At 44.3% G+C, this 109990-nt stretch overlaps 3 protein-coding genes across 3 annotated transcripts; 2 read left to right on the top strand and 1 right to left on the bottom strand.

The window, feature by feature from the left end:
• Window positions 1–9438: 9438 nt before the first annotated feature.
• Window positions 9439–35299, top strand: LOC142219199 (72 kDa type IV collagenase-like). Its single transcript, XM_075288152.1, has 7 exons — window positions 9439–9502; window positions 22457–22480; window positions 22566–22724; window positions 27127–27291; window positions 27639–27749; window positions 34073–34123; window positions 35214–35299. Exons 1-7 carry the CDS (start codon window positions 9466–9468, stop codon window positions 35297–35299), a joined length of 633 nt encoding a protein of 210 aa, XP_075144253.1. The 5' UTR covers window positions 9439–9465.
• Window positions 35300–40717: 5418 nt separating this feature from the next.
• On the bottom strand, window positions 40718–84681 carry OSBP (oxysterol binding protein). The gene is made up of 14 exons (XM_075258581.1): window positions 84302–84681; window positions 65041–65249; window positions 64706–64956; window positions 64279–64471; window positions 61734–61836; window positions 60057–60108; window positions 58645–58776; window positions 56679–56924; window positions 54379–54499; window positions 54189–54292; window positions 48291–48386; window positions 47954–48123; window positions 47651–47871; window positions 40718–41712 (listed from the first exon to the last, which is right to left on the bottom strand). Exons 1-14 carry the CDS (start codon window positions 84604–84606, stop codon window positions 41570–41572), a joined length of 2346 nt encoding a protein of 781 aa, XP_075114682.1. The 5' UTR covers window positions 84607–84681; the 3' UTR covers window positions 40718–41569.
• A 57-nt stretch (window positions 84682–84738) lies between these two features.
• Window positions 84739–90497, top strand: LOC142183481 (mitochondrial import inner membrane translocase subunit Tim8 A-like). The gene is made up of 2 exons (XM_075258585.1): window positions 84739–85263; window positions 90165–90497. Exons 1-2 carry the CDS (start codon window positions 85147–85149, stop codon window positions 90327–90329), a joined length of 282 nt encoding a protein of 93 aa, XP_075114686.1. The 5' UTR covers window positions 84739–85146; the 3' UTR covers window positions 90330–90497.
• Window positions 90498–109990: the final 19493 nt, after the last annotated feature.

A 109990-nucleotide genomic window follows, 5' to 3' on the forward strand; every position in this document is an offset into this window, starting at 1 on the left:
TGTTTTTTGCAGGATGATTCTTTAAAGGATATCCGTACTTCACTGGCTCAGCTCACCAAGAAGCAGCGCGTGGAAAGGCGTTCTGCTTCACTGCCCTCCCTGGAGCGCCTCCAGGTGGAGGAGGTGTCCATATCATCGGACGATCAGTCCTCCTGTACCAGCAGACCAATTTTCCATCGGGAAAAGACTAATAAACTGCTGAAGGCCATCCGGTCGTGGGACCAGGTTGGCGAGGGGGAAGCCTCTGCGTCCACCTCTGGGAAGCGGAGGGTTTTCCAAGTGGACGCCTCCATGGCCAGCCTAATGGAACAAGAATGGAAGCAGCCGGAGAAGGCTTACGTCACCACCAGAGCTTTCAAAGCAGTGTATCCGATTGATCCCTCCCAGCTGGATCGCTGGGGTCCGCCACCCAAGGTGGATTTAGCCATCTCTAAGCTTTCCCGTCGCACTGTCGTGCCCATCGATGACGGGTCAAATCTTCAGGATTTGCTTGATAGAAGAGTGGATTCAACGCTCAAGAAGGCGTATTCGTCTGCTTCAGCCCAGGTGACGGTGGGCATCGCCTCAACGGAAGTAGCTGATAAGCTTCAAGCCCGGCTGGACCGCCTGGAACGGGATATCGACTCCGGGGTTAACAGGGACGACATCCTGGCATCCATGGGGGAGATCCGTCTCGCTACGGATTTCCTGAGAGAATCGGCAAGACAGCAGGTGAAGCTGGCTTCCAAGGCCATGGCCCTCAATACCGCCGCCAGGAGGCCCTTGTGGCTCAAACCTTGGCGGGCTGATGTCGCCTCCAAGTTTTCTTTGTGTTCCCTCCCCTTTCAACCTGGGAAGGTTTTCGGCCAAGGGCTGGACGATCTGATGGAGGGATTGGCTGATGGTAGAGGGAGATCACTACCACAAGCAACCAGAGAAAGAAGGCCTCCCCCTTCTAGGGGTCGAGGCTCCACGTCTCAATACAGGCCTCAACAAGGAAGCCAGAGACGCCCCAGATACCGTCCGAAAGGGGCGGGTCGCGGGATCCCCAAGGAGGACCCTAAGAAGAAGGGGTTTTGAGGAGACGCCGCTCTCTGTGACCAGCTCTCCCGTAGGAGGGCGCCTTTCGAATTTCCTTGTGGCATGGCATCTTCACATTCTGGACCCATGGGTCTTTCAAGTTGTTCAGCGAGGATACGCAATAGAGTTCTCCCATCCTCCGGTGGATCGTTTCATCACTACGCGGGTCTTACCAGCCCTACAACAAGACTGCCTGGAGGCTTCCGTCGCAGAATATCTCTTAAAGGGGGCCCTGGAAAGGGTCCCTCCTCCCGAAGTGGGTCAAGGAGTTTATTCACCCGTGTTCTTGGTTCCAAAGTCCACAGGAGGGTGGCGGATGATTATAGATCTTCGGTTCCTCAACCTCTTCATAAAGAAAAAACCTTTCAGGATGGAGTCCATAGACTCAGTAACCAATTTCCTATTGCGCAACGAGGTCATGGTCACCCTGGACCTGAAGGATGCCTACTTACATATCCCCATCTTCCCGCCACACAGGAAATATCTACGTATAGCCGTTCTTATGGCTGGTCACAGAGAGCACCTACAGTTCACTGCTCTGCCATTCGGCATATCGTCAGCTCCGTATGTATTCACCAAGATGGTCGCACCAGTTGCCGCCGCTCTCAGACTTCAAGGCCTCTTCGTGGTTCCCTACCTCGACGACTGGCTTATAAAAGCTCAGTCTACTTCAATTCTCCATCACCACCTCCAGATAGCCATCGCCTTCCTCCAGGAGTTAGGTTGGCTGATCAATTGGGAGACGTCAGAAATAGTGCCATCCACCCGGAAGAAATTCCTAGGGTTTGTTCTGGATTCCCAGAGCATGCAGATTTTCCTATCTCGTCCAAGGCGAGCAAAAATAGAAGCTTCGGTTCGGGGCCTCCTCAGGTCCCGATGGATCACCATTCGCACCGCCATGCGGGTCCTAGGCCTGATGTCTTCTTCAGCCAAGGCGGTCCCTTGGGCTTTATGGCACTTGCGTCCCCTTCAGATGGAAGTGTTGAGAGCCTGGAACGGATCTCCACGGGGACTGCACAGGAAGATCTGCCTTTCTCCCGGTACCCGTCTTTCCCTCAGATGGTGGAGACACCTGAAAGACGGAAGGTCCTCGGTTCAACCTCGTTGGACCCTGTTGACAACAGATGCGTCCCATTCGGGATGGGGAGCCCACCTGGACGGCAGGACTGTCCAGGGTCTGTGGAGGAATCCAGAGGTAGGAACCTCCAACCTGAAGGAGCTAAAAGCAGTGTATCTGGCGCTGAAGTACTTCGCCCCCTTTCTCGAAGGGAAGGCAGTCAAGGTCCGGTCAGACAATATGACGACGGTAATATACTTGAGCAAACAGGGCGGCACCAGGGTTCCAGCCCTACTGAGAGAGGCGAACTTGATCTTCACGTGGGCAGAGAAGAATCTGACCCACCTATCCGCTGTTCACATCAAGGGCTCCCTGAACATAGTAGCGGATCAGTTGAGTCGGGGTATCCCTGTATCAGGAGAATGGTCTCTCAATCAAGACATATTCCATCAGATTGTCCAAACATGGGGCCTTCCGGATGTCGACCTCATGGCAACCCGACTCAACGCCAAGGTGGAAACCTTCTGCTCTCTGTACTAGGAGGACAATGCCTTGGCAGTGGATGCCCTGTCCATCCCATGGAGGTTCAGGCTGATATACATTTTCCCTCCAGTTTCCATCATACCCAAGGTATTGATGAAAATCAGACAGGACCAAGTCTCGGGAATTGCCATAATCCCGTTCTGGCCGAAAAGGACTTGGTTTGCCCAGCTCATGTGGATGAGTCAAGGCAGGTATTGGAGGCTTCCCCCCCTCCCAGATCTGGTGACACAAGGAGAGCTGAGACACCACGATCTGAGGAGATTCAATCTGACAGCCTGGAGGTTGACCAGTCCCTATTAAGGAATAGAGGACTGTCTCAAGGCGTCCTAAGGACTTTAGCCAGCGCCAGAGCCACCTCGACCAATAAGAATTACCGTAGGATCGGTAATATTTTCCAGGCCTGGTGCACGGAACACGAAGTGGACTCCTCCGATCCCCCTGTGAGGGCGATCCTGGATTTCCTGCAGGACGGCCTAGACAGAGGGCTTGCAGCTTCTACCCTGAAGGTACATGTAGCCGCTTTGTCCGCCTATCTGGGGAGGCGGTTGTCTCAGGATCCTTTAGTGAGCACCTTTATCAAAGGGGCAACTAGGCTGAGACCAGCAGTTTCTGCTCCTGTCCACCAATGGGACCTCAGCAAGGTCCTAACGGCACTTTGTGTTGCTCCATTCGAACCTCTGGAGGAGGTGGATCTAAAGTGGCTGACCTATAAGGTATCTTTTCTCCTCGCTATCACCTCGGCAAAAAGAGTAGGGGAGCTTCAAGCACTCTCATCGGAAGCTCCTTACATTGCCTTCTTTGAAGACCGTGTTCAGTTGAGATTTCTGCCAGGATTCAGGCCGAAAGTTTCTTCTAGGGCGAATGTGAGTCAGCTCATTTGCTTGCCAACCTTTTTTCCCGTGCCCACTTCCCCTGAGGAGGAGAAGTGGCATACCCTAGATTTAGTCCGGAACCTGCAGATTTACCTTCAGCGCACACGCGCTTTCAGGAGATCTGAGAACTTGTTAATAAATTATGTAGGGGGCCATAAAGGCCGCAAGGCTTCTAAGGTCACCATCTCTCGCTGGGTGAAGGAAGCAATCAAGTTGGCGTTTGTGAGTCAGAACTTACCTCCGCCGACCGTCCTAAGGGCCTATTCGACGCGGGCAGTATCGACCTCTTGGGCAGAGGTCAAGGCTCTCACCTTGGACCAGATTTGTGCAGCAGCATCCTGGTCTTCAGAATTGACCTTTGTGAAGCACTACCGACTTGATCGGTATGGCTCAGAAGCTACTGCCTTCGGGCGTACTGTATTACATTCTGCTTGTGTTTAATCTCCCACCCTTATGGGGATTACTTGCTATTTCCCCACATTGTGCCGCTGGTAGGGACGACAGGGAACAAAGGATTATGTAGATAATCTTGTTTCCCTTAGTCCTAACAGCGGCACAAGGATTCCCCCCCTATTGTTGTTTATTTTGGAATGTATGTATTATTACTTGTTATTTACGCACAGGGGGGAGGTATCTGTGCCCTCTTAAAGGGAACAAGCCATGTGAAATTAATACATGGCTAATTAAAATTCCGCCTGTCCTACCAGCACACAGGGGCACGAAATACCCCACATTGTGCCGCTGTTAGGACTAAGGGAAACAAGATTATCTACATAATCCTTTGTTCTCTTCACAATAAAATCATGGGGGTTATTCATGTCCCACAGGCTCTTTTGACTTAAACATGGACCATATACATTCTCAACTTTCAGATTCAGTCCATCTACTGAGAACCCTGACTGATTGAGTACATGGGACAGCCAAAGAGCAATGCGTGGTTCATAAAACTGCCAGAGGAAAGGCCTAGACAACCCCCATCCCTTCTGGGGTTCAGACTAATAACCCATCATAACTATCACAGATACTAACCACCATTTTCCGATTCACAAGTGAGAATACATATATACAATATAAGTAAACTCACCGTGATCAGTTGAGATTCCGGACTCTCTTCGGAAAATGAGGGCTTTCGACTGCGATAATCCGCGTGGGTTAGAAGCCTCTCTAGGTTTCCATCAAGGCAGTTCCCGGGTTTTCGGCACCAACTTTTAAAGTCAAATTGACTATATCGTAGATCAATCAGTCAGTCCAAATTAAAGAAGCTTATTGTTGCGCGATTTTGCTAAATAATGACACAGAATTCAAGTCTGTTTCATCAGCTAGCTGAATTGCTTCAGTGCCCAGGTCAACACACAGCAATCTACTGACTCTTTATTGAAAGTACACACACTTAAGAGACAAAGAAAGGAGGGGTTACTGCCCCCATGACATTCCTGAGTTGTCCATCTCCCATTGGCTCCAAACTTCAATGTCCAGCCAGACACCTCCTTGCTGTAACCTGAAGACTTCACCACGAGGCAGGGTAAACAAGCTCCCTCTGGGCTTCAAGATCCTTTGTCTCAGATTCATGCAACCTCATTAAGGAAAAATTAGTATTTCTACAATATAAAGTATAAGAATCTTGATTCATGTTCTCAGACTTGACATTTAGGTCATCTAAACTTTGAGTCTGTCCTGTTATATCTGGATGATATAATTGTTTACTCCAGGACATATGCAGAGCATTTGGATCACCTTGCGAGAGTGTTTGAGTCTTTGGATCGCTATGGTCTGAAACTCAAGCCTTCCAAATGCCATCTCCTAAAATCTGAAATCCAATACCTGGGACACATTGTGAGCGCTGATGGGGTGTCACCAGATCCTCAGTACACTGAACGGATACGCGACTGGCCAACTCCTGAAACGGTAAAAGACATCCGTAGATTCCTTGGGTTCGCCGGTTATTACCGCCAATTTGTAAAAAACTTTGCCCGGATTGCTGCACCCTTACAGGCTGTACTGGTAGGTCAGTCCACCACCCGATCTGGTAAGAGTCCAACTATCCAATGGACCCCTGAAATGCAAAAAGCATTTGATGAGTTAAAAGCGGCCTTAGTCGGTCCAAATGTCCTTGCTTACCCTGATTACAGTAAACCGTTCATTCTGAAAACAGACGCAAGTAAAACTGGACTTGGTGCTGTCCTGTCCCAGAAACAAGAAGGTTTGATTAGACCCATTGCATTTGCCAGTCGATCGCTTCGGGCGACTGAACGTAATGACTCTAACTATAGCTCCTTTAAGTTGGAGTTTTTGGCCTTGGTTTGGGCGGTTACCGAAAAATTCCATCATTATCTCACCGCCACTCCTTTTGTTGCATACACAGATAATAATCCTCTGACCCATCTTAGCACTGCCAAATTGGGAGCAATTGAGCAGCGTTGGGCTTCACGTCTTGCCAATTATCAGTTTACCTTAAAATTCCGTGCAGGGAGGGAGAATGTTAATGCTGACATTTTATCTCGGTTACCCCAAGAGTCAACTAATGACCTAGATGACTCTGACATATGGGAAGAAATTGAACTCCCTGACTTCTATGACAAAGTCACTCAACGTGTTAATCAAAATGTCCGGACCAAATATTGTACCCTTCAGACCGTGCGAGTTGAGTCCCTCCATCATATGGATTGGGAACAAGTCCAAAAACAAGATCCAACATTGCAAGGATTAAAAGACCTTTTAAAAGATTCTAATTCAATAGGTCCAGATAACAATGCAAGCCCTGAACTTCAAAATCTTTGGCGAGAGCGCGGTCGTTTAACCTATCTGCAGGGAAAACTGGTCCGCCGTTATGTAAATCCTCGTACCCATGAGCGAGTGTTTCAGATTGTGATACCAAGACAAGACGCTCCTTTGATCTTGGATGCGTATCATAATCAGTCAGGACATTTCAATTCCCAAAAGACAGAACGAACCATTAAGGATCGTTTCTACTGGGTGGGAATGCGCCCTCAAATTGAACAGTGGTGCCGGGATTGTGCACAATGTGCTTTGCGGAGAGGATCTAACCAACGGGCCCCTCTACAGGGCATTGTCACAGTCAGACCACTAGAGTTGGTAGCGCTTGACCACGTCAAGTTGACTCCAAGTCGGTCAGGTTACACTTATGCACTAACAATGATTGACCATTTTTCAAAATTCATGGTTGTAGTCCCAGTAAAAGATCTCACTGGTAAAACAGCAGCTCGGGAATTCCAAAGGCATTTTGGGCGACCCTACGGTTATCCTGAAAAGATCCTTACTGATCAAGGTCCTGCATTTGAGTCAGAGCTTTTTCAAGAGTTCTGCAACCTCTATGGGTGTCAAAAGATCCGCACTACAGCTTACCATCCCCAGGGTAATGGGCTTTGTGAAAAAGCCAATCAAAACATTATCAACATGCTGAGAACAGTTGCCCGTGAAAAACGATCTGAGTGGCCAGAGCTATTGCCAGAGATCACTGAGATCTATAATAACACCAGACAGGATTCCACAGGGTACACTCCTGCATACCTCCTTAGAGGACAGATAGGACAGCTCCCTGCTGATCACCAAATGGGAGTGATTACAGAGGTTAGGTCCCCACCTTTACCAAATGACACTTGGGTAGCAGAAAGACTAAGGGTTAATAGAGAACTTCAGGAACATGTGTGTAAATCTCTGGACCAGGCTAGACACAAACAGGCTCTCCAGTATGACAAAGGAGCAAATGCTCAACCCTTGCAACCTGGAGATAAGGTCCTAAAAAGGCGACATGTTAGGCATCATAAGTTAGAGGATCGTTGGGAAGACAAAGCCTATGTTGTCCAAGAGGCACCACATGATAACCCTAAAGTGTGTAAAATTGTTCCAAAGGATGGAGAAGGTCCATCCCAGTTAGTGTCTAGAGATGATCTCAAAGTCTGTCCCTCCTCTTATACAAGTCCTAGAGTGACCCGTCGGTTACCGGCTACTCCACACGCTCTGTCACAACCAAGACGGACATTACCCTGTATACCCATTCCTGGCCAACATGGTACAGAATTAGGACTTGCTCTGGCTTCCCCTAACTTATACTTCTTTGTGAGACCTACGGTTACACCGTTGCAAAGAGAGACTCCTTCTGTGTCAAGGGAAACAAGTGACTCCATTTCCTTAGAGGACTTTGTATCAGAGACTCCGGATACTCAGGTACTCCCTGTTGACAGAGAGGAGGCCTCAGAGCCTGAAACAATTTCTCAAAGGAGATCCCAAAGGGTAAACAAGGGTAAACCCTCAGTTCGCTACAGCCCTTAAAGGAGCATGCCAAGATCAGCCATAGTAGACTGTGCATTTCAGCTGATCATCTGCCTTGGAAACTTATCTTCACTTCAACAAATAAGCCATATACCTGGTGCCATAGTGGCGACACCATGCTTGGACTGCCCAAAGTTCTACCTCTATGTTTATTACGTTTATTCCATTTACTTTGGACTATGGGATATTTAAGCCATTGACTGTTTTCTGTGTTATTGGTAGCCCGAGGACGTGCTACATTCAAGAAGGGAGGGATGTAACCCCCTCACAGGAGTTACTAATGGTTATTTGGCCATAGAAGTGCCTTACATGTTATGATAGTTTGTATATGTTGTCATGTTTATTCTGTGTTCATTTGTGTAATGTTGTTAAGCTGTTGTTCTCTGGTATCACTTGTCCTAGTGAGCTGTGGTCTCCATAGCAACACACACTATGGTGAGTGGATCTGTAGCTGGAACAGGAAATAGTCATAGCAGGGAGAGGAAGTAGTATTCTGTAAGAGCCAGGGAAGGAGAAGCAAGGAGAAGTGTGGCAGTGGCCATCTTGTGTTTCAGACACTGTGCTGTGAGGATTGCCACAGCAGCACCAGGACAGAGTAGCTGTGACAGCGCCCCCCATCACTATCAGTAAGAGGACAGGATTATATCAGGCTGAGCAGAGCTATAACCCTGGCAGCCTGCACCTACCTCTACAAGGTAAATGAGACCCTGCAGTAAACCAGAAGCTGGACCTGCAGCCATCTTAGACTCTCTGCTAATACATGGGAAGGTGTCAGCCAGCTACAAGCCACTGTGCCACAGCTCACTGCTACAGGACAAGTGAACCAGCAGATGCCTGTTACAATAAAGCAGTGAGCACTTCTACTGATCCTGGCCTGGACATTGCCTTCCTTGCAGATAAGCCCTGGGCTAAAGCTCTTTGTTGGAGTAGAGCACTGGCACCCACATCACCATTTCAGCCCAGGGACCAGCGGGTGTCTCAATACTCCAACTGGCGTCACATCTAACTGACTCTGCCTATTACCCTGTGCACCTCTCCTGGGAGTTCTGGTGCCTATAAGGTCACCGTGACAGTCCAGCCTCCTTCACGGTTCTCCCGGGGTGGTCGCAGTAGCTCTTGCGAGCAGGGCCCTCCGTCCCATTGTGTGAATTGATTTATTACTCTGAAATGTATCTGTTTGTCTGTACATGAACCCTACAATTTGTAAATTACTGCAGAATATCTTGGCACTATATACAGTAAATACATTTTTATTATTATTATTAATAATAATAATAATTAATTATTATTATTACAAGGGGACCACTTCCCCTTATGGAGGTTAAAGGTGAAGACTGGGGGACTTAGATAAAATCCTTGGAAGCAGCACAGTGTCAAATTGGTTAGGTGACACATAATGGGTCCACAATATGCTGTTCGTGACACACACATACACACACTGTCCTACAAAAGGCTCACAAGGGACATATTTATACTGTTGTTCTATCTAAGAGCCTCAGTTTCCTACTTGGGATACTGTTAGTTCCTTATGCTTGTCTATGATAAGAGAATTGAACTGAGCTACAGATATAATTAGCCGCTGGGTTATAAGTGACTCTTCAGAAGACATCCCAATTCTGTTCTAGAAGGACTCTATTGCTCATCATGACACTTATTAGGAGCACCTTGCTTCTCCTGATCAGTAAGTACTATGTGTTTTCTGTTATATGAAGCCATGTTCTGATGAAACCCAGGGAGTGGGTACTGGTTTTCATTGAAGTGACCCAGCAAGTACCATATATATAGACCATATTCCATAGGAGAAGAAGTAGGCATGTTACCTCATGCCAGCCAAACCAGAAACTTTTTCAGAAGGATGAACAACCCAGCTATATATAGCGGTTTTGAAGTTCTTGTCCTTCGTCAGTACAAAGCAGGGTATTAGATTGCTGGAGAAGATTCCTTAGGTATCCTTTTGTTTTGCCTTTAAACAATGCAAAAAGAAAGGCTATCCATCTCCTACCTTTCGTCGTCTTCTCCACGCCGCCGTACGCCTACAATCCCGGTTCTTATCTGTATGCTAATGAGCTCTCTCGCAGCACTAGGGGCGTCCCCAATGCTACGAGAGAACTCTCTCCAGCGGCACCTCCTCATCTTCAGCAGCGTCATCTTCAGCCTCTTCTTCCAGCAGTGGCTTGTAACTTCTAAGGCCTCGGGCCATGGGCAGAGCAGACTGCGCATGCCGACAGGCCATGAGAAAATGGCCGCTTTCAATACTGTGCAAGCGGCCATTTTCTCGTGGCCTGTGGGCATGCGCAGTCTGCTCTGCCCGATGCCCGAAGTAACAAGCCACTGCCGGAAGAAGAGGCTGAAGATGACGCTGATGAAGGAGAGGAGGCGGCGCTGGAGAGAGCTCATTAGCATACCGATAAGAACCGGGATTGTAGGCGAACGGCGGCACGGAGAAGACGATGAAAGGTAGGAGACGAATAGCCTTTCTTAAGGCTATTCCGACGTGGTAATTAGAAAAAATCATGTCTGAGTGATAGGATCCCTTTAAGCTATAATTTTCTTAGAGGTTACTTTTAGATGGTGATTCTTGGGACAAGGTATCAATGACCATGGTTATATGCAGTGGCATAATTACAATGAATTCTTGATAATGGCGGTTATGGGTGCTGCAGTGGTATACCAGAGACTTGAAAGGGACACAAGTAGAGATGAGCGAACAGTGTTCTATCGAACACATGTTCGATCGGATATCAGGGTGTTCGCCATGTTCGAATCGAATCGAACACCGCGTGGTAAAGTGCGCCAAAATTCGATTCCCCTCCCACCTTCCCTGGCGCCTTTTTTGCACCAATAACAGCGCAGGGGAGGTGGGACAGGAACTACGACACCGGGGGCATTGAAAAAAATTGGAAAAAGTCATTGGCTGCCGAAATCAGGTGACCTCCATTTTAGACGAATAGTGGATTTCAAATCCGGGTCATATGAGAATGTGAACTTTGTGACTATGAGACAGGGATAGCTGTACAGGCAGGGATAGCTAGGGATAACCTTTATTTAGGGGGGAATGTTATTAAAAATAACTTTTTGGGGCTCTATCGGGTGTGTAATTGTGATTTTTGTGAGATAAACTTTTTCCCATAGGGATGCATTGGCCAGCGCTGATTGGCCGAATTCCGTACTCTGGCCAATCAGTGCTGGCCAATGCATTCTATTAGCTTGATGAAGCAGAGTGTGCACAAGGGTTCAAGCGCACCCTCGGCTCTGATGTAGCAGAGCCGAGGCTGCACAAGGGTTCAAGCGCACCCTCGGCTCTGCTACATCAGAGCCGAGGGTGCGCTTGAACCCTTGTGCACACTCTGCTTCATCAAGCTAATAGAATGCATTGGCCAGCGCTGATTGCCCAATGCATTCTATTAGCCCGATGAAGTAGAGCTGAATGTGTGTGCTAAGCACACACATTCAGCACTGCTTCATCACGCCAATACAATGCATTAGCCAGTGCTGATTGGCCAGAGTACGGAATTCGGCCAATCAGCGCTGGCTCTGCTGGAGGAGGCGGAGTCTAAGGTCGGACCTGAATGGAGACTGGTGTGGAGCGATCTTAGACTCCGCCTCCTCCAGCAGAGCCAGCGCTGATTGGCCGAATTCCGTACTCTAACATGAGTACAAAACTTAATGGATAAAGGGACTTTGTTTATATGTATTTTGTTGAAGGGTATAGATGTGCAAACATATTTACCGTATGGAGTTAAAAGTTTTTATGGGCGTGGGGTGTTTTTAATTAGTGTATAAAAGCCTCAGGTTGATTAAAAATCAGTATGCCATGACGAAGGGACGAGGAAGGTCCCGAAACGCGTAGCAGTGTTTCTCCATTCGTATATGCTTGCCATCTAATTGGAATGCTGTAAACTTTTAAAATGGAAAAATAAAAGTTATATTTTACTTACCTGGTGACGCTGGATCCTTCTACTATCAGACATCGTATCAGTGTGGATTGGAGTCTATCCGCATCCGTGCAGCCCAGGAATTTTGTTTCATATGGAATTGGGGTGAGCTGGATATTTGCATGTGTGCTGAATTGTATACAATTGGACTCTTTTCCGTTGCTCCCCCTGTATGAGTATTTAAAGATGGAACCTACGGGTCAACAAATATTTTGTAATGTATCGGAGTCCCGTGCATCTACAATAGCTGCAATTTTTGATAATAATGCTCCTGTAACCTCTGTGAACCCAGACTTGCGATCCTTGTTTAATGATTGGGAAAAGCTGGCTGTTAAGGAAGCTAAGACCTTATGGGACTGTGTAACACTGGAAAAGTATATACAACACAGTATGATCCCAAGGGGTCTTAGATTGAAGAAATTTCCTACGTATATGTATGATGAGAAGTTTATGACTTCGTGGAATAATCTTTTGTCAACTTGTTCTTTTGGTTTGATGCAATTAATAATTGACCAGGAAAAAAAGAAACTTGATGAGATTAAAACAGAAATGTCTGAGGTGGAAGGCCGTTTAAAGGCATTTGAGACGGACACTAATTATGTAATGATGAAAAAGAATGTGGAAAAAAAAGTAGACAACGTGGAGCAAACTATCATAAATATTAAAAAAAAGAAATTTATGAGGGATACTAATGACTATACTACGGGTTTTGTATACCAAAAAAAGAAAGATTATAATGATACAACTCCAAGATCCATTTTAAAAAAACGGAATTTTTCAGGAAAATACAGACGTAAGGTGTCTTTTTCTTCATCAGAACCTGGATCAGATTATTCCGAATCAACACAGAGTGCTGACACTAATTCGGATGTATCTAGTTCTAATACGACGTCGTCTACACCATATCCTAAACGCAATTACATAAAAGAAAGAAATTTTTCGACAAAAAACGATCGAGAAGAGCGGGAAGGAAACACAAGTCACAGTTCAAGATATCCAACCCGCTCAAATCGACGATATTAGAACAGTCGAATGAGATATGTGATGTAAAACAAAGTGTGTCAAATAATGTGGTTAATTTATCATCATATCAGCCATCAGGGGAGGAAATTAATATCTTGGCTAAAGGTATGGGTTTCGTACCTAGCCAGGATTTTGATCTTTTTCGTACTATACTTGATATTAACAAATTTGTGAGACTACTTACGGTTAAAAGACATTTTTATAATAATCATAATAATAATGATAATGAACAGTTGTCTAAAAAAGTGGATGATATGATGATTGATGTGGTCAATGTTGAAGGTATGGGTAATTCACAAGGTATAGAATACGACAATATGAAGGAAAGTTTTATGTTTCAGGAACAAATATCAGTGTTGAACCTCAATCAATTACAAAATGAAAGTGTATCTTCCAATGATAAGTCTATTCATACGGTGGGAGTTGTGGGCACGAATCCGTCCTTTTATCCCTTGGGGTCCCGGGCTCCTGCCTATGCCCTGTTCCAGCAGGCCATGGAGCGGGACCTCGGGACCCTAAGGGATACAGTTATAAAAAATAGGTCGGCAGGCAATTTAACTCGTAAAGAACAATTAGCGCTAGACAATCTAAAAAAACAAAAAGGTCTGGTATTTAAAAAGACAGATAAGGATGGGAGAGTGGCAATTATGGATAAAGAATTTTACAAGGAAGGATGTTTGAAAATATTACAAGATAATTCAACATATAGAAAATTAGATAGAGATCCAACTAATGTATTTTTGAATTCTTTAAACAACTTGGTACAAAAGGGAGTAAGGATAGGAATTTTTTCTGCTGAACAATCAAAATATCTAATACCAGAATTTCCTGTGGTTGCTATTTTTCACGGGATTCCTAAAACCCATAAAGATGTTACACCGATCCCATTCCGGCCCATTGTGGCTGGAATGGGATCATTAAATGAAAAGCTTTGTTCATGGCTCGATTCAATGTTGCAACAACTAGTATTCAGAATGCCTGGATACATACAGGATACTAAAATGCTTTTGAATATGATGGATAAAATCAAATGGCAAAAAAACTTTTCCTGGATTACAAGTGACATTCAGGCTTTATATTCCAATATACCCCATACAATGATTATTAAAGCATTACAATATCATCTAGGTGAATATAGTAATTTCTCTGACATATTGAGGGAATATATTATTGAAGTAACATCATTTCTATTATCTCATAATTTTTTCCTCTTTGATAAAGATTACTATTTACAGATCAAAGGTGCCCCGATGGGGGCGCCGTTTTCACCGTCAGTAGCTAACCTTGTTTTGGGGTGGTGGGAGGAACATTGTATTTTTTCAGAGGTCAACCCGTTTTATAAGGAGGTGGTCTGGTACGGTCGGTACATAGACGATGTCCTTATTATTTGGCAGGGCTCGTCTATGTCCGTGCCAGACCTTATATCCTATTTTAATACTAATCAGATGGGTTTGACCTTTACTTTCTCTCACCACCCCAAAAACATATCATTTTTGGATGTAAATTTAGAGGGGAATGAGGAAAAGGAGAGGATTGATACTAGTATCTTTCGTAAAAAATTAGCGGGTAACACTTTATTACGGGCTAATAGTCATCATCCCATGCACACACTGAAGGCGGTCCCTGTGGGAGAACTTATTAGAACCCGCCGGACATGTTCAACTGATGTGACTTATAAAGAACAACGTGATATCACAGTTAAAAGACTAAAAAATAGGGGTTACCCTAACTGGTCGATACAACGGGCAGTGAAAATAGTTGAAAGCAGGACACGGGAATCTTTATTAAAAAATTCCAAACAAAGATTTACTAAAAAAAATTTTAATGGTAAATTGGTTTTTTCAACTCCATTTAGCAGACAATACAATAAAATTACACAAATTTTTAAACAAAATATTCCTATTTTGTATCAGGATCCCATTACGTACAAATTGTTAAACACAGGAGTACAATGTGTAGCGAGAAGAGGACATTCATTGGGTGACATGTTGTCCCCAAGTCTATTTGTAAATGATGAACATAATCCATCAGAAACTTGGCTTAAAATTAAAGGTTTTTTCAAATGTGGTATGCCACGGTGTAACATGTGTCAATATGTTAAAAAAAACGCATGTTTTTTCAGATTCAAAAAATAAAAAAACTTATCAGATCAAACATTTTTTAAATTGTATGAGCCATCACATAATATACATTGTTGAATGCATCAAATGTCAGTTGTTATATGTAGGTTGTTCTATTCGTAATGTGAAAATACGAGTATCAGAACATATTTATGACAGTAGTAAGAACAAAGAAAATATGTCAGGTGTGTCCCGTCACTTTTCTGAAATACATGGGGGAGATACCTCATCTTTAGTATATTACGCAATAGAACAAGTAGGGAAGCCGATTAGAGGAGGGAATTGGCGAAAAAAACTTTTAACCCGAGAAGCATACTGGATCATGACGCTTAATACACGTCATCCTCACGGGTTAAATATTCGATCTGACTTAGCGTATATCTATCAATAGTTATAGATGACGATTTATCAATACAATATATGACTCTTAAAAAATGGTTGAGTTCGAAATAATGTTGTACCTGTGAAGGAGTGTAGTTTAGAATTGGATACATTCTCGCAGTCAATACATGAGATCTATAACATAGTATATGATTTCAGTCAGTCCGATCATGTGACAGGAGAAGGTGGGGTTAGTATTAGTCACGAGACCGTACAACATAACAACAAACCGTGGAAGTTAGGAAGTCTAGGTGTATTCATACCGACTGCAGTCCAAAGGTAGGCATTTATATATAGATAGCCTAGGGTTATATAATTATGATAGGAACTTTTGTAAATGCAAATTGAACTATGAAGGAGGAATCTTTGGGTAAAGATCGACATCTTATTAAACAGTAGGATATAATATGATAGATTCAATATAAAAGGCGATATTTACATGTAATGATTATAAAATAATGTTGTATAAATAATGTGGCTAACATGAGTACAAAACTTAATGGATAAAGGGACTTTGTTTATATGTATTTTGTTGAAGGGTATAGATGTGCAAACATATTTACCGTATGGAGTTAAAAGTTTTTATGGGCGTGGGGTGTTTTTAATTAGTGTATAAAAGCCTCAGGTTGATTAAAAATCAGTATGCCATGACGAAGGGACGAGGAAGGTCCCGAAACGCGTAGCAGTGTTTCTCCATTCGTATATGCTTGCCATCTAATTGGAATGCTGTAAACTTTTAAAATGGAAAAATAAAAGTTATATTTTACTTACCTGGTGACGCTGGATCCTTCTACTATCAGACATAGCTAGGGATAACCTTTATTTAGGGGGGAATGTTATTAAAAATAACTTTTTGGGGCTCTATCGGGTGTGTAATTGTGATTTTTGTGAGATAAACTTTTTCCCATAGGGATGCATTGGCCAGCGCTGATTGGCCGAATTCCGTACTCTGGCCAATCAGTGCTGGCCAATGCATTCTATTAGCTTGATGAAGCAGAGTGTGCACAAGGGTTCAAGCGCACCCTCGGCTCTGATGTAGCAGAGCCGAGGCTGCACAAGGGTTCAAGCGCACCCTCGGCTCTGCTACATCAGAGCCGAGGGTGCGCTTGAACCCTTGTGCACACTCCGCTTCATCAAGCTAATAGAATGCATTGGCCAGCGCTGGCCAATGCATTCTATTAGCCCGATGAAGTAGAGCTGAATGTGTGTGCTAAGCACACACATTCAGCACTGCTTCATCACGCCAATACAATGCATTAGCCAGTGCTGATTGGCCAGAGTACGGAATTCGGCCAATCAGCGCTGGCTCTGCTGGAGGAGGCGGAGTCTAAGGTCGGACCTGAATGGAGACTGGTGTGGAGCGATCTTAGACTCCGCCTCCTCCAGCAGAGCCAGCGCTGATTGGCCGAATTCCGTACTCTGGCCAATCAGCACTGGCTAATGCATTGTATTGGCGTGATGAAGCAGTGCTGAATGTGTGTGCTTAGCACACACATTCAGCTCTACTTCATCGGGCTAATAGAATGCATTGGCCAGCGCTGATTGGCCGAATTCCGTACTCTGGCCAATCAGCACTGGCTAATGCATTGTATTGGCGTGATGAAGCAGTGCTGAATGTGTGTGCTTAGCACACACATTCAGCTCTACTTCATCGGGCTAATAGAATGCATTGGCCAGCGCTGATTGGCCGAATTCCGTACTCTGGCCAATCAGCACTGGCTAATGCATTGTATTGGCGTGATGAAGCAGTGCTGAATGTGTGTGCTTAGCACACACATTCAGCTCTACTTCATCGGGCTAATAGAATGCATTGGCCAATCAGCGCTGGCCAATGCATTCTATTAGCGTGAACTGAGTTTGCACAGGGGTTCTAGTGCACCCTCGGCTCTGCTACATCAGATTGCTACATCTGATGTAGCAGTGCCGAGTGTGCATCAGATGTGTAGTTGAGCAAAACTGACTCAGCACTGCTAAGTCTCTGCATTCGCATAGGAATGCATTGGCCAGCCTTCGGCCAATCAGCGCTGGCTCTGCCGGAGGAGGCGGAGTCTAAGGTCGGACCTGAATGGAGACTGGTGTGGAGCGATCTTAGACTCCGCCTCCTCCAGCAGAGCCAGCGCTGATTGGTCGAGTTCCATACTCTGGCCAATCAGCACTGGCCAATGCATTTCTATGGGGAAAAGTTAGCTTGCGAAAATCGCAAACTGACAGGGATTTCCATTAAATAAAGTGACTTTTATGCCCCCAGACATGCTTCCCCTGCTGTCCCAGTGTCATTCCAGGGTGTTGATATCATTTCCTGGGGTGTCATAGTGGACTTGGTGACCCTCCAGACATGAATTTGGGTTTCCCCCTTAACGAGTTTATGTTCCCCATAGACTATAATGGGGTTCGAAACCCATTCGAACACACGAACAGTGAGCGGCTGTTCGAATCGAATTTCGAACCTCGAACATTTTAGTGTTCGCTCATCTCTAGACACAAGTATAAATAATAATGCTCCTAGGTGCCCCCTATATTCAATAGTGCTCCACAATGAATAAACCCCCAACTTAATAATGCCCTATGTACTTCCCTAAATCAATAATGCCTGAGTGCCACCTAAAATTAATATTGCCCAATTTCCCTCTTATTAAGGATGCCCTCTTATATTTCTTTGTATAAACTATGCCCTCTTACATAAATGCCGCTCTTGTATTTATAATGCCTATTAATAACCCCTTTGTATTAATAGGTTTGTCCAGGAAGTGGACAAATAACAGTGGAGGTGGAGTATGTGAAACAGCTTGAACTTCATCCTGCTCCCCATTCCACTTGAAAAATGGGGAGAGAAAATTCCTGCAAATTTTCTGGCTATGAAGTAAATCACATAGAAATAACAGTATAGCATTAGAAATCATATTTTAACCCCTTGAAGAACCAGGTAATTCTGTCCATACAAACCCTAAACATTGTGACAGATGAACTAATAAAAGTGTTCCAGAATTCTTATAATTCCTGGAATACTTTCTGGCTATGAATACCATACATGCTTTTACACTTCATTTTCTAAGTGTTTTAGACGCTTTAACGTTTTCCGCAGCTGCCTGGTAAATGAATAAGCCTTAATGGGAAGGGTCAGGGTTTAAGATGGAACGCCATGCGTGAAAATGTTGCTGAATTTTTTACTTGAAGCTACAGTAAGTAGTAAGTGGTGTGACAGTCTCTAGACAGTCTAAAAGCATGCCAGAGTTTCAAACATAAGACACTTGCAAAAATCTGGATAGTTTAACTTTGCACTCTCTAAAATTAAGCTGGGTTCACACTACCGTTGTTAATGTCCGTTGCTGTCTTCCATCATAAGATGACAGCAATGAACAATAATTGTTGCAGAGACTCAGTCTGTGTCTTTTCTCTGCAACAGTTACCGTCCATTGCTGTCTTCCAGCATAGGATGATTGTAGTTTTTTTTCACTTGCATTCTGGCAAACATAACTTTTCTACGGGAATAGGTAAAAAAAGCCTCCCATTGATTTCAATGGGGAGCATGCGTATGCCGGCACCCATTCAAGTCAATGGGATCTGTTTTTTACGCCGCTCACTCTGAACGAGTTTTATGTTCAGAATGAGCGAGTGTAAACTCCGTGTGAAGGCTCCCTAAGGCTGAGGGATTACTGTAGTTGTAGTTCCTGTTGATGAATTCTTGGGGTAATTACAGGTCAGTTATTTTTCCATACATTTTTTTTTCCTGTTATTAAAGGGTTTATCCCACAATTAACTATCACCAATGCGACCAGCACAAATCAGTAGAAATAAGGTCACAAGCCCCTATTCCTAAATTAATTTATACAGAACAGTGGTCAAACATGTGCTCTGCAACAACATTCAAAGTCTATAGAACTGATGGAGATGGCTGAATAGGCTATAGAGGAATAACCCTATGACTGATCCCTCTTAACTATTTCCAGTCTATTAACCTACTGTTATATCGAGGGTGGGTGGGTGGTAGTAAATGCAATATGCTGCAATAGTACAGCAGGAAGCTGGTGACAGCTGAGAAGCTGAATCAGAGCTGTCAGCAATGGGTGTCACTTATAACAGTGTGTTAAGACTGATCATGGTCTTATGATTTCTTTAGAAGCCCAGTCAATATTGACTGCAACATCTAGGAGGTTTTTATGTGTCTGCAACCTTCCATTTGCAATACCACAACATGATTGCTTGGTGCTAATGTGTTGTCATAGTGACAAGAGACAAATTGAAGACCATTGTGCCAGCCCTCAATGTTAGCCTATTAGATTCTGTCAGAGGCAAAGTTTAAAGACGGGCTGAATACTATAATGCACCGCACTATAAATAGTGTTGAAGCCCCATATTGAAAATAAGCATTTAAAATATGCCCTTTTCCCATGAATGTTTTGGGGGGTTTTGGTAGTTTTTTTTATGGCAGAATTGGATAGCGCGCTTCAAAATATGGAATAAAAGTGATCAAAACATCTTATATATGCAAAAATGGTATCAGCATCCAAAAATCAAGCCCTCATACAGCTCTGTGGACAGAAAAATAAAGTTATGACACAAGTATGGATATACAACCCATCTTTTGCATACCTTGTAATTTTAGATTTTTGAAGACAACCATGTCCCTTTAAAAAATTTTCAGCTTGGGCAACATGGTGGCTCATTGGTTAGCACTGCAGCCTTGCAGCGCTGGAGTTCTTGGTTTAAATCCTGCTAAGGACAACATCTGTAAGGAGTGTGTATGTTCTCCTCTTGTTTGCGTGGATTTCCTCCCATACTCCAAAGACATACTGATAGGAAACTATGTATGTTGTGAGCCTAAGGGTGAATTCACACTGAGTAAACGCTAGCTTATTCTGAACGTAAAACACGTTCAGAATAAGCGGCGTCTAAAGCAGCTCCATTCATTTCTATGGGAGCCGGCATGCGAGCGCTCCCCATAGAAATGAATGGTCTGCTTCTTTCACTCCGTGCAGTCCCATTGAAGTGAATGGGGAGTGCCGGCGTGTACGCTCCGGCATGAGCAGAGCTTGCCGTATACGCCGGCACTCCCCATTCACTTCAATGGGACTGCACGGAGTGAAAGAAGCAGCCCATTCATTTCTATGGGGAGCGCTCGTATCCCCGCTCCCATAGAAATGAATGGAGCTGCTTTAGACGCCGCTTATTCTGAACGTGTTTTACGTTCAGAATAAGCTAGCGTTTACTCAGTGTGAATTCACCCTTAGGGAGTATTTTTGCAAAATACACGTGTAAAAATAAGACTCCCATTGACTTCAATGACATTTTACAGGCGTATTTTTTTCAGCGTCTTGCACTAATTGTTTTCAATGGGAGTCAGAATGAGGGAAGAATCAGCTGTTTGAATGAACCGTGGTATATGTGTAAGCGCTGTGATCCCTTCTCTGTTTACACAGTGTCATTCATCTCATTTCGGCCATGCTGGAAAACTCCTTAAGCCTAAGGCCCCACGAGGAGTCCTACAGCAAAAAAGCGCTGTGGTTAAAACCGTGGCCATGACGCACCGTATTTCTTTCTGCAGTCCTTTGGACAAAAAGTTTTCAGATCTTTCCTCTGCGTACTTTCTGCTTCAATTATATCTAAACCGGCAACATTTCCATAGAAATGCTGACATTTCCAAAACCGAGAAATGAAGAAATTGCAGCATATCAATTATACCTACAAAAACTCCATGGGTCTATAATAGAAGCAGAAAGTGAAAAGCACTTCGGGGAAAAAAAACACAATGCATTACTGCCGCAGTTTTTCCTGCAGTGCTATTTTGCTCCCTTTGAGGGAGTCTGCTTGGGGACCCCCTGAATGGAAAGCTAAACACATTAAAAAGCGGTTAGCTAAGAAACCACATGGACCCCATAGACTATAATGGGGTCAGTGTGTTTTCGGGTCAGTTTCCGCACAAAACATGTGGAGAGAAAAGTGCTGCTTGCAGTACTTTTCCCTCTGCATGATTTGTGAGGAAACCACACGGACCTCATTATAGTCTATGGGGTCTGTGTGGTTTCTTAGCTAACTACTTTTTAATGTGTATAGGTTTCTGTTCAGGGGGTTCTCAAGGGGACTCCCCAAACGGAATATCACATGCAGATGTGAAAAGGCCTTAGAGGGGGAGCATCTACCTGGAGAGATGAGAAAGGGGAGAAGGTGCAGCAGCAGCACTCACTGAGTATTATCAGGAGGGGAGGGGGCGTTCCTCCCTGCTCACACTGTACAGCGCTATAGGCGCTGCTGGGAAGAAAGACGTTCCTGACTGACTGTCAGGAACGCCCTTCTGACTGTGAAGAGCTACGGTACCGGGACCACTAGCTTTTTACCCAGGGCACAGAACGTGAAAGCCGACAGTGCACTGAATTCAGCGCACTGTCGGCTTTCCAGCAGTATATAAAACTGCCTGTGCCCCAAACCATGAAAGGTCCTCTTTAATCCTAGCAGGCTTTGGGCCTATATGGTAATATCCCAGACCATGTCTGGGCATTACCATATAAGCCCTAAGCCTGTTAGGATTAACATCGAATCCTGGAAAGAACATTGTTTATTATGTTCCCTCACCTCCCCTGGGGCTCGGGGAAAAGACCCCCAAGTATAATAATAGCGGCAGTGGGATCGCGGCCTGGCCCTGTTCACTGCCGGCTTCCGCGGCCTATAGTACAAGGGGAAGCAGGGGCGGCAGTGATCAGGTCCGGGGAGGTTAGTAAATAGGCCGCTACCTGCTGGAGATACTCCAGCAGCTAGCGGCCTATTATTAAAAAAATAAATAAAAATAAATGTTATTATACTTACTGATCTCGCTGCTGTTCCTGCTGCCTCCCTGATCCTCTTCTCTCGGCAGTCAGACGTCTGCACCAGCGCAAGGAGAGCGGCAGCCTGGGGCCCCGGCACTTGCCCGGATATGCCGGGTGCTGACGCCGGCCCTGACGTACAGCTCACTATTGTATTAACTTCTCCCGCACCTGTCTTTAACAAAGGATATATCCATAGCAGAGAGTGTCAATGTTCCGTTGATCTGAAGATCAGAGGTGGTCTTCCACCAATAACACCTACCTATACTTTAAATCCCTTTTAAATTTTAGAAATAGAAGTTACAGATATTTGTCTGTAAAATTAAATATATAACTAAATGTGTATTAATTTAATATTTGTTTTATTTTCTACCTCTAGTTGCAACGGCAAAGATGTCAGAAGGTGAGTACATCTATGGATAGCATCGTACAGGGCATCACATGAAGCACGATAGAAGCATCCTGAATAATTGCCTGCTTTTCCTCAGGTCTGAATGTGACATCCCCAAATTGTGTATTTCCCTTCCGTTACCTCCGACGCTTATATTACTCGTGCATTCCTAACAGTCGGCTGGATCACGCCTATTGGTGTTCTAAGACCTCAGACTATGACCGGGATTCTCAGTGGGAGTTTTGCACCACATTAGGTAACTAAGTCATTTTTTATTTTGTACTATTTAGGCTTATTAGTCCAAAGAAACTTCAAATCTTAAGACATAGTGCACATTCAGAAATATTCCTACTAATATTAGGTATTCAGTACAATGCCTGAATAGTGAATGATAATTTATTTCATTTTCACGTCAGAAAACCAATATCAGTACGTGAATCTCAGTTATTAAAAATTATTTTAGTTGTAAAGGCCGCTAAAGGTAGTGCCAATTGGGTTTACAGCTGCAGCACTATTGCAGTTTGTGTTGCGACTGCCGACACATTCACTTAAATGGGTTGTCCTGTTATGGACAAAGGACAGAAGATAAGTGTATAATTGCTTAGGGTCAATCGCTAGGACCCCAGTGATCATGATGACGGGGGACCGAAAGTCCCCCTAGGGCCTCCTTTTGCCCTACATTTATTTCAAAGGGGCTGTGGGCATTGCCAGAGATTACAGTCACGGAAGCCATAGCGCTTCATTCACAAGCAGGCCTGAGGGAGACCTTTGGTCCACAGGGGTGTAGCTACCGGGGTAGCAGTGGTAGTGGCTGCCACAGGGCCTGGGAAATTAGAGGCTCGGTGGGCTCGGATGATATATATTTTTTAATAGGCAGTTACCTGCGGTTATTTACTTACCGATCCTTTCTCCTGCTCACGACCGCTGGCATTTCCCCTTCTGTGGAGGTGGCTGTGATCAGAAGAGGGGATCAGTAATTGAGGTTGCAGGCTGACGAACCCCATCAACACTGCTATCATTATACCTAGGGGCCTTCTCAGACCCCCGAGTATAATGATCGGAGGGCTAGAAGAGGTGAGGTAACATAAACAACACTGTTACTTACCTCTCCTGCACTCCAGAAGGCTTTGGGTCTACTTGGTAACATCCCAGATGTCATGTGGGCCGGGCCTGCATCATTATGCGTCACGACGCAAACCCGGCTCACATGACGTCTGGTTCATTATTGAAAATGATGAGTGCGCCGGAGCCCAGGAGAGGTAAGTAACAGTGTTTTGGGTTTTTTTATGTTTGTGTCCTACCCTGGGTCCCTGATCATTATACTCTGGGGTCTGAAAAGACCCCAGTGTATAATAATTGTTTATGGCTGGTCCACAATGGGGCATAATACTGTGTGCAGGGGCCACTATGGGGCATAATACTGTGTGCATGGTCTACTGGGGCATAGTATTATTTTCAGGGACCCCTATGAGACATAATATTGTTTCCAAGGGCCACTATGGAGCATAATAGTGTGTGTAGGAATGCAGTTTGTGTGTGCGGGGAGGGGGGGGGGGGAAGCATGTCAAATGTTCGCCTTGGGGCCCAACCCCTTTCAGTAAGTGAAACCACATATTGGTTCTCTTATTACCATTTGCAACGTAACCTGCAAATCGTGTGGCCAGTAAGTGTAACTGAAAGCCAGTAATCAGCTTTTAACATTGGTGTAACTAAAGTCTTGTGGGCCTCGGTGACATCTTTTGTCCGGGGCCCCCTAACTCATCCCTACAGCAAATTCTTGATCATGATGGTTTCAGGTGCTAAGGCTTTTAATCAACCTTATTGTGATTAGGGTAATCTTTGGGTCTACTTGGCTTATGGGCCAAATGGAATCTGCAATCTCAATACTAATGCTAGTGCTTATGGACTCTCTAAGGCTCCTGGGCCCCAGTGCGACTGCGCCCTCTGCACCCTCTCAAGTTGCACCCCTAGCTTTTACATACTTCAATGAGGCAGGGCCGGCGTCAGCGCACGGCATAGTCGGGCAAGTGGCATGGGCCCACAGAGCCTCTGGGGGCCCCCCGGCACTTGCCTGCCCCAGCACTTGCCTGTCCCGATTTCAGCTCATCGGCGTCTGACGCGATGACGTCATCACATCACACGCAATCCGGGCCACAGCTTTAAAGCAGGAGCTGAGCTCGCAGCTCCTGCTTTAATCGCCTATGTGAATGGAGTGAGAGAGTGGAGAGAGGAGTGTCAGGGGAGCAATGGAAGGTGAGGGTGTTTGTTTTGTATTAAATATTAAGGTGGAACATAATGAAGGGGGCCCATGAAACTGGGGGGAAATGAAGGGGAGGGGGGAACGGCATGACACTGGGGAAGATGAAGGGGGTGGGGAGAGAACGGCATGAAACTGGGGACAGAGATGGAGGGGGCCCAATGAAACTGGGGGGGCAAATGAAGGGGAGGGGGGGAATGGCATTACACTGGGGCAGATGGGGGGGTGGAACAGCATGACACTGGGGCAGAGACGGGGGACATGAAACTGTGGGCAAATGAAGGGGGAGAACGTGATGAAACTGGGGACAGAGATGGAGGGGAGGACATGAAACTGGGGGCAGAGGAAGGGTGTATATGAAACTGGGGGAGAGATGGAGGGGGGGCATATAATTTACGGGTGACTTTAGGAGGATTATACTGTGTGGGAGCACATGAAAAATGAATGAGAATGGGCGGAATCAACATAAAAGTGGGTGGAGCCAAATTTGCCGCGGCGCGCAGAGCACGCCGCACATTTTGCCCCTCTTTCTACTCTTTCACAATTGGGAGGTATGGCGTTGGTGACGCCACACTCCTGCGTGACGTCACTCGGTTCATCTGCGACACACAGTGTCTCGACTCCCCCGCCTCCTTTACAAGGGGGCCCACTGAGGCTCTGTTGCCCAAGGGCCCATAAAAACCTGGTGCCGGCCCTGCAATGAGGTGTCCCATTACAGACACTTAAGTGTCACATTGGTTAAGTGTCACATTGCAGGGCTTCCAACCTTATGCAATCTTGTTCACATCTGCATTTGGTAATCTGTTCGGGGAGTCTGCATGGGAATTCCCGAATGGACTACCGAATGCATTTGTGAGTGGTGTGCAGTGAAAGCACACGGACCTCATATACAATAATGGGGTCCATGTGCTTGCCGCGAGATCTCTGCACAGAACCTGCGGACATGAAAGTAGATTGTGAAGTTCTTTCCTGTCCATCAGTCCTCACATCAGCTTTCTTTTCACAAATCTCTCATAAACTTCAGTTTATTGAAGAATCTGTGAAAATAGACAAAAATATGGTATCTCCTGCTTTTTGACGGCTTGTTAAAATGAACTTTCAAAACACGGACATGTGAATATCTTCACTGGAAATAATAGGGATGAATTTAGTAAGACTGGCATTTCCTACACAAGTCTTAACATAGGCCACAACTGGCACTGTGTTTGCTTGAATTATTAAGAGGCTATGGCATGGACATCTGGTTTATTCTGGTCAGAAAGGAAATTATCAAGAAACGGCAAAAAAAAAAAAAAAGTATACACATTTATTAGCAGGTAACCAACAAGATGAAGAAGAGTACAGGAATAGTAAGAAAGGGGGAAGGAGTGGAGACAGTGGATTGTATTGTCTTCTCAGCAATAGCATTAACATTGAAAAAGCCTCTAAAATCCTTCTAGGTACAGTAATGAACCATAGAGGAGCCCAAGATGTACCACAGGGGAAAAAAGTCAGAATGGTGAGGGAGAAGAGAGTACAATAGTGAAACCTTCAGAGTAAAATAAGTGGGGGAACAGGGAAAGGATTGTGGATGACAATGGGATTAGTCCAGTGTCAAGTTCTTGGGGGACGAACAGTGAGTGAGCATTGATTATTCCTATGGGTCTCCAAATGTTTGCGGGGGTGGAAGGGTCATTCTGTGTTGGCAAGGAGTTCCATATCTTACATACAACATGGTGAGAGTTCCTGCTTTAGAAAATCAAATATAATGGACAATAATGTAGCAATTTGTCTTATAAATAGAGATGAGCGAGTAGTACTCGATCGAGTAGGTGTTTGATCGAATACTACGGTATTTGAAATACTCGTACTCGATCAAGTACTACTAACTGTTCGAAGTTGACATTCGATGCAGAACCAGCGTTGATTGGCAGAATGCTATACATTGCCAATCAACACTGGTTCTTCTCTTACCTTTAGAAGTCTTCTCCCTGTGCAGCGTCCCTGCGGCTCTTCCAGCTCTGAATTCACTCTGCTTAGGCATCGGGCCTGGGCAGAGCCGACTGCGTATGTCCGCTTGTAGTGCAGGCATGCGCAGTCGGCTCTGCCCAGGCCCGATGCCTAGCAGAGTGAATTCAAGGCCGGAAAAGGACGCGGGGACACTGCACAGGGAGAAGATCCAGCCTGACTCTCACTCATGGACTTGGTAAGTAGAATTTGATCGAATGTTGCCTAGCCCTGAAACGAGCATTTCCCCCCATAGACTATAATGGGGTTCGAACAGTCGAACAAGTGTGCGGCTGTTCGAATCGGATTTCGAACCCCGAACATTTTAGTGTATCGCTCATCTCTATTTATAAACTTTTCAACATGGAACTTGTAGTATTGATCAGGTCATCTCACAATTGATGTTCCCGTATAGGTGCTGTGGGAAGACCTATAACTGCACAGTGTCATTTCCCTTTCATTTTTGAAGAAAATCAATTCAACTCCTGCACCAAAGAGGGGAGATCTGACAACCAACTATGGTGCTCAACAACCCCAAACTATGACAAAGATGGACACTGGATCTTTTGCAATGCGACAGGTACATATCCCAGCTGAGTTAATGGTATATCAGTTAAACGGTAAATCTTTTTTTCTTGTTATAGAATCTTTTAGTTTTCATTTATTTAAATACCTTCAACTTTCATGGTATTATGTCTTGTGGATACAAAAGAGCTGTACAGTCGCCATGCACCGCTCTACTGTTTCAGCTCGATCTGACATATTGTCTCCATTGCGGAATGCCACATTTTTTACTGCTGGTTCGTTTTTTAGAATTTTGTGTATCTCTATGTGTGTTATTATGGCCTAGTTTTCCCTGCTGGGTGCCATAGTCTTTAAAATAATGTTGTCTCCCCATCAGAAATTGTCTTGTCATCTCTTTGTTAGTCACTACCTACGCCAGCAATTCCAATCTCCATCTTGTGGTGACACTATGCCTTGGATTTGCTCTACTGTGTGTCTGTATTGTTGGGTGCTGCATGAAATTCCAGTGGATTGGTGAGTTTATGCATTATTTTTTAAGTTATAAAGTTGGAATACAATATCTTACTCATACAAAAATATAAGCATACTTATATAACATGTCGTTATGTAATATACACTACAGTTTATGGTCACCCAGACAATTTTGTGTTTTCCATGAAAACTCACTTTTATTTATCAAATTAATTGCAAAATGAATAGAAAATATAGTCAAGACATTGACAAGGTTAGAAATAATGATTTTTATTTGAAATAATTATCTTCTCCTTTAAGCAATGCTCCATTGCAGCAATTCCAGCATTGCAGACCTTTGGCATTCTAGCTGTTAATTTTCTGAGGTAATCTGGAGAAATTTCACCCCCATGCTTCCAGAAGCCCCTCTCACATGTTGGATTGGCTTGATGGGCACTTTTTGTGTACCGTACGGTCAAGCTGCTCCCACAACAGCTCAATGGGGTTGCGATCTGGTGACGGTGCTGGTCACTCCATTACAGATAGAATACCAGCTGCCGCTTCTTCCCTGAATAGTTGTTGCATAATATGTGGTGGTTTTGGGTCATTGTCCTGTTGTAGGATGAAACTGGCTCCAATCAAGTAGTGTCCACAGGGTATGGCATTGCAAAATGGAGTGATAGCCTTCCTTATTCAAAATCCCTTTTACAAATCTTCCACTTTACCAGCACCAAAGCAACACCAGACCACCACATTACCTCCACCTTGCTAGACAGATGGCGTCAGGCTCTTCCAGCATCTTTTCAGTTGTTTTGCATCTCACAAATGTTCTTCTGTGTGATCCAAACACCTCAAAGTTCGATTCGTCTGTCCATAACATTTTTTTCCAATCTTCCTCTGTCCAATGTCTGTGTTCTTTTGCCCATATTAATCTTTTCCTTTTATTAGCCAGTCTCAGATATGGCTTTTTCTTTGCCATACCGCCCTGAAGGCCAGCATTCCGGGGTCACCTCTTCACTGTAGACGTTGACACTGGTGTTTTGCGGGTACTATTTAATGAAGCTGCCAGTTGAGGACCTGTAAGGCATCGATTTCTCAAACTAGAGACTCTAATGTACTTGTCTTGTTGCTCAGTTGTGCAGCGCGGCCTCCCACTTCTCTTTCTACTCTGGTTAGGGCCTGTTTGTGCTGTCCTCTGAAGGGAGTAGTACACAACATTGTAGGAAATCTTCATTTTCTTGGCAATTTCTCACATGGAATAGCCTTCATTTCTAAGAACAAGAATAGACTGTCGAGTATCACTTGACAGTTCTCTTTTTCTGGCCATTTTGAGAGTTTTATCAAACCAAAAAATGTAATAATCCAGATTCTCAACTAGCTGAAAGGAAGGTCAGTTGTATAGTTTCTCTAACCAGCAAAACTGTTTTCAGCAGTGCTAACATACTTGCACAAGGGTTTTTAACTGTTTTCTAAACATCCATTAGCCTTCTTACACAGCTAGCAAACACAATGTACCATTAGAACACAGGAGTGATGGCTGCTGGAAATGGCTTCTATACACCTATGTAGATATTGCTTTAAAAATCAGATGTTTGCACTTAGACTAGTCATTTACCACATCCTACTAATATTATAAGTGTGAAAGTTTGTGTGTTTGGATGTTTGGATGTTTGTGAGTTTGGATGTTTGTTCCTCAATCACGCTAAAACGCCTGGACGGATTTGCGTGCAATTTTCCACAAACATAGTTTTCCCTTAGGATTGAGTCACAGGCTACTTTTGGTGCCACTAAACAACATGGCTTCCTAGCAGGAGACTCACAAAAGCAGGACTCCTAGCCCCAGCTATAGACTCACACACACTGCCTGGCATTTCCTGCCTCAACCTGCCTGCACACTCCTTACTGTCACCTCAGGAGTAGCCCTCACTCTACTCACTCACATTTACATATAGCTTTCCACTATATAACACATCACATTGTCTGTATCACGACATAAACAATACAACACATCACATTGTCTGACACAATACAACACATCACATTGTCTGACACAATACAACACATCACATTGTCTGACACAATACAACACATCACATTGTCTGACACAATACAACACATCACATTGTCTGTATCACGACATACACAATACAACACATCACATTGTCTGACACAATACAACACATCACATTGTCTGACACAATACAACACATCACATTGTCTGTATCACGACATACACAATGCAACACATCACATTGTCTGTATCACGACATACACAATACAACACATCACATTGTCTGACACAATACAACACATCACATTGTCTGTATCACGACATACACAATACAACACATCACATTGTCTGTATCACGACATACACAATACAACACATCACATTGTCTGTATCACGACATACACAATACAACACATCACATTGTCTGTATCACGCCATACACAATACAACACATCACATTGTCTGTATCACGCCATACACAATACAACACATCACATTGTCTGTATCACGACATACACAATACAACACATCACATTGTCTGTATCACGACATACACAATACAACACATCACATTGTCTGTATCACGACATACACAATACAACACATCACATTGTCTGTATCACGACATACACAATACAACACATCACATTGTCTGTATCACGACATACACAATACAACACATCACATTGTCTGTATCACGACATACACAATACAACACATCACATTGTCTGTATCACGACATACACAATACAACACATCACATTGTCTGTATCACTAGATACACAATATAACACATCACATCACATTTGCTAGCCCACCAAACTTTTTAAAGCACTTTTACAGTTTCACACGTCTGTGTCCGCCCAATTCTCAAATCACCGCAGACGAAGTCGCGGGTAAAAGCTAGTTAACAATATATACAGTATTTCTGATTCATTTAATGCCATCTTCATTGAAAAAACTGCTTTTCTTTCAAAAATAAGGAAATTTCTAAGTGACCCTAAACGTTTCAACGGTAGTGTATATGTACTGTGAGGTGGAGAGAGGTATAGTGTGGGAGAACTGCTATTTTTTCCCAAGACTGTTGCAGTATGCACAGGCGTTTAGCTTGTAGGTCCCGGACTGGAGTAAAGTTCAGGCCAGTCCTGCAGGGCAATCCATTCCAGGCTTGGAAACAGACCAGCAGAGCTCTGTAAGTAGCACAGGTGTGCTGGTTAGTGAGAGAGAGGAGAGAGACTGAAAGACTGACACAGTCAACCAGCCTGAGAAAGCTCTGCCAAAAGGACGCTGTTAAAGTGCCGGGTATGTGTACCCTTGTTTACTTGTAAACCCTGTTTTGTTAGGAGGTCAGCAGTAGGCTTACCCCCTGGTTAGTGAGGGAAGAAGTCGTTTAGTAAGCCGCCGGACAGGCGTAGGTCTTTATTTTCATTTGTTTGTTTTGACATGCTGAGCAGCACTACCTGTACCTTTAAGTTTGTCTGCTGCAATAAAGACTGTTTTTGGGAAAGAAACCAGAGCTTCTGAATTCCCCGTACATCACGGTACTTATATGACATGTACTACTAGTAAGTATGGTGGGAGCTTGACTCTCGATACCCCTCCAATCACTTGTTAGAAGGAGTGAGCACAGTGGATTCTTCCTTCTTTACATTGCTTGCATACCTGTATACTTAGTATTTACACTAGAAGAAAATACACAGCACCGAGCAGCACCTCGTGGCTGACGAACATATATAAAACATCCATATGGATGGCCGCTCACCTTGATAGGAGTTATGACTTTCTCACAACCTATGTTAGCAGAAGTAATTGGTGGAGAGATGGACAGCAGCTTGATCCTCACCACGGGGGCGAATTGTAGTAGAGTTGAATGGACCATTCCCAAAGTAGGAGTAAGTGATGAGCGCTCCCCTCAATCCAGTTAAAAACATTCCTTTATTGAATACCAAAGCACGATGTACTTCGAAGCATCTGCCCTTTATCAACTGCATAAAATGGTATTACATACAAAAATGTCCCAAACAGCCCATAAAGCAATTTCATGGACAGGGAACACCCACAGGCAGAGTCTCAGTCAAACATCACGAAAAGTCATAATATGGTTAAAAAAACAGCATTATAACCGTACTGCCCACAAGGTTGGACATGAATCCACGTTGACTCTAAAGAAAAGAGCTAAAAACCTCCAGCAAATGCTAAGTTTGCTGTTATCGATTTAAAAGAGTTATCAAGGAGGTTTTCAGCTCTTTTCTTTGGAGTCAACATGGACTCATGTCCAGCCTTGTGGGCGGTAAGGTAATAATGCTGGGTTTTTTTTAACCATAGTATGACTTTTCAAACAAAATAGAATAAATGAAGCATAAATGTAAAACCAAATATTATATCATTATATAATTATGGCAAAAAAAAAAAAAAAACAGAAAGAAAAAAAACCCTAATGATATTATATGAAATAAATAGAGATGAGCAAGTAGTATTCGATTGAGTAGGTATTTGATCGAATAGTTGAATATTGAGGTCTACGCAAATCGAATTTTCGAATATTTCACTAGTCGCTCATCTGTACTGTATACGTTTTTTTAATGCCTACATTGTCCTAGTTCCTGTCCCACCTCCCCTGCATAGTTGTTGGTGTAAAAAAAAGCACCAGGGAAGGTGGGAGGGGAATCAAATGTTTACTGTGTTTACCGCGTGGTATTCGACAGAGTACGAGTATTTCGAATACCGTAGTATTTCATCGAATACCTACTCGATCGAATACTACTCGCTCTTATCTAGATATAAATAATATTATGTGAGAAAACTCACCACTTAAAACATTCAAATTAAAAAAAAATAAAAATTTGAAAAAACAAACAAACATACTAAAGAAAGGTATAAACCAAATCATAAAATAACCAAACACGCTATATACAATGATAAATGTGGACTTGCCCATAGCAGCGAGTCCATATCCAAGCATCCTAATAATTCTGTTGATCCTCAAAATATTTTGAGATCGGCCAAAACAAAAAATTAAAATGAAAAAAATAATAGCAATGTTAGCAACCCCTATTGTCATCCATATCCTGTATGTAACCGAAGTAAGAAAGATCACATGACCATGTATAGCGGTAAATTAAAAATATTGAATCCAAAGTAGATCTGATCTGAGCAGCCGAAAGAAAAAACATCAACTCTAAGACCTCAATACATAAGAAGAATGTTCCCACGAGTACAACCGATGAGCACAGTCCACACACATCATAGCATAGCCACATGAATAACAACCCAGAACTACCAGGTCATTGTTATAGATAGCATACTAATAACTCATAGGTCTGAACATGTCCCTACAAAATCACTAAATATTTAGTAAAATAGGTTATATCAGACAAAATATACAGACCTCCTGGAGAACGTGTACCTAATTTAAAAAAGCCTCTCTGTCAATCTCTGCCAGACATCACCAGTAACAGGCTGTGGTCACGTTCTATAGCACAAAATCTGAAACAGTCCCATCATGTGACTGAATAAAATGTTTAGAAGCGTTAGTCACATTATCATCAGATTTTTACAACAATCTGCTACGTTAGGCAATGTGTTTTAATTGACAGTATAATACAGCTCACGTACATTAGAGTTCACAGAGGGTACAATCACTCCACTACATTTGTATGGTACCCAGACTGAGTGAAAATGTAAAATATAACCTTTATTTCAATTTGTTAAAACCCAACGCCTTAAAAATATCATCCTCTGGCCATAGGGTAGTCTAAATACGTGTCGATCTAGCTGTACTGAAAAGACATTCCCCTAATTCAATCCCCAGTCCCACCGACCTATTAATAAACATAGCACCATAATGTCTAATCCTAGTTCAATATCAGTAAGTCAAATGTCTGAAGGAATAGCCTTTGTCCTCTATAGAGATAGCACCTCTCGTTCCATATACCGACCATCTAACTATACCCCTATATCTCAGCCACGAGGAAAAACTGTCCTCAGAAACGGGGCCAACGTACCCTGCTTCCTATCAATTACTACAAAATTGTGCTGGGCATAATAACACCCAAAAGCGGGCAAGACAGACACTATGAAAAGTAGCAAGGGGTCGTAAGGTAAGTGAGACCCACCCACCAGAGACGGACGATCTGTACCCTTAACACTTCACTACTCCCTCCAATAATATTGCTTCCTCTCCTGTGGGTCGGTAAGGTATAAATCCCACCAATCATGTTATGCAACGCAGGCCAAAAACTACAAGGCATCCAGGCTTTGGAGAGTGCCAGAAATATTCATGAACATGACCCGTTATCTGACAAGTGTCCAGGATTATGGCTTTTATTGTATTGCCAAACTCTGAGTTACTGTTGATGGTGTCATCTTCTCCCAGGTGTGAAGAATAATCTTTGGTGGTCTTCAAGGAGAGGCGTTTTTGACAATGGTATGTATCATGGTCTAACAATAAGCTACACTTTGTGAACATAAAATAAAAATGATGTTGCTATGAAGAGAGGAGTTCATTAAGTAAAATGGAATGACCTGGATACATATAATCCAACTTACTACATAAGAAGTGTACACAGTATCCAATTGGTTACAGCAATAATACTATGCAGGACCAATACTAACCTCCACAGCACCAGTTATGCACCAGGAAGACCACAGGTTACAGAATTGGCTGCACGGACATCTCTGGTTTCTTGCTTTTCCAGCGACCTTCCCACCTCTACACAGTTGCCATCTGAAGTGCCGCAGAGTGTAATACTAATAGGCTCTTCTTAGTGCCCCACAACAGTAGCAGTCCTCTTAGTGCGCTCATATAGTAGCTCTAGTTTTTGTCACCAAATGCCCACTTTGTGGTAATGAATAAAGTGAAACTCACCTACCCCTAATGAGTGGCTTTGTCTACTTTCCTTTGCTGCCTATGGCCTGCACAAGCAACACAATGCAGTGATATCGTTGCACCACTGATATTCTCTGGCTCAGTCTACCCACAACCTTACACATATAAGTGACAGGATCACCTTCTGCTCCACCATAGCTGTCAATTAGATCTGCAGCCTGAAGACACAGTGGAAGGCAGTACCCACCTAGGTTATCTGTTGTGATGGCATTGGTGAGTATATATACAGAATATATGATATTCTCACACGCCATTTAAAAACAATTGGTATGTTATGTGTCCTATATGTGAGTAGTAACTTGTCTGTGTCCAGCATAAGGTTGTCCAATAAGGTCCATGGGGCTTTCTGTGGCTGGACAGTCATACATAGGAAAAGAATCTTCTAATCAGTTAAAGAAAAGATATATTGACTATACCAGTCAATGGTAGTCAGTAAGACATGTTTGGTTTTTTTGCTATGGATAGGGCCTAGGGATAAATTTGACAAATTCATTGTGAACATAATCCAATACAAGATTGTAATAGTAGCCATGTCCCAAATAGAAAAAAAAGTGTTTTGAAAACTCACCTAAATACATTAAGTTGTATGACAGCTGGCCAGTAATACTCTCATTTATTTTGTTTACAGAGAAAAGCCAAAATGATCTAAATTCACCCGACTCAATTTATGAAAATATAGAAGGCAAAGAATCAAAAGACAGCGCACCAATCTGAAAGCAAGGACTGAATGAGGCCCTACTATTTCTATTGTGGCTGCTCACTTATATGCTCTGGGCAACAATTTACAGTTCTATTTCTTCTGCAGACATGGAGTACAGCGCCACCCCATGAGTCCCCTTGTAACTTGATGAGCCAGAACTCTCTCACTTATTGTATCTATGGCCCTATAGCGCCTGAGCCTTTACTACGGACAGTGGAAACTATTACAACAGACATTGTCCTTTGGAACTTTACCTACAGACTACATTGCTATTAGTTGTGAATTCTGTAGGGTTGGGTAAATGTTCATTTTCTTCCTGCTTTGCCATAGCTATTTTATTGTGAGCTTTTAGCCCAAACATCCTCAATTAAACAATCTTTGTAAGTTTTTGGTAAGAAGACATCTAAGCTTTGCTCTGGCCAGAAATATTTCCATGTCTTATTATTAAATGTCCATAAGGCTCGGGCTGCATAGCAACATTTGTCGTGAGATTGTAATGCAAAATTATGAAATACAATACAATTTTGCATTTGCAATTGAATGCTATAGCTATCTATCTATCTATCTATCTATCTATTTTAAAGATTGAAGTTAAGCATTTACAGCTGCACACATACATATGAATAAAGCAGATTACTCTTACATGTAGTCTGGAAAGGATACTAGAGAAAATAAAAGTAGGGTAAGCCTCTCCAGCTCCAGTTCATAGCAAAGAGTCCAGAGGATTTGTACTACTTTTTTTCATGGGCCTGTGGCCTCATTTACCGATCCAGGCTCCTGTTCACAGTCCGCAGAAGAAGCACCGGCGGCCATGAGCAGGAGCCAGGATCGATGAGTAAATAGTGCCCATTACCTGTAGGAGTAACTCCAGCAGGTAATGGACTATTTGTATTTAAAAATAAATAAAATAAAAAAAAGTGTCCTTTGTTCTACTGTCCGCCCCGGCGGTAATTACGCCCCTGCTAGTATCACCTCCACCTGTATTAGCATCTAGTGGACATAGATACTGTTGATATACATGGCAGAATGGAGGCATTTAGCTTCCTGCTCTGCGCCACTGTACTTATAAGCCACTTCAGGCCTTCGGTTTACAAGTATCCATAACCATAAGTAAAATGTCTGCTTTCCAGCGCAGATGTGTGTGATGACGCTGTGCTGGGACGAAGAAATCTTGTTATAATATGGCTTTTTATAAGTCGCAGAGTGTTGTATTGTTTTTCAACTGAAAGTTTATAAATTATAATTTGCCACCTATATATATGCCACTTATAAAATACCACTCAAGACATAGTATAAGTGGAATTTTAATTTTCAAAGTATATTAAAGTACAAATGGCAACTTATAAGAGGTATTTTATATTAGAAGTGCTATTATAAGTGATATAAAGAGATCATTTATATAAGGAGGCCTTATTAATACAAGGGGACCAGTATTTATGTCAGGGGGCATAAAGTAGGAGGACCAGTATTTATGTCAGGGGGAAGAATATAAGGGGGCAGTATTAATTACAGTGGGACTTGGGCTTTGTTAAAGGGGTTGTCCAGCTCATTTTTATTGATGATCAATCATCAGAATAAGATCAGGTGTAGGATCTCCACCTGTGAGCTCTTCATTGTTTACAATGCATGCTGTCTCTTCTATAGCTCTTTTTGGCCGGTGCCCCAAGGGACGTAAACACCGCGATTTGCCTGCAGCGGAGACACTGCGGAAAAAATTGCGGCGTTTTACAGCGCAAGCAAAGGGGATGGGATTCATGCGAATCCCATGCCCACTTTGCAGAAAAAAACGCAGCGCGGACACGCTGCAATTTGCAAAGCCGTTGCGGCTTTGTAAATAGCAGCATGTCAATCATATCTACAGAAACACAGACAGCTTTCCCATAGATATAATGGGAAGAGAAAGTCCGCAGAGGAAAACTCTGTGAACTTTCTCTTCATAGCGCTGCAGAAAGAACCGTAATGAAATCACGCAGTGGTGCTGCAATTACAGCCCGTGGGGGCTTAGCCTTTACAAGTTTAACCAAGACCGAGGTTAATGATCAACTTGGTATGTTACAGCTTTTACACCACTATTGTAGCAGTTATTGATGGGAAAAAAAAATAACGCTCCAAGGTGTCTGAACGGAACGAAGCTTTATATATATATATATATGAATGTAATGATGATACAAGCCATTACAAAACTGTACAACTGAAAGGAGACTCTCTTAGACCAGCTCATGCCTAGAAGTTTGAAGCTTGTGCCAGAAGAAGACGTGGAGAGAGCCCGTTCCAGACAAAGATGGAGGCGGCACTGGAGATTTCTCTCGCTGAATTGGGAACGCCCCCACTGCAGTTTGAGTGCTGGGGACTGCCCCCAGTGCTGCGAGAGAACTCATTTGCATATCAAGGAAAACCTGGATTTCTTTCAAACATCTAAAGGTAAGAGAAGAATAGCCTTTCTTGAGGCTATTCCTATGTGTTAGCAAGAAAAAAATAGCAATTTAATGATAGAATCCCTTTAATAAAACAAAACAACCAAAGGAAACATGAGATAAATGCAAAAATATACATAAAAAGTCTGAAAAATATTTATTGATAACCAAATAGTTAAAAAAATAAAAAATCACAGGGAGACTTACAAAAATAACTCACTAAAAATAGCGAGCACACACATAAATCAACCCACTCAGCAAGGTGCAGTGCAACTCTTAGTCATAGGTAAATGCTAGAGTGTCCTGAGACAAAGCTTCTGCATATATAACACTCCATCTGGGGAATATAACAACTAGTCAGTTAAATAGCAAAAATTACATACCCAGAGAAATAATAAAGTAGTGAGCAAAGGAGTCCACTGCGCAGCGCCGATGGGAGTAAACTGCGGAACTATTTACCTATGACTAGGAGCTTCACTGCAGTTTGCTGAGTGGGATGATTCATGTGTCTGCTCACTATTTTTGCGAGTTATTGTTGTAGGTCTCCGTGATTTTCTTAAATATTTGGTTAGCAAAAATTTTTCAGACTTTTTATATATTTTGGCATTTGTCTGATGTTTCCTTTGGTTGTTATGTCTATTCTATAGTGGGACTTTATTTGGTAGGGTACGTTTTTTGGTTTTTGTTTAAAAAAGAAAAAAGAAAAAAAAAGAGCTATTAAAATATATTGATAGTAGTTGCTGATCCCTCTGTATTACAGCTACTATGGCTTGGAATTGCTTGATGTTTGAGGAATAGCTCATACAGTGTTGGCCAAAAGTATTGGCACCCCTGCAATTCTGTCAGATAATACTCATTTTCTTCCAGAAAATGATTGCAATCACAAATTCTTTGGTATTATTATCGTCATTTAATTTGACTTCAATGGAAAACCACAAAAAGAATTGTCAAAAAGCCAAATTGGATATAATTCCACGCCAAACATAAAAAAGGGGGTGGATAAAAGTATTGACACTGTTTGAAGAAACATGTGATGCTTCTCTAATTTGTGTAATTAACAGCACCTGTTACTTACCTGAGGCACCTAACAGGTGGTAGCAATAACTAAATCACACTTGCAGCCAGTTGAAATGGATTAAAGTTGACTCAACCTCTGCCCTGTGTCCTTGTGTGTACCACATTGAGCATGGAGAAAAGAAAGAAGACCAAAGAACTGTCTGAGGACTTGAGAAGCAAAATTGTGAGGAAGCATGAGCAATCTCAAGGCTACAAGTCCATCTCCAAAGACCTGAATGTTTCTGTGTCTACCGTGTGCAGTGTCATCAAGAAGTTTAAAGCCTATGGCACTGTGGCTAACCTCCCTAGATTTGGACGGAAAAGAAAAATTGACGAGAGATTTCAATGCAAGATTGTGCGGATGGTGGATAAAGAACCTCGACTAACATCCAAACAAGTTCAAGCTGCCCTGCAGTCCGAGAGTACAACAGTGTCACCCCGTACTATCCGTCAGCGTCTGAATGAAAAGGGACTGTATGGTAGGATACCCAGGAAGACCCCACTTCTTACCCAGAGACATAAAAAAGCCAGGCTGGAGTTTGCCAAAACTTACCTGAGAAAGCCAAAAATGTTTTGGAAGAATGTTCTCTGGTCAGATGAGACAAAAGTAGAGCTTTTTGGGAAAAGGCATCAACATAAAGTTTACAGGAAAAAAAAAAAAAAAAGAGGCCTACAAAGAAAAGAACACGGTCCCTACAGTCAAACATGGCGGAGGTTCCCTGACGTTTTGGGGTTGCTTTGCTGCCTCTGGCACTGGACTGCTTGACCGTGTGCATGGCGTTATGAAGTCTGAAGACGACCAACAAATTTTGCAGCATAATGTAGGGCCCAGTGTGAGAAAGCTGGGTCTCCCTCAGAGGTCATGGGTCTTCCAGCAGGACAATGACCCAAAACACACTTCAAAAAGCACTAGAAAATGGTTTGAGAGAAAGCACTGGAGACTTGTAAAGTGGCAGCAATGAGTCCAGACCTGGATCCCATAGAACACCTGTGGAGAGATCTCTTGATGGCAGTTTGGAGAAGGCACCCTTCACATCTCAGGGACCTGGAGCAGTTTGCCAAAGAAGAATGGTGTAAAATTCCAGCATTGTAAGAAACTCATTGATGGTTACCGGAAGCGGTTGATCGCAGTTATTGTGCCTAAAGGTTGTGCTACCAAGTATTAGGCTGAGGGTGCCAATACTTTTGGCCGGCCCATTTTTGGAGTTTTGTGTAAAATGATCAATGATTTGCCTTTTTTTTTTTTTCATTCTCTTTTGTGTTTTTTCATTGCAAGCAAAATAAATGAAGATATTAATACCAAAGAGTTTGTGCTTGCAATCATTTTCTGGAAGAAAAGGAGTATTATCTGACAGAATTGCAGGGGTGCCAATGCTTTTGGCCAACACTGTATCTTAAAGAGATAATATAAGCAAAGGGCTTCATCGGGCAATATGTATGAAAAGGGATAAAGCTGATCCCAGGGAACAACAGCCTGGCTATTCATCTTGCAGACTGTAGTTAACCTGTCAGGATTGGTGCAAAATCCCATTCCTACAATCCATTGAACGTTCCAACCTGGAATGAAGGGTGGTGCTAGAGCCTTATTTCATATTGCTTTGGACTGTTTCTTAGAAGCTCTTTAATGTTTTTTGGCAAACAGAAATTTATTCCACTTGTAAAATCAAATTTTGTCTTCCACCTCTTTGGGACGCCTAGCCTTTTAGCTGATTCAGTTTAGGATTCTGAAAGGGAATCCAGATCCAATTTTACTTTTGCCTGCCATGGACAACTCAGATCCTTGGCAGGAGGGAATGTGGGGGGTGCCAGGTGTCCACCACTATATCAGTCTACAACTGGCTTGTGCCCATTGTACTATAGCGTGCATGAATGTGTGTATACAGGCGCAAAAGGGCCATGTACAAATAAAATCTCTGTAAATGGAACTACAGTATCAGACTAAATCCCACAAGGAGAACTTGAGAAGTGTAATCTGATCTTTATTTAATTTAGTATTTGCACAGAAACAGAGAAAGAGAAAAAGGTGAGACACACAGCGAGAGGTAGTGACGGGAGAGAAATGAAAAATATACATATATATATATATATTTATATATGGGGCAGGACAGAGCAAACCCTCAATTGTATACCCAAAATCAATACCAGATGTCTGAGAAATTGTACCCTCTCTCCCAACACCTTCATCTCCACCCCCTCAGCAAAAAAGAAAAAACAAAAAGAAACAAACAAAAAACACAACAAACCCAAGAATCACAGAGATGAACTCAAACATAAGGCAGACAACCACCCCCACCCACCCTAGTGTTCAAGGCGGGGGTTGTGAGATGGTTCGCAAACCGGAGAGAAGGATTTTTACCAGACCAATGCTCTGCAGACTAAAAAAAGCAAACAAATCTAGTAAAGCAAAAAAAAACAAAAGAAAAACTCTGTTCAATAGCAATGTCACCTGCACGGCTGATTGATTGCCACTACAACAGGCATTACGTTATGTCACATCTGTAATGCATAAGTGCTTTTATCACCAGTGGCATAAGTGCTACCGTATATGTTTTACACCCAATGATGAACTGCTGGTGACATGGAGAATGGGGGTTGGTGGGGTAGAAGGTTGGGGGCTAGGTAGTAATAATAATAAAAAAATAAAATAATGCACCACCTGGTTAATTCATTGGGGATGATCTGCAGAGCATTGCTCTGTTCAGAGGGGGAGAACTAGGGTCAGTAAGGCATCGCCGAAGGTAAAGGACATGGACATAGAATATGGGGGTAAAGAGGATGGGAGGGGACTGAGATGTTGCCACTTCCCCTTCTTCCTCAGAAAATATCTGGGCAGGCACTCCATTCTTGCTTCTCCTTGGCCTCCCAGTAAGTGCCACGGTAAATGTGCGTCATTTCTTTGCTCACAGGATCCATTTTGTATTCAAACCACAAAGGCTTGTATGAATCCACTGGTGAATCTGTGGGGAGATGTAGAAAGGTCACATACAGGGTTTGGGCATTGTACATATGTTGTCACACATTCATATTACTAGAAGTGGACCACTGTCAATAAAGGGAATGTATGGTTTTAATAAATAAACGTTAAAAATTGACAATGTGTGTTAATTTATTGGTTGTAAATTTGTTAATTCTAATTTTTGCACAAGATTATGAGGACAGCCATCTTTCCTCAGCTGTTCCACTGCTCTGACCACAGCAATTGTGTGATATTCTGTACAACATTCTCATGTCCATAAGAAGCAGCAGTCTGGAGCCAACACTTTGGGCTATGGTAAAGTTTTCTAGCGTTACACTGTGGATATACAGTACAGACCAAAAGTCTTTGAGTGATGGATCCTACTGCTGGGATTTTCACATATTACAAGAATGGAGGCCCCGTGATACTGATTTGAATGGATGCACACCTTGTGAACAGGTATTACGTGATCATACTGGTTTGGGTCATGCTTAACCGGTTAAGGACCAGGCCCAAAAGTATGTTAAAGACCAGGCCTTTTTTTTCAAAACTGACATGTGTCACTTTAAATGGCAATAACTTTGAGACGGTTTAACTTACACAAGTGGTTTTGAGACTGTTTTTTTCGTAACACATTATACTTCATGTTAGTGGTAAATATTAATCAATATTTTTGTATTTATTTATAAAAAAAACTAGGAAATTTGATGGAAATTTGGAAAAAATTGCAATTTTCAAAATGTGAAATTCTCTGCTTTTCAGGCAGATAGTTATACCACCCAAATACATGAATAAATATTATCTCCCATATCTCTGCTTTATATCGGCATCATCTTTTGATTGTCTTTTAATTTATTTTGGACGTTACAAGGCTTACAAGTGTAACAGCGATTTTCTAGATTTGCAAGAAAATTCCCCAAACCAATTTTTTAGGGACCGCTTCAGTTCTGTAAGGAATTATAAAGGCCTGTATAATAGAAACCCCCATAAATCACCCCATTTTCAAAACTACACCCCTCAAATTATTCAAAACAGCATTTGGGATGTTTGTTAACCCTTTAAGTTTTTCATAAGAATAAAAATAATATGGAAGTGAAATTTAGACATTTCATTTTTTTTCATTAATATATTCATTTAGACCTAAAATTAACACATACACAAAGGGTTAAAGGAGAAAATGCATCTCACATTTTGTTATGCAATTTCTCCCGTACACAGAAATACCCCACATGTGGGCGTAAACTGATTTTTGGGTACACGGCAGTGCATGGAAGGGAAGGAGCGACACTGGGTGTGTGAACAGCAGATTTTGCTGGAATAATTTTCAGGCACCATGCCTCATTTGCAGAGACCCTAGAGTACCAAAACAATGGAAACCCCCCAAAAGTGACCCCATTTTAGAATCTACACCCCTCACAGAATTCATCAAGGGGTATAGTCAGCATTTTGACCCTACAGTTGTTTCACAGATTTTACTAACATTGGGATGTGTAAATGAAAAATTACTAAAATGTCACTTTATCCCCAAAGTTTTAATTTTCACAAGGGGATAAAGGAGTAAAAGCCCCCCACAGTTTGTTAAACAATTTCTCCTGAACACGGCAATACCCCATGTGTGGCCATATTCTGCTGTATGGGTACATGGCGGGGCTTGGAATGGAAAGAGCTCTATTTGGCTTTTGGATGGCAGATTTTACTGGAATAATTTTAGGTGCCATGTCTCATTTGCAGAGCCCCTAGAGTACCAATACAGTGGAAACCCCCTAAAAATGACCCCATTTTGGAAACTACACCCCCCACAGAACATATGAAAGGGTATAGTGAGCATTTTGACCCTACAGCTGTTTCACAGATTTTATTAACATTGGGGCATGAACATGAAAAATTACTTTTTTTCCAATAAACTGTCAATTTAGCCCCAAATTTTTCATTTTCACAAGAGGATAAAGGGGAAAAAGCTCCATAAAGTTCGTTAAACAATTTCTCCTGAACACAGAAATGCCCCATATGTGGTCATAATCTGCTGTATGGGAACATGGTGGGGCTCAGAATGGAAAGAGCGCTATTTGGCTTTTGAAGGACAGATTTTGCTGGAATATTTTTCAAGTCCCATGTCGCATTTGCAGAGCCCCTAAAGTATCAATATAGTAGAAACCCCCTAAAAGTGACCCCATTTTGGACACTACACCACTCATAGAATTTATCTAGGGGTATAGTGAACATTTTGGCCTCACAGCTGTTTCACAGATTTTATTAACATTGGGACGTAAAAATGAAAAATTACTTTTTTTCCCAATGAATCGTCCATTTAGCGCCATATTTTTAATTTTGCAAGTAGTTAAAGAATTAAAAGCTCCCCACAGTTTGTTACAAAATTTCTCCTGAACACGGCAATACCCCATATGTGGCCATAATCTGCTGTATGGGTACATGGTGGGGCTCAGAATGGAAAGAGTGCTATTTGGATTTTGGAGGGCAGATGTGGCTGGAATAGTTTTCAGGTGCCATGTCGCATTTGCTGAGCCCCTAAAGTACCAATACAGTGGAAACCCCTCAAAAGTGACCCCATTTTATAAACTACACCTGTCAAGGAATGAATCAAGGGGTATTATCATTTTGTGCCTAAAATGCTTCCAAAAAATGAATGTCCAAAATGAAAATTGAAATTTTGAAAGAAATATGCCATTTCGGTGCCCAATACGTTGCACCCACTTTGTGTTGTCAGAGACCTGCACTCCTAAAACTATTAAGGGGCCATCCCGAGGGGCAAAAAAATATATATGTGGGTGTAAACTGCTGCTTGGGCACACAGCAGGGCTCAGAAGAGAAGGAGCACTGTGCTTTTTAGCTTTTGGGGTACAGATTTAGAGGGACTTTCTGGGGGCCATGTTCCTTTTGGAGAGACCTGGAGGTAACTGTAAACCCCATTTTGTAGGGGCAAGTTTAGGGTCTCTGCAAAAGTGTCATTGCATCCAAAAACCAAACCATCTGTGATCCAAAAACCCAATAACCCTTCTGTGTCCGTCTGTGCCCTAATATCAGTTTATAACCACATATGACATTACGTACGTTATCCCGGGTACACCAGTGTCATACATGTGCCCTAATATCAGTTTATACCCACATATGACATTAAGTCCGTTATCCCGGGTACACCAGTGTCATACATGTGGCATAAACTGTAGTTTGGGCACACAGCAGGGCGCAGAAGGGAAGGAGCGCTATTTTGGTTTCTGGAGCACAGTTTGGTTTTTGGACGTCACTTTTGCAAAGCCCCTGAATTGTCAATAAAGTGGAATCCGCAGACATGTCACCCCATTTTGGACACTAGCCCACTGATGGGATTTATCAAATGGTGTAGCGAGCATTTTTCACCCTTGAGTGTTGCACTTATTTAGTTTCCAGAAATGAAATCGCAACTGATAATGAGAAGTTAAAAATGAAAAATTTCCAGAGATTCGCCATTTCAGTGCCCGATATGTTGTGCCCAACTTATGTCAGCAGAGACACTCCAAAAACTGGTAAGTGGGTATCCCGGGCACAACAACTTTCAGAGTGTTCATCTCTGATACAAGGCGGGCACAACATATTACGCACAGAAATGACGGATTCCTGGAAAAATAGTCATTTTCACCTCTCACAATCAGCTTCGTATTCATTTATGGATAATAAGTTATAGCAACACTTGGGGGTTAAAAATGCTGTCTGTACCCCTGGAGAAATCCTTCAGGGGTGTAGTTTCCAAAATAGGGTCTCATATCAGGGGATTCCACTTTACTGGCGTTTCAGCTGTGCAAAAGTGTCATGGCATCCAAAAACCAAACCGTCTGCGCTCCAAAAACCCAATAACCCTTCTTCCCTTCTGTGTCCGGCTGTGCCCTAATATCAGTTTATTCCCACATATGACATTACGTCCATTATCCCGGGTACACCAGTATCATACATGTGTCATACATGTGGCATAAACTGCAGTTTGGGCGCACAGCAGGGCGCAGAAGGGAAGGAGTGCGATGAGGCTTTTGGAGTACAGATTTGGATGTTTGGTATCTGAACGCCATGTCATGTTTGTAGAGCCTGTAAAGGTACCAGAAAAGTGGATTCCCCAAAGGAGTGACCACATTTTGAAAACTGCACCCCTCAAAGAATTTATCAGGGGATGTAGTGAGTATTACTATCCCAGACGTGACTGCACGGCGGATGGCGAAGAGGGAATATATAAGCGGTGCGGAGGACATTGCAGACACCAAATTCCCTACCATGTCCCAGTAGCTCCTATGATTGGGGGAGTCACTCTGGGGTCATTTTGGGGGTCACTTCTGGTGTCTTTCCCTTGTAAGCTGTAAATCTGGGGTGTCTCCTGAAGTACACTGACACAGCTTATACATTCCCTTCCTGACGCCGCCAGTTGTATTCTAATAATTTGGCGATTTTGGGTTTTTATGACTTCACATTGGTAGATGCTATATTTTCTTTATTCTTTTGGTGACGCGGCCATATAAGGGCTTGTTGTTTGCGAGATGTGATGTATTTTGTAATGACACCATTTTTGGATGCCTACAACATACTGAATACATTTTATTAACTCTTTCTTGCTGGATTTAAAAAAAATAAATAAAAATCAATCAATCTTGGCATTGAGTTGTACCCTTTAAATTTTTCGCCATGCAGCGTACAGTATAAGTAACATGTAGCCTTTATTCTGCGGGTCGGTACGGTTACGGCGATACCTCATTTATAGTATTTTTTTATGCGATACTAAGTCTGCAGAACAAAAACACATTTGGGGACATAAATCAGTGATTTTTGCATCGCCATCTTCTGAGAGGCGTAACATTTTTATTTTTCGGTTGACAGTGTTGGTTGAGGGCTTATTTTTTGCGGGACAACCTGCGCTTTTTATTGGTACTGTTGTGGGGTCCATATGATTTTTTGATCACTTTTTATAGCATATTTTGTAAGGTGATCTGGTGAAAAATCATTACTTCCGGCGGGTTTTTTCCGTTTTTTTTTTCCAGATGTACACCGTATACATTAAATATTATTTCAGTTTTATTGTACAGGTTGTTACGGACGCGGCGATACCAAATATGCATTGTTTTTATTAATTTTTAGTACTTTTTTTTATATAGTTCATTTTGTATAGAGAAAAAGGGATTTTTGGTCTTTATAACTTTATTACTTTTTTCATACACTATTTTTTTTTTTAACTTTTTTTTTAACTTTTTCATGTGTCCATTTAGGACACTTGAATCAGTTGATGCTTTGATGAAAGCACCAACTGATTCTGCACAATAGCAGACAGGACACGAGCAGGACACAAGCCTGCTCGTGTCCTGCAAGCTGCAGAGGAAGTGAGACACATCGCTCACTTCCTCCATCGCCTGGCAGGATCACCAGGTATGTGGGGGCTCCGGTAGTCTGGGGTCACTGGCCAGACCCCAGACTACCTTTTACTGACATCGGCACCCCCAGATCTCGCCGCGGGGGGTGCCGATCAGCTTTAATCTTCGGCGGATCCCTTTCGATCGCGCCGTGATGTTTCACGGCACGATCGAAAGGGTTAAAACGTTCAGTCGGAACTGAGTCCGACTGAACGTTGTTGAGGGGGTGGTTAGGTGTTAGTAACACCTAATGCCTGCCCTCCCCCCGCCCCACCCCCTGCCTAGTGAGTCTCTGAAGACCGGCCGTAAATTTACAATCGGCTGGTCTTAGAGACCAGGACTGCTGGCCGTAAATTTACGGCCAGCGGTCCTTAACCGGCTAAAGAAAAGGGGTGGTATTTTAAGACCAATATTGAAAAAGAAACGTTAAAGAAAAGCTACTGAGCGTAACCAAGATGTAGCACATCCCATAATAGTGCTTCATATATTGTAGATAAAATTAACTCCTTATTTACAAATGCTCAGCTGTTGAGCCTTCCTGCCATAAACGCCTCTTACCATCATCCCCAACTTTTTCTCGTTCTGCTTCTCTCCTTCGCCTTGCAATCCTTTGCTTTTCTTCAAGTCTCTGTTTCTCAGCATTGGCTTCATCCCAGTTTCCATTCTCCATCAACCTCTGATCAGGTCTCATACGACTGTCTGTAGGAGCAACGCCCTCTTCTAGGGCATTAAGGGTCAATGCCAGCTCAGAGAAGTAATACATGTATTCCGCATTTTTCCTACATATTGAAAGGAAACAATACAGAGGTAATCTTTGTTAACACAACCACGGATAAAATGTAAAATATACAGGAAACATACGGCAAGGGGTTTCTTCTCCATAGAAGAATCTTGTTTTCTGGGGTCTTATCAGCACCATTTTCAAAGCCACTACCAACTGCAGACACATGAGAACACTCCATCCGCTCATCCCATGTTCCCATCAATGTGTAATATACGCGCCCACTTGCATCCATCACCTCTCCTGTCACCTGTAAGACAGCACAAGTGTTCAGGTCCAAATAATTCCAAAACATTAGGATGTAAAATAAATAGGTAAATGTGTAAAAACCAAAGTGACGTTGATAAAGATGATAAAATGCGCAAGATCACAAAGTGTATGATTTATGAGGCAGATTTGGGATGAATACAGACTCACCTTTCGGGCCACATCACGAGAGAAGTAGCTGTAAGGGGCAAACTTAAGTTTACACTTGTCCCCCGTCTTGTGATTAAGAATTTCTATTTCTCCAGACTGAAAGCAGAACGGAGGAAATAAATGAATCAAGCAGGAAACAATGATTAACACAAGTCAAGATGCAAGACATATGTCATGTTGCTGAAAACTACAGTATGGTATCAAAAGTGATGAATGTGAGCAAGGTCAAATGACAATATACACATTGCTGTAACCATGAAATGACAGTTCCTAGGAATCCAAACCGGATGACTCACGTTGCATTCGTTTGTGAGTTACAACACCACCACATTCATGCTTTTTACCTGAGATGCGAACAGCAGGACACTGTAACATGGTCAAAGTCACTGTGTATCCCCAGACTAAATGCTGAGGAGACTGCTAAAGGGTTTAAGTGCGATGTTAGCCAATGTGTGTTTAAATACAATATCCCCGTTTTTAAAGGTAAAAAGGTGTTTGGTTTTTTTTGTTTTTTCAATGCCTTTTTGTTTGTGAAGTCTGAAAGTTCCATCTGCACCTGGCACGGAAACCTTAAAGTGCAGACTTGAAATCCTTTCCATTTTACCATTTTGTAATTTCCTGCTCGCTTTCCAAAAGCCATTACATAACGTTTTCATTTTTCCATTCAGAATTTTATGACGGCTATAACTTCAATTTCTTATGGGTTTTGTTTGTACATCTTTCACTAAAAGGACATAACTGATATTCACTGATATTCTGATACCTGTCATTTTCATGTATGGAGCTCAATAAGACTTCTTTTTATAGGGCCAATTGTTGTTTTACATATAAATCAATAACAGGCCAGGATCTGGGGTCCTAAAAGCAAGTTAGTTTAGAAGACGCATCTGTCAAGAAGCCCTCAACAAGGTCTCACATAAAGCGATGGCAACAGTGCGGGGTAGTAAGGGGAGACCCAACAGTATATGCAAGGCCACCCAGGCGCCCCTTGTCTGTAGTCTTTTGTCTTTATTTTAGTGGGGAAACAGTGAGAAAATACATAAGGACAAAAGATCACAGACAACGGGGAGGGAGATGTTTGAGAGACAGAGGGAGGAGAAGAGAGTAGGACAGCAGACGAGCAGTGTAAACTCATGGGTGCACAAGAGTAAGAAGTGAGGTCTCAGGAGAATGAGTCAAGAAATCAGCCGATCCCTGAAACTCCATCCACAGCCACCAGCATCAAGATGGTGAAAAGCAGGATAAGGAAATACACTGTGAGTAGACAACTATGCTATTGAGGGGATAGAGGACACATACAGGAATCTACACACTGTAAAGACACAGCACCTCTCAGACACACTACATCAGGGGTCCTCAAACTGCGGCCCGTGGGCCACATGCAGCCCACCAAGCACTTCTGTCTGGCCCTGCCGACAACGCCGGCAGGTGTGCATTTATAATGAAGCTCCTGGGGAGCTCGGGCCAGGCCATGGAGCGCACTTCACTTTACGTATTGGAGGGCACCGCTCCTGATGTCTGTGCGACCTGCTCTGCCTCTGGCCCACTGTTTAAAAAGTTTGAGGACCCCTGCACTACAGTCTTCAGTGTTTCCCATTTTCTTCTCTCTCCTGTCTTGAATTGGCCACAAAGCACAATGACAGTCTCAAAACCAACCTAGATAAAGTCCCTTCCTCTTCTCTCTCTACGCACCACCTATTGGCCTGCAGTAGCATCTTTATTCGATGACACCCAGCTATATACTTCAACCTTGTGACATCGCATCTGCATTACTACAGTGGACAAGTGACTGTCTCTCTGCTGTCTCTAACATCATGCCTTCTCGATCTGAAACCATCTTTTAAAAACTAATCATCTTGTATTCCCTCCATTCACTAACCTAACCCTGAAGTCATCTCTCCATTTCTATCTGTGGTCTTACTATAAAACTAAGGCAATATGTCCAATGTCTTTATTGTATTTGACTTGAATCTCATCTTCAACCCATGTATTCACTTGTACACTCTTGTCATCTGCACCTCAAACACTTCTCTAGAATTCACCCTTTTCCCAATGTGGAAGTACCCAAACCCCTCATTGTTGCTCTAATTCTGATTAGATTTGTATCCTCTGTTATCCAAACATCATACTCCAATCTCCAAGACTCTTCTCGAGCTGCATTGGTGCTCTGGAACGCTGCACCCGGGGCAATCCGATTAATACCAAACTACAGTAGCTTCAAAAGTGCCCTAAGCTTCCATCTGTTTAGGCGGGCTTATCACATGACCGGATCACATTGTTCTACATCTCTGCACACTAATATTTCATTTTCTAAGCTATTTTACCTACATCTATAAATTACTCTGCACTCCATACACTTAGTATCTGTATATTCACAGCACACAGCATTAGTTATATGACCTTATTTATTAAAAGATGGCTGGTCCATTGTAACAAACAAACCCTCGTACGTCTTTCCTCGTAAGCAGGGCCCTCACTCCTATTATTGGATACATTAACTCTTTGTTACAATGTAATGCCAAATATGTGCCAAGCTGAAAACAAAACGAAACAATTAAAAAAAACCCCAAAACGTTTTACTACTATAAATTAGACTCCTCGGGTGGTTTAAGCAGCATATAATAGAATTGTACTAATGACAGACTTTGGAGCCTTCAATTGGCTTCCTGTGGTCATAGTAACCATCATTGTCCCTGGATCACATTGACAGGTGGTCGCAATCTCACCATCTAACCAAGGCATCTAAAGAGTTAACTGCCCAGAAAAGGCTGTGGGCATTACAGGGTCTCTGCTTTATAAAACAGCAGACACACTGAAGTTATGGTCTGCTCAGCTCCAGGATTAAAGGATATATTGCACACAGTGGCGTAACTAGGAATGGCGGGGCCCCGTGGCGAACTTTTGACATGGGGCCCCCCCTCCCCAAACCGATGCCGAAGACCTCGACTGACCCCCTCCTCCGCACTCTATTATGTCCCTTAGTAAGCCCTGCACACAGTATTATCCCCAATAGTGTCCCCTGCACACACAGTATTAACCCCTATAGTGTCCCCTGCACACACAGTATTAACCCCTATAGTGTCCAATGCACACAGTATTAACCCCTATAGTGTCCCCTGCACACACAGTATTAACCCCTATAGTGTCCCCTGCACACACAGTATTAACCCCTATAGTGTCCGCTGCACACACAGTATTAACCCCTATAGTGTCCCCTGCACACACAGTATTAACCCCTATAGTGTCCAATGCACACAGTGTTAACCCCTAGTGTCCCCTGCACACACAGTATTAACCCCTATAGTGTCCCCTGCACACACAGTATTATCCCCTATAGTGTCCCCTGCACACACAGTATTAACCCCTATAGTGTCCCCTGCACACACAGTATTAACCCCTATAGTGTCCCCTGCACACACAGTATTAACCCCTATAGTGTCCCCTGCACACACAGTATTAACCCCTATAGTGTCCAATGCACACACAGTATTAACCCCTATAGTGTCCTCTGCACACACAGTATTAACCCCTATAGTGTCCCCTGCACACACAGTATTAACCCCTATAGTGTCCCCTGCACACACAGTATTATCCCCTATAGTGTCCCCTGCACACACAGTATTAACCCCTATAGTGTCCAATGCACACAGTGTTAACCCCTATAGTGTCCCCTGCACACACAGTATTAACCCCTATAGTGTCCCCTGCACACACAGTATTAACCCCTATAGTGTCCCCTGCACACACAGTATTATCCCCTAGTGTCCCCTGCACACACAGTATTAACCCCTATAGTGTCCCCTGCACACACAGTATTAACCCCTATAGTGTCCCCTGCACACACAGTATTAACCCCTATAGTGTCCCCTGCACACACAGTATTAACCCCTATAGTGTCCAATGCACACACAGTATTAACCCCTATAGTGTCCTCTGCACACACAGTATTAACCCCTATAGTGTCCCCTGCACACACAGTATTAACCCCTATAGTGTCCCCTGCACACACAGTATTATCCCCTATAGTGTCCCCTGCACACACAGTATTAACCCCTATAGTGTCCAATGCACACAGTGTTAACCCCTATAGTGTCCCCTGCACACACAGTATTAACCCCTATAGTGTCCCCTGCACACACAGTATTATCCCCTATAGTGTCCCCTGCACACACAGTATTAACCCCTATAGTGTCCAATGCACACAGTGTTAACCCCTATAGTGTCCCCTGCACACACAGTATTAACCCCTATAGTGTCCCCTGCACACACAGTATTATCCCCTATAGTGTCCCCTGCACACACAGTATTAACCCCTATAGTGTCCCCTGCACACACAGTATTAACCCCTAGTGTCCCCTGCACACACAGTATTAACCCCTATAGTGTCCCCTGCACACACAGTATTAACCCCTATAGTGTCCAATGCACACAGTGTTAACCCCTATAGTGTCCCCTGCACACACAGTATTAACCCCTATAGTGTCCCCTGCACACACAGTATTATCCCCTATAGTGTCCCCTGCACACACAGTATTATCCCCTATAGTGTCCCCTGCACACACAGTATTAACCCCTATAGTGTCCAATGCACACAGTGTTAACCCCTATAGTGTCCCCTGCACACACAGTATTAACCCCTATAGTGTCCCCTGCACACACAGTATTATCCCCTATAGTGTCCCCTGCACACACAGTATTAACCCCTATAGTGTCCCCTGCACACACAGTATTAACCCCTATAGTGTCCCCTGCACACACAGTATTAACCCCTATAGTGTCCCCTGCACACACAGTATTAACCCCTATAGTGTCCAATGCACACACAGTATTAACCCCTATAGTGTCCTCTGCACACAGTATTAAACCCTATAGTGTCCAATGCACACAGTATTATCCCCCATAGTGTCCCCTACACACAGTATTTACCCCTATAGTGTCCAATGCACACACAGTATTATTAACCCCTATAGTGTCCAATGCACACACAGTATTATTAACCCCTATAGTGTCCAATGCACACACAGTATTATCCCCTATAGTGTCCAATGCACACACAGTATTATCCCCTATAGTGTCCAATGCACACAGTATTATTAACCCCTATAGTGTCCCTGCACACAGTATTATCCCCCATAGTGTCCCCATATGTCCCACTGTGGACACCTATAAACATTTATTATACTCTGGGGTCTGAAAAGACCCCAGAGTATAATAATCGGAGACCCGGGGGATTAAAACCATTAAAAGAACAGAGACAGTTGCTTACCTGTTCCTGTCGGCTGTCCTGTCCGCTCTTGTCCAGCTTTAATGACGTCAGACACGAATGACGGAGGCCTGGCAGGATCGTGGAGAGGTAAGTAACACTGTTTTTTATGTTACCTTACCCCTCCCGGTGCGCCGATCATTATACTCGGGGGTCTGCAAAGACCCCCGAGTATAATGATAGCCTCTGTGGGCCCCGCGGTGTCACTTGCCGATCCCGGCCAACGGACTTTAAAAAAAAACAAAAAAACCGCAGCGGTAGCGGCTGTCACCGGGCCCCCTAATGGCCCGGGCCCTGTGGCAGCTGCTACTGCTGCTACCACGGTAGTTACGCCCCTGATTGCACACAAAAGTGAGGAACACCTTTACATGGTCACAGAGTCAAATCTTGCAGTACTATGCAAACAATTGTGCTCTGTTGCAGCCAGTAGCTGCAAAAGTACCAATTTACAAAGCATGGAAAGAAGCTGAAGGTCCTCTTATTGAGGATACTGATCAATAGCTTTTCCAGGTTGTTGCTGCCATATTCCTCGGTTGTTGGCTGGATTATATCTGTCCCTGCTCTTGTGTATGGGGTTTGAGGGAAGTAGTCCACAAATGAGCACCTGGAAATCAATGTGATATCCCTTGTCTTACCTGATCAATCCATAATTTGCCTACAATGATGTTGTGCACAGTTGTGGTCACTTTCTTCCATGTATAATGGTTCCCCGAGTTGTGAAATATACAGTGTATGGTACCTAGGAAGATCAGGAGAGTAAGCCAGTGTTAAATGATACAGGTCTTAAACTCCTCAAGACTTGCAGTACAATATGCAATCCCTCACCAAGGGGCATGATAGAGAGATATTTCCCCCTGAACTTGCTAGTGATCTTTATCTCCTGTCGCAGGGTCCAGCCATTACGGGATTCAGCATGATGTGCTGCTGCAGGGGGGTGGTGGCTGACCTAGAAAGAAAACAAACAAAACCATTGATTAGCGCTATTAAAATATGCTGTTGGTAGCTACACTAATTAATTAAAGGGGTTCTCTAGGGCTAAAATACTGACTGTACTGAATGTTACAGGTTTATCACAAGCAGTATAGGCTATTTGTTAAAGAATAAAATACCACTTTTCTGCATACAAAATAACAAAGTTGGATAAAGGCCATGAAGCCTTTGATCAAGAGGAAAGCACCCCCCTTCCTCAAACCAAAGAGATAGAGGTTAAATGTCCCATATTCGGAGCATACAGATCAATGGTCCATTACAAAATTCTAGTCCTTATAACTTGTGATATTTTTACTTTTAAGAAAGGCATCCAGGCCCTTCTTGATTCTACAAGTTAGCACCATTCTTACACTATGTTCACACTATCGTTCGGGTTTCCATTCTTTGAATCTGCTTGAGGACCCAAAATCAGAAACCCTCGCTTAAAACACGGTTACTCACGGAACCCAAAGATGGTCCGTGGGGTTTCGCCGGTTTCCGCCTGAAAAATGTGAAAAGAAAAGTCCTTCTCTCGGCATTTTTCCAAGCGGAATGGGGAAAGGAATCCCCAAACGTTCTCTGAACACGTATGTGAACCCAGCCTTACTGTAAGGACACCATGTCTGTGACAATAGTGAAACCTTTTATCTCTAAGCGGAGGATGCCCCCTTATTATGAGTATTCATGGCAGGCTTTGGGTAATGCGAGATTTATGTTTTGTAAACTTATATCACACTGCAGAACCTCAACGTATTCCCATGTAACACAACACACACTAAGTAACCAGTGAAGAGTCCAGTGGTAACTAGTTCATGCACACTGTCCATATACCAGACTCCACTGGGTTCTTCGCAAGACTTTTCTCCGGTAATATACAAACAGTATACATTGTCCTTTTTGGGCACTTCTCATGATTGTTCTCTGGTAATTTATATGGAGTATGCACTGTCCTGTTTTGACAAAATGCGAACATACCATATATACTCGCGTATAAGCCGACCCGAATATAAGCCGAGGCCACTAATTTTACCACAAAAAACTGGGAAAATTGACTTATTGACTCGAGTATAAGCCGGGGGAGGGGGGGGGGGGGGTTAGATGCAGCAGCTACTGGAAAATTTCAAAAATTAAAATGGACGGAGTTTTTGGGTGCAGTAGTTGCTGGGTGCTGGGAAAGGCGAGGGGGTGTTTTGGTTGTCAGTCTGCCCCTTCCCTGAGGACTGTTTCTTTTCCCCCCACTTGGAACTCAGCCTGGCTGACTATAGGGTATCTGCAGTGCTCCTATTAACCCCTTCCTGACGGAACAGGAGCACTGCAGATCCCCTATATTCAGTAGACCGGGCACTTTCAGACACAGAGATACCTAATGTGTTTGTGTTTCACAGTCATTTTCTACTTTAATATGTATTCTAGCGAAAGGAGGGATTTAGAACTTTTAAATTTTATTTTTTTTTAAAGCTTCTTTTTTTTTTCCCCCACTATTTTATGGGAGATTCTATACATTGATATTGCGGCTGGTCATTAAAAAAAAAAAAAAAAAGTATAAGCCGAGGGGGAGCTTTTTCAGCAGAAAACTGCTGAAAAATTCAGCTTATACTAGAGCAGGGGTAGGAAACCTTTGGCTCTCCAGCTGCTGTGAAACTACAACTCCCAGCATGCTCCATTCACTTCCATGGGAGTTCCCAGAACAGCAGAGCCAGTATGCATGCTGGGAGTTGTAGTTTTGCAACAGCTGGAGAGCCGTACGTTCCCTACCCCTGTACTAGAGTATATACGGTAAACAGTTTCAGAAGGGGCAAGTTTCGAATGCTAAACCCCAGCCGTAGAACCACATACTGGTAGCTTATTGCACTAAACTCTATTGAAAGATTGACTTTAGGTCTTCTAATAGAGGGATCAGTTTATCACTGCTGCAGAGTGGTACATTTTAGCATACCCATGAAGGCCACAATATCAGTTTGCTGATCAAAAACAAAAATAAATTGTGGATACATTACAGCCTTGAGAAACTAGCCTAAATGCATTTTTCTGATGAATTCTTAGTCCAGAAAACAAAACGCCAAATTAGCAAATTTTTCAGACCATTGAATGAAGACTTAAAGAAATTGCATTTAATTAAAACGCCTTAACCTTAACTTTAAGGATGCATGACAGACCTGCTCACATAGCGAGCGATAGCCGCAATCCTCCATTCGATCCAGCTCAAACGTCTCTCCCAGGAGCGGATTGAAAGGTTTGTTGGCGCGGAAGACTGTGGTGGAGTATGAAGATACAGTGAATGCAGCCACTAAACACAGCTGCTCAAGAGCACTCTCGCACTGAGCTCCCCGGTCCAGCAGGGTGTAGTATTCCATGTCTTCGGTCAGACGCTGAAGCATTGAGAGAGGTTCATTGAAATTCACCTAGTGGTGGTAAAGCAGAAGAAATGAAAATAAGATCATAAAATATTTTTTGACCATTATTATTAGTAACAAATACATTTTAAAATAAAACATGGAATCAATATAGGACTTTGTTTGCCATATATTTACTTAAAATTTTGCAGGCTTGGTAACCGGAAACTCAAGTGGATCCTACACCGATCAGCTGATGTGGCTGCTGGCAGTTACTGTTGTACGTGGGGATGGAAGCAGCCCTGTGCCTGTTCAAGCTGCAGTAACCTGGCCTACTGTTATATAGTGGATGGGCAGCAATTCCGGTGCCTATTATTTGAATAGGAGCAGAGCAGCTGCTCCATCCACAGCAATAGCCTAAAGCATCCAAAGGCAGCCAAATCAGGTGTTCTGTGTGGGGTCTGGGTGTCAAGCCAACGATTCTGTGGGTAGGTGATCAATATATAAACTGCTGTTGGGGCTGGAAAACACCTTTAGGCTAAGGCACCACATTACGGAAGGGCTGCTTTTTTTTTGTTGCAGATTTTGTTGCGGTTTTTTTGAGCCAAAGTCAGGAGTGGATTGAGCAGAAGGAAGAAGTATATGTGCTTCCTATAAATTTCCCATTCTTTTTGTGGTCACTCCTAGGCTAAAAAAAACCCAAAAAACCGCAGCAAAATCTGCAACTAAAGAAGCTGCTGTTTCTGCAATGTGGGGGCCTCAGCCTTAATGTCCACACACATCTGGCTCAGGTAATTTCTATCCTGAAATGAAAACTGTGGTGGGGTGGGGGAGGAGCTTTACTATTAAAGTCCTTTACTCCTTTGGCATGATATAATTTGAAATTAAACCACTTGGGTAGAAGTTTACCCCCTTGACCACATATCATACTACTATGACACCCTTTGAATCTCTATGCACTAATACGGGTCTCTTGCGACATACCCTCTCCATCGCTTACTCAATAGACCCTTCCCCTGATCATCCTCCTCCTCCATTCGTATATTTGAGTTTACTTATAAGGCCTCTATCAGTTCTCTGTTCCAGGAACAGGTGTTCTGTTCCGAGGTTTGCAAAGTAATCATATGACTGGCACCACTAGACCTTTTGGTCCTGTTGTATTATATCTGCATCACAGTGACATACAGTACCTTTATTAGTCTACAAGCACTCCTTGCTAAGATTTCTGGTAATGGCGACGCAAGCTTATATACCATTGTTATGGAAGCAGATCAACCCTCCATCTATATTCCTCTGGATCTAAGACTGAAAGACCTGAGTCAGGTCGTGTCTGTTTCCTACGAACACTAGGTTTTTAACAGACTAGCGCAGTGTCGGTGAGAGGGGTATTGTTTGAAGGCAGACTTTTTGTTCTCCTATTGTCAAATCTCCCAGTGGCCGGGCTAATACCCACTGTGTTCCCCAGTGAAAATTAGGTGAGAAACACCATTACACAACTCTCTGGGCTCTAGCATGACACCCTGTTGTCTTCTAAGAGCAGGGAGTTGCGCCGGAGCCGAAGACAGATGAGCAACAATGTGACCTCTGTTTATTATACTCTGGAGTCTGTAGAGACCCAATAGCATAATAATAGCAGTTCCAACTTGAATGTGTTTGGTCTGAACAAGGCTGTAGGTAGAACCTCGCAAATGCTGTAATAAATGAACCGAAATATCCGACATTTACACAACCGGTTATTATCGGTTTTGGTTATTGTTCAATTTCTCATCCCTATTCTTTCCACACTTACTGGCATTGGGATCTTGCTCAGCTCCTTCCCAATGCAATTCTTCATAACACTCCATAAGTTAAGGCTGTAGTTGGGTTTATATGGAATTCTTGTGCGTCTCTCCTTTCTTGTATCCTCTGATGGTGGGCGCACCTATATTTAAAACATAAAGAAGCTATATGAGAGACATGGTATTTGTCCATATTTTCAGAAAAACTACAATCAAGTTCTGCAATAAAGCTTTCTGTAGTTCTGTCTATGCAACAGCTAAGAAAAAAGACTGAAAGCAACTCAGAGTCAATTATTAACAGTTTATTATGATGAGCACACCCTTAAATAAAGTAAACTGGGGATCAAAGTAAGCAGCAGAGCGATCAATATACACCTAGTTTGGCATAGTTTCTCTTGACCTCTGCCTGCTTTCATTGATCACAAGATCAAGTTTCCTATGTGTCATCATAGATATTAGGTCAAAAAACAAAAGCATTATTCACAGAGTTGGAAGTACAATTAACAACCCAAAGACATTACATTTAGCAAAATTATTGGATAGTGGTGGTAGGGAAGTCAGGTATAAAAAAAAAAATAAGCTAGTCTTGGAACACCCACAGATGTGTATGAAGAGAAGTGCACACAAATACAGTCACAGTGTCTAGACTTTGATAGCCTTGCAAAATGAACTAATAAAAGGCAATTTTGTATCTACTCCATCACGTGGCAGATCCCTTAGCAACAATTTCAATTCCTAAAACTCTACTTAAGCCTATTCTTTTTCTTGAACTACATTCCCCGTAAAATGAGATTTTGTACCTACCCTCACAATTTACAAGTTCTCAACTTACTATCTTAATGGAAGCAGTCTTGTTCACATCCAGAGACTAACTGATAACTAATCCTGTCCATTATTCGGACAGTGCAAACTCAGTCTAAACAGCCTAAAATTGGCCAAATTTAATCGATTAAAAAGAGTGTACCCACCACCCAAAGCATATATAACTACCACATTACAGAGCACGTCCCAGTGCTAAACATGATAGCTTTTGTTATGTATGTGACTTATGAACATTTGGAGAAAAACTTTGAAGTCTCATGGAAATGAGGGAGTTGGGACGGGCCTTCCCAATAAGCCATGTTCACATGTCAGGCCTGAAATGTGACATATTTAGCTTTGTAAATATACCCCACTGTAGCAAATAGGACAGGAGAGATGTGTGAACTGCGAGTCAGAATAGCTCACTGGAAGTGCCCAGTCCTGAAATAACACTGACAAATTAAAAACTCAGTCCAGATTTTCAGTCTTTGGATGTAAGCAATATTGTTTCCGTTCACTGCCAGTAAGCAGACATCTAACAGTAGAAAAATTTCTGTAAAATGTATTTATAAAAGACTGCACTTCTATCACTACAGCAATTGGCAAAGAGAGCTGCACTCACCTGCTCTTCCATAATATCGCAGCTTGCGGCACTGATGTTGCTACCAGATCGCCTACAAAGAAGAGACAGAAGGTCTCATAAAAGAAAGGTCTGCATATATTTCTTAGAAATACAAAAAGATAAATATGGAACAAAAAATACATGACCGCACTGTTTATCTTAAAAGAAACTATTGCCACTTCTAACATGCCTATTTTAATAAAACCTCTCACTCTTCATGAAATACAAATTCCAGCTTTTGATTCCATCTTCTTTTTAAAGGAGCTGTATAATTACCGTAAAGAGACATACTCCTCAGCTTGTGGATATGGGATATGTGTCACATTGCTGATGGTCCATCTGGTGGGTGCCCCAGCAATGAGGTGAACAGGGGATTGAAAGCACCCATGGTCTCCAGGGGATAGAAGTGTTAGTGCACTTCTGTGTTCAGTGCTCCATTCACTACTACAGGGCTCCCAGGACTTCAATCTACCCTTTAATCACAGTTTCCAACATTTCATGTACAAGGCTCCAACGCAACATTTAACTCCTCCGATGTCACGGTCAATTGTGACAGCTGCATCAGACCAGCATCACTGAGGTAGAGGAGGCTTCCTCTGTGTTCCAATTGCCCCCTGGTTTATTTACATGTGAAGATAATTTTTAAGAATAGAAATTTGGGTTTATCTGTGACCAAGTAGTCCATAATCCATAATAGTTTATATTTGTAGACATTCAGCTACATAATACCTTTATTTTTCTGAAAATTAGTAGGTTTATCAGCACTGCCATTATAGTATGCGCACTGAAGTGAAGTTGTACCTAATTCATTAAAGAGGACCTGTCGTGCTTGGGCACATGCAGTTTTATATACTGCTAAAAAGCCAACAGTGTGCCGAATTCAGTGCATTGTTGGCTTTCCCATTATGTGCCCCAGGGGAAGAGCTATCGGTGCTGTTACCGTTAGCTCTTAAGTGTTAGAAGGGCGTTTCTGACAGTCTGTGAGGAACTCTTCTCTTGACAATAGAGGCCATAGTGCTGTACTGTCAGAGGGGCGTTCCTTACTGCCCAGCGATGACGTTGAGCGGTGAGGACGCCCCCTCCTGACAGTACTCGCCCATAGACTAGTGGGGGGGCGTTCCTCACCGCTCAGTTGGGTGGTAAGGAACGCCCCTCTGACAGGGACATTATGGACTCTAATGTCAGGAAAAGCGTTCCTCACAGACTTTCAGGAACGCCCTTCGATAACGGCACCGATAGCTCTTCCCCCGGAGCACATAACGGGAAAGCAGACAGTGCGCTGAATTCGGCGCACTGTCTGTTTTCTAGCGATATAATTAACACCGTGGGTGCCCAAGTATATGAAAGCTCCTCTTTAAGCAGCATGCAGTTCTTCATAAATTGGGCTCAACTTTAGAATGAGCTCAAATGACCTGGGGAAAAAAAAAAAAAAAAAAGAAAAGGATGAAAGGCGACAGGTGCCCTTCAAACCATTCAATTGCAATAAAGCACAAACCAGTCCAATTTAAATCCATTTTTCGAGGGGGGGGTTAAAGGCAGCTTTTATTTGTCCACTAAGTGGCCAGGCCAGGTTAGGTTTTGTAACCAAAGAAAAAAGTCCACTATAATGCATGAACATAGGGCAGTTTCACTGACTTATGTAAACAAATGACGTTTTACACCTTCAACTCCACTTACTTATGCCCCAGGCCATCTTGGGAAGGACTGCTAATTATTTCAGGAGCATCAAAGAACTCATTTTCATCATCTTCATCACTGAGGTCTCCTTTCCCTGCCGGGTCTAAGGGGAAAAAAAAAAAAAAAAAATCATATATATTATAAACACACACAGCGATTGCTCAGTGTTGTTCTTTGATATCACACGTTATCAGAAGTTTGTATATGCATACACAATACTCGCTAACTTTTGTTCTGTTTCCAGCTATTTTCAGAGGATATATACACATTAAATATGGCCTGTATTACACCAGTAGAAAATCAGCCTTCTTCTGGCACAGTCTACAGGATTTGGCAGTTTGGATTTTTACCTTTTTATCTACTTGTAGCAGGTCATGCACTTTACTACATAATCTGTTGGACCCACACTTTATTCTGACAGGATGTATCATGTATCCTGGTCACGTACTGCTGTGAAAAAGCAAGCGACTTTATACAAATTACTGCTTCCCGACCGCCCACGTCGGCGTGGCATGGGCTCTGTGCCGTGCCAACATTAAAATTCTGACCAATCTAAAATGGGTCTTGGGTCGGCCGCGGGCATCGGGAGCAGGTGTTAGCTACATCTCATAGCGTAACCTCCACTCGGAGCCATGCAACAAGCGGAGGTTTTAACACTTCATTTGCGCTGGTGAAACATCACCGCCGCATCCAGAGGGTTTTGTTATGTTTAATGTCTTCTGGGCACCCCCCGCAGCGAGATGGGGGGGGGGCCCATAAGTATCTTCTGCAGCCTGGGGTCTGGCCAGTGACCCCAGGCTGCTAAGGACCCCTGTTACCTGGTTGATCCAGCTGGGAAGAGAGGAAGCCAGCCAATGCATCTGCATAGTTAACTTCCTCTATAGACTTGCAATACACTGTATTGCAAGTCTATAGTTAGTATAGAACCAGCGATCCTCTCTGATCACTGGTTCTAGTGTGCTTACAGCACAAATAAAAAAAAAGTAAAAAAAGTTTTGTTTTTTTTTAAATTGTGTAAAAAAATTGTGTAAAAAATGTAGTTATGAAGCCTCAAAAATTGCTTTTTCGTATAATAAATGAAAAATATATATATATATATATATATATATATATATATATATAACCCCCCCCCCAAAAAAAAAAAAAAAAAAAAAATTAATAAAAACAATACATATTTAGTATCGCCGCGTCTAACAACCTCAGTTTACACCCACATGTTTTTATTTCTGTGCTCGGGAAAAATTGCACAACAAACTGTCAGATGCATTTTCTCCTTTAACCCTATGCGATTGTGTTAATTTAAGGGCTAAATGAATGTTTTATTGAAAAAAAAAAATGAAATGTCTAAATTTCCCCTCCATATTGTTTCAACTTCTGTGAAATGCTTAAAGGGTTAACAAACTTCCCAAACGCTGTTTTACATTATTTGAGGGGTACGGTTTTGAAAATGGGGTGATTCATGGAGGTTTCTAAAATATAGGTCTTTATAATCCCGTTCAGAACTGAAGTCGTCCCTAAAAAATTAGTTTGGGAAATTTTCTTACAAATCTGGAAAATCGCTGTTGCACTTGTAAGCTTTATAATGTCCAAAATACATTAAAGGACAATTAAAAGATGATGCCGATATAAAGCAGAGATATGGTAGATAATATTTATTCATGTATTTGTGCGATATGACTATGTGTTTGGAAAGCAGAGCATTTCACATTTATGAAATTGCGATTTTTTAAATAAATATAAAAATATTGATCAATATTTACCACTAACATGAAGTATAATGTGTCACGAGAAAACAATCTCAAAATCACTTGTGTAAGTTAAAGTGTCTCAAAGTTATTACTGCATAAAGTGACATAACAGATTTGAAAAATGAGGCCTAGTCATGAAGGTACTTTTAGGCTTGGTCTTGAAGAGGTTAAATTGCCTGTACAGATTAGATTTACATCGTTCAAACCCACTGCCCCTATTCACCCCTGTTACAGATGTGTGAGCAAAAAAGGATTGGCTATGTTGGATTTCATTATGCCTATCCTTTATCCTCAGGATATATAAGCTGCCACCACAGGCGCCCAACAGTGGGTAATTCCCTTTTCCTTCTAAGAAAACGTGTACACTTAGCCAGATCAAGCATGTTCTGTCTATTGTGAATGGCCATCTTTACACCAACTCACCACTGCTATGGTAAACAAGGTGTTTTTTTTTTGTTTTTTTTAACAATGCACTAATTCATAGCGGAGTGCATTTACCCAAATCTATTCATTTTCTTATAAAGGGTCAATATATACATAGCACTTGTCATCACCTACCATCCACCCTAGATGTAGCATATTATAGCTCCCAGAAGCCTTCTGTATCTTCTCTCACTGGCATGCACTACCCTCAACTATACTGTCCTGGTGCCCTGTCGCTCTTGGTTGTATTGGAGCACAAGGCACCAGTGTTGCATGGCAGCAGACCTAGTAGATGAGCCATCATGCTACATTTACAGTGCCTGCGGATACTCAGGCTCAGTCTTAATGGTACAAAAACGCTCAAATCAATTCACCTTTAGGGACCCCAGCACGAGTCTCTGCGGGTAGCACAGTGGCCCCACGGAAAGCACGCTCCAAATGGTTGTGCTGCTTTGCCAACTGTTCCAGTGTCTCTTCAAGACGCAACCTCTGATCACGCTCATATTGCAAAGCTCTCTGCCAACGCTTACTGTGACTCTCTGCAAGAGACATGAAATCTCGACATGCCTAAAAGGGGGGAAAAAAAAGATGGTTGAGAGGTTGAGTTAAAATTTCAGTAAAGTTCTTTTTGTAAAGTCCTTCTGTTGTAGCAAAAGAGAGGAATATCGGTTCTTGGGCAGGAAATGCCCTTCCGATATCAGTAAGCCCCAGTAGAGAGTACAAATTAATAAATAAGGGTGCACAATCTTTTTGGGATCAGTCAAGTGTTTGACTTGGTCAGGGCAGGTTTCTCACACTCACATTTATCATCGCATTAGAGGTGATCCTGAAGAGTGTTGCCCTCTCGTTGACCTGCTTGATCTTTTCAGAGCTGTCTTGAGGAAGGCGCAGACTCTCTAACTCACTCAGAGAGCGTTGCAGGGCAGTTCCATGTTTCGCAATAAGATCATTGCACGTGCCCAGATCTTCAACCTTTCCTGAGAGAGCACGCAGAGTGTTGTGAACCTCTGCTTTATCTGTCTGAGAGGTGGGATCCTCGTCTCCAGAGTCATCTGGAAGTGAGAGACATGATTATTATCCTATTCAGTATCAAGTCATGTGACCTCTGGCAGATCAATGCTCAAAGCCTTACTTACCGGATTCTGCCTGCATCTTGACTGCCCGGGCCTTGGCCAGTTCTAGCGCTGTAATCCACCGCTGACGCTCCACTTCTGAGCTTGCTTTGAGGTGATATGTCTGAGCTCCCCCATTGGAAATTACGAAGTTACAGGAATCTTCCACAGAGATGTTAGCTGTGGCCAGGTTGATTGTGCCACGACAGGTGTGCCGCATCTCTGCCTTCGATCTGTAGACGGCATTACACAAAAACATTTCAATGCAGAGCTAAATATGTCATTACCTACATAGTGTTTTGGATATTCTAAAGTTGACCATATTCATTAAAGAGAACCTTTCACCAACTCTTTTCATTCTTTAATAGTCTTTGCTCCATGGATTCCTACATTTCTCTAGATGTTTCTCTGGTTTATCTGCCACAGTCTAGGCCTGCCCATTTTACTGTAAAGAGCCTATCGTATATACTCGAGTACAAGCCGAATTTTTCAGCACAGTTTTTGCGCTGAAAAAGCCCCCCTCGGCTTATACTTGAGTCAGCAAAAAAAAAAAAAATTATTTTTGTTAGGGGGGGGGTGTCTATGACCAGCCGCAGTATCAATGTATAGAATCTCCCATGAAATAGTGGGGGGAAAAAAAGGGGGCTTTATAAAAAGAATTTTAAAAAAGTTGTAAAATCACTCCTTTCCCTAGAATACATACAAAAGTAGAAAATTACTATGAAACGCATACACATTAGGTATCCCTGTGTCTGACAGTGCCCGGTCTACTGAATATAGGGGATCTGCAGTGCTCCTGTTCCGTCGGGAAAGGGTTAATAGCAGCACGGCAGATACCCTATATTCAGCCAGGCTGAATTCCAAGTGGGGGGAAAAAAAACAGTCCTCAGGCTCAGGGAAGGGGCAGACAGACAGACAACCAAAACACCCCCTCCCCTTCCCCAGCATCTACTGCACCCAAAAACTCAGACCTTTTTAATTTTTGAAATTTTCCAGTAACTGCTGCAATTCCCCCCTAGGCTTATACTCGAGTTAATACGTTTTCCCAGTTTTTTGTGTTAAAATTAGAGGCCTCGGCTTATATTCGGGTCGGCTTATACTCGAGCATATACGGTACTTATCATATTGGGTGCTGAACTTAACAGCACTCTCTGCTCAGGAATGGTAGGAGCTACAGAAAAATTCCAAATTTGTGAGGGGACAGTTGGGAGGACCCCATACAGACATAGTAAGCCATCAATCCCATTAAATTCAGTTGGTTTGACTGATTTTGTTATGGCTTGTGCTCACGCAATACCAAGATAGAAGTCTGATGCATATATTTGTATGCCAAGTAAAGAGTTCAATAGAGTAGTATCGCGCTAGCCAGAAATAAATCAGATAGTTCAGATAGTAAAGACAGGAACACCCGCTAACATTAAGGAATATTTTCTTCCATCAGGGATATCATCCACGGGTTGTAAATGACACAGAACTAAAAGAATTCCAAGGAGCAGTGTCTTGAAGTACAAACAAAAGGAGGACGACAGCGGGGTGACCCTTAGTGGTTACATATGATCCTTGACTGGATATCTTGAGGAAAATTGCTGCTGACCTTAATCCAATATTTCACAGGGACAATAAACTAAATGAATATTTCTTAGATTGGACTCTTCTCAAATAAAATTACACCCAAATGTAAGGAATCTCCTGGCTAGAAGGTCCTAGTCATCAACATCAGAGACTGGCCCGTTTCCTTGTAACAACAAAAAAATACAAAACTTATACCCACAAGTTATCAATGAGCATGGTCCATATCCCAAATCACACGGCAGGACTCTGAAATGTTTGGAACGTTTCCATGTACATCCTCCAATGTGTGAAGGACATTGGAGAAACAACGCAAAAACTGAAAAACAGGATGAATTTATACAGGCACACAAGGTTTCAGCTGGATACCCCCGCCGGAAAACACTGTGGGCCAGACCATAGCTTGTCAGACTTCAGAGTGCTGGTTCTAAATGGGAATTCAAGTTGATGAAATAATTCAGATCATTTACAAAATGACTCAATCTAACACCTGGATTGAAGAGTCCTTACATCAGATGACCCCCAAACCACCCCCCAACTCCTTATCCCCATAACCTCAGTTTTATTAGACTACCTTATCTTACCCACATATCACCTCATGAAGTAATTGCCTTTGCGTAGCATCTTACTGTAATAGGACGTTTTTGTTTTTTTATACAAAACCATAGTTTCTTATTGACGTGATATGACAGGGTTAATGTCTTAATGATCAGTCTATATGTATTTCTTGTACATCTATAAGGGCGCTCACTGGAATGTGCAAGCCTGTCTTCCCTGATGTAGTTAGGAAGACAGAATTCCAGTGAAATAACCCAATAAAGCCTAAGGAGTGACAATATCCCCTTAACCCTGTCTAAGCCTCTCGCCTCTACCAGGTTATAGTCCTATCTACATTGAGCTGATGAGATGCAAGTACATCGAAACGGCCGTCCTCGATTGAGAGACTATACCTGGTAATAATCCCAGCGTCACTGCAAAACAAAGGCCTCTTGGAAGGTCGAGCATGATGCAAAAGGGAGCAACCTTTATTGGGTTATTTCACTGGAGTTCTGTCTTCCCAACTACATCAGGGAAGACAGGCTTGCACATTCCAGTGAGCGCCCTCTATTGGTTTGCTATACTGAGGCAGCAGCTGTTTTCCTAATTACATCATGGAAGACAGATTTGCATATTCTTCCCATGATCTTGTACATCTATAGGCAGTTCACTCCTGTAGTTTTGCCTTTATTTTTGTAAAGTGATGCGGAATATGTTGGCTCCATATAAAAATGTATTATTATTATTCTGTATACTATGCTGGTCAATCTATACTGCGCATTTCTTCAAATTCCTGTACAATAAATGGTCATATTACAAGCTCAGCTCCTCACCCACCCCAAAGGTACTATAAAAACTATATGGCTATTGTCTAAGTTAGTCTGGGCTGGAATCATGAGAAAGAAAGATGTCCAGCACCTCTGGAAGTCATGGAAAGATGGGTATATATCAGCACAAGATATATAATGGGGCTCCCTATCCAGTGAGTGATTGCACCATTTGCAACCACAGCTAAGTATCACCTCTTTTCATTTATTAAACACTTATTATTTTATTACATTCTGGTGTGATTATAGTCATTCTTTGAGTTCACTTTAAACCCCCCCCCCCCAAAAAAAAAAAACAAACCCTGCTTGCCTACACTTACCAGTGTTGTGTTCTCAGTCATTCATTTGTAAATGCCCGAAGAAGGAGCCTCTGTGTTTTGTAATAGTAAGCTTGTAATTTTTCTGGTCAGGCAATAAGGGTATCATATCTACAATACTTTTGTCTTTTTGACACAAAAGTATCAAATATTGCATGCATACAAAAAGTAAAAAACTAGAAATAATAATAATAATAATAATAATAATAATAATAATAATAAAACATACAAACTACAGTGATGTTTTCATAAATTTGTAAGACAAATGGGTGTCATGTTTTAGGTAACGTTCTAAGGGTCAGTTCACACGTGAACTACCCGTGCGGGTTTTGACACGGAGAGAGACGCGGTGCGCCGCGTCTCTCTCTTGTCAAAACCCGCCTGCCGCGACCATCGCGGTCGCGGCTTTCCCCTCCGCTGACGGCTCAAATGAAAGAGCCGACATAGGAGGGAGCTGCCGCGGGCGGAAGCCGCGTGGCTGAGCCCGCGCGGCTTCCGCCTGAAGAAAGGGCATGTCCTTTCTTTTCTCCGCTAGCGGCAGCCAGCCGCTAGCGGAAAGAAAAAGCCTGGTGGTCTACATAGACCACCATTGTAAAGGGGCGGATTTTGAAGCGAAATCCGCTGTCAAAATCTGCCCCTTTGTTCACGTGTGAACTAGCCCTAATTGAGGGCTCATGCGCACAGAGTTTTCGTGTGAGGATTCTGACGTGGAACTCACGTCAGAATCCACGCGGAAAAAAAAGCCTCCAATTGACTTCAATCAGAGCCTTTTTTCTGTGCAAATGTTACATAGGTGTAACTAGCAGGTAGTAGACATAGCAGCTGACATGGGTCTCAACACTGAGACCTAGGGTGCAACCAATGATGGCTAGGAATTGTGGAACACTGAATGTGCCTCCAATACTTTACTGGGATTTCATAACAGCTGCATGTGACATCACTGGTGAGCCAGCTAAAATCATTAAACCCATGCCCTCCTCCTTGTGTCTGGAGATTTCAACCATGTCTCACCATCATCATTCCTCCCAACCGCGGTCAGGGTGTATAATCAATATCACTTCGCACAGAGAACTAAATAATCCGGAAGTTTTTTCTTCTCTTTTAGTTGCTATGACTCCTAGTATCTGTTCTATCTGCTATTCTGAACTCGAATGGGTTCTTTCTTGCAATATATATTGTTTACTATCCATGCTGCTGTAACACATTGAATTTCCCCATGGTGGGACTATTAAATCTTATCTTATAATTACTTTTTTTTTTTTTTTTGCTGTGATGTCACAGTGATTTACATAGTGATTTTTTTGTATAGGCATTATCCCATTAGTTTGACCTCATTATAGGCAATATCTTTATTAAAATATTAATGGGGAATTTATTAACATTGGTGATTCTTACCCCAGCCTTAATTCTCCCTGCCAGGTGCACGGACTCACTAGTTACTGAAAAGACTGTGGCCTCTTAGTAATTCTAGAGAGTGAAGATGTGCCTGGTCGCAGACCTATGCCAGCCAGTGGCTAGTGTAGATTGGTGGAATAGTGCATGCTAATGTTCTGGCTTCAGTTATAGTAAGTCGGGTGCACGACCCGCCCAGATTCATGTCCTGTTCTGCCCACTATCTAAAAAAGGGAATGGAGACAGAGGTGAATTTTTGGCCACAGGTGCAAACCCCTCAGTAAAGCTGGATTCACACTACCACCACTGTCCGCTCCGGGGTTTCCATCATAAACTCCAGGGAAACTGAACAGAGGACGGCTTGCCGGAGGTCAGCTTTAAAACCCAATCATATAAGTGGGTTTTTAAAGGTGACCACCAGTGTCGTATGTGGCCTCTTGACCTGGAAACCTGCAAAAAAACAGAACAAAAAAAAAAAAAAAGCTGTTTCCAGGCGGAGAGGCAACATACGGACACCAACGGTCACCTTTAAAAAGAGAGTCGAATAAATAGGTGTTAAAGCTGGCTGCCAGCAAACATGACAGAAACCCTAGGGCTGACACCGGCGGTAGTGTGAACCCAGCCTTATTGTGGGCCATTGTCTGTGTTATCACTCTGTGTAAGGGAGATCACGAGATAACTGTACACTTTTCAAGTTCTGAACTTGATGCTTGGTAGAATGGCGTAAGTATTCTTACATCACAAGTAAAGGGTTAATGCTGGAGTATCACCTACAGGCGTTTCCAGGGATTCCTCTTACGTCTCGGTGACAAGCTGCGATCTCTCCAGTGTGATAAAACTGGGTCAGCCTGTGGTGTCACCCTGCACAGAGTGCCAAGACTGGAAGGCTGCAACAGTGTACTGTGTATAGACACCTTATCTCTTCCTGCACCCACACAAAACATCTGAAACAATAAAACAGGGGACACAACGGAGATGCAAGTTTCTTAGGGCTCGTTCACACGGAGTAAATGCGGCGTAATCGCACACCGTAAAAAAAAGGCGGCGTACACGCGCCGTAAACGCGCCACAATGCGCAGCGCGTTTACTCCGTGTGAACGAGCCCTTACAGTGTTAAAAACGAAACTTTTTCACTCTCCTTGTTTGTTACTTCAGTTCCCATGCAGAAAGAAGAGACACTAAGATTACAGAATAAAATCTTCATCACAAGATGCCCACAGACACTAGCAGACACAACCTGCAGACTTCAGTTAACTGGTTGACAAATTACTGTGTATAGTGATGATGACAACATCACAATAATAGAAGATATCAAGGCAAACAAGAATCGGGCATGGTGGATTTGAAAATGGCAGCAGTTCATCTCCCCCAATACATATCCATGTTCAGACAAGTCAAACATTCATGAGAATAAGGGCTGGAAGTCATAGCTGCAGCTGTCGGACTATAGGGGTCTGCTTGTGGTCAAATGATACCAACAGTATAGAATAACAGACATTGTGTAACCTCGTGGTGAAGACCAGTGCAAGCAAAATACTGTTACTCCAAAACAATGCAAAATTATAGTAAAATATTTTTGCTTGAACTGAATGCTTCTGCCCTTGTAAACACATGCTTTTCTACTGATTCTTCACAATTTAGGACATCTGATAATTTAGTCGTTAGCATATTCTGTAATTGAAGACTTCACACAGTAAGGGCTCGTTCACACGGGGCCAGTAGGGCGGAATTTGGACGCGGAATCCGCCTCCATACAATAGTGGTCTATGTAGACAGCTACCGTTTGTTTTTCCGCTAGCGTTTTTTTGCTGCTAGCGGAAAAAAGAAGTGATATGACCTTTCTTGAGGCGGATTCCGCCTCAGGGAATCAATACAAGTGAATGGGAGTCGGAAACCGCCTCAAAAAAAACGCCAGGTGTTCTATCAAGGTCCATTCACTTGTGCTGGAGGGAAAAATCGCCTGGCAATTTTTGAGGCAGTTTTTACAAAAAAACGCCTCAGTGTCCAAAAACCACTTCCTAATTCCTGAAGCGTATTTTTTTTCAGTACCAAATTCCGCAACCCCCTATTCACATGTGAAATAAGCCTAAGGCTAAATGCACGACCCCAGCCGCCGCCTTTTATGACATGTCGGGGGAACCGTATGAAGTGGTAGGCCTCAATAGTTATACAGTGATATTCCCAAGACATTTGTCATGCAGTCTACGGGACAAAGGATGTAATGATCATGGATTCAAGCCCCATATATGTTAAAAGTTATTAAAAGAAAAAGTTTAACACACATATATTCAAATAAATGTCTGAAAATATTTATACCATACAACAAGCCCCAAAATGGTTTAAAAAAAAAAAAAAGATCAAAACAGCCAAATCGCCATCTAGCTCCCCCCAAAAAATTTAACAAAGTGATCGAAGCGTTGAACATTCCTTCAAATGATATACATAAAAACTACATCTTGTGTCGCAAAAACATAAAGATAAAAAAAAAGAAAAAAGCCTTACACAACTCCATAGAGGGAAACATAAAAAGGTCGCGGGGTCAGAATATAGCAACTAAAAGAAGTTTTAGCATTTTGTTTTTGTACTATTCTTAGTTTTGGATTTTTGTATAGGTAATAAAGCATAACAAAAACTATATAAATTTGGTATCTCTGTTTTCGTGCAATAAAACATAAGGAACAGGTCAATTTTACTGAACACCATAAAAATAAAACCCTAAATTCACTATACATACATGGAAGACTGTTGGGAGTAATGGTTTCCGTGCTGACAGTGTCCCTGCAGTTATTAACAGATTTACATAAATGGATAGTACAGATGAACATAAGGAATAAGGAACTTTGTAATACATCTTATTAAGGAGATCTGTTTCCTTCAGTTCTGACTGCTTGTATAGATTATATTGATTTCCTCAAAGTCTCATGTATTAACCTGCACTATTCATTTCTACAAAGTTTATAAGTGGAAGTACTCATTAAATAACGACCTCTTAGCATTATAATGCTGAGGCAAGTGGACTATTATTTACTTCCATTAATGTGAGCTTTGTACTCCTCTGTGGCTAAAATAAAAAACTCTTCTAAAATGAGAAGAGAAGTATTTCTACTTTTCTGGAAAAAATGTTGAGTGATCTCTGAATGGGTCATAGAATAAAAATGGGTCAGTTTGCTGGCTGCTAAAATCACAGCTAGCACATGTTGTAATAGGACATGTTTTTCTGTAGAAACAGAATGTCTTATTGATCTGATATGAGAGGAATAATATCTTACAATCGGTCTGTATATAGTTCTCGTCCAATTTCCGGGTCATAGTAATTTTATGGCCAGACACACACACAGTCCAGTAAGCCCCTCTCCCCCCTCCCTATATGTAGTATAAAACTCTATGGTCTACTGTGTTAGTTGGCTTCAGTTGGGATTGTGAAGATGCCAAACAACCTTTGGAGCATGGGATGGAGAGGACCAGCTTCCTTATAGGAATCGGCAAGAAATACAGCGCTCGCCCAGGATAATGGAAACACCTTTTATTAGCACAACGCGTTTCTGGAAAGTGCAAATTCTCCTTCAGTGTGAAGAAGTATCTTCTTGTGTTCTCAAAAACCTTGGGAGGTCATTGAATGAGATGGGTGTATATTAGACTATGATATCCAGCAGGCGCTACACACACACACACACACACACACACACTTCCTGTGCCCTATCTAATCCATTGTATATACATTATGTCTTTTCATTTATTTAACACTTATTATTATTATTTTATTAGACTCTGGCGTGATTATAGTCATTCTTTGAGTTAACCTATTATTAAAAAAAACCAAAACATTGGCTTATATGCCTGTGTGTATGGAGCCTTACTAATCTACCTAGAACCTAAACATGTTTTTATCCAAATGAATTATTTTCACTGAATAAAAGAAAACGATAAATAAATATTTCTATTTCTACAATTTTCAAAACTTTTGCTGACATTTGTTTGCAGCCCGTGAATAAAAAAAAAAAAAAAAAAAAATCTTTAGAGTCAGCAAATGTCTTACCTAGGAAATCCTCTGCAGGATAAATACATTTGCTGCAGCGATACAAGTTTCTGTGGGCGGTTTCTACAATGTGTCAGACTGTATAGCTCACTGCAAACATCTATCTAGAAAGTGGAGAGGAATGGAAATACAAAGTTCACAGGTATACTAAGAAATACATAAGAATATATACAGGGTCTGATGTGGCTCTGTAGGGTTACGAGGTGCACGGCTCATGGAAACTTCTGGAGGTAAAGTCGTTATTTTTCCTAAAGTGAAGTTACGAAAGATGCAATTCATGTACAAGGAAGTGGAACGTTCTGCAAGCAAACGCACAAGGAGAAATGAAATCGGAAAAATAGTAAAAGCAAAAATGTTAATAGCTGGGCTTCTGGGTGAGGGACTGCATTAACATGAGGAGCTGTATATCTATAGAGGAATATAACTGACACTCTGTATCACAGCCTCCCTAATCTCCCTACAAGTATGAATGAAGTGCATACACAAATCCTCCTGTGTAGATACTGACCTAGTAACATAGCCTTGTACTGTCAGATGGGGCATTCTTTACTGCCCAGCGATGATGCTGAGCTCTAAGTACACCCCCTCCCCCCAGTACAAGTCTATGGACTGTTTGGGGGAGGAGGCAAGGTGAGTGGGTGTTCCTTGCAGCTCACCGATGATGTAGACTGTCAGAAACGCCCTTCTGACAGTGGGGAGAGATCAGTGTCGAAACTAACGGCACCGATATCTCCAGCCCAGGGGCACATAACAGGAAAGCCCACAGTGCGTTGTCGGCTTTCTAGTGGCATATAAAACCGCATATGCATGAGTAAATGAAAGGTCCCCTTTAATGTGAGTCACATTAAAGGGACTGTTTGTTCTTATTTTTTTTTACCTTCCCCGGCCTTCTGCCATTATACTAAAATATCGTGCACAACCCATTTACACATTCTTGCAATTTTAACATTACAGTTGTATTGCTTGGGTCCTTAAAGATGAGGCAAAACCTAATAAGTGTATTATGTTTTTATTATATAATGTATTGGTTCTCAAGGAGAGGCATCTACTCCTGGGGGTAGGTCCAACTATCCTCAGGGGTATGTGCCACAGTGAAAGTCTCCCCTGCCTTTAATGGTAGTGTGTGAGGTTCGCCACCCCCAAACTACTATTAGGCTCAGGAGCCCAAAGGGAGGTGAGTAACACGGATTGTCATGTTTTTTCACCTCCCCAGGGCTTCCGCTAATCATACTCAGAGGCTCTAAAGATACCCCAGAGCATAATCATAGTTTGTGGCTGATGAACCTACAAAAGATTGGGTTTGGCCAAACTCAAAAGGGTTAGAAAATCTCTTTGTATTTGATTTTAATTGTATTAAAATTAAGTTTTATTTTATGTTCAATTATACTGTATGGAGGGTACCACTAAGGGACATTATACTGTGAGCAGGGGCCGCTATGGGACATTATACTGTATAGAGGGTACCACTAAGGGACATTATACTGTGAGCAGGGGCCGCTATGGGACATTATACTGTATAGAGGGTACCACTAAGGGACATTATACTGTGAGCAGGGGCCGCTATGGGACATTATACTGTGTGCAGGGGCTGCTATGGGACATTATACTGTGTGCAGGGGCTGCTATGGGACATTATACTGTATGGAGAGTGCCACTAAGGGACATTATACTGTGAGCAGGGGCCACTAAGGGACATTATACTGTGAGCAGGGGCCGCTATGGGACATTATACTGTGTGCAGGGGCTGCTATGGGACATTATACTGTATGGAGAGTGCCACTAAGGGACATTATACTGTGAGCAGGGGCCGCTATGGGACATTATACTGTATGGAGGGTGCCACTAAGGGACATTATACTGTGCTCCCGGGCTGCTATGGGACATTATACTGTGAGCAGGGGCCACTAAGGGACATTATACTGTGAGCAGGGGCCGCTATGGGACATTATACTGTGTGCAGGGGCCGCTATGGGACATTATACTGTATGGAGGGTGCCACTAAGGGACATTATACTGTGCTCCCGGGCTGCTATGGGACATTATACTGTGAGCAGGGGCCACTAAGGGACATTATACTGTGAGCAGGGGCCGCTATGGGACATTATACTGTATGGAGAGTGCCACTAAGGGACATTATACTGTGCTCCCGGGCTGCTATGGGACATTATACTGTATGGAGGGTGCCACTAAGGGACATTATACTGTGCTCCCGGGCTGCTATGGGACATTATACTGTGAGCAGGGGCCACTAAGGGACATTATACTGTGAGCAGGGGCCGCTATGGGACATTATACTGTATGGAGGGTGCCACTAAGGGACATTATACTGTGCTCCCGGGCTGCTATGGGACATTATACTGTGAGCAGGGGCCACTAAGGGACATTATACTGTGAGCAGGGGCCGCTATGGGACATTATACTGTGTGCAGGGGCTGCTATGGGACATTATACTGTATAGAGGGTGCCACTAAGGGACATTATACTGTGAGCAGGGGCCGCTATGGGACATTATACTGTATGGAGGGTGCCACTAAGGGACATTATACTGTATAGAGGGTGCCACTAAGGGACATTATACTGTGCTCCCGGGCTGCTATGGGACATTATACTGTGAGCAGGGGCCGCTATGGGACATTATACTGTGAGCAGGGGCCACTAAGGGACATTATACTGTGTGCAGGGGCTGCTATGGGACATTATACTGTGTGCAGGGGCTGCTATGGGACATTATACTGTGTGCAGGGGCTGCTATGGGACATTATACTGTGTGCAGGGGCTGCTATGGGACATTATACTGTGTGCAGGGGCTGCTATGGGACATTATACTGTGTGCAGGGGCTGCTATGGGACATTATACTGTGTGCAGGGGCTGCTATGGGACATTATACTGTGTAGGGGGTGCCACTAAGGGACATTATACTGTGAGCAGGGGCCGCTATGGGACATTATACTGTATGGAGGGTGCCACTAAGGGACATTATACTGTGCTCCCGGGCTGCTATGGGACATTATTCTGTATAGAGGGTGCCACTAAGGAACCTTATACTGTGAGCAGAGGCCGCTATGGGACATTATACTGTATAGAGGGTGCCACTAAGGGACATTATACTGTGAGCAGGGGCCGCTATGGGACATTATACTGTATGGAGGGTGCCACTAAGGGACATTATACTGTGCTCCCGGGCTGCTATGGGACATTATTCTGTATAGAGGGTGCCACTAAGGAACCTTATACTGTGAGCAGAGGCCGCTATGGGACATTATACTGTATAGAGGGTGCCACTAAGGGACATTATACTGTGAGCAGGGGCCGCTATGGGACATTATACTGTATGGAGGGTGCCACTAAGGGACATTATACTGTGCTCCCGGGCTGCTATGGGACATTATTCTGTATAGAGGGTGCCACTAAGGAACCTTATACTGTGAGCAGAGGCCGCTATGGGACATTATACTGTATAGAGGTTGCCACTAAGGAACATTATACTGTGTCCTTTGACGTACACAATTTGTTGTCTAGAAATAAAATAAACAATCTACTATCAGAGCGTAAATCAGATTAGAAAACAGTACAATGTTTCACTATTAAACCCCCCCCCCCAAAAAAACCAACCCCCCCACCATAAATAAATAAATTCTATATATTCTCTTTAAAGTGACTGAAGCCTTTTACATGAAGGTTCCCCCAAACAAAGAGGACCGTTGTTTAGACTAACATAGGATGCCATCAGATTATGCCATTGAGTCTCAGTGAATTCTAGTGAATACAGACTGTAACATTTGCAGTATGCCCTACAATCTGTGCAGTTACTGCATTCACTTGTATACACTGTATTTTGATGCAGTATCTGTTCTGAAAATCCACAACTTTGGAAGGTTTAAACTCGTGTGAAAAAGAGATTTGCACAAATAAGCAATATGGGCGCTCAAATACATTTTAACCCATAAACTGATATGAAGCCACATTCACATATATGTCTGAAGTTATATCAGACATATATATAAGTTATATCAGGCTGTAGACAGGCTGTAGAGCCTGTAGAACATCTTTCACCCGAAATCCTGAATGGAAATGTTTTGCAAGCTCCCCTTTTCTTCTCGAAAAACAACAGATGTGGACAGTCAGACCCCATAATAGCCAATATATGATGTGTCAGGCTCTGACGTGTAATGGATCAGTCTTCATAATCCATTCTGTTTTTCTGTTCTTATGAAAAAAATTGAAAAAACTGGAATAAATGCTGTAAAGGTTAATGTGGTTTTCAACTCCATACTGATCACCAATACTTGGGGTAAGTCACCAATATTAGCTGACTGGTGGGGGTGCCTGCCACCGATCCATCGAAAAGGCTACTGTGCTCAGATGATGCAGTACCTTCTGCTCAACAATTACAGCTCTGTAGATTGTATAGCAACTGTGGCACATTATACTGTATAGAGGGTGCCACTATATGGGACATTATACTGTGAGCTCATACCATTCACTTGAGTGGGACTGAGCTACCAACAGGCATGTAACAGGTATCACTGACCTATGCAGCGTCACTCATCAGAGCTCCTGAAGTGCTGGGCTCCACTCATTTAATCTTGATAATCTATCCTAATAAAAAATAATTTTTTTTAAATCCCAGAAAACACCCTTAGCCCGGTATGATGTACAAGTCCACAGTTGAGGAAAGTCAATGGTAACAAGTAGGGCGAGAAAATGAATCCCAAAATAACTAAAACAGAAAGTTAGCTCAGTTAATAGTGCCACATAAATAGGGCTGTGGCATGTAAAGGGGAGTGTCCTAAAATAAAAATGTCAAAATGTTCAACTAACTATTACTCATTTAGGTCGCAATCACCCAGCCCCAGTAACAGATAGTAAGAGAAGGGTACACCGTAGATAGAGGACAGGCTGTCAGTGAGGCGTACACCATAGATAGAGGACAGGCTGTCAGTGAGGCGTACACTGTAGGTAGAGAACAGGCTGTCAGTGAGGTGTACACCATAGATAGAGGACAGGCTGTCAGTGAGGTGTACACTGTAGGTAGAGGACAGGCTGTCAGTGAGGCGTACACCATAGATAGAGGACAGGCTGTCAGTGAGGTGTACACTGTAGGTAGAGGACAGGCTGTCAGTGAGGCGTACACTGTAGGTAGAGGACAGGCTGTCAGTGAGGTGTACACTGTAGGTAGAGGACAGGCTGTCAGTGAGGCGTACACTGTAGGTAGAGGACAGGCTGTCAGTGAGGCGTACACCATAGATAGAGGACAGGCTGTCAGTGAGGTGTACACTGTAGGTAGAGGACAGGCTGTCAGTGAGGCGTACACTGTAGGTAGAGGACAGGCTGTCAGTGAGGTGTACACTGTAGGTAGAGGACAGGCTGTCAGTGAGGCGTACACTGTAGGTAGAGGACAGGCTGTCAGTGAGGCGTACACTGTAGGTAGAGGACAGGCTGTCAGTGAGGCGTACACCGTAGGTAGAGGACAGGCTGTCAGTGAGGTGTACACCATAGGTAGAGGACAGGCTGTCAGTGAGGTGTACACTGTAGGTAGAGGACAGGCTGTCAGTGAGGTGTACACTGTAGGTAGAGGACAGGCTGTCAGTGAGGCGTACACCATAGATAGAGGACAGGCTGTCAGTGAGGTGTACACCATAGGTAGAGGACAGGCTGTCAGTGAGGTGTACACCATAGATAGAGGACAGGCTGTCAGTGAGGTGTACACTGTAGGTAGAGGACAGGCTGTCAGTGAGGCGTACACCATAGATAGAGGACAGGCTGTCAGTGAGGCGTACACCATAGATAGAGGACAGGCTGTCAGTGAGGCGTACACCATAGATAGAGGACAGGCTGTCAGTGAGGCGTACACTGTAGGTAGAGGACAGGCTGTCAGTGAGGTGTACACCATAGATAGAGGACAGGCTGTCAGTGAGGTGTACACTGTAGGTAGAGGACAGGCTGTCAGTGAGGCGTACACCGTAGATAGAGGACAGGCTGTCAGTGAGGCGTACACCATAGATAGAGGACAGGCTGTCAGTGAGGTGTACACTGTAGGTAGAGGACAGGCTGTCAGTGAGGCATACACTGTAGGAAGAGGACGGGCTGTCAGTGAGGCGTACACCATAGGTAGAGGACAGGCTGTCAGTGAGGCGTACACTGTAGGTAGAGGACAGGCTGTCAGTGAAGAGTACACCATAGATAGAGGACAGGCTGTCAGTGAGGCGTACACCATAGATAGAGGACAGGCTGTCAGTGAGGTGTACACCATAGATAGAGGACAGGCTGTCAGTGAGGCATACACTGTAGGTAGAGGACAGGCTGTCAGTGAGGTGTACACTGTAGATAGAGGACAGGCTGTCAGTGAGGCGTACACTGTAGGTAGAGGACAGGCTGTCAGTGAGGCGTACACTGTAGGTAGAGGACAGGCTGTCAGTGAGGCGTACACCATAGGTAGAGGACAGACTGTCAGTGAGGCGTACACTGTAGATAGAGGACAGACTGTCAGTGAGGCGTACACTGTAGATAGAGGACAGGCTGTCAGTGAGGAGTACACTGTAGGTAGAGGACAGGCTGTCAGTGAGGTGTACACTGTAGGTAGAGGACAGGCTGTCAGTGAGGTGTACACCATAGGTAGAGGACAGGCTGTCAGTGAGGCAACACCATAGGTGGAGGACAGGCTGTCAGTGAGGCAACACCATAGGTAGAGGACAGGCTGTCAGTGAGGTGTACACTGTAGGTAGAGGACAGACTGTCAGTGAGGTGTACACCATAGGTAGAGGACAGGCTGTCAGTGAGGAGTACACTGTAGGTAGAGGACAGGCTGTCAGTGAGGTGTACACTGTAGGTAGAGGACAGGCTGTCAGTGAGGTGTACACCATAGGTAGAGGACAGGCTGTCAGTGAGGCAACACCATAGGTGGAGGACAGGCTGTCAGTGAGGCAACACCATAGGTAGAGGACAGGCTGTCAGTGAGGTGTACACCAAAGGTAGAGAACAGGCTGTCAGTGAGGTGTACACCGTAGGTAGAGGACGGGCTGTCAGTGAGGTGTACACCGTAGGTAGAGAACAGGCTGTCAGTGAGGTGTACACCTTAGGTATAAAGGTATAAAGTAGGGCTGTGGAGTCAAGTGTCAAGGCCAGTTTTGGATGGAGTCAGAGAATAATTACTCCAGCTGTTATGATATATTATACAACTATCAATGTTCTATAGTTAGATGTATAGTTTGTTACAATATTTGCGCTTGGGTTTCTGTTCTTTGGATCTGCTTGGAGAACCGAAAAACAAAAACCCAATCCGCTTTAAAAACAGTCACTTGCGAACACACACGAACCCCATAGACTATAATGAGGTCTGTTGGTTTTCCACCTGAAGAATGATGAGAGTTCAGTTCTGCTTTCAGGACTTTTCTCTCTGCATTTTTAAAGTGGAATAAGGAACAGAATCCCCGAGCGTAGATATGAACCAAGTGCTAGGAATTCAATCACCAGCTTCTTCCTGTATTGAATGTAACCAGCAGGGGTGATGTAACAAATAAAATACAAATACTTACCTGCATTCTGTATTCAGAGCAGCTGCAGCAGTGTATGGTCACTGTGTACACTGTATGGGAACAGAGCAGCAGAGGTGATGGGCGTCCGGATGCAGGTAAATATCAGCGCATTATTATTTTCTACACACCTGCTGGTTGCATTCAAACTCTTGAGCTGGAACAACCCCTTTAATACTTCTATTTAATAAAGGCAGTCAGCCAAAGTCAGACTGTGGTAAAATAGAGGTGCTTTTGACTACCGACTCCATAGAAGTACAGAGCAGGCTGTCAGTCAGGGGGACACTGTAGATACAGGGCAGGTTGTCAGTCAGGGGGACACTGTATATGCAGGGCAGGCTGTCAGTCAGGGGTATACTGTAGATACAGGGCAGGCTGTCAGTCAGGGGTACACTGTAGACACTGTAGATACAGGGCAGGCTGTCAGTCAGGGGGACACTGTAGATACAGGGCAGGTTGTCAGTCAGGGGGACACTGTAGATACAGGGCAGGCTGTCAGTCAGGGGGACACTGTAGATACAGGGCAGGCTGTCAGTCAGGGGTACACTGTAGATACAAGGCAGGCTGTCAGTGAGGGGGACACTGTAGATACAAGGCAGGCTGTCAGTCAGGGGGACACTGTAGATACAGGGCAGGCTGTCAGTCAGGGGGACACTGTAGATACAGGGGAAGCTGTCAGTCAGGGGGACACTGCAGATACAGGGCAGGCTGTCAGTCAGGGGTATACTGTAGATGCAGGGCAGGCTGTCAGTCAGGGGTATACTGTAGATACAGGGCAGGCTGTCAGTCAGGTGTACACTGTTGATACAAGGCAGGCTGTCAGTCAGGGGGACACTGTAGATACAGGGCCGGCTGTCAGTCAGGGGGACACTGCAGATACAGGGCAGGCTGTCAGTCAGGGGGACACTGTATATGCAGGGCAGGCTTTCAGTCAGGTGTATACTGTAGATGCAGGGCAGGCTGTCAGTCAGGGGGACACTGCAGATACAGGGCAGGCTGTCAGTCAGGGGGACACTGTAGACACTGTAGATACAGGGCAGGCTGTCAGTCAGGGGGACACTGTAGATACAAGGCAGGCTGTCAGTCAGGGGGACACTGTAGACACTGTAGATACAGGGCAGGCTGTCAGTCAGGGGGACACTGTAGACACTGTAGATACAAGGCAGGCTGTCAGTCAGGGGGACACTGTAGATACAGGGCAGGCTGTCAGTCAGGGGTACACTGTAGACACTGTAGATACAGGGCAGGCTGTCAGTCAGGGGGACACTGTAGATACAAGGCAGGCTGTCAGTCAGGGGGACACTGTAGATACAGGGCAGGCTGTCAGTCAGGGTTACACTGTAGACACTGTAGATACAGGGCAGGCTGTCAGTCAGGGGGACACTGTAGATACAGGGCAGGCTGTCAGTCAGGGGGACACTGTAGATACAGAGGAAGCTGTCAATCGGGTGTACACTGTAGATACAGGGCAGGCTGTCAGTCAGGGGGACACTGTAGATACAGGGCAGGCTGTCAGTCAGGGGGACACTGTAGATACAAGGCAGGCTGTCAGTCAGGGGGACACTGTAGATACAGGGCAGGCTGTCAGTCAGGGGGACACTGTAGACACTGTAGATACAGGGCAGGCTGTCAGTCAGGGGGACACTGTAGATACAGGGCAGGCTGTCAGTCAGGGGTACACTGTAGACACTGTAGATACAGGGCAGGCTGTCAGTCAGGGAGACACGGTAGATACAGGGCAGGCTGTCAGTCAGGGGGACACTGTAGATACAGGGGAAGCTGTCAGTCAGGGGTACACTGTAGATACAGGGCAGGCTGTCAGTCAGGGAGACACTGTAGATAAAGGGCAGGCTGTCAGTCAGGGTGACACTGTAGATACAGGGCAGGCTGTCAGTCAGGGGTACACTGTAGATACAGGGGAGGCTGTCAGTCAGGGGGACACTGTAGATACAGGGGAGGCTGTCAGTCAGGGTTGCACTGTAGATACAAGGCAGGCTGTCAGTCAGGGGTACACTGTAGATACAGGACAGGCTGTCAGTCAGGGGGACACTGTAGATACAGGGCCGGCTGTCAGTCAGGGTTACACTGTAGATACAGGGCAGGCTGTCAGTCAAGGGTACACTGTAGACACTGTAGATACAGGGCAGGCTGTCAGTCAGGGGGACACTGTAGATACAAGGCAGGCTGTCAGTCAGGGGGACACTGTAGATACAAGGCAGGCTGTCAGTCAGGGGGACACTGTAGATACAGGGCAGGCTGTCAGTCAGGGGGACACTGTAGATACAGGGTAGGTTGTCAGTCAGGGGGACACTGTAGATACAGGGGAAGCTGTCAATCGGGTGTACACTGTAGATACAGGGCAGGCTGTCAGTCAGGGGGACACTGTAGATACAGGGCAGGCTGTCAGTCAGGGGGACACTGTAGATACAGGGGAAGCTGTCAGTCAGGGGGACACTGTAGATACAAGGCAGGCTGTCAGTCAGGGGGACACTGTAGATACAGGGCAGGCTGTCAGTCAGGGGTACACTGTAGACACTGTAGATACAGGGCAGGCTGTCAGTAAGGGGGACACTGTAGATACAGGGCAGGCTGTCAGTCAGGGGGACACTGTAGATACAGGGGAAGCTGTCAGTCAGGGGGACACTGTAGATACAAGGCAGGCTGTCAGTCAGGGGGACACTGTAGATACAGGGCAGGCTGTCAGTCAGGGTTACACTGTAGATGCAGGGCAGGCTGTCAGTCAGAGGGACACTGTAGATACAGGACAGGCTGTCAGTCAGGGGGACACTGTAGATGCAGGGCAGGCTGTCAGTCAGGGGGACACTGTAGATGCAGGGCAGGCTGTCAGTCAGGGGGACACTGTAGATACAGGGCAGGCTGTCAGTCAGGGGGACACTGTAGATGCAGGGCAGGCTGTCAGTCAGGGGGACACTGTAGATACAGGGCAGGCTGTCAGTCAGGGGGACACTACTGTTAGGGAATACTATACTACAGGTATTAGATGTCAGTCAGTACTACAGTGTAGGCTGAGCCCGTTTTGCTCGTCTACAATACTTTAGAGAATGACAACTGACCGGTAGTATGACAGGAGGCCATTGCTGAGGACAAACCACCTCCGCTGGTAGCCCTTGATATAGTTGGTCCACTTGAAGAGCCAGCCTTCCCGAGCCGAGCCGGACGCAGAGCCCGATGAGCTGCTGGAGCTTTCTCTTGGCGGCACCGGGCCAGAGCCAGGCGGCGGAGGTGCCGGCGGAAGCGGGGGAATGGACCCAGGGCCCGGTCCGGCAGGGGGTGGAGGAGGGGGTGACAAGGACGGGGATACCGAACCGGAACCGGAAGCGGGACCGGAAGCGGCGGAACCCGTGCGCACCTCCGCCATCAGGAGACACCGAGGCGGACGAGCCGGAACCGGGGCGCCGGAACCAGAAGACACGTCATGGACGGATGGGTGTGCGTGATAGAGGCGGAGTCTTAGGAGTTCGAGAGGAAGTCCGGTTAGTGGGAGGGCTGAGAATCACTAAGCCCCGCCATGTCACACAGTCGAATCACATGATTAGAGCCGCCTCTTACTATAGATGTGGGTAGAGCCTATGCTATGGAGGAGGTGACATGTAGGGGCTGGCTTGGTAGCAGGGGCTTAGCTATGAAGTGAAACGGGGCAGTTCTGTATCAACAAAACTTTATTACTATTGTACACACACCGGTCACTCAAACTTGCGCGATAAAGAGAAACATATACATATAACCAATCATGAGAGGGAAGTCCTGCCATTCGTTCAGCCAATAGTAACTCACTCCATCGTTTCACGCCTCGCTTTGGATTTTATGCTCATGCAATCAGAGTTCAGTTTGGAGAGGCATTAGAGGAGTCAGTGACAGTCATACAGAGGGCCGGCTGAAGGTCGTAGTGGTTTGGAGCATGGCGGGTTTTGATTCGGACATTGACTTATCTGGTGTGAACGCTAGCCCCGCGGAGACGGCGGAGCTGCAGAGGATGTTAGCCGTGGAGCAGCAAAAGGCGCAATTCACAGCTCAGGTGAGGCCGCCGGCTACACACGTGGGTTACACAGTACTAGTTCACATCCTTAAAGGGGTATTCCCATGTACATAACCTTTCTTAAATTTGTAGATAATTAACAGTTAAACATTTCTGCAAATATAAGTAATTAAACATTTTGCATAATTTTAAAGATTTTCTCTAAATATCTTGTGGTCGCAAATTGTTGTCTTGATCGGTTGCCAGTGGATACGACCGCGAATGTAGGACCTTTCCAGGAACAATTAAAAATGCCACTGTGGATATATAGCCCAATTACCACATTTTTCAATCTATTTCTGCCAGAGAGCTCACAAAAATACATTGGGGGAAATTTATTAAAGTTTTCCTACAATAATATTTATTCTTTCGTGTTATAAAGGTGTATGATGTAAATTGTAGTAAAAGTAATCTTAAAGGCACTTGGTATGAAAGACAGTTCACTATCTAAAGCAGTGGTTCTCAACCTTTCTAATGCCGTGACCCCGCAATACAGTTCCTCATGTTGCGGTGACCCCATTCAGTTTGGAATGCGCGTCCATAATGGTGTGCGTTCCAGCTGAATAGCGCTGCTGCAGACAGTAGCGTGGCTTCTCAGTGGCTAAAGCCATCGGAAATATGTATTTTGTGATGGCTTTAGGCATATCTTCCAACTTTTGAAGATCAGAAGGAGAGACTAGACGTGCTCCACCCACTTTTATGTTGACTCCGCCCATTCTTCATTTTTCATGTGCTCCCTCACAGTATAATCCTCCTACAGTCACCCGTACATTATATGTCCCCCGCCATCTCCCCCAGTTTCATATAACCCCTTCATTTGCCCCCAGTTTCGTGTCACCCCTCCATCTCTGCCCCCAGTTTCATGCCCCCCCCATCTCTGCCCCCAGTTTCATGTCCCCCATCTCTGCCCCCAGTGTCATGCCATACCCCCCCTTCATCTGCCCACAGTTTCATTTCCCCCATCTCTTCCCCCAGTTTCATTTCCCCCATCTCTTCCCCCAGTTTCATGTCCCCCATCTCTTCCCCAGTTTCATGTCCCCCCATCTCTGCCCCCAGTGTCATGCCGTACCCCCCCCTTCATCTGCCTACAGTTTCATGTCCCTCCCCCCTCCATTTCTGCCCCCAGTTTCATGTCCCTCCATCTCTTCCCCGGTTTCATGTCCCCCATCTCCTCCCTATGTTCAGGTTCCCCCATCTCTGCCCCCAGTGTCATGCCGTACCCCCCCTTAATCAGCTCACAGTTTCATGTCCCCCCATCTGTTCCCCAGGTTCAGGTTCCCCCATCTCTGCCCAGTTTCATGTCCCCCCCCCCTTCATCTGTCCACAGTTTTATGACCCTCCATCTCTGCCCCCAGTGTCATGCCGTTTCCCCCCCCCCCATATGCCCCCAGTTTCATGGGCCCCTTCATTATGTTCCACCTTAACGTTTAAAATATTAAAAAAAAAACACGTATACTCACCTTCCAATGCTCCCCCGCCGCTCTCTACGCAGTCTCGCTCACTCATATAGTTGTAGGCGCAATGTGACGTCATCACATCGCGGCTACACATGCAGAAGCCGCAGCGCAGCATTAAAGCAGGAGCTGGCTGTGACAGTTCCTGCTTTAATCGCTTGTGTGTTCAACTCATCGGCATCCTCTGGGCGCCGATCAGTTGAAACCAGGACATACCTCCCACCGACCGGGACGGTTGGGAGGTATGCTTCAGGCGACCCCTGTGTTTTGGTCGTTCGACCCCCAGGTTGAGAACCACTGATCTACAGGATAGGGGATAAGTGTCAGATTGCTGAGGGTACAACTGTTGGGATTTCTAGTGATCAGGAGAATAGAGACTGAAAATTCCCAAATGCGTACCTGCTATATGTGTATGGAACATAAGTGCATTCCTCGACCTGTGCACCATTCACTGGTATAGGGCTTCCAATCTGGTCCTGTCCAGACACCCTACACTCACCGGCCACTTTATTAGGTACACCTGTCCAACTGCTCGTTAACACTTAATTTCTAATCAGCCAATCACATGGCGGCAACTCAGTGCATTTAGGCATGTAGACATGGTCAAGACAATCTCCTGCAGTTCAAACCGAGCATCAGTATGGGGAAGAAAGGTGATTTGAGTGCCTTTGAACGTGGCATGGTTGTTGGTGCCAGAAGGGCTGGTCTGAGTATTTCAGAAACTGCTGATCTACTGGGATTTTCACGCACAACCATCTCTAGGGTTTACAGAGAATGGTCCGAAAAAGAAAAAACATCCAGTGAGCGGCAGTTCTGTGGGCAGAAATGCGTTGTTGATGCCAGAGGTCAGAGGAGAATGGCCAGACTGGTTCGAGCTGATAGAAAGGCAACAGTGACTCAAATAGCCACCCGTTACAACCAAGGTAGCCAGAAGAGCATCTCTGAATGCACAGTACGTCGAACTTTGAGGCAGATGGGCTACAGCAGCAGAAGACCACACCGGGTGCCACTCCTTTCAGCTAAGAACAGGAAACTGAGGCTACAATTTGCACAAGCTCATCGAAATTGGACAATTGAAGATTGGAAAAACGTTGCCTGGTCTGATGAGTCTCGATTTCTGCTGCGACATTCGGATGGTAGGGTCAGAATTTGGCGTCAACAACATGAAAGCATGGATCCATCCTGCCTTGTATCAACGGTTTTCTTCAGGCTGGTGGTGGTGGTGTCATGGTGTGGGGAATATTTTCTTGGCACTCTTTGGGCCCCTTGGTACCAATTGAGCATCGTTGCAACGCCAAAGCCTACCTGAGTATTGTTGCTGACCATGTCCATCCCTTTATGACCACAATGTACCCAACATCTGATGGCTACTTTCAGCAGGATAATGCGCCATGTCATAAAGCTGGAATCATCTCAGACTGGTTTCTTGAACATGACAATGAGTTCACTGTACTCCAATGGCCTCCACAGTCACCAGATCTCAATCCAATAGAGCATCTTTGGGATGTGGTGGAACGGGAGATTCGCATCATGGATGTGCAGCCGACAAATCTGCGGCAACTGTGTGATGCCATCATGTCAATATGGACCAAAATCTCTGAGGAATGCTTCCAGCACCTTGTTGAATCTATGCCACGAAGAATTGAGGCAGTTCTGAAGGCAAAAGGGGGTCCAACCCGTTACTAGCATGGTGTACCTAATAAAGTGGCCGGTGAGTGTATATCATTTAATGAAGTGCAGGTTGTAGAATGCACTTGTGTTCCATATATAGTAATCATGCATGAGGACATCCCTGTTCTGTTGATCCCTGGGAGTTTCAGTTGTTAGACCCTCAGCAGTCTTGCACTTATCCCCTGAAGATAACTAGCCTAGAGGGGTTAGTAAACTACCCCCAGTGATCTCCCCCAATCTGTTAACGCTTCTGGCTCTTTACCACAACTCTTGTTTATAATGACGCTGGTTCATGGATCACCATAAGTCCTTTTTTTCTAAAATATCTTGAAAACAGCTAATATGGTTGGTGAGAGTTTTGGCAGAACATACATAATGTTACAGTGTAATGTAGTGGTACATGCTAAAAATTTAAAGGGGCTCTATCAGCAAAATTATACTGTATGAGCCCTACATATGCCTTTTTTTTTTTTTAATGTAGATTGTGAGCCCCATATAGAGCTCACAATGTACATTTTTTCCTCTATCAGTATGTCTTTTGGTATATGGGATGGAAATCCATGCAAACACGGGGAGAACATACAAACGCCTTGCAGATGTTTTTTTGCCCTTGGCGGGATTTGAACACCAGGACTCCAGTGCTGCAAGGCTGTAGTGCTAACCACTGAGCCACCGCAAGGGCCCTACATATGCCTGAATAGCCTTTAAAAAGGCTATTCAGGCACCGCTAATCTAATTTTAAAAGCTTCCTCTGGTGTCTTCTTCTAGCGATGTCCTCCCAGGCTCGCTCTTCCCTACCTCTATCTTCTTATCTTCCTGCGGGTTGTGTTAAAATCCCGCACGTGCGCAGTATTGTTCTGTGCACGATCCGGCGTCATTTTTGTCGTAGTTCTACTCAGTTCCCCTTAGAACTACGCAAGCTCACTGCGCATACGCAGTATGCTCACAAACTTCCATTAACAAAAATGGCGCCGGAACAGGTATTTGAACACAACCCGCAGGAAGATAAGAAGATGGAGGTGGGCAAGAGCGAGCCCGGGAGGACGTCGCTGGAAGAAGACACCAGAGGAAGGCAGGACCGATGATGATGTCCACCAGTGCACGAACCGCCAACCGTGCACGGTAAGTATAATTTGCATATTGGTTTTTAAGGTATTAGTTTAAAACGGGGGGCTTTTAAAATAAGATTAGCGGTGCTTGAATAGCCTTTTTAGAGGCTATTCAGGCATATGTGGGGTGCATACGGCATAATTTTGCTGACAGAGCCCCTTTAAATGTCTGTTAAGACACAGGTTTGCGTTGCAGCTTTATACAGAACATGGTAGGATATATTTAAAGGGGTATTCCCATCTAGTAAAGTGAGAGCATAGTTACAGGATATGTTAATGGTTATTATATAAGTTGACCACTTGTATAGCCCTTTCCCCAAAGTACAATAAAAACTGTATTGGCTGTTGTCTTAGTTAGCCTCAGCAGGACGATCAAATAGGTGCCCTGCATCTCTGGAAGTCATCGAATAATGGGTGTATAGCAATGCGTGATATATAAGAGGCTCCATTATTCTGAACTATTGCATCCTTTCTGACCACAGCTAAGTATTATCTCTCTTGATTTATTAATCACGTGTTGTTTTATTATATTATGGTGTGAGAATAGTCATTCTATGGCCATCTTTGAGTTCACTCATTTAAAAAAAAAAAATGCTATCCCTTTAAGCAAACCCCTTTAAGCCCTTGCAGGTAATGAAAAGCTAATAATTCTTATGTTTTCTCCTAGGTTCACAAATTCATGGACGTGTGCTGGGACAAGTGTATGGACAGACCTAGTTCAAAGCTGGATTCCAGAACGGAGGGTTGCTTGGTCAGCTGTGTGGAGCGTTTTATTGACACAACCCTATCCATTACCAATCGTTTTGCTCAGATTGTACAGAAAGGAACTTAATGACCTCTGTATACATGGACTCATAACTGTGCCAGAGAATGAAGTGTCAGCAGAGTGACTGACATCCCATTGTGGTGCTGATAATTGTTACATACAACCACGTTTTATTTTTCTCTCAAATTTATAAAATTATGCAGATATTGGTTATTAAATCTCTGTCCTAAACAACGTTATGTGTATTGGACTGATGTAATAATAAGTGGGAATCTTTTGTGTAGCTTTCTGATATTGCTTATGAAGTGAAACTAAAATCAACAACCCTTGTATGCACACTAACTTTTCAACAAACTTTGCATAAATCAAATCAAACAGGCTTTGTTGGTACGTCCAAAAGTAAAGTGGGGGGGGGGAGAGTTGAAGTTGGGGGGGGGGGGACAGTGGTGGGTATGGGGGGGGGAAGGGGGTGGATTCGGGGTATAACAGTCCGTGGGGGTCTCATCTTCCTCTTAGTTGGTGACAGCTGGACACGTATTGGGCAGCGATCTCCACAGTGGTCTCTTTTTCTCCCAGTAGGATGTAGAGTTTTCTCTTCTCGTCTGCAGATATGAAGTCTGGGATGTGGGCAGAGAGTCTTTGGAAGTAGACAGCCCTCACAGCTGAGTATTTGGTGCAGTGTAGCAGGAAGTGGGTCTCGTCTTCTAGGGCCCCCTGGTCACAGTGCTGGCACAGTTTGTTCTCCCGTGGCTTGTAAGTCTGCCTGTGTCTCCCCGTCTCCATCTCCAGGTTGTGGGCGCTTAGTCTGTACCAGCTCAGGGTCTGTCTGTGTTTGGGGTGGCGTCTTCTCTCCAGTTAGGTGGCCATGGTGTAATCCATAGTTTAAGGTACAATATACTAAAAAAGTTTGTCACAGAAAAATGCCTCTCTCAAAAACTCCCTCCATGACAGTACCACTGGAGGTTGACTCTCTACTCCCAAATAGGATGGAAGGCCATAAGCTGGGCGGTCACAGTAGGATGGAAGGCCGAAAGCAAATAGGGACAGACAAGAGGTTAAATAGCCCCTCCCTAAGGGTCCATTCACATAGAGGAAAATGGTGTGGAATTTCAGCACTGAAAACAGACTCCCATTGACTTCGATGGGTTCCTTTTTCTGCTAGCATTGAAGTCAATGGGAGGTGGTTTTTTTTTTTTTTTTTTCACACCAAATTCCTCACTATTTTCCTCCGTGTGAATAGAACCCAAACCCAGTATTTTTCCTGTCCCTGTTTGAATTTCTGGTTTAACAATCCCCTTAATTTCTAAATTCTCTGTATACTCTTTCTCAATCTTCCTGTTCTTCTGTATCCCCTCTGGTGTAAAAAAAAAAAAAAAAGGCAGTTATCCGCTGATATTGATTCTGACAACAGCAAATGTTATGTACCCTCTAACACTGAAGAATCTTTGGGAGAGGGAAGTTCCTTTATGCCTCTTCTGTTAAGGATGAGAAACCATATTATTTCTCTTCCGAATTTATAAAGGAGGTACAAACAAAATCATGAATATTGAGAAAATATAAGAAACATGGACAGTATATGTCCAAATGTTTTTAGCACACTAGGACTTAGCATTCTCTATATAGAACCGGCTATGTTGTAGTGGGCAGAGGGACCAGGTCCTTTAGCCCACTAGGATTTAGACTTAACCATTGGGGGAGTAGAGAGAGCAGCAAATAAGCTATTCCACTTTTCTAAATGGCACACAATATATAGGGGCTCCATTACAGACATCACTCATCACAGGTAAAAGGGTAGACTTATAAATGCTAATAGCAGGAGGTGGAAGTATTTCTCAAACGGCATGGTTTGTGAACGGTTTGTGTGCTGCTGTGGTGAAAGTATATTATGAGTTGGGAATATACCGTGGAAACTGTGGAGCACAGTGTACCATTGACGTGAGAGGAAACCAATGTCTACTAGGATGTACAAGAGGCGGTCACCAGATTACTGTGGAGCAGCTCACTGAAAATGAACCAGGGACTATCGGGCATGTGTCTGAAACAGATCAGCAAGTCCTACCCAGTATGGGGCTCTGATCCAGATGGATGGTCATTGCACCCATGCTAACAAAAAGGGAATGGTCATATTGGAATTGGCCACCACTAATTGGCAAAGTCTTGACTTCTCAGTTCAGTGAAGTATTCTTCAAAGACCTCAAAAAGAAAAGATTTTCTCCGGCATACCAAAGTTAGTTAAAATTAACTTTTACTGAAAATAATTAAAAATATGATACAAACATGGATCCAAACAAAAAAAGACAAAAAAAGCACAGCTTACGCGTTTCGGGTGTTGGGAAACAGACCCTTAGTCATAGTCAAGTATTCTTCAAGCCCACTATACTTGGTTCCTCTCCAGTCCCTTGCAGCAATCTTTGGCACATATGGCACAATAACAACATCATGTTTGCTTATGCCAGGTTACAGTTAGCTCAGACCAGAGGACACACGTAGCCTGAACAGCCTTTAATCCTATGCAGGTGGGCAGGATGATGCCATTGCATTATCTGCCGCTGTATTTTGTTGGTGCATTATTGTTTTTGTTTTTTTTGGCACCTATTGGGCATGCTTAAAATTTATTGGCTACATTTTACATCAAACCCTTACTGAAAAAAATGGAATAGGCACCAATTTTTCACTGTTTTCTAACAAATTTTGCTCCATTTGCCATACAACATAAATAACCTCTTATTCCCCATACGTCAAACAGTAGCACAACGGATGGGGTATTCCTGCCCCTGCCTGCAGTTTAGGACAGGTGGAATTTTTAATTAGTCAATCAATCCTCCTCTATAAGAGGTCCAGAGAACAACCCCCCCCCCCCCCTGACCTGTGTGACTGGACAGGTGGAGGAGGCTTTCTAGCCTCCTGTTTGGTTTGGAGGAAGGTGTCTTAAAACATTCTCTTTCCTTCTCCTCCCGTGCGCACTCACCTGTGCTGCTCAGCCGTGGAAGTCATTTCACCGCCATTATGGTAAGATCCAACCAAACTTTTGATGTCTTGCAGTTTTTTTAAGGTGCATTTAGTTCCTAAGTGGAGACCATATGCTGTAGACCTAAGTATAGCGGTTCCCATATACCTGTGTATTATCATTTCTTGATAAGTGCATATTTATTGCTTACTTGATGGTGTATGCTCTAAGTTATATTTAATGGTGCCTATCTTCCAGCCTGCTGTTGTGGAGTCTTTCCTTATCAGACTCTGTGGTCTCACTCGGCTGACGGGCTGAGTTTCTCCGCTGCCTTAAATCACAGCTAATGTGAACAACAGCCTATTATATGCAGTGAGTTTAAGGCTCACTGGATCCTTAGTGGCTTGCATATATCTAGGTGAGGTAAGCTGAATGTGCGCAAGGTCTATTCTTGATAGTAAGCAAGTTTCATTAGCCCCTTCCCAACATCCGCTGTAATAGTACGGCGCATGTCAGGTGTGTAACTATGGCAACCGGGCGGCCGCCATAGCCGCCGGGTGTCTACTGCTCTAAGCAGCATGCTCCAGGGCCAACGTCACATTGGCATGACAGCCGGGAGCCTTTACAAGGCTCCCCGGCCGGTCTGCAAGCTCTTTCTTTTGCAGGCTAGTCTATGCCGCCTGCAAAAGAAAGGATGATTTTTTGCAATGCATTAGCATTGTTGTAATGCATTGCATTAGTGATAAGACCCCCTGGGGTTCAACATCCCTAGGGGGTCTAATAAATGCAAAAAAATTAAATTTAAAAAAAGTATAAAAAGTATTAAAAATTAAAATCACCCCTCTTTCAATAGAACACATATAAAAGTAATTAAAACTGTGAAACACATACGTGTTAGGTATCTCTGTGTCCGAAATCGCCCGCTCTACAAATCTATAAAAATATTTTTCCTGTTCGGTAAACGCTGTAGCAGGAAAAATAGTCAAAAGTGCCAAACCGCCGTTTTTTCACTGTTTTGATTCTGATAAAAATTTTAAAAAGTGATCAAAGCAAAAGCATTTCCCGAAAATAGTAGAACTTTTAAAAAGTACACCCGGCCCCGCAAAAAAAGACGCCCTATGCATCCCCTGTACACTGACATATAAAAAAGTTACGGCTGTCGGAATATGGCGACTTTTAGAAAAAAAATTTTTTAACACGGTTTTGGATTTTTTTTAAGGGGTCAAATGTAAATAAAACCATATAAATTTGGTATCCCTGTAACCGTACCGAAACACAGAATACAGGGGACATGTCATTTTGGCTGCACAGTGAACGCCGTAAAACCAAAGCCCCTAAGAAAGTCGCAGAAATGCATTTTTTCTTCAAATCCACCCCATTCTGAATTTTTTTTCCTGCTTCCCAGTACATTATACAGAATAATTAATGGTGTCATCATGAAGAAAAATTTGTCCCGCAAAAATTAAGACCTCATCTAGCTCTGGGAGCGGAGAAATAAAGTTATGGGGTTTAGAAGGAGGGGAGTCAAAAATGAAAATCAAAAAATGCCATCGGCAGGAAAGGGTTAAAAAGGCAAGTTTTTTGTGGTTCAGTCTGTGGGAAGCAGATTTTTATTTTTAATGCTCCAGGTCGAGAGTTCAAGTCTGTTTGCACTCTACCAGTGTTGGCTGCCACCTATGGTGTCTACCTGATTTTGGCTACCTGCCACTTGGATTTTGCTTCTATGTCGGGGAAAATCCCGGAAGGAAGTCCACCTCTGACGCGGAGTCTTGGCGTGTAAGGCTGCTGAGGAATCATGAGTCCGAGATGTTGTCCTGGGTAAAGGACTACGTGGAGGAGTCGATGCGAGAAATTAAAGAATACGTTTCACAACTTGCCAAAGGACCACGGTTAGAACTGTTTTCCCACCCTTTGCCTCTGGAGGATGAGTTCAGGTACTGGATGAGAATTCTTCGGATGAAGAATCTGAGGACATAGGGGGACCTATTTTCTCCCTGGATAAGATGTTCAAACTCCTCAAGCTAGGCTGAGCTTTGGACCGCGATGATGAACCGAGAGGTTCTGTACCTCCTCAAAGAGGGCCCAGGTCTTTTTTATGTAGACCCCGCCTTAGAAAGATCTATAAAGGCTGAGTGGAGTCGCCCTGAGAAGTCCTTTCTCAGATCAAAGAGTCAGGACCCTATTACCTGTAAATGAGCTTCAACTTGGTTTGGGGGCCAACCCCCAGAGTGGATATGGCCGTTGCCAAGTTATCAAAGCGCACTGTGGTACCCTCGGAGGATGGGTTAAATTTTTTTTTTTTTTTTTTTTATATGTAGATTGTAAGCCCCACATAGAGCTCACAATGTACTTTTTCCCCCCCTATCAGTATGTCTTTGGAATATGGGATGGAAATCTATGCAAGCACGGGGGGAACATACAAACTCCTTGCAGATGTTTTTTTTGCCCTTGGTGGGATTTGAACACCAGGACCCCAGCACTGCAAGGCTGCAGTGCTAACCACTGAGCCACTGTGTGGCTCCTGAGGATGGGTTAAATTTTCAAGATGCCATGGACAGGCGTACAGAGGGCTCATTACATCATCTGTATACGGCTGCCTCCACCCAAGCGTCTGTGAGCATTGCTGCCAATAGGTAGCCCATTTTCCTCGGTCCAACTTGGCGATTCTGGAGAAAATATATTGATTCTGGGATTTCCCAGGATGATTTGTTGTCTTTTTTTATCCTCTATTTCCCAGACAGCTGATTTTTTTTGGTTGTGTTATCTCTGTACCAGGTAAGCATTGCCTCAAAGGCGATGTCGGCGTCCACGACGGCTAGGCGTCCCCTTTGGTTGAAGCCTTGGAGAGACGATAATACATCCACATGTAATCTTTTCAGAGGCGCTCAGGAGGCTAGGGTAGAGGCCCCAGTCACTTCTTCACCCGTGAGGCTGATAAGAAAAAAGCATCCTGATGCCCTCCTCTTTCTCACATGCCCCCCCCCCCATGACGGTGGGAGGCCGCCTTTCCCTATTTTCTGCAGCATGGGCCCGCCCCATCCAGGACCCTTGGGTTCTTCAGCTCATTCAATTGGGCTTTAAAATAACGGCTTCCCTTTCGCCCGACACCTATGTAAGGACTCACATCCTCTCCGGCCACAAGCAGGATCATCTAGAGAAGGCCGTCCAGTAATATCTGGGCAAAGGTGCTCTAGAGCCAGTGCCTCTGGTTGGAGCAACAGTCCAGCGTTTATTCTCCAGTGTTCCTGGTACCAAAGGCATCAGGATGCTGGAGAATGGTGATTGACTTAAGATTTCTCAATCGCTACATCCTCAAGGTCCGTTTCCGGATGGGAACTATTAAGTCTGTACTTTCCTTCCTGCAGGCCGGTGAACGTTTTGTCACTCTGGATTTAAGGGACGCTTATCTCCATGTCCCAGTTTTTTCCACCTCACAGAAAATTCCTGAGGATAGCGGTGATGTTGAACGGTACCCTGTGTCATCTGCAATTCACAGCTCTTCCGTTCAGAATATCCTCTGCTCCCCACACCTTCACAAAGGTTGTGGCTTTGGTTGTTGCAGCTCTACAGCTCCAAGGTATCTTCATTTTACCTTACCCAGACAATTGGCTGCTAAAAGCCCAGTCAGCAGAGGTTCTCACTGCTCACTTAAGGACCACTGTTGCCTTCCTAGAAGAATTAGGATGGATAGTAAGCTGGCAGAAATCTGTGGCCGTCCCTTCCACCCGAGTACAACTTCTGGAATTCATATTGGATTCTTGCAAAATGGAGATATCTCTTCCTCCCAGTCAGAAGGAGAAGACTTGTCGGGCGGTTCATCATCTGGCGGTGACTCGGAAGGTCTCTATAAGAACCGCAATGAAGGTTCTAGGACTAATGTCTGCTGCCGTAAAGGCAGTCCCATGGGCATTGTGGCATATGCGACCATTGCAGAGCGAGATCCTCAAATTATGGAGCCGCAGTCCTCCGGAGCTAGAGAAGCCTATCCAGTTAACCATCAGTACCCGTGGATCACTCCAATGGTGCTCTCAGCTCAAAGACGGGATGTCCACGGTCCAGCCTGTCTGGACCCTGTTGACTACAGATGCCTCCCTCCATGGATGGGGAGCGCATCTGGGGGAGACCCTAGTGAAAGGAACCTGGAACCAACAGGAGAGGTCCCAATCATCAACTGGCGCAAGCTTAGCGCGATTCATCGGGCTACTACATTTCGCCCATCTACTCTGCGGTGAAAATCCAGACAGTCAATATCACCTCTGTTCTTTATCTGAACAAGCAGGGAGGCACAAGATCGCCCAACTTTCTCAAGGTAACAAATTAATTTTGCCTGTGCAGAAATGAATTTGACCCATCACAAGGCAGTCCATATAAAGGGACATTTGAACACGCTGGTGGATGAGCTCAGCAGAGGCCTGACAGTATCAGGCGAGTGGTCTCTCAACCAGGACATATTTCACTAAATAACTCAAATGTAGGGTCTCCCCGAGGTGGATCTGATGCACACCCAATACAATGCCAAGATAAAGAGGTTCTGCTCCCTCTACCAGGAGGACAACCCCTTGGCAGTAGATGCCCTGTCATTACCTGGAGGTTCAGGCTGGCCTACATCTTCCCTCCATTTCCTATGGTATCAAAGGTATTAACAAAAATCAAACAGGACCAGGTATCGGTGATTGCTATCATACCGTTCTGGCCGAAAAGGGCATGGTTTACCCACCTCATACAGATGAGTCGAGGGACATACTGGAGGCTTCCACTTCTTCACAACCTGGTAACCCAGAACAACCGGCTCTGCCAGGACCTGAAGAGGTTCAACCTGACAGCCTGGAGGTTGACCACACCCTATACGGACATAGAGGATTATCCTAATCCGTCTGGACGACGCTGGCCTGTTCAAGAGCAGACTCCACTAACAGGAGTTGCCTAAGGATTGGTAAGATCTACCAGCAGTGGTGTACTGAGAAACAAAGTACAAGCTCTTCCATAGAGTCAATACTGGAATTTTTGCAGAGTGGCCTGGATAAGGGCCTTACACCTTCAACTGTGAAAGTACACGTATCTGTTCTGTCTGCCGTATTGGGAATGCGATTGTGTCAGGATCCTCTAATTAGCCAATTCTTAAAAGGGGCCGCTAGGCTCCGGCCTTCCATTCAAGCCCCAGTCCCGCAATGGGATCTGGATACTGTGTTACATGCATTGAGCCACTGAGTGAAGCAGAATTGAAGTTCCTGTCATATAAGGTATCTTTCCTCCTAGCTGTGACTTCAGCAAAAAGAGTTGGATAAGTCCAGGCCTCGGCGGCCTCTGAACCTTATCTATTATTTTTTTCCTGGCAGAGTTCAGTTAAGATATCTACCAGGCTTCGTATCTAAAGTTCCTGCGGGGCAAAAACATTAACCATGTTATCTCCCTACCTACCTTCTATCCTTCATCATAGGAGGAAGAGAAACTGCACACCTTAGATCTGGTGAGGTGTTTAAGGATCTACCTGGTATGAACTAAATCTTTCAGGAAATCTGAAAACTTACTAATACATTTTTCTGGTAGGTAGAAGGGTACTAAAGTATCCAAGGTAACTCTATCCAGATGGATCAAAGAAGCCATTTTTCTTTCCTTTCACTCTCCGGGGTTATCTCCTCCTGAGTTTGCCAGTGCTCATTCCACCAGAACAGTTGCCACGACGTGCGCAGAAAAGCGCTCAGTCTCCTTGGACCAAATTTGCTCAGCTGCGACTTGGTGCTCACATCTTACATGTGTTAGGCATTACAGGCTAGACTGGCGCAGTTCAGAGACAGTTGCCTTTGGGCGCTCAGTGTTGTCATCTGTATGCCAGGAAGTCCCGCCCTAAGGGGGTTTCTTGCTATCTCCCCATTCCTTGTGCTGCTGTTTGGCGTATGGGGAATGGAGGATCATGTAGATAATCTGTTTTCCCATAGTCCAAACAACAGCACAAGGCCCTTTTTTCTTTTTCTGAATAATATTTTCAGAAACCGACACTTTATAACTAACACGGGGGGGGGGGGGGGGGAGTTCTCTGGACCTTTTATAGGGGAGGATTGATTGACTAATTAAAAATTCCACCTGTCCTAAACTGCATGCAGGGGCAGGAATACCCCATCTGTTGTGCTACTGTTTGGACTATGGGAAAACAGATTATCTACATAATCCTCCATTCCCCCTACGCCCAACAGCAGCACAAGATGGGGTATTCCTGCCCCTGTGTGCTGTTAGGACAGGTGGAATTTTTAATTAACTAAGTCTTCTTCCCCTATAAGAGACCGAGAGACCTCCCCCCTGTGTTTTTTTCTGTCCTGTGTGACAGAACGGGTGGTGGAGGGGAAGAAGGTGTTTGTAAATCCTACTTCCTCTTTCTTTTCTTCCCTTTCTTTCCCTTTTTCTTTCTTTCTGAGAGAAAGATTAAGGTTTTGTCTTACCTTCTCTGCAGGGTGTTCTAATTGTTCAGCTGTTACAGCTCAGTCACTGCCCAGCAATAAGGTAAGCTGAGTCTCCAGCTTTTCCTATGTGTTTAGTACAAAAACTAAAGGCAATGATATTATTGCTATGGGCACTCTGTCAGCTGTGTGTGCCTGTCTGTGTTACAGCCAACTGTGGAAGTTCTGTGGGAGCTTCAGCTTCCCCCTTATGTCAGTGCAGAGTCTTGAGCACTAGTGCCTCTATTGCTGTGGCTTGTGCCCACCTGCCTGTGTTGCAGTCAGTTGTGGAAGTTGTGTGGGAGCTTCAGCTTTCCCTTTATGTCAGTAGAGTCTGGAGCTGTAGTGTCTATATTGCTGCGGCCTGTGCCCACCTGCCTGTGTTTCAATCGGCTGTGGGAGCCTCAGCTTCCCTTTATGTCAGTGCAGAGTCTAAAGGCACTAATATTTTTTGGTATGGCCTGTGTGTGCCTGTGTTACAGTCAGTTGTGGGCGCTTTCAGCTCCCTTTGTTTAGTGCAGAGTATAAAGCACTAATGTCTATTTCTATGGACTGGACTGGTGCACATCGGAGTCCAGGGCCTTTAGACAGTCCGTCTTCGCATCGGTGTGCCAAGACCCCCCACCCTAGTTGGGGTTATACTTGCTAAATCCCCATCTTGTGCTGCTGTTGGGTGTAGGGGGAATGGAAGATTATGAAAGATAATCTGTTTTCCCTTAGCCCAAACAGCAGCACAAGGTTCCCTCCCATTTGCTATGTGTGAATGTTCTCTATTGTGTTTTATATTGTTATACTTTTGGACTAACACAAGGAGGGGGAGGTCTCTCAGCCTCTTATAGGGGAAGAAGTCTGTTAGTTAATTAAAAATGCCACCTGTCCTAACAGCACATAGGTGCAGGAATACCCCATTTGTGCTGCTGTTTGGGCTAAGGGAAAACAGATTCTTTCATAATCTTCCATTCTTTGAATCAGCACAATTACACTTTCAAATGCTATATACCTTTTTTTTTTTTATAAATTCTTTATTTATGAAAACAAGGTCACAGAGGAGAGAAAATAAAAGATATATGAATCAAAAACAATCACATAACAGAACACGGGGGACCCAACCATAACGAGGGTCGCCCGACAAATTCAAAGGCCGAACCTCACCACAACCAACAATACGGGGGAGGAGCAGCCGACACTGTGTCACTACATAAAATGAAAGAGGACGAAGGGGGAACAGAATGAAACAGGAGAAAACCATCTGGGGGGGGGACAAGAGGTAAGCTAGGGGGGGGGGGAGGGGAAAGAGAAACGGGGGGAAGCCAACAGGGAGGAGAAAGGAATAGGGAAAAAGGAGAAAAGGGGGGAGGGGGGGGGAGTCCCGGGACACACCCACTCCAAGACCTCACCCACAGCCCACAATGGACCTGTATTGGTCCGAGCCCTGGAAGAGGATCCAAGGGGTCCAGGCCCCAAGGAAGACATCAGAGGCATCTCGTAAGGACGCCGAGAGATCCTCCATAACTTGGAGGTCCTCCACCTTGCGAACCCAGTGGCAAAGAGACGGGGGATTAGGGGATTTCCACAAGGCCGGGACACAGGCCCTAGCTGCGTTAATCAGGTGTCGAACTGCAGACTTCCGGTAGGCCTTGCGGGAGACCCCAGACAGATGAAGGAGGAAGCAGGCCGGGGAATTCGGCAGATCAATCTGAAAAATTTGGGACGTTAAACGATGGACACCATCCCAGAACTCTCTCAGAACTGGGCAGCTCCAAAAAACATGGAGAAGTGTCCCCTCCTCCGAACCACATCGCCAGCAAAGAGGAGAGGCAGACGAGAAAAATTTATGTAGAAGGGAAAGGACATGGTACCACCTAGTAAGGATCTTGTAGCCCGCCTCTTGGTATTTACAGGCCAACGAGCTCTTGCGAGCAAGCTCCAAAATTCTAGAGCAGTCCGCGTCCGAAAAGGAGAGGTTAAGGTCAGCCTCCCACTTGGAGAGAAAAGAGGGTCTGTGGTCCGGAGGAGGGGAGACCAAAAGGGCATAAAACTCTGACAGGGAGTGGCGTTGAAGGCCAGTGCCAACACAGGCTTTCTCAAAGCTCGTAAGAGATCTATCAAAGGAGGTCGGGTCAGCGAAGGAGGAGAGAAAATGAGTGAGCTGCAGCCCTCTCCAGGGCCCCAAAGCAGGGAGAGCCATGTCTAATTGAATGTCGCTAAGGGGGCGCCACTGACCATTGGCACGGAAATGGAAGACCCTCTGCACACCAGCCCTCAACCACGAGCGGAAAGGGCCTGGAGAAAACCCCGGAGGGAAGGATGGAGAGCCCAAAACAGGAGCAATCGCAAGAGGGAGGACCTCTTTTCAGGAGTATTAAGCCCATTCACATTAATGGAGGAAAAGGTCAAAGAATCCATGGCAGGGGGCCTGGGACCACCCCCAGGGGGAAGGGAGAGGAGGGAAGGCGAGGGGGGAAACAGATGAGGGAGGGGGAGGGAGGGGATCAGGGAAGAGAAGTGGAAGGAATGGGCGGGGGGAAGGGGAAAAGGGAGGGGCAGCGAAAAGAGACGAGAGGGAAAAAAGTAGACAAACAAACAAAAACAAGAGGACAAAAAGCAAACACCTGCTAGAACCGAGCTTAGCTAGCCCAAGCTCGGGCAAACACCAATCAGTGGGAGAAAACCCACTAGAGCAGGTCTCAGGGGCACGCCGCAGAATGCGCCCAGAGAGCCGCTAGAACTAACTAAGTGGGGGAGAGGTAGTTCAGAACTCAGAGCTACCCATTCCCACACCGGCAACACAGCAATAATGAAAAAAGAAAAGGGGGTCGCAATTGAAAGCCAGCTGAGGGGGCCAGCCACAATTAGAGAGAAGAAAACAGCCCATACCCCGGCCAACCCGGGCGCCCCGTGGAAGAGGCAAACAAAAGGAGCACTCCCAAGCAGGCCACCGTACGGCGAAGCCTCAAAATGTAGAGACAACGACGCAGGGAGAGCACATATGGAGCAACCCTGGCAGGCCGGGGGGCAGGAAAGAGGGCGGGCAACGCCGCGAACACACAGGGGGGAGGGGGGGGACAAGAATCCACCCCATGCACCCCCAGGGCACAATACTTAGCATGAGAAACAAATCGCGGGGGAGACAAAGATACAATAACGATGAAATACAAAAGAGCATAAAACAACGAAAGTCAAGTGGCCTCGGAGGGCCCAGCACAGTCTAGACTATCGGCCCAGATGAAACGTTCTCCAGAGGGGCCCCCAAGGGGTCCATCCCACGACGTCCCTGTCGAGGCAGTGGGGGTGAGGAAAGGCCAGCAGCAGATAGAGGGGACGGGAGTGGGAACTCCAGCCAGTCCGGCAAAGTCAAGTCAGAGATGTCAAGAAAATGGGCGAGATCCTCCACCTGGCCAGGGGAATGTAAAGCGAAGTTGGCGCCATTTCGGCGGATCAGGAGATGAAAGGGGTGACCCCAGCGATAAGTAGCTCCAGAGTCCAGGATTTTGCGGAGAGTAGGCTTCAGAAGACGCCGCATCGCCAGAGTGCGGCAGGAAACATCAGGGAGAAGGGTAATAGAGCCATCTAGGAACGGAACCGGTCCATGGCGCCAGGCCGCCTGAAGAATGTCCTCTTTCTCTTTGTAAAAATGCACCCGGCATAGGACATCCCTAGGATCGGAGGAGGAGGTTCTTTTAGGTCCGAGCACACGGTGGATCCTATCGATATTGATCTCTGTATCCATCGGTCGGGACAGAACGGTGTTGAAAACCGAAACTGCAATAGAGCGGAGCTCTTTGGTGGCAACAGCATCAGGGATGCCCCTCAGTTTAATATTGTTCCGGCGACCCCGATTCTCCTGATCGTCTACTTGTAGGATGAGATGGCGATTAAACGTGCGTTGAGTAGATAAAGAGTCCTCCACTGCAAGGAGTCGTTGATCGATAGAATCCGTGCGTTGCTGTTGAGACGTAACAGAAGACGAAAGGGAGTGAAGGTCCGCCTTGAACCCTGTCAGAATCTTGTCTTGTTTCTCCTCCACTCTGCGCACCATAGCCTCTATGTCTTGTTTAGTGGGCATAGCACGGAGCAATTCCAAGATATCCGATAACTTAGGGCGTTTAGGTCTCCCCTGAGACAGGGAGGCATGTGAGGAAGAACCAGAGGAATCAGAGTCCACGGGGGCCCGAGGGGCCGCCGGAGTAGAAGAAAAATCCAAATCACAATCCGGGGGTCGCTGAGGCCTTTGGGGGTCATCCCAGGTGGATAGGGAGGAATGCAGAGTTAGAGAAACTGACCCGGGGGGGTCCCAGGAGGGAGAACCGCAGGCAGAGTGGAGGAGGCCTGGAGGGTCAGAACCTGGGCCACCGGAGCCAGGGGATCATCAGGGCCAGGGACCAGAGCTGTGGAGGGGGCCAGGAGAGGAGGCAGACCAACAGTGTCCAGGGGGAGAGGGGAGCCATGTTCCTGGGGCATTCCACCACACTGGGGCACAGGGGCAGCAGGGAGCGTCCAGGGACAGCCAGGGCCAGGCACAGTGGAGAGTGAATGGGGGAGGGGGGCCGCCATGCGGTCAGAGGAGACAGTCCCAGATGCAAGGCATACCTTGTCAGTAGCAGCCCCAGGAGTCCCCATGCCAGGGGAGAGCAGAGCGGAGGCAGGAGAGGAGCCGGACAGGTCCGTAGCTGGAGCCGACCCAGACGGACGGAGCGAGGAGGGAGCCAGAGCTTCAGGCTGCAGGCAGGGGGCGCGCGCCGGCGCCATTTTGGAAGTCCCCGCCGGAGAGCTGGAAGAGGCTGCAGCGAGGAGAAACCTCGCTATCGGGGGATCCATGCGGGCCGGAGTGGAGGATTTTCGGCCCACCCGTCGGACCATCGCGTGGCTGGAGACAGGAGAACGTTGGGACCGGAGAGAAGAGGTGAGTTGCCGACGGGGTCCGGGAGCTCAGAGAGACCGCGTCTTCACAGCGCCATGTCCTAGGCCACGCCCCGCTATATACCTTTTTTATGTTGACTACTCTTGCATATTTTTTTGAAAGAGCTAGTACTTTGACTTTATTATTCTGAGATCATACCCTTCGTTTTTTTTGAAAAACGGGTATTAATCTACAGGGAGCTACCTTCCAAAAGGCGGTGTTAGGAAGAAATTCCTCTTCGTTTCTAATGAGGTCTTATTTATATATTGCTTACCCAAAGAAATAACCCCCCCCCCCCCAAAGTGCCATTTTCACATATAATATCATTATGGGGAAAAAAAGCACTATACATTTGGTATTGCTGCATCTGTAGCAATCTGTATAATACAACTAACTGTTAGGCGCTTTTCTTGTTTTGGCCCCTTGGGAAAATGATATATTTTGACCTAAAGGGACATTTTATTGGAAAAAGTAGTATTTCATTTTTGCATCCCAATGTTTATAAAATCTGTGAAACACCTAACCTTCTATTGTTCAAAATATATTTCCCAAAGTAGTATAAATAAAAAGTACATCTGGCCCCACGAAAAACTTATGTATGCATTTTTTGTTATTCCTAGTGTCTATACCCATGGTGCTGTGTCCCCCAATGAAATAAGCTTTTAGTTGCCAGATGTAGAGGCAGATGTATTCTTTATACCATTTTGGGAAAGGTAATGTTTTGACCATCAAAAATAGAAAAAGTTTTTGGCTCACCTTTATGTGTAGAATTATCGACTTTTGACAATACGTTCGGGGTGCACGGCACGCTCTATTCCATGAGCGTAGCAGGATCAAAATAGAAAAAGAGATTTACGCCGGCAGCTCTCCGTGAATAAAATATAACTTTTATTGACAACACATCTTAAAATGACGAAAAATAGATGCAAGTCTATTTGCATCTAAGTGACTTGCATCTATTTTTCGTCATTTTAAGATGTGTTGTCAATAAAAGTTATATTTTATTCACGGAGAGCTGCCGGCGTAAATCTCTTTTTCTATTTTGAATGTTTTGACCACTTTGTAAAAAAAATTTTTTTGGGAGGAGGAACTGCAAAAAAAAAAAGTTCATGACCAAGACGTTCAAGTACCAGACTTGATTCCAATTGAGCATGTGTAAGGCCACCCTCAATCATCATGTTCATTCTATGGATCCTTCCCCATGCACTCTGCAGCAAATATGGGATGCACTGCTGTCAGCATGGCTCCTGATACTGGGGATAACCTATCGGCACATTTCTGAGTCACTCCTAGGCAATCTAGCTGCTGTTTATGCTGCACACAGCGGATACTCTGGATATGGTTGAAGAATACCAGTGACAGAGGAATGGATGGAAATTTCTGAAGAATAACGCAACAAGCTTATTATACACTGCTCAAAAAAAACAAAGGGAACACTGAAATAAACTCATCCTAGATCTGAATGAATGAAATCTTCCCATTGAATACTTTGTTCTGTACAAAGTTGAATGTGATGACACCAAAATCACACAAATATCATCTATGGAAATCCAAATTTATTAACCAATGGAGGCCTGGATTTGGAGTCACCCCCAAAATTAAAGTGGAAACACACACTACAGGCTGATCCAACTCTGATGTAATGTCCTTAAAACATGTCAAAATGAGGCTCAGTAGTGTGTGTGGCCTCCACGTGCCTGTATGACCTCCCTACAACGCCTGGGCATGCTCCTGATGAGATTGTGGATGGTCTCCTGAGGGTTCTCCTCTCAGACCTGGACTAAAGCATCTGCCAACTCCTGGACAGTCTGTGGTGCAACGTGACATTGGTGGATGGAGCAAGGGATGATGTCCCAAATGTGCTCAATCAGATTCAGGTCTGGGAAACGGGCAGGCCAGTCCATAGCTTCAATGCCTTCATCTTGCAGGAACTCCTTACACACTCCAGCCACATGAGATCTGGCATTGTCCTGCATTAGGAGGAACCCAGGGCCAATGGCACCAGCTTATGGTCTCACAAGGGGTCTGAGGATCTCATTTCGGTACCTAATGGCAGTCAGGCTACCTCTGGCGAGCACATGGAGGGCTGTGCGGCCCTCCAAAGAAATGCCACCCCACACTATTACTGACCCACTGTCAAACTGGTCATGCTGAAGGATGTTGCAGACAACAGATCACTCTCCACGGCGCCACCCGGACTGTCACATGCTCCTTGTGAACCTGCTTTCATCTGTGAAGAGTACAGGGCACCAGTGGCAAAGTTGCCAATCCTGGTGTATGTTCACTCACTCATTTAGCTGGTATATAGAATGGTATAGCGGTCAGATCTCTTCCAACAGGTTCAATCAGAGACTGTTAGAAAATTAAAACTTGACTTTTATTGACAGGGAGTCATGCTCCAAAATAAAATGTATGTGCAGGGATGGGTAGAAATATAGCCTACGCGTTTCGAGGTATGTCACCTCTTAATCATGGAATAGCTAACTGCACAAACTGCTTCTCTCTCTCTCTCTCTATATATATATATATATAGACAATCAAACGAATGTTAAAAAGTTGTGATTAATTAGTTATTATTCACCACATGTGAAGGTCAGACATAAATTATATAAATCATCCTACTATTATAAAGGTGAAAGTTTGTGTGTTTGGATGTTTGTTCCTCAATCACGCAGAAACCGCTCAACTGATTCGCGTGAAATTTTCCACAAACATAGTTCATAGACAGGATTGAAAGATAGGCTACTTTTCGTCACAATCACGGACATACGTTCTTGCCAGGAGCCGCAGAAACCAGAACTCATAGCAGCAGGTCTGCAATCCCAAACACTTCGGAGCATTCAGAATATATCATGGTTAACATAAATAAAAGTTGCAGACACTGAACTCTCAAATGAGCTATCCTTGTGCTAGATGTGCTTGTTGCCCTTATCAACTACTAGCCTCTGCCCACAACTTAGTCTGCGGGTTGTTGGTGTCAATGATCCACCTATATTCAGCAAGTTGCTGCCGTTGATGGGTTGCCTGCTCCGGCATTTCGGCAGCTCTCAAGGTGTCCTGCTGCTGAACTTATTCCTCACTCCGTGCCTGTGATTGTTCCGGCATCTCAGCAGCTCGCTGGGACGCCATAGAATGAGCGTGTTGTTGGCGTTAATGATCCGTCTACTCCGGCAGCAGTCAAGCTGGCCTGCCGCTGAACTTGTTCCTCGCGCTGAGTCCGTGATTGTTTGGGCAGCTCGCTGAGACGCCATATAATGAGTGTGTTGTTGGCGTTGATGATCCCCCTCAGCTCCGCTTGAGGAGAACCTTGGTGACTTCTGGCTATCTTCATAGCTCTCATTATTTGCGACAAATTAGATTTTCTTTTTCCAGGCATGTTTAAAATTGGCAAACTGCCAATTTGGAAGAGGTGTTTGCCCATATCAGTTGGTCAGCACTGCCTGGAGCACATCAGATAATATGCAAATGAGTGTACACAATCCACAGAGGGTTAGTGTGTGTTTACACAGAGAGATAACAGTCCTGGCTTTATCAGAAGCTGAGATAAGGTGCTGCTTAATATAGTATGTGAACATAAATTCATAAGTGTCATCAAGCCATGTCATTTACTGGGATAAAAAGTGCTCTATGTTTTAATCGAGGGTACAAACAATCTATGTGCCAAATTTCATTGAAATCCATTTAGTCGTTTTTGCGTGATTGAGGAACAAACATCCAAACTTTCATTTATAATATTAGTAGGATGGCTGATGGAGCTTCCTGCGCATGTGCAAAGGGGTTGCCCTGGACTAAGGTGCCCACGCGCATGTGCTCCCACTCATAAGAAAGGACTCACAAGGACCCGCAGCAACAAGTGAATAGGCAAGTATCAATCATAATCTTACTCTATTTGTAGCTATATAGTTGTGAATGGCATTTTGACTATCCTACTGTTATAAAAGTTTATGTTTGTACCTCAATCACACAAAAACGTCTGAACGGATTTGAATGAAATTTGGCACACAGTTTGTAACCTCAATTAAAACATAGGCTTTTTATCCCAGTAAATGACATGGCTTCACGACTGTTATGAATTTATGTTCACATACTATATTACACAGCTTCTGCAGCAGCTTATCTCAGGTCCCAGGGCTGTTATCTCTATGTGTAAACACACGCTAAGCGTCTGTGGATTGTATACATGCATTTGCATATTATCTGATCTGCTCCAGGGAGTGCTAACTGACATGGGCAAACACCGTTTATCCAAATTGGCAGCCAACAACACGCTCATTATATGGCATCCCAGCGTGCTGCTGAGAAGCCGGAACAATCACGGGCACAGCGCAAGGAACGAGTTCAGCAGCAGGGCAGCTTGAGAGTTGCCGAAACTCCAGAGCATGCGGATCGGATCATCAACGCCAACAATATGCTTATTATATGGTTTCCCAGCGAGCTGCTCAGATGCCGGAACAATCACAGGCACGCTGCGAGGAAAAAAAGTTCAGCAGCAGGATAGCTTAAGAGCTGCCAAAACGTCGGAGCAGGCAAACCATCGATGACAGCAATTTGCTGAATATAGGCGGATCATCGCTGCCAACACGCAGACGAAGTTGCGGGCATAGGCTAGTATGAAGAATAAAAATGAAAGGATGACGATAACAAATAAGTATCAGTTATCTAATGTTTTTAACTATATAGTTCTTAAATGGCACTTTATTGATGTGAAGAATAAAAGTAGAGATATAACGATAACAGACTAATGAGAGCATTAAAAAGGACTCATGAAAGGACGAGTAAATAGGTTTCGGTAAATGACATACTAACAATACAATGGGAATTCTGTCGATCATACTGCAATGCTGGATTTCTACTATTTTATGTCTGTTCTGTGGCAAATGCCAAGCATCCTGCACGTTGTTGGACTGTGAGCACAACCCCCATCTGTGGACGTCGGACCCTCATACCATCCTCATGGAGTCTGTTTCTAAGTTTGTGCAGACACATGCACATTTGTGGCTTGCTGGAGGTCACTTTGCAGGGCTCTGGAAGTGCTCCTCCTGTTCCTCCTTGCACAAAGGAGGAGGTAGCGGTCCTGCTGCTGGGTTGTTGCCCTCCTACAGCCCCCTCCACGTCTCCTGGTATACTGGCCTGTCTTCTGGTAGTACCTCCAGCCTCTGGACACTACGCTAACAGACACAGCAAACCTTGTCACAGCTCACATTGATGTGCCATCCTGGATGAGATGCACTACCTGAGCCACTTGTGTGGGTTGTAGAATCCGTCTCATGCTACCATGAGTGTGAAAGCACAACCAACATTCAGAAGTGCGTATAAATTGAGTCCCTGCAGACGATATGTATACCTCCTACTGTGAAATCGACTGGCAATTTTGTACTTGTCACATGACATTTTTCAAATACTCGTCATCCAGGATAGAAGAGGACAGAAATTGAAAAAGGCAAGAAAA

Source organism: Leptodactylus fuscus, chromosome 10, assembly GCF_031893055.1.
Source record: "Leptodactylus fuscus isolate aLepFus1 chromosome 10, aLepFus1.hap2, whole genome shotgun sequence".
NCBI lineage: Eukaryota > Metazoa > Chordata > Amphibia > Anura > Leptodactylidae > Leptodactylus > Leptodactylus fuscus.

Excerpts from the sequence above, each read along its gene's own strand:
- LOC142183481 (XM_075258585.1), top strand. The coding sequence starts at position 85,147 with ATGGCGGGTTTTGATTCGGACATTGACTTATCTGGTGTGAACGCTAGC. Across the intron at positions 85,264-90,164 it reads AGGCGCAATTCACAGCTCAG|GTTCACAAATTCATGGACGT; the intron begins GTGAGGCCGCCG and ends GTTTTCTCCTAG.
- LOC142219199 (XM_075288152.1), top strand. The coding sequence starts at position 9,466 with ATGACACTTATTAGGAGCACCTTGCTTCTCCTGATCA. Across the intron at positions 9,503-22,456 it reads CACCTTGCTTCTCCTGATCA|TTGCAACGGCAAAGATGTCA; the intron begins GTAAGTACTATG and ends TTCTACCTCTAG. Across the intron at positions 34,124-35,213 it reads GAGAGGCGTTTTTGACAATG|AGAAAAGCCAAAATGATCTA; the intron begins GTATGTATCATG and ends TTTTGTTTACAG.
- OSBP (XM_075258581.1), bottom strand. The coding sequence starts at position 84,606 with ATGGCGGAGGTGCGCACGGGTTCCGCCGCTTCCGGTCCCGCTTCCGGT. Across the intron at positions 61,837-64,278 it reads TCGTGCTGGGGTCCCTAAAG|ACCCGGCAGGGAAAGGAGAC; the intron begins GTGAATTGATTT and ends TTTTCCCCTTAG. Across the intron at positions 41,713-47,650 it reads AGAAAAAGTTGGGGATGATG|ATTCACCAGTGGATTCATAC; the intron begins GTAAGAGGCGTT and ends ATCTCCCCACAG.